Here is a 143,485-nt window from a genome sequence, read left to right as displayed (position 1 = left end):
TATCTCCCCATTTAGACCGTAAGCTTGTTGTGGGCAGGGAATGTGTCTGTTATATTGTTACATAATACTCTCCTAAGCACTTAGTACAGTGCTCTGCACACAGTATGCGCTCAATAAATACAATTGACTGATTGAAAGCATATCAAACACATCGGGATGGAATGGCTGGACAGACAATTGAGTGGACAGATAAATACAGACATAAATCAAGCTTGCCATAGTACATGAGTGCTGTGGGTGCCCAGAGTGAATGTTGGTTTTACTCAGCTGCAGTGTGGGCAATTAATCGGGGGGAGGCTTCCTGGACCACGTGAGGCTCTAGGAGAGCTTTGAAGATGGGGAGGTGTACCTAATTGAATGTAGCACGGTAGCTACTATGAGATTTGGAGATGCAGTAATAATAATAGTCTTTTTAAGAGCCTAGTGCTCCAAGACAATTATCGATCCGAGATAATTGGGTTGGACACAGTTCCTGTCCCACACAGAGTTCACATTCCGAGGCGGGAGGGAGAACAGGTATTTTATCCCCCATTTTACAAATGAGGAAAGCTAAGTGAAGTGACTCGTTCAAGGTCACACAGCAGGGAAATGGCGGAATCAGGATTAGAACCCAGATCACTAGTCTATTTTCCATGAACTAGAGATAATAAGCAGATTGATGGGACCTACTCATCTTGTTTCATCTGGAGAAGACAGGGGCGAGAGGGCCTGCAAGCACATGGAAGGACAGAGACCGGCTGATCTCTTTCTCCCCTGAGACTCGGAGAAGAGGAAGTTAGCCTAAATTGCTACACAGGGGATTTAGGTGAGATACTAAAATGGGCATCTCCTAGTGATAACAAGTGCCTTACTTCTCTGGAAATCTGAAGGCTTTTCAAAATATGTTAGCGGTAATCATAGTGGTATTGGTTGAGTGCCCACTGGGTTCAGTGCACTGTACAGAGCTCCTGGGGAAGTACAGCAGAAGCAGACACAGGCACCCTGCACACCAGGAGCTAACACTCTAATGGGGGAGACATGCAAAAATTTGTACACATAGAGTAATCAGAATAAAGCTTCAAATGTACAGTTGAATAATAATAATAATAATGGCATTTATTAAGCGCTTACTATATGCCAAGCACTGTTCTAAGCGCTGGGGGGGATACAAGGTAATCAGGTTATCCCACATGGGGCTCACAGTCTTAATCCCCATTTTTCAGATGAGGTCACTGAGGCCCAGAGAAGTAAAGTGGCTTGCCCGAAGTCACACAGTTGACAAGTGGCGGAGCTGGGATTAGAACCCATGACCTCTGACTCCCAAGCCACGTTGCCATGGATGGGTAGAGACAAACAGAAATGTAAGTGTGCTTGGATGACTGTTGGATTACTGGGACTTGGGGTGTTGGGAGTTAGGTGGGGAAGCTTGCCGGCGGAGGTGAGCTTTCAGGAGGTCTTTGAAGGTAGGGAGAGCTGTGGTCTGGGTGGAATTGATAGGCGGGGAGGGTGTTCCAGGGTAGGAGAACAGCATGAGCTACAGTGTAATTCATTTATATATATAAATGTCCATCTCCCCCATCTAGACTGTAAGCTCACTGTGGGCAGGGAACATGTCTACCTACTCGGTTATATTGTACTTCTCCCAAGCACTTAGTACAGTGCCCTGCACACAGTAGAAACTCTCAGTAAATACCATTGATCGATCACTCATAGTTATTGAACGCTTACTGTGTGATTGGTTGAGGGGGTGGGGGAGTCCCCAGTGATGTACAGTTAGAAGGTGAAGTTGGGAGGAAGCTTGGGTAAGTGTCTCCTCTGTCAGGCTAGTGGGATACTGGCTGGATGCAGGGGGATGGCCCGAATGAGCTTTCAAGGGCCCTTGTCATCCTCCAGTCCCATTTCCAGCCACTGTTCCTTGCACCTGCCATGAAAAGCAGCAGATCTGAGGCTGTTCAACATCCTGCCAGATCGAGGTCCTGCCTAGACGATCCCATTTGGGCACCATTTGAAAGGCTTGCCCTTCCAACTTGCCTCCTTCCAACTTCCGAATGGGAGAATTGATCCCTTTATGGACATCGAAGCTTGATTACTCTGAAGTCCTAAGCCTCTCAGCAAGGAATCATTTCTAGAGCAAATGGGCACTCCACAAATTCCTTTACTAGTACTATTACTTTTAATAATAATAATAATAATAATAGTATTTGTTAAATGCTTACTATGTGCAAAGCACTGTTCTAAGCACTGGGGAGGTTACAAGGTGATCAGGTTGTCCCACTGGGGGCTCACAGTTTTAATCCCCATTTTACAGATGAGGTAACTGAGGCACAGAGAAGTTAAATGACTTGCCCAAAGTCACACAGCTGACAGTTGGCAGAGTGGGATTTGAACCCATGACCTCTGACTCCAAAGCCCGTGCTCTTTCCACTGAGCCACACTGCTTCTCTTTTACCACCACTACTGTGACAAGGTGAGGCTGCATGGCCCCCGGGGGAACGATCCTGAGGCTGGCTGGGAGTTAGGAGCCTGGAGTTCTAGTCTCAGTTCTGCCCCTGGCCTGCCAGCTGAACTTGGACAAGTCACTGCCTGTCTCGGAGGCCTCAGCTTTCTCCTCTGGAAGATGGGGATAAGAATGATTGTGTGGGACAGGGCCTGGATCTGATCTCCTAACTTCAGCCCTACCCCAGCACTTAGCACAGAGTAGGTGCATCAAGAATGCCGTAATTAGACCAGTCTCGGTTGAACCCTAAACCCGACTGATTTTCCATACATTTTAGTGAAGACTTAGACCCGATATATAAAGCGAGAGAAGCAGCGTGGCTCGGTGGAAAGAGCAAGGGCTTGGGAGTCAGAGGACATGGGTTCTAATCCCAGGTCTGCCACTTGTCTGCTGTGTGACCTTGGACAAGCCACTTAACTTCTCTGTGCCTCAGTTACCTCATCTGTAAAATGAGGGTTAAGACTGTGAGCCCCACGTGGGACAACCTGATCACCTTGTAACCTCCCCAGCTCTTAGACCAGTGCTTTGCACATAGTAAGCGCTTAATAAATGCCATCATTATTATTATTATATTATTATTATGGACCTGGGTTTTAATCCCAGCTCTGCCACTTGTCTGCTGGGTGACCTTGGGCAAGTCACTTCACTTCTCCATGCCTCAGTTCCCTCATCTGTAAAATGGGGTTAAGACCGTAGGCCGGGGACCGTGCCCAACTCGATGAGGTCGTATCAACCCGGTGTTTAGAACAGTGCCTGGCACCTAGTAAGCGCTTAATGAATACCACAGTTATCATCCTTACATTAAGTGGAGCTTCAAAGAGAGAGTGCAGCCACGTGCAATCTGCACAATGGCCCCCCGCCATTCTCTCGGGCTCCCTGAGTCCTCCGGTTAGCCCCAAATAGAGCCCCACCACCCCCAAGCCCGAGGAGGAGGGCCACAGGTAAGCAGTTTGAGTGCACAGGGCCCGAAGGATCTCTGGATATGAACTCTCTTGTAGAGATAACAATGGACTTCCCCCTGGAGGCAGTACACGAAGTGAACAATGGATTGAACAATGGAGCCTTCCTCCAGCATTACCCGGGCAAGGAGGGACGGGACGGGGCGAGAACCTGCTGCCGCAGGAGAAAAATGTCCTCTCTGGCTCCGGCTTTGGGACTTTGGCATGCCCCCCACCCCCCCACCTTTGGCTGCTCGTTTACTGTTGGCTCCATTAAGCAACTCAGAGTTCTTCCGGCCTCTCACCTCCGTCAGTAGACAATGAGATTCATGCAGCTTAATTCAGGTTGACTCTGGACATTTTGAGGTGTTTATTTGTTACTGAGTACAAGCAAAATGCCATCACTAAATCCTGTCGGTTCGACCTTCACAACATGGCCAAAATCCGCCCCTTCCTCTCCATCCAAACTGCTGCCGCGTTAACGCAAGCACTTATCCTTTCCCGCCTTGATTATTCTAACAGCCTCCTTGCTGACCTCCCTGCCTCCTGTCTCTCCCCACTCCAGTCCATACTCCATTCTGCCACCCGGATCATTTTCCTTCAAAAACGTTCAGACCATGCATGTTTCCCCACTCCTTGAGAAACTCCAGGGGTTGCCCATCCACCTCTGCATCAAACAGAAACTCCTCACCATGGGCTTTAAAGCACTTAATTACCTTGCCCCCTCCTACCTCACCTCGCTACTCTCCCACTACAACCCAACCTGAACACTTCACTCCTCTAATGCTAACCTTCTCACTGCACCTCCATCTCATCTATCTCGCTGCCGATCACTCACCCACATCCATCCCTCTTCATATCAGACAGACAATTGCTCTCCCCCACTTCAAAACCTTATGAAGGCACATCTCCTTCAAGAAGACTTCCCTGACCAAGCCCTCCTCTCCTCTTCTCCCACTCCCTTCTGCCTCGCCCTGATTTGCTCCCTTCATTCATCCATCCTTCCCATCCCCACAGCACATATGTATATATCTGTAATTTATTCATTTATTTATATTAATGTCTGTCTCCCCCTCTAGACTCTCCTAAGTGCTTAGTACAGTGCCTTGCACACAGTAAGCGCTCAATAAATATGACCGAATGAATGAAAATGCCGAAGGAAAAGGGGGCAGGGCTCCTGAGTTCCCTTCCAAAAAATGTTTCCTCTAGATTTTAAGCTCCTCCTCTACACTTAATGCTCCTCTCTAGACTGTAAGCTCCTTGTGGGCAGGGAAGACTGTCTGCCAACTCCATTGTATTGTTCTCTCCCAAGCCTTAGAACAGTGCTTTGTACACAGTATACGCTCAATAAATACCCTTGATTGATTGAGTGCTTACTGTGGGCAGATCACTGTACCAAGCGCATGAGAGAATCCAATAGTGTTGGGAGAAGTAAAGTCAATCAGTCAATCAATCAATCAAGCTCTCCCAAGAGGATAGAGGAAAAACTCAAAGAAAACATTTTGTAACAGGACGAAGGCGTCTGTTTGCCACCAGGAAAATTGCCACACAGCTTTACAAAAAAATATGACTGGCGTTAAGATGTTTTTTCTTAGGAAAAAAAAGCAGTGCATTCTGTATTTCAAATAAAAATGTAATCATTGCAGAGGGGATTAAAAAAAAAGGCTGTGTGCCCAGAAAGTGGCACTGCTTAATGAAACAGTATTTTTGGCTTGGTTTAAGCAGTTTCTTGCAAAAGAGCCATGCCAATTACATGGAAAAAACAAGTTATGAAGCAAGCTATATTGTATATTGCCAATATTGCCACCTCTCAATTATCTGGGATAATGGGGACCAGGGCTAGCACAGATAGTTGAAATACACTCATTTTAGCCAATAGCTTAACCCTTCAAATCTCTTACCAGATTCAGTTCTTTCATGAAATGGTGGCCCAAAGGTGCTTGAGAAGAAGCAAAGGGCCCAGATAATTTGCAGGTTGATGGCATTATATATATATAATAATATATAATAATATATATAATATATATAATAATATATTATATATATTATATATATATTTTATATATATATATATATATATATATATATATATATATATATATATACATTTATTGTCTACTGCCCAGGGTTGAACAATCGTGACAGTGAGCCTGCTCTGCCACTTTGAAAATCCTAAGTCTAGGGCTTAGCTGCAGGATCTAGTGAAATCAATCAATCATATTTATTAAGCACTTACTGTGTGCAGAGCACTGTACTAAACGCTTGGGATAATGCAGTATAACACGTTGGTAGACATGTTCCCTGCCCACAAGGAGCTTACAGTTTCCAGGGGGAGACAGACATTAATATAGATAAATAAATTACAGATCTTTACGTAAGTGCTGTGGGGCTGAATGAGGAGTGAATAAAAGGTTCAAAACCAAGTACCAAGTCCGTGTTGGCCTACTGCACTGGTCTACTACACTCACCTGCCAGATGACCTTGGGCAAGTCTCTTAACCCCTCTGGGCCTCAGGTTCCTCACCTGTAAAATGGGGATAAGTTAGGATGTGAGCCCCATGTGGGACAGGGAATGCGTCCGACCTGATTATCTTATATGTACCACAGTGCTTAGTATAGTGCTTGGTACATAGTCAGTGCATAACAAATACCACATTGTTTATTAGTATTTTCGGTGTTATTACCTTGAGAGAGGAAAACGTCTGATACAGTACCTAGGGACACAATACTTTGAGGATGGTGTTCGGAAACAGTGACTTGTCGGAAGCCTATGAATATAAGGGAAAGAAGAGATTTCTCAGACAATTGAATTTAATAACAATAATAATAATTATTATTGCGGTATTTGTTAACCACTTACTATGTGCCAGGCACTGTACTAAGCGCTGGGGTGGATAGAGAAGCAGCGTGGCTTAGTGGAAAGAGCACAGACTTGGGAGTCAGAGGTCATGGGTTCTAATCCCGGCTCCACCACTTGTCTGCTGTGTGAACTTGGGCAAGTCACTTCACTTCTCTGTGCCTCAGTTACCTCATCTGTAAAATGGAGATTAAGATTGTGAGCCCCACGTGGGACAACCTGATTACCTTGTATCTACCCCAGCGCTTAGAACAGTGCTTGGCACATAGTAAGCGCTTAACAAATACCATGTTTTTTTTTAATTAATGATTGGATCTTAGCCCAGTTATGGAATGTCTTGAGCCCATTCTTCTAAACTTTGAAGCCACCTGTATTTTTAAAAACTAGAACATAAGAAACAAAGGACCGCAACAAGCCAGTGGTTCATCCAATCCAATATTTGGCTCTCCCAGTGCCCCACAAGTTGTTTTGATATAGCTGGGAGCATCGGCAAACTTGCTGGTTTCCATGGAGAATGCTGAAAACAGTTTAAGTAGACATCACACTCTAGTGCCCATTGCAGCAGAAGCTTCTTGGGAACAGGGAACACATCACTTCCCATGTTGTAATTCCCGGGCCCTTGGTGTAATGTGGGGCACCCAGTACTGCTGCTACTACTAGAATCAAGAGCGACTAATGCAACCCTTCGACATCTGTCACCAGGAGCAGTTTCTCTGTCCCTGGAGCAAGACTTCCCAAAATTGATCTTTCTAGATGATGAACTCATTCATTCATTCATTCATTCAATTGTATTTATTGAGCGCTTACTGTGTGCAGAGCACTGTACTAAGTGCTTGGGAAGTACAAGTTGGTAACATATAGAGACGGTCCCTACCCAACAACGGGCTCACAGTCTAGAAGGGGGAGACAGGCAACAAAACAAAACATGGAGACAGGTGTCAAAATTGTCAGAACAAATAGAATTAAAGCTACATGCACATCATTAACAAAATAAATAGTAAATATGTACAAGTAATAAATAGAGTAATAAATCTGTACAAATATATATACCGGTGCTGTGGGGAGGGGAAGGAGTTAGGGCCGGGGGGATGGGGAGGAGGAGAGGGAATAGGGGGCTCAGCCTGAGAAGGTCTCCTGGAGGAGGTGAGCTCTTAGTAGGGCTTTGAAGGGAGGAAGAGAGCTAGCTTGGCAGATGCGTGGAGGGAGGGCATTCCAGGCCAAGGGAAGGATGTGGGCCGGGAGTCGACGGAAGGACAGGTGAAAACGAGGTACAGCGGCAGAGGAGCGGAGGGTGCGGGCTGGGCTGTAGACGGAGAGAAGGGAGGTGAGGTAGGAGGGGGCAAGGTGATGGACAGCTTTGAAGCTGAGAGTGAGGAGTTTTTGCTTGATTCGTAGGTTGACAGGCAGCCACTGGAGATTTCTTAGCAGGGGAGTAACATGGCCAGAGCGTTTCTGCACAAAGATCATCCGGGCAGTAGCCTGACATATAGACTGAAGTGGGGAGAGACAGGAGGATGGGAGATCAGAGAGGAGGCTGATGCAGTAATCCAGTCAGAATAGGATGAGAGATTGAACCAGCAAGGTAGCGGTTTGGATGGAGAGGAAAGGGCGGATCTTGGCAATGTTGTGGAGGTGAGACCGGCAGGTTTTGGTGACGGATTGGATGTGAGGGGTGAACGAGAGAGCAGAGTCGAGGATGACACCAAGGTTGCGGGCTTGTGAGAAGGGAAGGATGGTAGTGCCATCTACAGTGACGGGAAAGTCAGGGAGAGGGCAGGGTTTGGGAGGGAAGAAAAGGAGTTCAGTCCTTATCTTAACTGATGGGCTCAGAACCGCAGGGGCAGGTGCTCCATTCTCCTCTATTGTACACAAATGCAGGGGCTAATCTGGATCCATGTGCTGGGTTAGTCCAGAAATCAAAATTGCTGAAGCTCTTTGGCATGCCAAGACAAGTCAAGATGTTTGTGATGGGACTGGTTTGTGGGTTTTTTTTGGTTAAACGGTGCAGTAACTGGACAAGGGTTTAGGTGATCTCTAGAAAGTGGTTAGTTGGGTTTTGGTCTTCAGATGGCATGAACCAGTTAATCTGTTGACAAAATTAAAGTAAAAAATTGGTCGGGTCTCCTTTTCCAGCTTTGAATTTCACATTGAGCTGGATGTAAGAATTACAAAGCAACAGTCTGTCCAGCAGGATTTGCCAGATCAAAGCATCACTGAAAATCCGTTGTACTCCGTTTCCATCCAGATTGGTCGTGAGCCAGTGCAGACACCTTGCTATCGGTTTGTGTTACTCCTGGGACAGGGTGGGAGGGGGGTCATTTTAGAGAATTAAACTCTCCATGGTTTGGTTTGGGTCACCATGTGGCAGAACGGTTCACCCCCACTGACACCTTCGGTCAGGCCAAGTGGCCCACCGAGTCTTTTTAACAGCACGGCTGAGGCTCAGGTGAAATGAATTATTTGCTTAGTACAGCTCTCTGTGCCCAGTTAAGTGCTCAATAAATACAATTGATTGATTATTCTGGAATACCTCAAAGAAAATTCAATTTTTGTGATCAATCTGAAAACAGATTATGCCATGAGAAGAGTACTTCAGGGGGTAATGGCCAAAAGAAAAGAAATCAGTTGTATTTATTGAGTGCTTACTGTATTGCAGAGCACTGTTTAGCCTCTTGGGAGAGTACAATTTAGCAGAGTTGGTAGATACTTTCCCTGCCCACAATGAGCTTACAGTCTTGAGAGAAGACTAGACTGTAAACTCTAGGCTATAAGTTCATTTTGGGCAGGGAATGTGTCTGCTAATTCTGTTGTATTGTACTCTCCCAAGTGCTTAGTTCAGTGCTCTGTACACAGTAAACCCTCCATAAATACGATTGATTGGTTGATTGATTGAGAAACGGCATGGTTAGGCTACTGTTCCATCTGTCCATGCAATTTCTCTTCCCGTGGGAACAGTGAGCCTGCAGGAGGCCTGGGGTGCAGGGTTGGAGGGGGACTGGGGTCAGAGGGGCTGGAGTGCAGGGGGTCCGGGGTGTGCATCCAGGGTATGGTATTACTTGTTCTCCTGTAAGTCATGTTTCTCGTTGGCACATCATCCTTCTTTTGCTGTCTCCCATGTGAATATGAAGAAACCCTGAATTGATGCAACCACGACTGGAGGGTGAGGTCCCAGGCCAATTTGCCTTGTACAAGGAAAAGGCGGCAGCTCTCTTGGGAAAGGGTGGGGTGGGGTGGGGGGGGGAACGTGAGCCCTGTCGTTCATTCCATTTGTTAGCGTAGTGAAATGTCTTTCCTGTTCCCTCTCCCCACTGGGAGTTGAAGTTTTCTTGTTGGAACATGAAGAGAACAGATATGGTTGCTTGTCCTGCACTGGCAGAGGATATGGGTTGGAGGGAGATCCATTCTGCTTGGGCTCCCATGACCAACTACTCAATCAATCAATCAACCAATCACATTTATTGAGTGCTTACTGTGTGCAGAGCACTGTAGTAAGCACTTGGTAGAATACAGTATAACAGAGTTGGTAGACGCAGTCCCTGACCATAACAAGCCTACATCTAGAGGGCATAGGTCCATCTGACCCTGGGCTGACACACCGCACACAATATCCCGTCACTCTAGCTTTTCCTGAATGGCTTTTGGTGGAGATAACTTTCAAAAACAACAAAGAAAGAGGGAGAATCATTCATTTAGGTGGATGGTCTTCTTTCCTGAAAATCTCCTCTGGGGCAGCCTCTGATCCTAACCCTCCTCTACCTTCTCCTTCTCCTCCTCCACCTCCTCCTTCTCCTCCTCCTTCACTGCCTCCTCCTCCTCCTTTTCCTCCTTCACTGCCATCTCCTCAGATGTTACTTCTGGCCTCCATATATTTACATTCTAAGATGTTACTCATCATTCAGTCAGTCAGTTAAGAATATTTATTGAGCATCTACTATGTGCATAGCACTGTTCTGAGTGCTTGGGAGAGGACAATAGAGTTAGCAGTCATAATAATAATAAATAATAATAATAATAATAATGACATTTGTTAAGTGCATACTATGTGCCAAGCACTGTTCTGAGCACTGGAGGGATACAAGGTAATCAGGTTGTCCCACATGGGCCTTCTAGTCTTCATCTCCATTTTCAGATGAAGTAACTGAGGCTCAGAGAAGTTAAATGATTTGCCCAAAGTCACACAGCTGACAAGTGGCGGAGCCAGGATAATCCCTACCCTCAAGGAACTTCTAGTCTGCAGAAGGCAGAGCACTGCACTGAGTGCTCAGGAAAGTACAGTCAAGTTGGTAGACATGATCCTTGCCTTCCAGGAGCTTACAAGCTTTCTCTCACTAGGGAGAAAGACAGTAAAATTCATTCATTCATTCAATCATATTTATTGAGCGCTTACTGTGTGTAGAGCACTGGACTAAGCGCTTAGAAAGTACAATTCGGCAACAGATAGAGATGGTCCCTACCCAGCAACAGTCTCACAGGCTAGAAGGGGGAGACACACAACAACACGAGACAAGTAGACAAGCGTCAGTGTAAGTGTAAAATCACTTACAGGTAGGGGAAGCTATAGAGTATAAGGATATGGACGTAAGTGCTGTAGGACTGAAGTGGGGTGAGTAATCAATCAATCAATCAATCAATCGTATTTATTGAGTGCTTACTATGTGCAGAGCACTGTACTAAGCGCTTGGGAAGTACAAATTGGCAACATATAGAGACAGTCTCTACCCAACAGTGGGCTCACAGTTTAAAAGGGGGAGACGGAGAACAAAACCAAACATACTAACAAAATAAAATAAATAGAATAGATATGTACAAGTAAAATAAATAAATAAACAAATAAATAGAGTGATAAATATGTACAAACATATATACATATATACAGGTGCTGTGGGGAAGGGAAGGAGGTAAGATGGGGGGGATGGAGAGGAGGACGAGGGGGAGAGGAAGGAAGGGGCTCAGTCTGGGAAGGCCTCTTGGAGGAGGTGAGCTCTCAGTAGGGCCTTGAAGGGAGGAAGAGAGCTAGCTTGGCGGATGGGCAGAGGGAGGGCATTCCAGGCCCGGGGGATGACGTGGGCCGGGGGTCGATGGTGGGACAGGCGAGAACGAGGTACGGTGAGGAGATTAGCGGCGGAGGAGCGGAGGGTGTGGGCTGGGCTGTAGAAGGAGAGAAAGGAGGTGAGGTAGGAGGGGGCGAGGTGATGGACAGCCTTGAAGCCCAGGGTGAGGAGATTCTGCCTGATGCGCAGATTGATTGGTAGCCACTGGAGATTTTTGAGTACTTAAGTGGTTAAGGGTGTACGGACTCAAGTGCATAGATGACACCGTAAGGTGGAAAAATGGGGCGGGCCAGTGAGAGATCAGTCAGGGAAGGCTTCCTGGAGGAGATGTGATTTTTAGTGGGGCTGTTCAGATGGGGAGAACAGTTGGTTCATCGGATGTGAAGGGGGAGGGAGCTCCAGGCAGGAGGGAGGGCAGTGAGCAAGGGCTCGATAGCGAGAGAGACGAGAGCATGGCACAGTGAGTAGGTTGGCATGAGAAGAGCCCCCGGGGCTTTTGCCAAGCCTGGGCTAGGTAAAGGAGTTGGCCTGGGGAGAGGAGGATAAAGAGGTTGTGCTATCCTGGGCTCTGGTTCAAGCCCCAGCCCCAGCTGGTCCCAAGGCTGTTTCAGTCTCAGGAGGGTCTAGAGGGCTTTCCGGGCTTCTTACAAACCAGAATAAATGGAAGGCCGGTGGCAAGTTCCTGGGATTATTTACAAGCGGTTTAGAGCTGGAACCCTGAGGTAGAGAGAGTCGTCGTGATCTCGCTCAACAGGATCACCCAGCAAAGTTAAACAACATATTCAGTTGGAGAATGCATGTGTCTTTTCGTCCTCTTACTCATTTCTGTCACGAAACCTCATTTTAGAAGAAACTGGCGAGGGTTTTAATACCCTGAGCAGTACCTTGGTAATCATAACACCTTGTCCTTTGGTGACAACACAATAAGGGATATGGCCTGGGTGGGCCCACACAGGGCAGTCGAGACAAATTCAGCCACACATATGTATCTGTGGGGGAATCTCACTGTTTTCAAGTATGGTGAGTGTGTATATATCCTTTGGCCCTGACATTTTTCTGAGCCAATGCATCGCTTGGGTTGTTTTGAGTTTTTGCAAAGTAGGTACCTTCCATTTGGATGAAAATATCACTTTTAAGTATTGTGGGCACTTGATACTGCTTCAGGAAGCATGAGATTTAGTTCCAAGATGGTTTTAGGAGCTACAGAAAGGGTTTTCTTCTCCCTGGTGCCCATGTCACTCTCACAAAGCCAGTTAGGAGCCTAGAGGCACACTGACTCTTTCAGATCATGGGGATGCCAGTCACGAGAGACATGAGTGGGATATTTTCGTTGCCATTTCTGTGAGATGTGGGGAAAGGGAGATGGCTACATGCAGCTACTCCTCCCTGGGTTTTGCAGTGCCGTAGGACCTGGGCCACCTCGAGGGATGTTTATTGGATAGTTGGTGGGCAGGTGGGCAGGCGGGAGAGCGGGCAAGTGTGCAGGGGAACCAGGACAGCACCATAGACCCAGAAACAGTGGTTCAAACAGGGGTATTTCCTGATTGCCTTCTGTGTGCAAAGCGTGTGCCAAGTGCTTCAGAGAGGACAGTAGTGTTAATAGACGCAATCCCTGCCCTCAAGGAGTGTCCAGTCTAGTGGAGGTACTGAGACCCCACGGAGCCTGGTGCTGGGAAGGAGAGGAAGCTGGCTTTCCCCCGCCCCTGGCTGGACCTTTCATTTCCTTCAGAAAAATGAAGTCAAGAAGTCTTAGCTTAGTTAAGCTCAATTCTGCTTCTCAAAACTCCAGTGGAGAGAAAGGTTAGTAAGTCAGCCCTGCCCTAAAAGGGTGGATCGTTGTGAGAGGACTGGCCCTGGGCATCCATGGCAAAAACTGCCATAGAATTGGGTTCCCATCTCCCCCATCCCCGCGAGGCATGCACGCCGTTCTCTGGGAGAGTAGACTCAGGAGGTGCCTGGGAAGCGGTGGCTCAGCCCATTAGGGTTGCTGCAGAGTTCTGCCCTCTCCCACCCACACCGTGCCCGGAGCAGTCGATGCCGAACGGAGCCGGGGGTCCCAGCCAGATTCGCGTCGGGCGGCGTCCTGAGCCGGAGCTGGCCTTGGGCCTGTGGGGGCCGATGGGCGCCTGTGGGCTGAAGGAATTCAGGCCAAAGACAAACCTGCATTGGCTTGCATTACTTGTACAATTCAAACAGAAGGAGACCTTCTGCTTGCCTTCTCATGCAGAGAACCTAATGAGCTCGCATCTATCCCAGTGCTTAGAACAGTGCCTGGCACATAGTAAGGGCTTAACAAATACCATTAAAAAAAAACAATTGCCCAATCTCCTTCTTTTATGATGTTGGGGAGAGTTGGCCCAAATGGGCTTTCCCATCATCCCGGAGAGGCTCTGCAACTGACATTAACCTCTCACTGGACCCTCCGTAGGGTTAGCCAATGGGTTGCCCAATCAATCCCAGACTGGAACCCTGAGCTAAGCGCAGTTCAGAGAATTGTTGCCCACAGTCTGTCCCAGAGAAAAGGTCCGTATTGCGAAGGCCCAAAGGTTGTGCCATCTGATCTGTAGCCCTGTGTGGGGGTATATTTTTAAATCAGCCAGTCACTGCAATCCTATTAAGCCACTTTTGTGACAAGAGGCGGCCTGCTCCCACATTAGGAACTTGGCATGACTTACTTTCCTCCTTGCCAAAAAGGGCAAAGGCCTCCCCCAAGAAGCCAGCCTTTTCTGATTTCAAAACTGACCACAATCCCTTGCCAATCTGTCAGTGCAGGATTTAGGGTTTGGGGGCTTTTTCATATTTTTTTTTCTAAATTCTGGGGTCAGGGAGAGAGGGATGGGGGGAAACAGAGGGTTGTGATTGACATAGGAAGACATCCTGTTGCTTGAAGCATTTATCATTTCAGCATCAACTGGCACAATGTTTATGAATGTGACTAGATGTCCCACTTGGGCTGAAGCTCTCACAAATTTCGGGGTTCTCTCCTGCCACCTGAAAAACCTCTGGCAGGACCCATCTGGGTCTGATTTCAGCTGGGGTGGTGGGAGGGGACCCTGCATATTAACATGTGGGTCACTGGCAAGGCAGTGTGACATTGTTGACTTTGCAACTCTTGCAAAGTTCTTGTCAAGAGGTGTGAACAACAATATGACACACCAATTTATGGTGACCCACTCCAGCTAAATCGGTCTTTTAAAGTGTGTTTGACCACATCTACCCGACTCACCCAACGGTTCAGAACTGGCCTCTTCGCCTTCCTTTTCTCCTTTCCCCATAGAGAAGAATTGGGACAAATGTAGTTCCCCACAGAAAACAACCCAAGGTGCCTGATGTTCTCACTGGGTCAGATCCTCTGCTTGCTAGGAGGAGATTCCCACCCTGATACATGGAATCCTGCAGAAGGAACTGCAGAAAATGATTGAGACTCTTCAGGCACGGACAGGCAGGGCCACTGATGTAAATATTTTTCTACTCTAGTATTTCCTTCCCACTGTGCCTAGATCTCACCTAACTTGCCACCGACCCCTAGCCCACGTCCTGCCCCTGGCCTGGAACACCCTCCCTCCTCTAATCCAACAGACAATTACTCTCCCCACTTCAAAGCCTTATTGGGGGCACATCTCCTCCAAGAGGCCTTCCCAGACTAAACCCCTCCTTTCTTCTCTCCCACTCCCTTCTGCGCCACCCTGACTTGCTCCCTTTGTTCTTCCCCCCTCCCAGACCCACAGCACTCATGTACATATCTGTAATTTATTTATTTGTATTCATGTCTCTCTCCCCCACTGTAGACTGTAAGCTCGTTATGGGCAGGGAATATGTCTGTTGTTGTATTGTGTTTAGTGCTTAGTACAGTGCTCTGTACACAGTAAGCACTCAATAAATATGATTGATTGAATGAATGAATGAATTTCCCTTATCCCCGATCAATTTTAATGTCTGTCTCCCCCTGTAATAATAATAATAATAATGGTATTTGTTAAGTGCTTACTCTGTGCAAAGCACTGTTCTAAGCGCTGGGGGAATACAAGGTGATCAGGTTGTCCCACGGGGTGGGGGGGGGGGGAGGGCTCACAGTCCTAATCCCCATTTTACAGATGAGGAAACTGAGGCCCAGAGAAGTGAAGTGACTTGCCCAAAGTCACCCAGCTGACAATTGGCGGAGCTGGGATTTGAACCCATGACCTCTGACTCCAAAGCCCAGGCTCTTTCCACTGAGCCGCGCTGCTTCTCAGCAGCCACGTGGACTATAAACTCCTCATGGGCAGGGATCACATCTACCAACTCCTATATTGGGCTCTCCCAAGCTCTTAGTCCAGTGCTCCACACACAGTAAGTGCTCAATAAAGACCGTTGATTAATTGATTGACTGAGAATGCTCAATAAAGGCCATTGATTAATTGATTGATGGCCTGATTGAGAGGGAAAGGAAACCTTTGGGCCAGCTGATGCAGCTGGGAGTTCTGCCACTGCCCAGTCCCAACCTGTGTCCGACCTGATTATGTGGTATAATGATGGCATTTGTTAAGTGCTTATTATGTGCCAAGCACTGTTCCAAGCACTGGGGTAGATACAAGGTTATCAGGTTGTCCCACATACGGCTCACAGTCTTCACCCCATTTTCCAAAAGAGGTAACTGAGGCACAGAGAAGTGAAGTGACTTGCCCAAAATCACACAGCTGATAAGTGGTGGAGACGGGATTAGAACCCATGACCTCTGACTCCCAAGCCTGTGCTCTTTCCATTAAGCCACGCTGCTTCTCCATCGGGGTATCTATCCTGATGCTTAGTACGGGGCTTGGCACAAAGTAAATGCTTAACAAAAGCCACTCATTTATTTTTATCATCATCATCGTCGTCGTTCGTATTACCCACCCGGGGATCACATACAGGTTCTCCTGAAGCCAGTAGATGAAGTCTGTACCCTAATATGGTTCCTCTAGACTGGATTGAAGACCAAGTCTGTCTCCAGACATCCAGAGGCAGTGCTCTTCCTCTGGGGATTTGGTCAGGCTGGCTCTTCCAAAGGCTGCTTAGGGCTTTTCTAAGATTTGGACAGATACCGGTAACACACTAATGTTTCTGCCAGGTTCTGCAGGCCAGGTGATTTTCAGCTCAGCTCAAGCTGAGGTCTGAGGCTTTGAAAAAGGGTGAGAGAGAGCTTCCAGATCCCTGGCCCTTGCCTGTCAACCCTCTACTGACAAATAAACATGTTGAGTTTGGAAAATGGAGTTTGTTAAAAAATGGTTCATCACTGGCCCGTTTCCTCGGTACTTGGAGTGAGGCGTCACACAGCCGCAAGGCATGGGCCAGCCTGGGTGTGAGAGCACAGAGCTCTCAAGCAGTCAATCAATCGATGGTATTTATGGAGTGCTTCCTGTGTTCAGAGCACTGGACTAAGCATTGGGAAGGGGCAGGGGTAAGGTCCAATACAATAGGATTGGTAGACATGATTCTCTGCTCTCAAGGAGCTGACAGTCGGGGAGACAGATGTTAAAATCAATTACTGAGAGAGGAAATGGCCAAGTATAAAGAGCTGTGGGGCTAGGGATGGGGAGAGAACCAAAGTGCTTGAGGAATACAGACCTAAGTGCCTAGACGATGCGGAAGGAAGGGCGAATAAAGTGGTGGAATGAGGGAGTTAGTCAGGCAAAGCTACACCAGGCCTTGACCCTCTTTGGGGCTCCAGGGGACATGGTTTTAGATTTGATAACGTATCTGTTCATTTATGAAACGTCTGAAGAAATCTCAAGTGTGGGGCGGGCTGGGGGGAATCAAGCTTATTGAAACTTAGGAAATCTTGTTTTCTGAAACACCGGGTTTCTTGGAAGTGTTCTTGTTTGGAAGCGCTGGATTATTTTCCTCTTGCTGAAACTGGTGCTCTAGAGTTTGTTTTAAATGAATCATGTTGTGGAAAGCGCCAGCTGGTTAATATAGCTTTGTAAATCTATCATGCCGGTGGTTGCCGTTTTTCCTGTTGTTCATCTGATGAGCTTCAGGGCAGGGTGTTCTGGCTGCGAAACAGCCCTCGGGTCAGAATTCGATAGTTTTATCTGTTTTCCCAAGAATATGTCTAGAGTGCAGGGCAACCACCCTTTCGGGCTAACTGAGGGCAGATATTGCTTATCAGGAGTGATGGCTACGGGAGGCAAGCTCGTTTTCCCTCTGGGCAAATCTCCTGTTTTTTGTCTTGAGCTTGCTATGAGTCGAACCATTTTCGGATTCATGCCTGGACCCCATGAGAAACAAGGACAGTAATAATATTTCTACTACTACTACCACTTCTATTACTATTCCTACTACTGCTTACAGTAAGAATGAGGGTAGGTATTAAGCACTCACTGTGTGCCCAGCATTGTGCTGTGAGCCGAGCCCAGCCTTCTGCTCTACTCCCCTGCCCTGGTCAGATCCACGTCAGAGGCCTGGGTCCAACTGTGGACCCAGAACTTTAGAAAGGATCCAAAGAAATGGGAGAGAGGAGTCCAGGGTTGGAAAACTGGCCCCAGGCGAAAAGGGAGAGGCTCTGGGGTTGGGGACGGGACAGGAATGGAGCAGAGTCACCCTTCCATTTCAGTCTCTGCAGGAGGGCACCAACTTGGTGTTCTCCCTGGCACTGAAATTACAGGAGCAGAGATCTTAGTGGAACCTGAGGGAGAATTTGACTCTCGGGGTGATGAGGTGGGCCACCAAAAGAGCTCAGCGAGGTCCCTGGGGATCTTTAAGGAGAGAAGAGATGCCCATTGGACAGACTCACTCAGGAGCAGAAGATGACGCTTTCCCTTAGGGCATGAGACCAGGACACTGAGGCCTGCTGGGCGGCAACTTGGGCTAATGAAAACCATACGCTTGACCGGTCCAGGATGCTGTCCTCCCCAAACAGGTACCCGGCTGGCCACTTGGCTGCGGCCAGTCAGGCCTAGAGCTGCCCTGAGCGAGAACGCTTTCCTAGGCTCCTGGTTCAATCAATCAGTCAATCGGTGGTATTTGAGGGGGTGGGGGAGCACACTATGTGCAGAGCACTGACCGAAGCACTTGAGCAGCACTGTGCTAAGCGCCTGAGATGCCTGAATGTTGTCTCTCTCTCCCCACCCTACCACACCCTGTCCAAAACCGGCTTGCCCTCCGGGCTCTCGGGACAGCCAAGTGATCTCGGACTGGCTGCAGAAGAACTTGGAGGCCAGACTCGGGGGCGGCCCAAGTCCCAGTGTCCAGGCCACTCGGCCTGGAGTGCCACATAGATCTCCAACTGGGAGGTTTGATCATTTGGGGCTATTGCACCAGAGTGTAGGGAGAGCCAGAGAGTGCACGAGAAGTGCCCAAGAGGTCATTGGGTAATGCAAAGATGCCTTTAGGCCATGATAAATGATAAATAGAGGCAGCCGCCCAGGCTGTTTCCAAACAGGAGCCTCACCAGTGCTGGGAGCAGGGTGGGGTCCATTTTCATGGTTGATTGACTAAGCTAGGGGGACTCTTAGGGGGCCCCAAGTGAAGCTGGACAATTTTCAAATGCAACTGGGACCTGGTAAGGAATGAATTAGGGCAGAGGCAAGGGACTCTGTGCATTCTTTCGTCCTGGGACGTGAGGTGAATGAGTTCCCGCTCCTGCTTTGCTCTTGAACATTACTGATGGTCTTTCTGAAACTGGTTCACTGCTCATACACCAAACCCTAGACTGAACTCTGGGGGAATTACCAGAAACTCAATTTAGGCCAAGGAGAATGGCATAGAGAAGCAGCCTGGCTTAGCGGAAAGAGCACGGGCTTGGGAGTCAGTCGTGGGTTCTAATCCTGGATCCACCCCTTATCAGCTGTGTGACTTTGGGCAAGTCACTTAACTTCTCTGTGCCTCAGTTACCTCATCTGTAAAATGGGGATTAAGACTGTGAGCCCCACGTGGGACAACTTCATTACCTTGTATGAGCCCCAGCGTTTAGAACAGTGTTTGGCACATAGAAAGCGCTTAACAAATACCATCATTATTATTATTATTATTATCCACTCCCAGCAGCGAAAGTTAACCCAGGGGCACGCATCCATCACCACATTCCTGGGGGTCCACAGGGCTAATGCCTGCCCCGCTGCCCTGAACTCTGGGTTCTGGTGCTGGGGTTTGGGGGGGGGGGGACCTGGCTTGGTTCCTACCATGTTGGGATGTTGGGGGTAGGAGTGGTGTTCATTCATTCATTCATTCATTCAATCATATTTATTGAGCACTTACTCTGTGCAGAGCACTGTACTAAGCGCTTGGGAAGTACAAGTCGGCAACATATAGAGACGGTCCCTACCCAACAATGGGCTCGCAGTCTAGAAGGGAGAGACAGACAACAAAACAAAACATGTGGTCAGGTTTCAAGTCATCAGAATAAATAAATCTGTAGGCAAAAGCCCCTTCTGCTCCCCACTCCCTCCCACCCCTCCCACTACCCCACATCCTGGATGGAGGTTTGTGGGGAGAAAACTGTCACTACTGTGGGCTTGTCAAGCAGCACCTCTGCTGCTTGAAGCCAATCAGCCAGTCCATTGGTGGCATTTACCGGGAGGGCACCTGCCGAGTGCCAGCACCATACCAAGCACTTGCCCGGGAGGAGGCTGGGTCTCCGGGGCCTATGGGGGCATGTGCTGAAATCACCCACTTCTTCTTCCGGGCTCCGTGTCGGTGTGCTTCAGGGCAGGGATGATTTTCTGACATTGTAACACGTTCTTTCTAGAGTCTTCAAATACCATTATTATTATTATTATTATTATTATTATTATTATTATTATTAGGACCCAGTCCCTGGCCCCCAAGAGGGTCATCATCATCATCATCAATCATATTTATTGAGCGCTTACTATGTGCAGAGCACTGTACTAAGCGCTTGGGAAGTACAAATTGGCAACACATAGAGACAGCCCCTACCCAACATTGGGCTCACAGTCTAAAAGGGGGAGACAGAGAACAAAACCAAACATACTAACAAAATAAAATAGAGTAGATATGTACAAGTAAAATAAATAAATAAATAGAGTAATAAATATGTACAAGCATATATACATATATACAGGTGCTGTGGGGAAGGGAAGGAGGTAAGATGGGGGGGATGGAGAGGGGGACGTTGGGGAGAGGAAGGAAGGGATTCATTCTCAATCATATTTACTGGGCGCTTACTGTGTGCAGAGCACTAATTGCTTGAGGTGCTAAGCTGTAGACCCAACTGAAGCTCTCCAATCTTCTATACGGTTGTGATCTCTTCGCCCAACCCGAATGTTATACCTGGTTTCCTGGGCAGTTCCATCAGTATCCTCGAAATGAACCGCTCGAATCGCCGGACCGAATTACAAGCAACAAAATCATCCCACTAATAATAATGGTGGAATTCGTTACGCCCTATGTGTCAATTGGTGACAGATGCAGGTAAGGAAAAGCTGAAGCAGGAGCCACTGGGGGTGGGGCAGAGTCTGCGAGTCCGGGCCCCAGAGCCTGGGAGTGAGGGGGGCGGTGGCCAACCCAAGCGGCCATCATCTAACCGAGATCAGTGGCATTTCTCCCAGTCACAGTCTGGCCGGGACCTCGAAATCAGCATGATGCCCTGACTGGTGCCTGGGCATTTTGACCCATTCCAACAGCGGTCGCTCAGGGGGCCTCAGCACCCAGCCATCCTCCCTGCCCTGCACCATGGCCCCACTAACCTGTGGGCCTCATTAGCCTATGCTCGGCCACACTTGTCCTAGGGTGGCATTACAGGCTGGGAAGAGACGGGGAAGCTGTCTCAGACCCAACCTACTCAATGGGCGTTCCCTCAGAGAAGCAAGCATGGCTTAGTGGCAAGAGCACGGCCTTGGGAGTCAGAGGACGTGCTTTCTAATCCCGGCTCTGCCACTTATCTGCTGTGTGACCTTGGGTAAGCCACTTAACTTCTCTGTGCCTCAGTTACCTCATCTGTAAAATGGCGATTAAGACTGTGAGCCCCACGTGGGACAACCTGTGTCTACCCCAGCGCTTAGAACAGTGCTTGGCACATAGTAAGCGCTTAACACATACCAGAATTATTATTATTATTGTAACAGCACCCACCCCTTGCCACCTTGCTCTTAGCTCCGCTAAGGCCCCCGCTCAGCCAATAGCAGTGCCAGGGAGAGAAGTGCCTGCCTGCACGAAGGCAGGGCAGATGGGAAGGGGCGAATGTCACCCCAAGGTGCCCTCCACAGCTGGGCTCTGGGCCCGAGGCTAGGCCCTGGCCCTGGCTGTCTTTCTCCTGCTCTGCTCCCCGAGTGGTGGGGCACAGCTTCGTGGCACCCAACCAAATGGCAATTCCATGTGGTGGGTGAGGCAACTGGAGGCAAGACTCTATTGCTGCTGTTTCTGTGAGCTTTCCCCTAGATTTCGCCACAGCAATACAATGTGCAACTGGGGTTGTTCTCTGTGACTCTGCACACAGCCAAAAGGCGGCAGGGCTGGGAGCCATAGTCCCCTCGCCCCCCTCTCCATCCCCCCCCCATCTTACCTCCTTCCCTTCCCCACAGCACCTGTATATATGTATATATGTTTGTACATATTTATTACTCTATTTATTTATTTCTTTCTTTTACTTGTACATATCTATTCTATTTATTTTATTTTGTTAGTATGTTTGGTTTTGTTCTCTGTCTCCCCCTTTTAGACTGTGAGCCCACTGTTGGGTAGGGACTGTCTCTGTATGTTGCCAATTTGTACTTCCCAAGCGCTTAGTACAGTGCTCTGCACATAGTAAGCGCTCAATAAATACGATTGATGATGAGCCATAGGGGCGAAATGAAAACCGCCTCTTCCTCGTCTGAGCATCATGGAGACCCTGGCCCCCACAGTTTCCGTGGACTCATGCTCTATATACCCCTAATCATACTCTCCATATCTGTTCTCTCTTGTGCGCACGTGTGCGTGTACACACACACACACACACACACACACACACACACACACACACACACACACACACACGAAGTTGTACTGTGGTTCAAAGAGGTGGCTGCCGACAGAGAGACTGGATCTGTGAGCATGGATGTCACTGAGAGATGGTCTCTTGCACAAGTGCACACTGTGTCCGTCCACAGAGGTGCAGTCGGACACCATTTTTAGCTGCGTGGCTCAGTGGAAAGAGCCCGGGCTTTGGAGTCACCGGTCACGGGTTCAAATCCCGGCTCCGCCAATTGTCAACTGTGTGACTTTGGGCAACTCACTTAACTTCTCTGTGCCTCAGTTCCCTGATCTGTAAAATGGGGATTAAGACTGTGAGCCCCACGTGGGACAACCTGATCACCTTGTATCCCCCAAGCACTTAGAACAGTGCTTTGCACATAGTAAGCGCTTAACAAATACCATCGTTGTTATTGTTATTATTATTATTTTTAGCCTCCAGCCATTCTGGGGAGCATTGCTCAGACACCGATGGTGAGGAGGGGGAAGGGGTGAAGGACCCGCACTGGAATTGTGTTTGCATCAGCAGTGGTGGTGGTTCACACTGAGCCATCCACACTCTCTGGCTGGGTCCCCCTGGACCCAGCTGCCTGTGGCACTGTCGGGTGGCCAAAACAGGCACGGTCTGAGGTTACAGAATGGAATCGCTCTGAGACCTCAGTGGCAGCAGCCACCGCCACCGCTGTGTCCTCATCCATTCCCTACGCCTTTGTGGAGTGGGACGCTCAGAGGGGCTTACTGAGGGTCAGGTAAAGGGGTGGGTTCTTTAATTCCGGGCTCTAGCTGCACCACGGGTTTCTGTGCAGGTTGGAGCCAAAACCGTGGCTTCCCCGATGGGCCAGCCGACTGTTCCTCAGAGAGCATCAGCCTTAGGGGCGGGAGGAAGATAGGAGAGCCGTGGCTTTCATCATTCCGAGTCTCTCACCGTCTGTGCTTTGTCTGTGCTATCTCCAGGCCAGGGGGGGCTGCGGCCACGGATACACTGTTCAGGGAAGCCCAGAAATCTCTGGTTCCGTGCCCACATCTGTCCCACCTCACAGCCTGTAGCCACGCGGGCGCCTTATCTCTTCCGGTTACTCTGGTGGAGGCTTTCCTAGGCGTCCATCCCTGTGGGCCAGGGTCTTGAGGAGCTGCCAGCTGGGGTCGGTGTGGGACTTGCCATGCTACAAACAGCCCCTTGATCTCCGGGTCATTCTCCTCACCCTGGGCCCAGGAGGTCCCAGGGCTGGGGAGGGAGTGGAAGGGAGGCTAACCTTTCCTTTCCTGACTCCCAGAGGCCTGAAAGCACCACTTCTGGCAGAGGCAAACGGGCCTCAAAAAGTTTCTGCTCACCCTTCTGGATTGCAGGGCTCCAGGCTCATTTGTCAGGGCCAGCCGGCTCCCAGCTATCCATTGCCATATCAAACGTATTCACTAAGCCAGGATCCCTCACTGATGTCTAGCTTCCATAGCCTGCCCTGTCCAATTGTCTCGGCATTTGGATTTTCTCAAATCCACAATGGCTGCTTTTCGCTGCCTCTTCCATAACCACATAACCTGTGGTCCCCCTCTCCATCCCCCCATCTTACCTCCTTCCCTTCCCCACAGCACCTGTATATATGTATATATATTTGTACATATTTATTACTCTATTTATTTATTTATTTATTTTACTTGTACATATCTATCCTATTTATTTTATTTTGTTAGTATGTTTGGTTTTGTTCTCTGTCTCCCCCTTTTAGACTGTGAGCCCACTGTTAGGTAGGGACTGTCTCTATATGTTGCCAATTTGTACTTCCAAAGCGCTTAGTACAGTGCTGTGCACATAGTAAGCGCTCAATAAATATGATTGATTGATTGATTGATTAACCAGTTTAGCCAATAGCATCTGTGATCTCCTCAGGTGTCCTCATCCCTGGGTTCCATGGCTGTCAGGTCAGGACTCGCTAAGCTCCCATTTGGCCCATCCTGACTGCTGCTGGTCCTTGGCACCCTTCCTTTCAGACCACCCATTTTCCCTCACTGCATCTGGCACAGAGGTCCCAAGTGTAGAGGTATCTGGGGGCCCAGACCATCATTTGAATAGTTTTGATTATTAAATATTCCTGTTTTGTCCAGCGAAGGTAAGGTGGAGCAATTTCAGTTTTGCATACTGAGAAAAAACTATTCTTAGTCTAAGAACAATTTGCACTGGTAGAGAAGTATATCAAATGACAAAATAGTGAAACTGCTGTCATGTGGTCACACTTCTAACAATGTGACCAGACATCCTGCTGAAGGCAGACTGGTCATGCCTTCCGACGCTCCTCCCCGCCATCCAAAAGGCCTCTGACAAAACACAGCAGTGGTGACCCAGCAGCTGAGAGGTGGAGGAGTGGAGGAGAGACTGGCTTGCCTCCTCTCTCTCTTCTTCTTTCTCCTCTCCCTCTTCCTCCTCCTCCTCTTCCTTCTCCCTCCTCCTCTTCCTCTTCCTTCTCCCTCCTACTCTTCCTCCTCCGATTTTTCATGCTCTTATTTCTTGTCCTTCTCCTCCTCCCCCTCCTGCTACTCCACCTCCTGTGCCCCTGCTACAAGCAGGAAAAGTCAAGAAACAAGCTGGGCAGTAGCTGTGGCACCAGCAGCAGCAGCCACCGCCACAAGCACCTGGCACCGGCCCTGAGACCTCATGGTCGCTGGCAACCATGGCCCAGGCAGTGGCAGCAACAGCAGTGTAGGGCACAGGGGATGGCCACCACAGGGAGGTGGCCTGGGACACAGAGGCCGAATGAGTTTCTGGCTCATTCATTCATTCAGTTGCATTTATTGAGTGCTTACTGTGTGCAAAGCACTGCACTAAGCACTTGGGAGAGTACAGTATAACAACAAACAGACACATTCCTTGCCCACAACGACTCACATTCTAGAGGGATAATTGTGGTATATGGTAAGCGCTTACTCTGTACCAGGCACTGTACTAAGTACTGGGGTGGATATGAGCAAATCAAGTTGGCCACAGACTCTATCCCATGTGGGGCTCACAGTCTCAATCCCCATTTTACAGATGAGGCAACGTAGGCACAGAGAAATGAAGTGACTTGCCTAAGATTGCACAGTAGACAAGTGGCGGAGATGGGATTAGAACCCATGACCTTCAGACTCCCAGTCCAGTGCTCCATCCATTACGCCATACAGACTCCCTCCTCTCATCCCCGAGAGGCCCCACCCACGTGTCCCAATCTGGCCACTATTGAAAGGCTTGACCAGTGACGCTTGCACCCGAGGACATCCATGTTCTTCTTCTGAGAAGGAGTCTCGGGCCTCTTGGTGCAAGTAAGCCCCACAAACATCCGGTACTCTAGAATTGATGTGTGATGGATTTGGCCTCCTCTCAGCTTACTCATACAAGAAAAGGAAATGCCTCTAAAGACCAACAACGCACCGATCCATGCATATTGATTTCCAAATGAATGACACACTGAGTCTCGGTAGTCATCAGCATGAGGGGGAAATGTTGCCTGGGCTTGGGAATGACAGAAAATCTATGGAGGCTGTGATCTGGACACACAAACCAAAGAGGCAGAGTCTAAAATGAGGGAAAAAAAAGAAAAATTGCCTTTTCCCCCAAGTCTGAGGGATTTCCTCCTCTCTAGGGCGAAAGAAGTGACCTTGAGCTTTGGAAACCCCAGCAGTGGAGCCCCTAAATTCTGACTTGGGTTGACTTGTCGCCCAGAAGCAGCTGTTCCTTCATTTTTCCTCTCCCTGCTCTCACTCTGCCTGCGACCTGACCTGGGTGCATAGTGGGGAAACACAGAGCAAGTGTGGCTGGCTACATCCTGGTCAATTCAATCATTAAATCACTCCCATGATTGACCAGGGAAATCATCATCATCATCATCATCAGTGGTATTTTTGAGTACTTACTATGTGCAGATCACTGTACTAAGCACTTGGGAAAATACAATACAATAAGCTGGTTTACACAGCTAGATGAGTAATTAACCAGTCAATCGGTGGTATTTACTGAGCACTTATTGTGTGCCAAGCACTGTACTAAGCACTTGGGAGAGTACGATATTACAGAGTTAGTTAGACACATTCCCTGCCCACAATCAGCTTACAGTCTAGAGATGGGTTAATTCATGGGCCACCCAAGCGGAACTGGCAATTCTGCTGCCATTACATTCTTCCATCACTCCTGGAACTTGTTGATTTATGTATGTTCTCTGCCACTGTATCTGAAGAGATAAAAATGTATGTTACTGCACAATAGCTAGTTGGAGCTCTCAGTAATCATATAATAGTCTGAGCAAATCCCAGGCTCATCATTCTTCCGTCTCTGGAAGACCAGCCCCAATGAATGGCACAGATTCACCAGCACCTGCACAGAGCCCCACACATTCCACATGCGCTCAGGCAAAGGCACACGCTTCCCAGGTCCCCTCTCTGCTTCTCAGTCGGGGGAACTGCATCTCCCATGAAATAGCCAGTTAACATCTCTGCTTCTGGGAACAAAGCTAAACCTGGAGCCAAAGCAGGGAAATCATCACGGAAACTGGGCAGAACCCAGCCTCAAATCTCCTCACCTTGGTGCCTCTTGGGACATTCCAGCTCTGCCCACAATTGCCCTCCTTCCCGGGAGCCTGCCCGGTTTGAGAGCCCCTCTTTACTGCTCAATCAGTACGTAGTACAGAGTGAACACTTACTGTGTGCAGAACACTGTACTAAGCACATGGGAAAGTTCAGTTTGGTCTATGGGCAGCTCCTGCTGCTTCAGTCTCCAGCCATGGCTGATGGAAACCAGTTGGGAAATAGAGCTGGGATGGTTCCTGCCTCTCTGGCCCCCTCAGCACTCATCCTCAGCCCTCAGCTTCAGACCTCAGCCCTCTCATCCTCAGCCTTCTCAGCCTCGGCCCTATCAGCCTCGGCCCTCAGACCTCAGCCCTCTTAGCCTCAGCCCTCAGCCTCAGCCCTCAGACTTCAGCCCTCAGCCCTCACACCTCAGCCTCAGCCCTCAACCTCAGCCCTCAGCCCTCAGCCTCACCCTGGTTTAGGGGATTAAAGGATTAATGCCCCCTCCCACCAGTAAAAAAGAAAGTTCATTTTGGCAGGAGTCCAGCCTTCAAGCTGGCTTGGCCTCATGAGAGACATGATGTTCTGCATCTCCAGCAAATGCAGCTCGGGTTAGCAGGCATATGTCTGCATGGGGCCCGTTCATTCATTCATTCATTCATTCAATTGTATTTATTGAGCGCTTACTGTGTGCAGAGCACTGTATGCTTGGGAAGCACAAGTTGGCAACATATAGAGACGGTCCCTACCCAACAGTGGGCTCACAGTCTAGAAGGGGGAGACAGACAACAAAACAAAACATATTAACGAAATAAAATAAATAGAATAAATATGTACAAATAAAATAGAGTAATAATTACATACAAGCATATATACATATATGTAGGTGCTGTGGGGAGGGGGAGGAGGGGTAGGGAGGGGGAGAGGAAGGAGGGGGCTCAGTCTAGGAAGGCCTCCTGGAGGAGGTGAGCTCTCAGTAGGGCTTTGAAGGGAGGAAGAGAGCTAGCTTGGCGGATGTGCGGAGGGAGGGCATTCCAGGCCAGGGGGATAGTGCTGCACCATGCCGCCTCACCACCTCCCTCCCCCAGCACCGGGTACAATAAAATGGTCAGCAAGCAAGGGGAGAGGGAGGAAAGGCCACAAAAAGGCAGAAATTGATCTTCCCAAGAGCTGTCCTGAGGCTCAAAGATTTGGAGTAAAGATAGATCCCCAGACAGGTGCACATAAGAATATTTGCACTAGGCTGCATGAAGGCTGGGGTCTTGAGCCTTGTCTTCCCCTTTTAGACTGTGAGCCCACTGTTGGGTAGGGACTGTCTCTATATGTTGCCATCTTGTACTTCCCAAGTGCTTAGTACAGTGCTCTGCACACAGTAAGTGCTCAATAAATACGATTGATTGATTGATTGATTGATTGAGCATGGGAAATCAAACCATACAAGCCATAGAATTTATTCTTCGAAGACCTTTGGGACACTGGGGTCACTCAAAGTTTACTATTCTGGTGCAGCCCTACAGGGACAGCTCCTTTGCCAGCCACGCCTGTTCCGGCCCAGATCTCTCCACCCCACTGAACAGTGGGGACCTGGTGGGAGAGGGGTGGGACCTGGGGTGGAGTCAAAAGGCAAGAAAGACAGAAAGGTAAAGAGTAGGGCAGAGGCAGAGACGGAGACCGCCTGCCCCTCCTGACAGCTTAGCTCCCAGCCTGTCAGTGATGCTGCCGTGACTGCAGACACTCTGAACTTGATGTCAAGGAAGGTCTCTCAGTGTGGTATTTGGGAAGTGCTTATTCTGGGCCAAGCACTGTGATGAACATTTGGGTAGATGCAAAATAATAATAATAATGGCATTTATTAAGCACTTACTATGTGCAAAGCACTGTTCTAAGCGCTGGGGAGGTAACAAGGTGATGAGGTTGTCCCACGGGGGGCTCACAGTCTTCATCCCCATTTTACAGATGAGGGAACTGAGGCACAGAGAAGTTAATAATAATAATAATGGCATTTGTTAAGCACTTACTAAGTTAAGTGACTTGCCCAAAGTCACACAGCTGACAATCGGTGGAGCCGATCATCAGATTGGGACACCTTCTCTGTCCTTTACAGGGCTCTCACTAGAGACTTTCCTTCCTAGGTTGTTGGCCATCAGATTGATTACCTGTAGCCACTTTATATTCCCCGGGGAAGCAGCATGGCGGCCTAGTAGAAAGTGCAAGGGCATGGGCATCAGAGGACCTGGGTTCTAGTGCCGGCTCCACCACTTGCCTGCAGTGTGACCTTGGGCCAGTCACTTCACTTTTGTTTTTTTTAAGAGGGTTTTTTAATGGTATTTGTTAAACACTTCCTGTGTGTGAAGCACTGTTCTAAGTGCAGCGGTGGATACAAGTTAACCAGGTTGGACACAGTCCCTGTCCCACATGGGGCTCACTTCTTTGGAGTCCAGTCTCCTCATCTGTAAAATGAGGATTCAATACCTGTTTCTCATTCTCCCTTAGGCGGTGACCCCATGTAGGGGACAGGAACTGTCTCTGACCTGATTATCTTGTATCTAGTCCAGTGGTTAGCATAGTGCTTGACACCTAGTAATCACTTAACAATTACCACCATGATTAATATTCTTGCTATCATTAGGCTGAGAGTGCCTCAGAAGGAGCTTTCAAGCATTTGTAGGGCTCTCTTGCAGCTCATGACTAACAACTGCTCTCCAGCCCTCTGTCCCCAATCCTACGAGGGCAGGACAAGAGGAAATGGGCTTCAGATGAAATGGAAGCCATTGATGTAGGATAATAATAATAATGATAATAATGGTATTTGTTAAGCGCCTACTATGTGCAAAACACTGTTCTAAGCGCTGGGGAGGTTACAAGGTGATCAGGGTGCCCCATGGGGGGCTCACAGTTTTAAACCCCATTTTACAGATGAGGTAACCGAGGCACAGAGAAGTTAAGTGACTTGCCCAAAGTCACACAGCTGACAGTTGGCAGAGCGAGATTTGAACCCATGACCTGTGACTCCAAAGCCCGTGCTCTTTCCACTGAGTCACGCTGCTTGGGCAACATCTTGGCAGCAAAAGGGAGGATGTTCAGTGGTGAAACAAGGAGGGGATGGTCTGTCTTCTTTTAGGCTCCTGCCCAGGTCTCTGGGGGATGGCCCAGGTTGGGTTCTTCTCTGTGGAAGCAGCCTTGAAGGAGCTTGCTCCATCTCAGTGAAACCCCCTCTCCCCTGACCCCAGGAAGGGCCGTTCTCCCAAGAATGGCTCCAATCTAGGAATGATGGACCGGGATTGCAAGAAAGAATTGTGGGCCCTGAGTCCCCCCAGCCCCTTCCTGGCCAAAGAGCAGTGGCGGCAGAAGCCGTGAAACTCAGAGGAGGAGGAGAGCCAGAAGGTTTCCTTGGTGACCCTGATGGGACATGAGACGTGTGTCTTTATGTTCCCTAGACCCGATCTAGAACAGGGAATCACATCATCAGGCTGGATTTGTTTTGGGCTTCTGAGTGGAGAATTCATTGCATGGAATTTCAACTTCAGATGGACCATACCTTGGGTCATTGGCTCAGAGTTGAAAAACAAACAGAAGACAGTTGGCACCTCGCGCCCTCTCCCCACAGGGTCTCAGGCTCCTTGGGGCTCACATCCCAGCAGGTTGTGAAATGGTGGCCGAACCTCAGTGCAAGAGCTCTGGGTCACCTGGCCAGAACACTGAGACCCCCATAAGGGGGTTTGTTGTTCATCCAGATAGTTGGGTCATTTGTTTTCTCGTGAATAACAGAGACCATCTATGCCCCTGACTGTTTGGCAGGAACAGTAGCCCTTGTGTTCTAGAGAGCCAATTTGAGCAGGTCCCCCAAGCCTGACTCTTGAGTCGAGGAAAGGGAAAAACTACTCTCTGGCCTGAAGCCACTTGTCCCAGAGTCCCATATCCCTGCAGAGGGGGCTGGGAGCAGGAAGAGCCTTTCCAAGGGAGGGAGAGGATGGAGAACTTGGACCTGGGGAATGTGGGCTCAGGGGCTGTTGCTTTTCTTGCCTCCTTCTGGCTTAGCAAAACAAGAGCCGCCTTGTCTCATCCTGTTCTCGTTCCATGTGGAGGCCCCTGAGCAAGACCGACAGACCCTGGGCATTTTGCGTTCAAATTGAGGCTGGTGTGAGGCCTTAGCTCATAATATCCACTAAGGATTTGTGCTTTGCCATGCTGCAGCCAGGCCTAAGCACAGAAAAAAGGTGATGCCTTTGATGTGCTTTCCCATTTTGAGTTGACGGCTCAAACCCATTTGACTCGGGCCTCTTAGATTGAAACCAAGAAAAATTGTACATTTAACCCATTTGTTAATGGGTCGACCAATTTCTCCCTTTTTCAGTGGTGGTTGGTGGGGGAAATTATTAAATGCTTACTGTATGCAGAATACTGCATTAACCAATTTCTCCTCTGACTCTGATTTTTTTCCCCTTTGTTATTTTAAAGCCACTGGACATTTACCAAGATCCACACATGCCCACCCACACACCCACGCACACTCAGAGAATTGACCTGTCTGCATTTCAACATTTGAACCTTCAGGCCACCTCCGTTTCACATTCCCATCTCTGTGTTGGTTACTCAGCAAGCCAGGTAGTGAGGTTTTGTGGGTCGCAGTTCGGGAAACAGCTGAGGGTCCTGGGCTTTCCTCCTGCTCTGCGGTCAGGGCACCCTTGTCTCTCACAAAAGCCAAAGATGGGAGTCACATTGAGCATGTTGGGGCCTAGGGTCACTGAGATCCAACTGAGGCTGGCCAGCAGAGACCCCAGGATCGATCTTCTCTCCGATCTTACTTTTACCATAGTGGGTGAACCTGTAGGGTGCCGATTGTCGAAGGAATTGTTGAGGGAGAAATGGAGTCTTCCTCCCTCTTGTCTCCACCTTGGTACAGCCTCCATGCCCTCCTGTAACAATAATAATAGTAATGATGATGGTATTTGTTAAGCGGGGGAGATACAAGGTAATCATTGTCCCACGTGGGGCTCACAGTCTTAATCCTCATTTTCCAGATGAGGTAACTGAGGCACAGAGAAGTTCAGTGACTTGCCCAAAGTCACACAGCTGACAAGTGTCGGAGCCGGGATTAGAACCCACGACCTCTGACTCCCAAGCCCGTGCTCTTTCCACTAAGCCATGCTGCTTGTAATCAATCAATCAATCAATCAATCATATTTATTGAGCGCTTACTGTGTGCAGAGCACTGTACTAAGCGCTTGGGAAGTCCAAGTTGGCAACATATAGAGACAGTCCCTACCCAACAGTGGGCTCACAGTCTAGAAGGGGGAGACAGAGAACAAAACCAAACATACTAACAAAATAAAATAAATAGAATAGATAGGTACAAGTAAAATAAATAAATAGAGTAATAAATATGTACAAACGTATATACATATATACAGGTGCTGTGGGGAAGGGAAGGAGGTAAGATGGGGGGATGGAGAGGGGGACGAGGGGGAGAGGAAGGAAGGGGCTCAGTCTGGGAAGGCCTCCTGGAGGAGGTGAGCTCTCAGTAGGGCCTTGAAGGGAGGAAGAGAGCTAGCTTGGCGGATGGGCAGAGGGATTGGGGGCATTCCAGGCCCGGGGGAGGACGTGGGCCGGGGGTCGACGGCGGGACAGGAGGGCTGAGTAGGTGCGAATGAGGTTGTCGTTAATGTAACTTGGTGATAACAAGGGCCTTTTTCCCGGGGTAGGGGGAGGGGGGAGTCAGTCAGGACCGGACCGGGAAGGGGGGTTGGGGGGCACTAGAAGGAAGGTCGATTAAGTGGGTGGGGGAGGGTGGAAGCAGGGGGCGTCTATGGCGGCGCTCGGAGGAGAGGAGCCTTCCGGGAGCAGCGGGGGCCACGCGGTGTGATGGTGGGCGGGAGGGCCTCTCGGGAATGGAGTCCCGGGTGTCTATGGCGGGCCTCTCTGGCGCTCTGAGGAGAGGAGCCTTCCGGGAGCAGCAGGGGCCATGTGGTGTGATGGCGGGCCTCTCGGAAACGGAGTCCCGGGCGTCTAAGGTGGCGCTCTGAGGAGAGGATCCTTCCAGGGGCAGCAAGGCCGCGCGGTGTGATGGCGGGCAGGTGGGCGGGCCTCTCAGGAATGGAGTCCCGGTTGTCTATGGCGGCATGCTCTGAGGAGAGGACCCTTCCGGGAGCAGCAAGGCCGTGCGGTGTGATGGCGGGCGGACCCCTAGGGAACGGAGTCCCAGGTGTCAATGGCGGCACCCAATAACATAGTCCACCAGGATCCAAGTCCTTTGCTACCACAGTGCTAAAGTGACTCTGTTTCCCCAACTCAAAACAGATCACAGGTTGTGGCCACCAGTGGGCAGGACCAAAAAAGAAGCAAGTGAAGACAGAGACAGGCAGACAGAGACACAGAGATGCACAAAGTCAGGCAGAAAGGGACAAACAGAGATGAGAGGAAGCAAGGAATGGGACAGAGGTGGCATAAACTCTGATGCATGGAATCACCGACCCTGAGGATTTTCCCACTGCTGACAGGCAGGCTCTAGGGAGCAGACTTCAAAATCAGTCAATCAGTCAATCAATCATTAGGGTTTATCGAGCACTTAGTGCAGAGCACTGCTCTGAACACTTGGGAGAATACAAGAAAATTAGTAGGCCTGATCCCTGTCCACAAGGAGCTGGAAATCTAGAGGAGGAGTCATACATTAAAATGCAATACAAGTAGGGGGAAGCAGCAGAGTTGAAAGATTGAAAGATAGGGGGTAGGAGTGCTCTAGCGTGCGTGAAGGCGATGCACCTTCAGAAGCGGCAGGTGGATGGCTGCAGGCTTGAATCAGCTTGGCTGGGTCTCCGGCCTCTTACTGACCCGCTGCCACCGCTGCTACTACTGACCTGCGGCCACCTCCACCCAGCCTACTTCCCGGGAGGCTCCCACCACCCCAGCCAAAATCAGGGCTTTCCCAGGCCTCGCTGGCTCCTTTTCAGATCAAACGTGGGCCAGTCCCATGAGGAGAGAAGATCTCCCCGGCCAGTGGCCTCTGTGCCTCGGCCATCGGCCATCCAACCCGACTCACGATGGCCAGCCCGGCTTGGGCTGGTGTCCTTGACCACAGTGTTACGACCTGAAGCTATTGACTTTTAGGCAGCGGGCAGAGTAGTGTGAGCTGGTTCCAAGTCAACCAAGTCCAACAGGTTCCTAGTATATATGGGTTTAAAGTCTGCTGCTGCTGCTGCTGCCTCCACCACTGCCTCCAATGAGGCCAAGTCTACTTGCACTTCCCAGTAGAGAAGAAACTAGCTAAGCGTTTATGGGGCACCCGTCATGGACACAACCAGTTTCAATAAGTGTGTGTGTGTGAGCGTGTCTCTTGCCATCTTAAGCCAAAAACCCAGGGAGCCAGTTATCTTCGGGCGGTTAGGTGTGTCTTTCTGCAGTTTGACTTGGTTCTCTGGCTTTTCTCAGGATTTTCTCCTTTAAGCATTTCTGTGCATTCTCGATTGCTGCCCGTTACTCGTATTGATTTTGCTGTTAGCACTGAAGCTGTTTCTGCCTGATTGTCGCACAACTGCTCCTCTCCTTGGCTCTCTTCCTTTGGTGAAGAGAACGATCTGAGTGAATGGCCCAAGCACCAATAAGAGCTGCTTGGGCTCTGGGATGGTCTCTTTCTGGGCCAAGTAGAGTGGCAACACTTAGGCCAGCTTGTTTGCTAGTCCCTAAAGAAGCAGCGGAGGTGGTGTTTATTCATTCATTCATTCAATCATATTTATTGAGCACTTACTGTGTGCAGAGCACTGTACTAAGCGCTTGGGAAGTACAAGTTGGCAACATATAGAGACGGTCCCTACCCAACAGCGGACTCACAGTCTATTATAATTCCATCATTAGTGTATGCTGTGCCCTGTACTGAGCACCAGGGTGGGTAAAGGATAATCAGACCAGACCTGGGCCATGTCTAGCCCCTAAAGGACTCCCAGTCAAAGAAAAAGTTGGCACGGAGCGTTGGGCTTAGGGATAATCTCTGGTAAACTTTGTTGAATCCCGCAGAGTAATAGATGCCCTGCTTCCAGCCAAGAGAGCTGAGTGACCCGTGGGGGGGGGGGGGGGGGGGGGAGGGGGGGATGCCTTCCCTCAGCAGATCGTTTGTCCTTGGACAGACGCCTGTCCCCGGCCTCACAGTCGGGGACTTTTCTCGGAAGGCTCCATTACTCCAACTGAAACGCTCAAGTTCTCGTCTTTCTCTTTTCATCCCAGACGTTACCATGGTTGACACAGAAATGCCATTTTGGCCTAGCAACTTTGGGCTCGGCTCCGTGGATCTCTCAGCCATGGACGACCACACCCACTCCTTTGACATCAAGCCTTTCACCACCGTCGATTTCTCCAGCATTTCAACCCCTCACTACGAAGACATTCCGTTCGCCAGGGCCGATCCACTGGTTCCCGATTATAAGTATGATCTGAAGCTCCAGGAGTGCCCAAGTATGAACTCAGTTTGACTTTGTGGGGAATGGCTCGGATTTGAATTTCACCCAAGACTTCCGATGCCCCCAAGGGGAGGGGGGTTCCAGAAATCACACCCTAACATTTGCCTGCTAGGTAGGGTGATAATTCTCCAGTCTTCCAGGGCCTCACCTATCCTGCTCCCTGAATATTTCCCTCTTTGTCTCTGGGCTCCACAAACAGGGCCAGGCTGGGGATATGGGACTTAGCCCTGACTCCGACACCCCGCCTGCCCCGCCCACGTCCCTCTCCCGACTTTTCACCAGACGATGGCTGAGATGTGGCGAATGGCATCTCAGATGGCCTCTGCCCTCTCCTTTCCTTCCAGCCCCTGCTCAAGGGGCTGCTGGCTGGTGGCTCTAAGGGCAACTGCCCCTCTTGCCATACCTGTCCCTATTAGGACCCATAGACAACTGCCAGCTCCTGCCCTCGTCCCCTCACACTAATCGCACCAAGTGATTGAGTTTCCTTCTTGCTGCAATACTGTCTGGCCTTGAAGAGCTTCTCCCTCCCCCATCCTCTGGCCAGGGGAACTAGACTATCCTCCTCCTCCTCTTCCTCCTCCTCTCCTCCTTCCCCGGCCCGCCCGTGACCTCTCCTCTGTGGTGTGCCTGTGCACATTCTTGTCACTTCTCCTTTCAGGACACTGTGCACAGAAAACTAATCAAAGCACCACAGGGCAGGAGGAGCCGGAGGGAGAGGAGGGGGTAGGGGTGGGGGGAAGGACGAGGGGTGGCCAGCTGGAGAGACCCAATCCCAGAAAGGTGCAGGGAGAGAGGCCTAGGCGTGGGGAGACTGGCTGGGCTGGAGCAACTCTTACAGGGAGCCTCTACCGCCAGTGCAGGAGTTCCTAGTAACTGGCAGTTTGACCGTATTGACTGGCAGACTGCGAGGAGGGAGGGAGAGGGTCCAGCCACTCTTCCAGGAGCCAGATGCCTCTCCCAGGGAACCACAGGACAAGTCTGCAGCCCAAAAGAGTTGATGTTCTTCGAGAAAGGCGAGAGGCCACCTTCTTGTCGGACCCCTATGCTTTTGTTGCAGCAAAGTATTTGATTCAGTGCTTTAGGAGCTCTGACTGCTACCCAGGAGAACCTGAAATGAGATGGCAGGCAATCATTTCAGCGGTTCTGGCATCTCTGTTGCCAGGCCGCCCTGCCCTGCCTCTATCCGCGATGTAGGCGTCAGTCTGTCATTTCCTCTGCCTCCCTCAGGCTCTGCCCCAGCCCTGATCTTCTCAGTTCTTCTCCATACTCAGGTGTCATCAAAGTGGAACCTCCGTCCCCACCTTCTTATTCTGAGAAAGCTCAGCTGTACAACAAGCCCCGTGAGGAAGAGTCTTCGAATTCCCTGATGACGATCGAGTGCAGAGTGTGCGGGGATAAAGCCTCAGGATTCCACTATGGAGTGCACGCCTGCGAAGGTTGCAAGGTAGGGCTGACCTCAGGGGCCCAGGCAGGGACCCTAGGGGTGTCTGGTTGCCGGGGAGATGTCACCCGAGGAGCGGCCGGACACTCCAGGATCAAAGCAACGGTTGCCCGTTGGCAGGAGCCAGGGTAGCGGGGCCTCAGGCCAGGGATGTGAGAATTGAGCCATGGCGGGTGGGGGTCTTGTGGCTGCAGAGGAGGCTCTCAGCGGCTCATCTAAAGAGAATTTGGGTCATTTTGTGATGCTCTATCTCCTTGTTGATTGCAACGTGTAATTCAGTCGACTGGACCCCGAAAGAGCAACCGCCATGCGAATCACTGTTCAGGTAGCCTGTCTGCACCTCAAAAGGCTAAATGGAACTGCGGGTTTGGTTTAGGAAATGCCCCCGTCGGGACCCAGAGAAAACAGCACGAGAACAGCGATAGGACCAGAGTATGCAGCAGGTGAAGCGAGCATTCCCGAGTACCCTCGGGACCAGTGGGGTCTTTGATGTGGAGAAGGGCCCAAAGGGGAAAGAGAAGGTCTGCTGTGGGTGATCCAGGACGGCCAACTGGCCACAGTGGTTTATCAGAATGCCAGTGGGCCACTTGGATCGAGGGAGGGAGGGAAGGAAGGAGGACGCTGGGGAGAGAGGAAGGGCAGGCTGGCTAGGACAGGAACAGAACTCAACTGAGCTTGGCTGTGGCTTTCTCAAACAAAAACTGCACTTGGGTGACCCAGAAGCCTGACTCCCTCCGACCCCTGAGAGGCGAGCGGCTGAGTGACCCTATGTGGAGCCAGGGAGCAGTAGAATGCTGAGTCCTGGATTTTGTTTTCTAGCACTCTCAGAAGAGAGGGGCGGTGGGCCAGCGGTGGGGGTGGGGAGGAGGGGGTGGCTCAGATGGAGGGACAAGCCCCCCGGCCCCTATGGGTGTCTGGGGAGAGACCACTAAGATAATTAGAACGTCGTAAGCAGAATGTCCACGTAAGATTCAAGGGGGAAATTTCCCCAAATCAATACTCTGCCTGGGACCAGGTGAATTTAACCAAAATTGGCCTCTGAATTTCACCGAGGTACTTTCCCTCAGGAACAGCGAACAAGGACTATAGGGGCAGGCAATTGGGTATGGGAGCCGAAAGGGTTTCTGAATAGAACATTCTTAAAGTCTTTCTGATAGACTTCAGGAGGATTTATGCAGACTTGAAGAAGAAAATCAGGGCCGAGCTGAATCCCGACCAACCTATGGGGCCTCAGGCAGTGGGAGACCCTGGTCAGAGTCAATGTCAGGCTGCTGGAACTTTGTGCTAGGCAAGGACCGGAGACCCCGAGAAATCTGCTCTGGGGAATCCGTTCCTAGTCAGCCGTTCCATCCCTGGCTCTGGTGATGTCTGAGGGTTTACCGGTTCAGAGTCCCGGGGTGGATTCCTCTGATCAGTTTGCAGTGGTGACCCCAGAGCCTCCTGCTCCTTCCCAGAAGGCCTAAGGAGGAACTCGGAGGTTCACCCTCCGAACATCTGCAAGTCCTGGTGTTTTCCTGGGGGATGGTGTGTGATTCTGTATCTCCCCGTGCCTTTGCGCCTGAGGGCTACACTGGTGGGGTGGTGCTCTCACAATCAGGTGAACTGAATGGATTGAGGGAAGTTTGCGGTCGATTCTGCCCTATGGAGAATGCCTCCAAATTATCCAAGGGGGAGTTTTGATCGGCTCGGCATGGGGCTCGGGGTGGGCCGCCCTCTGTTTTGCCAGCGCGCTCGGCCCGGGGCCAGGGGGATGAGGCCCCTGGCCGGAGCGGCGAGCAGAGATACCTGATTCCATTGGGTTGGATTGGCATGAAATAGTAAGCCGGGCACCCAGGTTCAGGAGGCAGGAAGGAGGGCCCGGGTGATCACATAGATGTGCCTAAAGACTCTTAAGAACTCTTTTTTTTCTATGTCCTCTTTTGAAGGGTTTCTTCCGGAGGACAATCAGACTGAAGCTAATTTATGATAGGTGTGATCTTAATTGTCGGATCCACAAGAAAAGCAGAAATAAATGTCAGTACTGCAGGTTTCAGAAATGCCTTGCTGTGGGGATGTCCCATAATGGTAAGTGCGCTGGTCACCTTGCCACTTGTTGCCACGCTACAGAGTTGCCACATTGCCCAGGTAGACAGAGTCAGGGTCCAGGATGCAGGCCAGCATTCTGTTCTCTCAAGGGTGAGATTTAGGCCATCTGCTTCGCTCCCACTTTCTTTCCTGTAAAAACGATTGTTGCGTAGCTGTTCCGTGACCTCTCGGTGGTGGGTAAGTAGTGCCCTTCCCACCCGTCACCGCCCCCCCACCCGCCAACTTCCATCTGGGGGTTCTCGGCAGCCAGACCTCTCTGTCGTCTCATCGCCGGGGCCCGCGGGATGGCAGGGGGCGGGTGTGGAAGGAAGGCGGGGGGAAAGGAGGCAGGGTGCCAGAAAGCGCACTGCCCCTTGATCTGTTCCTCAGTCCCGGAGCCCCGAGGGCGGTGCCTGCCTGGGGGCCGGACGGCCTCTTTCCCTCAAGGCATACAGGCCTGGTCCACTGGCTCCTCACTTGGGCTGGAAGCAGACGGAATGGTCTCACCCTGGCAGGGGGGGCCCGGGTGAGACCCAGCTGGTGCTTTATCCCGCTGGCTCCCGGGGGGCCGGGAGAGAAGGCTGCCAGGCGGCCACACGGCAGAGTCCCTTCCCGACCCCTTTTCTCTTCAGAAGAGGGAGCGGAGCCAAGCCTGAAACAAGTTTCTTTGGTCTTCTCTTTGCTCAGCATGGAACTGCCAGGAAAAGCATGGGGACCCAAAGAAGAGGCTCACAAGGTGTGAGCTCTTTGCATTCCTCTCTCGAGCTGACTTAGGAGAGAGATTTCGCCCAGGGGTGTGTGTTAACCTTCCCGACTTGGATGCAGCTGCACATCCTTATGGATAGGCCTGTATGTGTATAGAGCCGAAGTCCAACACAGAGGTCTCCCTCGGGAAGGTTAACACGTCTGTGGCCGTAATTCCTCCCGAGAGTTAACTCTACATGTCCTTTGGGGTTCAAAATGGATGACCCTACTGGAGACAAAAGATCATCTGGGTGACTGGCCATCCCACCTTCCCTCACAGGGGGCCAGACAGCTGGCTCTCATGGTGCCATGGCGTCTGTCCCCCTCCCCTTTATCCCTACCCCCAGCACCAGGTGTGGCTTTTGCTCCTCCCTCTCGGTGTCGTCGTCTTCTGAGACGGCCGCCCCATCTCGGCTGCTGCCTGACGGGCTGTCTCCCAGTTGTCCACTCCTCTACCACACATCGCCTGAGGTTTGATCTCAAGCATCTCTCCTGCCCACCTGGTCTACATCAGCCATTCTGCTCTCACGTGCCGCCCCACAGGGGTGTGATACAACGAGCATTGCTGCCATGCTGGGGGGGAGGGATCCTGAATGCATTCCAGGGCCTCACTGTGGGCCATCCTGCTTACTGTTAAATATTAATGATGTTAAGCATTGCACATTGATGGCACTTCTGGAGTGGCTCCAGAATTTGCATGTGAGGCCCGTGCTAGGGCCAGGTCGCCCAACCCAAAAGAGGATCGGATGCAAAATTGCTCTCTAGACCTTTTATTTGATCTCAAACTTGATGCCATGCAGGCACCACCCTCTGCTTAAAGACCTCTGCAAGGACACACTCTCTAGCTGTCTTGATTTGTTTTTCCCCCTTCTTGTTCATTCTTGCATTGTTGGGCATTCTACTGCCTAGGTAGCAGAATGCAGTGGCCAATGGAAAGACTTGGTTGGGTACAGGGTTCAGAAGGGACAAGCTGGTCCATGACCCTGGTCTTTGTCTTCAGGCTAACTGGCAACCCTTAGTGCTTTGCTGATTCTGGGAAGCCGTCATTAATCGTCCACCTGTCTTCTGGTGTGGGTGAGTCCACAACACAGTCTTCGGTGCATAGGAGCTCCAGTTCATATGCTTCATTATGGTCATCATCAGCGCTATTTATTGAGCACTTTCTATGTGCACAACACTGGAATGGGGCACTTGGACAATATTCCATAGAAGTAGAAGTTGATATGGTGTGCTCTTGGCCCAGTGTAAGCACTCTTGAGATACTAATAAGAGGAGTGGTCCTTTACCTCAAGGAGCTTGCAGCTTGCAGTGTAACTGGGGAGGCATTAGGGGAAAAAATCAACAGCAATTCAATAGGTTAAAAAGTCAAAGATACAAATGATCTGGGGGACTTTTGATAATGCTCTCAACCTATTGAGGTGAAAGAGGTTCTCAGGTGATCAGAAGCGCATTGACACAAGCTTCCCAGTCCCTTCATGCAAACTCAGGCATATCTGGGAAACGATGGTGGTGGTGGAGATGATGATGATGACGATGACGATGATGATGATGATGGGGTTTCCCATCAAGAACAATAGATGAGCCTTGGTCCCTAGACTTCAGGCCCAAGATGAACCTGCATGAGGGATTCTAGCCCTGATGGTGAGTCCAGCTCCCCAGGTGCTCGCTCGTCCTTGCCCGTCGAATTCCTGCAGGGGCACAGAATGCAACAAGCAAGTAGCAGGCAGGGGAGCAGCAGAGGGCAATGGCACATGAAGGTGTTTGACCGGCAGGACCCATGAGCGGTTTAAGTGACCCTGACGCTGTGCCGGCAGGCAGTGGCCTTGGTAGCCACTGCAGTCTCTGCTGCCCACCTTGGCCAGCTGTTTTTCAGGGTTTCTGCTGGGCCATTCCACCTCGTGGAGCACCTGTCAGAAACTTCATCACTGACAGCACTGCCCCCACTGGCATTCTCCTACTTGCAGAACCAGGATTCAAAGCCTATATCTAGTCCCTCAAGTCCCAGAGCCAGACTCCTTTCCCTGGCCCAATAGTGGGGCTCACGTGGCCTGAGTTCCCAGCCCTGACAAACACCCCTCCAGTTTTGACGTGGCCTGTCATCTCATGGCCGAGTGATTCAGCTCCTGACGAACTTCTCGGGGCTGCCGAACTCTTCAAGTGGTCGGCAGAGCCCAGGCCGCATCCTTCTGTGAAGCCCATGTGCTGTCCCTGGTGGGCAACAGCGCTGGCATTGACAGTGGTGGTCTGCCCAAGTGGCCTCCAGCTGTCATCCTGCCAGCAGTGATGAGCAGGGAGATTGCTGGCTGTCTCTCCCGCATCTTCCCTAAGCTGGCGGGGAGTGGTGGTGGCTTGCCGGAGGCTGGGAGGCAGCTCCTCAGCTTTCTCCCACCCCTCCCCAGCAGGAGATCCCGGCAGGTACTGGTGGGGTTGGGCTCTCAGCCATTCTCCTGCCCGGGCTCAGGTGGCCCCGGAAGCATCTGCACCGGGGCCCGGGAAACAACAAGCGAGCAGGCAGGCGGGCAGGGAGACAGTGCAGGTGTAGGGCAGAACCCACGGATGGCCACAGCGACCTCAATGCCAGGCCGGGGCACTGTGACCCAGCGGGCGGGGGCCCAATAGTCAGCCGCTCTTCAGGATCCCCAAAGAGCCCACCTCATCCAGGGGTGAGTCTTGGGTCAGAACCCTTCCCCGCTGACCACCCAGCCCCAGCCCCTGCTTCTGGCAGTTTCAGAAAATCAACCGGTGGTATTTATTCAGCACCTACTGATGATCTGTTTCTCCTTGTTTTGGGGGCATTGGCCCAACCAGTCCTACAGGGATATTTCGAAGATAAAATGAGGGTAGACATGAAAGTGCTTTGGATACGAATATGCCTTGGAGGTTTATCTAACCTGATTAACTTGTCTCTTCCCCAGAGCTTAGAACGGTGCCTAACACATAGTAAATGTTTAACAAATATAATGATGATGATGATGATGATAAAAATATTAGGACTTTATTTGACTTAAACTGATTTCTACCTGCTGAATTTGTGTTTCCATTATAGCTAACCCCCTCAAAAAAACCCCGAAAAACCCAAACTAAATTTTTGCTTAGTTTTTCTTAAAATTTTCCCTGCCAAGGCCCGGATTTTTCAATTTGCAAATGCCTCCTGCTTCTGCCCATGGTTGACCAAAATCAATTTAGCACAGCTGTGGGATGAATTGTCCACGTAATGATACCTTGAATTTGTCAAGCACTTCGATTTTTCCAAAGCACTATTACATGAATTACCTCACTTTATCCTCACAACCTCCCTAGAGGCAGAGCACAGAACCCTCATTTTACAGAGGAGGAAACTGAGTCCTAGAGAGGTTATCTACTTGCCTACGGTCACATAGTACGGCCAGAGCAGAGCCAGGACTCGAATGCAGGTCTCCTGACTCCTGAGACCATGCTCTTTCCTCTAGGCCCTGGACGTATCTCCATTGTAGTTGATAGCCTAGCCATCTGATCTGGAATGTGCTAACTGGAAGGTTTGGCCATTTGAAGACAGGTGGTAAATGTTATTTTGCCCCACTCGGCACAGTCTGTAGCTGCCTTGGGTGGAGGACGATCAGATAGGGGCACTCAGGGTCAGAGTAATCCACTCAAATCGACCTCGGGCAATTTACACCTGTTTCAGGAAGAGGCCCAGGGTCAGTTTTGCTTGGTCTCTGTGTGAATGTCCTCCCCCTGATCCCCACGCTGAGCCATCCCTTCAAAGTAGCCTTTGCAGTTATTTGGTTTTGGGTTGGCAGCCAGATACCCTAAATTCAGTTTGAATGCGGCCCTTGGGCTACTGGGGAGCTGTGATGTCCCTACTAGCTGGGCTCTGGGTGATAATGGGGAGCTGTGGTATCCAGTGTGCATTTAGCTGTCGGGACTATTTGCAAATACTTGGAAAGGAGTTGCGGTCCCAAACAAACAGCTGCCTGGCAGAGGTGGTTGTACGGGGATTGTGTCCAGTTTGTGTGTGGATTGTGCACTGTTTATATGTGGGTAGTGCTCAATTTGTACATGGATCATGCCCAGTTTGTATGTGGGTCAGGCAGTTTGTGTGTTGATCCTGCAGAGTCTGTATACAGTGGCATTGATTTACTGCTTACTGTGTGCGGAGCACTGTACTGAGCTCTTGGGAGAGTACAATAGAGTGGATAGATAAGATCCCTGCCCATAAGGAGCTTACAATCTAGTGAAACATGCAGGTTATGCATGTACCGTGCACAGTTTATGCATGGATCATTCACAGTGTGTACCTGGATCATGCACATTTCGTACCTGGATCATGCACAATTTGTATATTGATCCTGCAGTTTGAACAGAGATCATGCACAGTATGCCCGTTAAACCTGATTTCCCTGTGAGGTGGGAGCAGAGCTGGTTGTCTACCAAGATAAACTCCTTAATTTGGCCATTCAAACCTGACTTTTCTGTGAATGGAACACATGGGTGTTACCTTTCCAACTGTATTTGAATCCAATAAATCTCCATGCTACCAATTTATGAGCAATCCTCTTTTTTACAAAGTCCAGTTAAGTGAAAGTTCCAAAGGATCCCCAAGCTTTCCGTGGATCCTCAGAGCCTCCCCCCAACCACCACTGACCCCCTCGGTTTCCTCTGTGGTAGCACTTTGGCCCCAGTGGACTTCACCTTCCAGTTGCAGGTGAACCTGCAGAAAGCAGGTTCCCCATCGCAGTAATGGTGATAATGATTATGGTGGTATTTTAAGTGCTTACTTTGGGCCAAAGCATTGTGCTAAGCACTGGAGTAGGTGCAGCATAATCATATCGGACCCGATTCCTGTCCCGCACAAGGCTCACGGCCTGAGGGAGGGAGAGTATCTTGTCTCCATTTTACAGGTGAGGAAACTGAGGCCCAGAGAGATTAAGTGAGTTGCCCAAGAGTACACAGCAGGTGCAACCCTGGTGCAGTTCCAGGCCTCAGCCCACATCCCATGGCCCATAGCCTCCCTGGGAAGGTGCCTGAATGTTTACTTAAGAGTCAATGCCCAAGCCCAAAAGGGCTGATGTGTCCCCTTTGTGACCATTTCATTTCCCATCATCCCAGAGCACAGAGAGACCATGTCCCAACAGAGCTACAAACAGGCTGCAATCAATCAGTCAATTGTATTCCGTGAGCAATCGCTCTAGGCAGAGCATCCTACTAAGCACTTGGGAAAGTACGATAGAGTAAGTGGACACAACCCCTACCCTTTCTTTTCTTTCTTTCTTTTCTCTAATGGCATTTGTTAAGCGCTTACTATGTGCGAAGCACTGTTCTAAGTGCTGGGGGGATACAAGGTGATCAGGTTGTCCCATGTGGGGCTGACAGTCTTCATCCCCATTTTACAGATGAGGGAATTGAGGCTCAGAGAAGTTAAGTGACTTGCCCGAGGTCACACAACAGACATGTGGCGGAGCCGGGATTAGAACCCACGACCTCTGACTCCCAAACCCGGGCTCTTTCCACTGAGCTATGCTGCTTCTCCTTGAGGAGTTTACAGTCTGTTGTGTGCAGAGCAGTGTACTGAGCACTTGAAAGAGTCCCTTAGAGTTAGGAGCTTCCAGTCAGTCTACTGTGGGCAGAGCACTGTACTGAGCACCTGGGAGAGTACAGTTCAGTCAGTAGACACGATCCGTAGCCTCAAGGAGCTTCTAGTCTAGCAGAGGAGACAGCCATTAAAATAAATTCGACCCAGAGGAAGCAATAGAATGAAAAGATATGTGCATAAAGGGTGGGGATGGGAGTGACTCCCCTAGTTCTTAGGAGATGTGGAAGTGCTGAGGTGGCAGTGGCGGCTTCGAGGGAATAGAGCAGGGAGTTGAGAGAATAGTCAGGGATGGTGGCCTCCTAGAGGAGACGGGATTTCTGAAGGGCTTTGAAGATGGGGAGAGCGGTGGTCTATCGCATGTAGGTCCCCACCAACCATCACCTTCTGCTGACGGGCATCACGTACTGGTTCCATGCCACCCAGGTGCTTTGCATTTGTAGCCCTGCAGTCAAGCGAGGGCTGCATTTCAGATGATGCAACCAGGTTATAATAAACTTATATCATCCTCTTGGGCAAATCATTGACTTGGAGTCATTGTCCCTAGGCACCAGAGAGAATGCCCTTTCCGCTTCGAATGCTCTTTGCTTTTAGTCTATAAACATTCCATCGGAGTGGCCCTTGGAGAGAGGAGAAGTCAGGAAGGGCCCGGGGCCCCAAAGTTCCCTGGGTGAGACTTCGAGTTTCTGAATCAAGAGCCCTCACTTTTTCTCATTCATTCAATCATATTTATTGAGCACTTACTGTGTGCAGAGCACTGCTCCAAGCGCTTAGAACCTGAGACAACCATGAAGAAACAGGAATTACATGTCATTACATAAAGGCTCTTGCAATTCTGAGCATAAAAGACTGTGAACGTGATGGGGAAAATCTTTTTTTTTTTCGAGCTTCTTAGAGGAATGTATTGCCAGTAGCAAGAAGCTGGCGCTGAATGAGCTCTGCACCTCAATGAACGGCCACTAGATCTGGATGGTTTTTACTAAAAATCAACTAATAATCAATATTAATAAAAATAATAATAGTAATAATGGTGTTCGGTAAACTTTTACGAGGTGCCAAGCACTATACAAAGCATTGGAATCTGTATGCTCTTTGTGGGCAGGGATCATATCTACCAACTCTGTCGTATTGGATTTCCCAAGCACTTAGTACAGTGCTCTGCATGCAGTCCTCAATAAATACCATCAATTGACTGTGTAGAGCCAAGATAATCAGGCTGGATATGGGCCCTGTCCCACAAGGGGCTCACAGTCTAAGTGGGAGGTTGAATGGGGATTGAATCCCCATTTGGCAGATGAGGAAACTGAGGCACAGAGAAGTGAAGTGACTTACCCAAGGTGTGGTGCTCCACACACAGCTCCCAGTGTGCCCTTTGGCAAGATGGGACTTAAAAGCTGCCTTTTGTTCTTTCCTTGGGCATTTTGGAAACTCAAAACCAGAGAGCTACTTAAATGACTATTGGCTGGGCATCCTGGGCAACAAATAAGATAGCACATTTCTTTCAAGTCACAAGCACATCGTTTAGCACATCCACCTCTGTGTCGGAAAGGGCTCTGGGGAGGGGGTGCCCATAGGTTCAGACCCCAGGGAACATCCCACCACTGTGGATCTGCACTTAGTACAGTGCTCTGCACACAGTGAGCACTCAATAAATACAATTGAATGAATACCACCAACTTATACTCTCTAAGCACCACTCTCTCGGTTTATTGCCACAGTGGGGTAAGAGGTGGATCAGAGTTGTGAATTCCTTGTTCCTATGCAGATGAGAAAAGAGTTGCCTCCTCTCCTCTCCAATCCCAAGGGAGGTACGTGATCTCCACCTAGCCTGAATGTGACCCTAGTGTCACCCATAGAAGCGTGCGGTGCAGGACAAAAAGAATAGAATCCTGGTGCTGGAGAGCCCTTGAACGAACCTTCAAGAATCAGTCAGTTCCCAGTCCTGAAATGAACTGGACCACCCTCTGTCATCCAGCTTCCTGGGTTATTGTCATCGTCGTCATCATCATCATCATCGTAATTTGTGGTACTTGTTAAAGCACTCGTGTGCAAGGCCCTGGACTAAGTACTTGGGAGAATACAATACCGCAGGAGAAGCAGTGTGGCTCAGTGGAAAGAGCATGGGCTTTGGAGTCAGAGGTCATGGGTTCAAATCCCAGCTCCGCCAACTGTCAGCTATGTGACTTTGGGCAAGTCACTTAACTTCTCTGTGCCTCAGTTACCTCATCTGTAAAATGGGGATGAAAACTGTGGGACCCCCGTGGGACAACCTGATCACCTTGTAACCTCCCCAGCTCTTAGAACAGTGCTTTGCACATAGTAAGTGCTTAACAAATACCATCATTATTATTATTATTGGTAGACGTGTTCCCTGTCCACAAGGAGCTGACAGTCTACAGAGGGAGATAGATGTTAATATAAATAAATCACTTATAATATATAGTTTAAAGATATGTACATCATCATCAATCGTGTTTATTGAGCACTTACTGTGTGCAGAGCACTGTACTAATAGTGCTATGGTGTTGAGGGTGGGATGAATATCAAATACCCAAAGGTGCATGTGGTGCATAAATGACGCAGAAGGGAGCTGGAAGGGAAAGCAGCGTGGATCAGTGGAAAGAGCCCGGGATTTGGAGTCAGAGGTCATGGGTTCAAATCCCGGCTCTGCCAATTGTCAGCTGTGTGACTTTGGGCAAGTCACTTCACTTCTCTGGGCCTCAGTTCCCTCATCTGTCAAATGGGGATTAAGACTGTGAGCCCCCCGTGGGACAACCTGATCACCTTGTAACCTCCCCAGCGCTTAGAACAGTGCTTGGCACATAGTAAGCGCTTAATAAATGCTATCATTATTATTATTCTTAAGGAGGGCTGAGTCGGGGAAGGCCTCTTGGAGGAGATGTGACCTTAATAATGCTTTGAAGGAGGTGAGAGTGGTCTGGCGTATATGGAGAGGGAGGGAGGTGCAGGCTAGGGGAAGGACTTGGGGAAGGGGTCGGCGGTGAGCTAGATAAGATCGGGGCACAGTGAGCAAGCTGGTGCTAGAGGAGCAAAATGCGAGGGCTGGGCTGGAGTAGATCAGTGAGGAGAGGTAGGCGAGGGCCAGGTGATTGAATGCTTTAAAGCTGACGGCAAGGAGTTTCTGTTTGATGCGAAGGTGGATGGGCGACCACTGGACGTTCTTGAGGAGTGGGGAGACCTGGACTGAACGTTTTTGTAGAACAATGATCCGGGCAGCAGAGTGAAGCATGGACTGGAGTGGGGAGAGAAAGGAGGCTGGGGGGTCATCAAAGAGGCTGATGCCGCAGTCAAAGCAGGGTAGGCTATGCCTCAGACTTGAATCCCCAGAAAGGCCACCCCAGCCACCCCATCCATATGCTTTTTGGGCCTGGAATTTAGACCCCATTCTCTTCTGGAATCACTCTGCCTGCCCTGGAGCCCTTCAGGGGGTGCCCAACTCATGACTGGGCCAGCTCAAGGGCTCTGGGGCTGACTGGGATCTGCAAAAGATGTTCAAGGGACTGGCCATAGGACTAACTTCGTGTCACTTGTGACTTCAGGCCCTGCTAACCTACATTTCAGGGAGAGGCAAGGGGTGGCAGGGACGAGAGAGGGGTCTTCTTTGGGCCAGTCTTCTTTCCTGGCTTCTGAATTAAGTGTTAGTCGCCGGGGATTTGGCTGGTAGTGCTGTGATATCCAATGGTCACAGCTCTTTTTCCACTTTGCAGATGAGCCAAAAACCTAAATAACTGCACTTCCAAGAATCTCCAACCTTCCTTTTCATCTTTACCTTCATGCCGGAACCATGAGACTACAGTCTCTTGCTAACCTAAAATAGGCTACAAATAAGAAACCAAAGTCCACAATTCCACAAGTGTCTCATTCCATAAGATTCCTCAAGTACCATGGAGATGATTCCAAACTAGAATTTTGACAACCAGTTTCACTACTAGAAAAGGCTGACCACTAAAGTCCTAGAGGACCCACGCATGTGTCTAATACAGTTTTTCCACATTTTAAAAAGCAGGTTGTACAATTTGGGAGGAGGGTCAGGGGGAATTATCTTTGTGATAAGAGGAAAATTCCTCTAGACTGTAAGCTTGTTGTGGGCTGGAAGTGTGCCTGTTTATTGTTGCATCGTACTCTCCCAAGGGCTTATACAGTGCTCTGCACACAGTAAGCACTCAATAAATGCGATTGACTAAAAAGTAGTTTTACCAATTTTGGGGAGCCCACATTTCTAAGGACCATTTTTTTATTCCTCCGAGTAGTCATTCCAAGATGCAAACCAGAAAAAGAATGTGTAGCTGAGGGCAGAATCTAAACATGCAGTAGTTGGGAAAACTAGACTAGGAGTAGAAAATAGAGAAAATAAAGAGAAAAATCAGCATCTAGCATACGACAAAAGTCCCAAACAGTAACAGTGTAGACGAGCATCATTCTGTGGAATGGTTTTATTTCAATAATAGATTCCTAGAGCTGGAAGTGATCTCATTAGATCATTTGGTCCAGCCCCCTGCTTCCAGGCAGGTGAAGAATATAAACAAATTGTTCCCATAAAAACCCCCAAAGTCAAATGATCTAAAAACAGAAATCTCTGAAAGGTCCAGATGCTGAAACCATCCAGTCATGGACGAAACATCCTGGGGGGCCCAGCTGAGAGGCTGGAAGTCTATCTTTGCTTTCGTTTGGGGTTTCTTGATCATCCTCATAGTTGTTATTTGTTAAGCACTTATTGGGTGCCAAGCACTGTGTGAAGCACTAGTGTAGATGCAATAGAATCAGATCGGACACAGTTCCTGTCCCACATGGGGCTCACAATCTAAGTTGTTGTGGTTTCAGGGGCGGTTCCTTGATGTGTTTTTTTCAGAGAACCTTGGGCAATTAGATTCTTTGCATTTGTAGTTTTTTTCTTAACCTTATTTGTGATGGTTTGTGGTGGAGCAGGCAGCATGGTATTTGAAACTACCCTGGTGTGTCACTAATGTAAGTGGTTGCCTTGAAGTTGGGTCAAACTCTTGACAATTAGCAAGGATTTTGATTAATTTGTCTACTTTGTGCATAGGGTTTGTTTGTTTTCCAACAGCCTCGTCATGACAAACGGGCCTTCCGCAAAACTCTGGTGCCTCACGCAGAGCTGTTGCCAACAGATCATGTCAGTCCCCACTCCCCACTTCTCCCACCTCCTCTCTCTCTCCTGAGGAAGCGGCTTAAGAGCCGATGATCCCGTGGAAATGAGGCTTCGCTGCCAGCTGCTTCTTAAGTCTGAGTTCTGCCACTAACATTAGCCCATGAGTTATTTCACGTCAGGGGAAGACAGCTTGCTCAAGTGGCTGGGGAGAGAAGAGCAAAGAGCTCTGCCTGGGGATGAAGGAGGTCGGGGAGAGAAGAGGGGAAATCCGTCTGTTCTTGGAGGAGCAGCGTGGCGGCTTAGTGCTCTGCACACAGTAAGCGCTCAATAAATACGATTGATTGATTGATTGATTAGTGGAAAGAGCACAGACAGGCCTGGAAGTCAGGGGATCTGGGTTCTCATCCCGGCTCTGCCACTTGCCTGCTGTGTGTGACCTTGGGCAAGTCACTTCCCTTCTCTGGACCCGTTTCTTGGCTGCCAAATTAATCAATCATATTTAGTGAGCAAATACTGTGTGCCGAGCACCATGCTAAGCCCTTGGGAGAGTATAATATAACAGAGTTGGTAGACACATTCCCTGCCCATAAGGAGCTTACAGTCTAGAGGAGGGGCTTACAATCAAATGGAGGTTCAATACCTGTTCTCCCTCCCCCTTGGACCGTGAGCCTTCTAGACTGTAAGCCCAGTGTGGGCAGGGATTGTCTCTATTGCTGAATTGTACTTTCCAAGCGCTTAGTACAGTGCTCTGCACAAGGTAAGCGCTCAATAAATACAATTGAGTGAATTGAATGAATGAATGAGCACCATTTGGGACAGGGTCTGTGTCCGACCTGACTGTCTTGAATCTACCCCAGTGCTTACTAATAATAATAACAACAATTTTGGTATTTGTTAAGCACTTACTATGTGCAAAGCACTGTTCTAAGCGCTGGGGAGGATAGAAGGTGATCAGGTTGTCCCATGTGGGGCTCACAATCTTAATCCCCATTTTACAGATGAGGTAACTGAGGCACAGAGAAGTTAAGCGACTTGCCCCAAGTCACACAGCTGACAAGCAGCAGAGTTGGGACTTGAACCCATGACCTCTGACTCCCGAGCCCGTGCTCTTTCCACTGAACCACACTGCTTCTCTAGTACAGTGCTGGGCACATAATAAGCACTTAACAAATACCACAATTGGCCAACTTTATTCTGCGCAAGCCAAGCACCTAGTATGGTGTAAAATAATCAATCAGTGGTATTTACTGAGTGCTTACTATGAGCAGAGTACTGGACAGCAATACAAATAAAATTGGTAGACACAATTCCTGCCCTAAAGGAGCTTACCGACTAGAGAGAGACAGACAGACATGAATAATAATTAATAATAATGATGGTATTTGTTAAGCACTTACTTTGTGCCAAGCACTGTTCTAAGCACTGGAGTAGATACAAGGTAATAAGATTGTCCCACGTGGGGCGCACAGTCTTCATCCCCATTTTACAGATGAGGGAACTGAGGCACAGAGAAGTTAAGCGACTTGCCCAAAGTCATACAGCTGACAAGTGGCAGAATCAGGATCAGAATCAGGACTGTGCTAAGCACTTAGTACAGTGCTCTGCACACAGTAAGCACTCAATAAATACGATTGATTGATTGATTGATTGATTAGAACCCACGACCTCTGACTACGAAGCCCGTGCTTTTTCCACTGAGCCACGCTAAATTACAGATAGGAGAAATTGCAAGGTCTGTGAGCCAGTTGGGTAGGGACCATCTCTATATGTTGCCGACTTGTACTTCCCAAGCACTTAGTATAGTGCTCTGCCCACAGTAGGTGCTCAATCAATACGATTGAATGAATGAATGAATTAATAAGGATATCAATCAATCAATGGTATTTATTGAGCACAGAGCACTGTACTAAGTGCCTGGGAAAGTCCAATGCAATAGAGTTCGGCAAGACAAGGTAGAAAGGGGAGAGCTGAACGCACGAAATGGGCAACTCAATAAATGCTGCTACTACTACTGCTCATCCCTTGACCCTTGACCCTAAGTCTAGTCATGCAGCATTGAAGCCTTTACCCTAAACAGTTCAGCCACACTTGACTTAATCAAAGACTCAATCAATCAATCAGTGATGTTTATTGAGTGTTTACCGTGTGCAGAGCATCATCATCATCATCAATCGTATTTATTGAGCGCTTACTGTGTGCAGAGCACTGTACTAAGTGCTTGGGAAGTACAAATTGGCAACATATAGAGACAGTCCCTACCCAACAGTGGGCTCACAGTCTAAAAGGGGGAGACAGAGAACAAAACCAAACATACTAACAAAATAAAATAAATAGAACAGATATGTACAAGTAAAATAAATAAATAAATAAATAAATAAATAGAGTAATAAATATGTACTAAGTGCTTGGAAGTTGAACTGTATTGCTCCCAACTACCAGCACCCATTTGGGATGAAATGTGAATGGGGTTAATAGTACAAACATGGGGGCGAGTGCGGGGGTTGGATTTGAAGATGTCTTTGAAGCATGGACCAGAATCCTGGGGTTCGGGCTGACACAGGCTGGGGTCAGGATGGCCCTTTTGTCTCAATCAATCAATCAATCAATCGTATTTATTGAGCACTTACTATGTGCAGAGCACTGTACTAAGCGCTTGGGAAGTACAAATTGGCAACACATAGAGACAGTCCCTACCCAACAGTGGGCTCACAGTCTAAAAGGGGGAGACAGAGAACAAAACCAAACATACTAACAAAGTAAAATAAATAGAATAAATAGTCTCCAGATATGGTGCCGGATGATTTTATGCCCTGTATTTTTATTCTCAGTACCTAGGTTTCCTCCATCCCAACTCCTAATAATAATAACAATAATAATAATAGTATGTGTGAAGTGCTTATTATGTGCCAAGCACTGGGGTAGATAATAATAATAATAACGATGGCATTTGTTAAGCGCTTACTATGTGCAGAGCACTGTTCTGAACGCTGGGGGGGATACAAGGTGATCAAGTTCTCCCACGTGGGGCTCACAGTCTTAATCCCCATTTTACAGATGAGGTAAGTGAGGCTCAGAGAAGTTAAGTGACTTGCCCAAGGTCACACAGCAGACATGTGGTGGAGCCGGGATTCGAACCCATGACCTCTGACTCCAAAGCCCGTGCTCTTTCCACTGAGCCACGCTGCTTCTCTGAAGCAGATACAAGATAAACAGGTCAGACTCAATCCCTGTCCCCCATGAGGTTCACATTCTAAGTAGGAGGGAGAACAGGTATTGAATCCCCATTTTACAAAAGAGGAAACGGAGGCCCAAAGAAGTTTAACGACTAGCCCAAGGCCACCCAGTAGGAAGGGGCAGAGCCGGGATTAGAACCCAGGTCCTCTGACTCCAGGCCCGGGCTCATTTCCACTAGGCCACACTGCTTCCTGCAACCCAGAAGCAGCACCCATGTTCCCAAAGACCCAGGAAGGGAATGTGATGGCTGTGGAGCGAGGAATGGGTGGAGCGGGGAGGGTCAGGGGGCCCAGAAAAAATGCTCTGGGTTTGGGTGAAATCAGGGAGACTTCCACTAAATAGCATCTGTATGATGTCATCATGTTACACTGCATGCCTTGTGTGATGTCACTTGTGTGTTTGGGGATGGGGGGCATTTTTCTTTGAGGGCCATCGCTACTTACTCTAGCTGAGCCTAATCCAAGTTGAGCCCAAGGAGTGTGGCCCCAAGCTTGGCCTGAGGCTCCGGCTGGACCCAATCACATTTGGCATTCCACCCATTCATTCATTCAGTCAGTCAGTGAGTCATATTTATTGAGCGCTTACTGTGTGCAGAGCACTGTACTAAGCACTTGGAAAGTACAATATAGCAATAGAGACAATCCCTGCCTGCAACAGGCTTACAGTCTAGAGGGGGGAGACAGACATCAAAACAAGTTAACAGGCACCAATATAAATAAATAGAATTATAAATATATACATAAGTGCTGTGGGGCAGGGAAGGGAGGGGGGAGAGCAAAGGGAGCGAGTCAAGGTGACGTGGAAAGGAGGGGGACACTCGATATCCCATTACTGCTTCGCCCTAGCTGTCAATCTCCCAAAAGCCAGGCAGGCTTTCTTGATTTGGATTTCTTCTTCTTTATCTGTCTATGCCTTGCTGGATAGTGTGCTGCCTAGACAGCAGAATTCAGGGTCAGCACCAAGTTCTGTGGTGTTGAGGAAAATTCCACACTCCCCATCTTCAAAGCCCTACTAAAATCATATCTCCTTCAAGAGACTTTCCCTTACCAATCCCTCATTTCCCCGCCCTGTTCTCACTCCCCTCTGCATTGTCGATGCTCTTGGGCATGTTTCCCGTAAGGACTTTGATATTTACCCCACCTTCAGTCCCACAGCATTTACACCCATATCCTTATACTCTGCGGCTTCCTGTAGGTATAATTTATTTTAATGTCTGTCTCCCACTCGGAACTGTAGGCTCCTTGTGGGCAGGGATCTTGTCTACCAACTCTGTTTTGTTGTTCTCTCCCAAGTACTTAGTACAGTGCTCTGCACACAGTAAGCACTCAGTAAATACCATTGATTGATTAATTGGGTGTAGTGTTTTCCATGTGTCGACTACTACATGTTGCCATCCAGCTGGGCAGCAGCAGCTTGCCTCTGGCAATGTCCAAAGGCAGGAATAGGGGTTTCTGGTGGCAGTGGGCTGTCAACAAACATTCCCCAACCTCCAATCAATCAATCCATAGTATTTACTGAGCACCTACTGTATACAGAACACTGGACTGAGCGCTTGGGAAAGTCCAGTAGAGTGAGTTGACATGATCTCTGGCCTCAAGGGGCTTACAGTCTTTCTGCTCCAGGCAAGCTAATAAAAATCACCTCAGAGAGGGCAGCACATGGAATGCCTGGAGGGCATTATAGCAGTCATAATGATGGTATTTGTTAAGCAATTACTATGTGCCAAGCACTGTTCTAAATACTGGGATAGATACAGGGTAATCAGGTTGTCCCACGTGGGGCTCACAGTCTGAATCCCCATTTTACAGATGAGGTCACTGAGGCACAGAGACGTTAAGCAGCTTGTCCAAGGTCACACAGCAGACCAGCGGCAGAGCCGGGATTAGAACCCACGCCCTCTGGCTCCCAAGCCCATGCTCTGGCCACTAAGCCACACTGCTTCTCAGGCATGTAACCCCAAGCTCAAAAGGAAAAGAAGGAGCCGTGTGAACCCCCACCCCTCCCCAACCCTGCTATAAGCAGCAGGCTTATATGAGAAGCATCATGGCCTAGTGGATAGAACACATGCCTGGAAGTCACGTGGTCATGGGTTCTAATCCTGGCCCTGCCACTTGTCTGCTGTGTGACCTTGGGCGAGTCATTTCACTTCTCTGTGCCTCAGTGACCTCATCTGTAAAATGGGGATGAAGACTGTGAGCCCCACGTGGGACAAGGACTGTGTCCATTCTGATCTGCTTGTATCCACCCAGCGCTCAGTACAGTGCCTGGAACATAGTAAGCGTTTAACAAATACCATGATTATTATAAGATCCTCCACCATCACAGTGCCACCCAAGCCTCACCCTCCCTTTAAGGAGCAGACGGCAGGGCAGCAGGAGGAGTAGGGGAAGCAGGGTACGTTGGGAACTTGGCTGTTACTCAACTGCTAGCAGATGGGGAGGAGAGGCAAAGAGTTCATTTTAATGTTTAATTGTAGGTTTTTCTGTGTTTGACTTCCCCCCACCCACCAGACACACATACACAGGCACACAGACACACAGACACACACACACACACACACACACACACACACACACAGATGTTAAATGCCACGTGAGTAGGGACTGTCTTCAATTGTTATGGTCTTCTGAGTAATCCCAAGCGCCCAGTACAATGCAATGCACAAAACAGGCACCTCATAAATACTAGTAATAAACAAATAAGAATATTAGCAGCACCTCATGTTGAAATAAGTATCTCAAGGGAGGCTGGGAGGCGGAAGACCAGGGTTCTAGTACCGACTCTGACCCTAGCCTCCTGGGAGCCCTAGAGCAAGTCATTTACCCGCTCTGAGCCTCAATTTCTGCATCTTTCAAATGGGGATGAGATATCCCTGCTCTCCCTCTGAGACCGTGAGTCCCAGGTTGCGGCGGGGACTTTGCCTGATCGATCCTGGATTGACCCCAGTGCTCAGCACAATGCTTAGCACAGCGCCTGGCACAGAAGTTCTTAATACTGTCAGTTTTCCTAGAGCGGGAGGGCGGGTTCCTGATGTTGCCGACTTGTACTTCCCAAGCGCTTAGTACAATGCTCTGCACACAGTAAGCGCTCAATAAATACGATTGAATGAATTACTGATTGCAGTACTCACAAGCACACAGCCATGTCTTCCAACACTGCATCTTGCTGAATCCAGACAGATGCTATCTGTGGGAAGAGCATTCCCCGATTCCTCAATAGCATTCTCTCCCAAAATGCAGAGTGAAAACCCACGTTTTGACAGAACTGACTGTATGATCTTGGAAAGAGATAACGAGTAATCGCAAGGACCTGCAAACCAGTGACTGCTAAGAGAAATCTGCATTAGGTTAATATGCTTCGATACTTCCAGCAAAAAAACTCAGTAGTTCACAGCAGAAACAAGCCATATTCACTGACCAGGTATCAAGCAGCCCAAGGAGGGCCTCAGGAGCTTTAACTGTCTTAACATTTCTTAAAGGGGCCTTTGCTCCTGGAATTTATTGTGACTTGTGCCAAAGGCAGCACATCTCCAGGGGTAACCAAGAGCTGCAGAAGAAACTAGAATCACACTTTATGTTTTTGTGGTAAAAGTCATGCAAAGTGATTCGGATCAGAGTCGCCTACAAGGCTCGCTCAGCAGTACAGACTGTCGATGAGCCTTAAGAAACCCGAGGCGAAGCCCCCCTCCTGCTCATGACTAAAGATTTTTGCCAGCAACCCAGAAATTCACGCTGCCTGCCCAGAACACTCTCCAATGATCTACAGCTAGGCGAAGGAAAGAAAACAGAATGAAAAAGGCTTCAGGGAGATTGACGGACAGAGGTTGGGAATGCCAGGGCATTGAGTTCCATTCTAAATTGAAGGTGAATAAAGCTGTGGTGGTGTCCAACTTTCTAGACAGCTAAGGGCCTGGACTGACCACAGGAGACGCGTCCCGCTGCTTGAGCTGTTTCACCGGCACCACCTACAAAGCCTTCTGGCCACCACAAGGCAGGACCAGACGGCCCCCAACAGAGTCCTGGAGCGCAGTCAGCTCACCATCGTCGGAACCACCCTCCCAGCCACACGGCTCTGCTGGATGGGCCCCGAGGAGGAGAGCGGGCAGCGGCAGGATACCCGAGCAGCAAACGGAGAGACCAGCATGGCGGAGAGCTGTCGGGAGAGGGATGGCTCTCCCCGAGCAGAGAAGGGCTTGACGGAGATCGGAGGCCAGGAGCCCGGCTGGAAAACAGAGGCCGGTCCTGCTCGGGGCAAACCCGATAGCGCAGCCAGGATCGAGCCTCACAGGCCAACCGGGCAGGATAGAGGAACCCACGCTCGCCGGCATGCATCGGATCGGGCCCCGCTGTCGGCAGCGTCGCCTTTGACAACAGACGGCTAGATGTGCTTAACATGGAAAAAAGGGATCTGTCAATTCTCTCCCAACTTCAGAATTCCTCCCTTTCGGGTCACCGGGACTCAGATTCTGCCCGTTCGCCAGGATTAACTAGGCCACTGGCTTCGGAGTTTGAAAGGGGTGAAATGTCATGACTGCCCAGTACTTGCACCTGTGGATGATTTCGTGTGCTCAGTTAATCCTGTGCTGAGGTAATAAGAGTTGCCCAAAGCTGGTAGATAGGCCAGGAGCTAGGACTGTAATCCACCTTCGGGAAAAAAAAAACCACTTGGCTGAGAATTCTTTCTTTTTGGTCGAGGACCATAGGGTGTCTGTCTTTCTGACCCCCTTCAGTTTGGTAGAGCAGGTAGGTATCTGGGACCCATAAAACCCTGGGTGCTTTCTTTCACTCCAGGAATTCCCCCTCAGTGGGCCACACTGTCCAACCACCACATTCAAATGTTTGCTCTATCTTACCCCTGGCTCCCCCAGGCCTTTCCCTTCACCTCCCCCTGCCGACCCCGCCACCAGCACACCCTCACTCTCTCTCACTCCCTCCCCTTGCTCTCTGTTCCCTATCTCTGGGTTTCATGCCCTCTCGTTCACCATTTTTTCTTTTCTTTTCCTGTTTCGAAACTTGGCATCCGGGAGCAGCTATTCCCGAGCCGCTGGCCTTCAGGAGCCGGGCCACTCCGCTTCATTGGGAAACAGGGCTGTTTGCTGATGAAGCGTATTTGCCCTCCCCAAGGAACCAAAGGGAAACAAAGATCCTGGGATCCCAAACAAATATCAGTTGGCAATTATTCAAAAGTTTCCATTTGAAGAGATTGTAGGGAAGGGACATCTTCAGGAAAAAGCCTAAATATAGTCTTATTTAAGTGTTTCCAGCTGAGGGGTGAGGTTCCCTCCTCCTCCCTGCTAATGATTTTCTTACTGTGAGTCTGGCGGGCTCTGGGGAAGGCCCTCCCCTTGTCCCTCGTCCTCCCCACCACCACCCAAACATATACACACACCCCAGCCCAGATCTCATCCCTGTCGGGGCAGCCAGCCTGGAGAATGTGGATTTCTATATCCAAGCTGCAGCAGCCCGGCAAATTTGAGGCCCTGGAGTATACGGGTGCTAAATGGTTTTCCCCGGGCCCCTTTGTCATTGAAGATGATTTTCACTCCCCACGGAAGGGCTATTTCTGGCCCAATAACACGATGTCACCAGAAACAGTCCAAGTCTCCTCCAACAGGGAAAAGGCTGCCAGTCCGAGCAGCTGTTCCCAAATTAGCAGCTCAGAAGTGCTGGACTAATGGGATTCATTGCTCCAGGGTGGAGCAAGCTTCCAGTCAAGCCCATCTCCCCGCCTGAGCCCTCTTCCCAACTTTCACTTAGACTGTGAGCCCCATGTGGGACAGGGATTGTGCCCAACATGATTAACTTGTATCTACCGCAACGCTTAGTACAGTGCCCGGCACATAGTAAGTTCTTAACAAATACCATAAAATAAAATAAAAAACTTTCTTCCTCTGCCCACCTCACTCTTGGCCCCCCTTCTCCCAGATTCCCTCTCCCTCTGAGGCAGATCCAGCTGGGAGATCCAGCTAGCAAATGCCCAGGCTCGAGGGGGACCATTCTCAGGGTGAATGGCTTGAAGGGGTTGGGCATGGGGAGCCTCAGTTTCCTCAACTGTAAAATGGGGATTAAATACCTTTTCTTCCTCCTACTTAGACAGTGAGCCCCATGTGGGACCTAATTAACCAACCTAATTAACTTATATCTACCCCAGCCCTTAAAACAGTGAAAAAAAAAATGTATGGTTGGATGGATGGATGGATAGATGGGTGGATGGGTGGGTGAATGGATGAATGAACCAACAATCGAACGAATGAATTTCCTTGCTCCTAACTGTTGGTGCTCTCCCAGTGGAACAGAAATGCTGGCAAGGGGAAAAAACCCAATCGGGAGATTTAGATGGGTGGGGACAGGAGCGGGCAGGGGCAGGAGGGGTGGGGGCGGGAAAGGAGAGCTGTTTAGATATGAGCCACACTAATGTAATGATTCATCCTGTCGTTCGACCTTCCTCTGCAGCAATCAGGTTTGGGCGGATGCCACAGGCCGAGAAGGAGAAGCTGTTGGCGGAGATCTCCAGTGATATCGACCAGCTGAACCCGGAGTCGGCTGATCTCCGGGCCCTGGCAAAGCATCTGTATGACTCATACATAAAGTCCTTCCCTCTGACCAAAGCCAAGGCGAGGGCAATCTTGACAGGAAAGACAACAGACAAATCAGTTAGTTCTCTTTGATTGTCTTCACTTGGGGAGGGCTTTTTCTTGGAGTGAATGATTGACTGTGTCCACACATACGCACACACTCACACGCACGCATGCACACACTCAACCCTTCTGTTCTTCACTGTACGTATTTCATGCTGGGTCTGACAACAGGAAATGTTTTCCGATAGGAAAGGTAAAGACTTGAAGGAAAAATATCCTCCAACTTCACCTAATCAGATCCTTAAAGTGAGGACAAGAATTTGTAGGTCACCTTCACCAGGTAGAAGAGCACCCATCTTTCCCCCACCACTCCCCAGCCCTCAGGGGAGCAGGACCCTGAGCTCTGGATTAGGAAGCCCTAGTTCAGGTTCTGGGCAAGTGTCACTGGTGGCAACGGTGGCTGCAGCTACTGCGGCTATGGCTGCTGCTCTGTGGGTGGGGGTCCCAAAACTCGGAAGAGGCGCTCTTCCCATGGGCTAGAGGGCCCCATGGGTATCCCTTTTAAGGGGAGAAAATGCAGGGTTATCGGGGGCTGGGTCCAATTTGCCCCAAGCCGAGCCCCCACCCAAGAAGACCTCAGGTCCTTTGGCCGAGCACTTCAAGTAGCAGTGGCCTGACCTGAGCTCTGAAGCCCTGAAAGGGAGAGTCCAGTGGCCTTGTCCAGTGGCCTCGGTTCTAGGCAACAGTCACTCTCCCGACTCAAGCCCTGATGCAGATGGGGTAGAAAGAAGCTCCTGGGGCGGGGGCACAGTGACTATAAAGGATGGTACACAGACCCTGCTGCTCCCAGGGCTCCTCCTCATGGAGGCCTCAGAATTTGAGGCTGTTCCAGCCCACTTAGGACACCTTAAGTGCTTAAGTGCATCCCCCAGGGTGCCTTTGTGAAAACTGGTTGAGGGGGGTGGGAGCAAAAACTCATCCTAGTGTAATTGATTGATAGGCTGTAAATGGTCCTCGAATCAGTCCAGGCCTCCTTTCCAGTAGCCCCCCCAGCCACCCAGCACCACCTGGCCCGGCCAAGCTCCCCAGCATGCTAGTGAGAGTGGGGAGCAAGGGGGCTGCAGGAAGGAGGGCCTTGAAAGAGGAAGGACAACACAGACAAAGCCCAAATGCTCTGCCAGACACCCAGGTGCAGGTCGAGCCCCCTGTCTTTCTCCCTCCCCAATGTCCTCTCCGTGGACCACTAGCGGGGCAGGATGATGGAGGCAAAAAAAAAAAGCCAGATTGCCTTGTCCAGCAGTTCCTCATCTGCAGTGAGTAGGCTCGTCTCAGCTCCTTTGGGCTCCATTCTGCCTTCTCCAGGGGGAGCCGGGCTGGCTTTGGACCGGGGCTTGGGGACGCGATCACTTCTGGTGATCCGAGAGGAATCGGAGCAGTCAGTGGGGGCAGGGGATGGAAGCCATCACTGCCACGCAGACCCGGCTGCGCCTGAGGGGGCCAACAGCCCCGAATCCTTGAGATCAGAGGGGAAACTAGACAACTTTGTAGAAAGAGTAATTTAGGATTTGCATGCTCTCTCACCCATCCACCTATTTCCCTCCCCTCCTCATTCGCCTGGGACCGTCCATCCCGAGACCCTGAACCATAGAAGGGGAGCCTGTCCCCAGCCCCAACTTGGCACATTCCCTTCGGGAGGGCCCTCGCAGCTCCGGCAGAATGGAGTTTGGGTGCGGGACTTTGGTGCCTTGTTCCCGCGGAGGCGGTTTGATAGCTGGTCTGGACTTTGGAAGGGCCCTGCTGTTTGCCCATTACCCTGGGGCCGTGTTCGCTCAGGGTCTATAATCATCACGTGATCCATATTTGTTGATGAAAACAAACAGAGGGCCCCTCCAAAACCATTCTCAGTGTCGTGGTTGGTCATAAAATGATAAATAGACAAACCGCTGTATGATACTCGCCAACTCTTCACGCCGTATCTCAGAGGTTGAGAGGCCCTGGCTCTGCTCTGTCTGCAAATAATGAGTAAAAGTTTTTATACTATTTGTACTGTAGCGGACTTTGGGCAACAGAAACCTTCCTCCCAACTCCTCCCTCTCCCCCCCCACCCCTGCCACCAGTTTACTGAAGACTCAGTTGAAGCTAATGTGCCTTTCAATTGCAGGAGAAAAATTGGCATCATCTGAAAAGCAGGTGAAATGCCAAACTTCAGGCCCGAGTACCTGGTTGTCTGTCCTGAAATTTACAGCGCTCTTTGGCTCTAATCATGTAAACTTCAGGATGGCTGTTTAGCCTATTTAGATTCTCCACTCCCGGCCGGGTAAGGTCTGTTCTTTTTCCTTTCTCTTTGGGACCCGGAGCCTGAACATGCTGGTGCTTGTTCCCCCGACGTCCCATGGTCCCCCAAGGCCAAGGCGAGATCATGGGGCCACAATCCCAGGGGAGGAAGCAAGCACCGCAGACAAGGCAAGGCAGGACAAGGGAAAAGGGCCAGGCCTCGGATTTCGGGAGGCTGCAAAGAGACCGAGGCCCCGGAGATATTTGCCCGCATCAGTGTTTCTGTTCAAATATCATCTGGGCTTAAAGGCCCACCTGTATCCTCTGCCCTCCAGAGTTGCCTTTGAAAATCACCACAGCCCCACAGGAATGCCTTGGATTCATAATGCACACCTGACCTAGGCTGCTTATATCATCCCTGCCCTTGTCGGCTGCCCCGCTCTAAGTTGGTGTAGTTGGTTTCCTGGCCGAGTTGTCGGAGGGGTGGGAAGGCCGGCCTGCCACCCCTTTGGCCCTGGCTCCCTTCAGGCCCCCCTTGCCGCCAATGTGGACAACGGAAGTTTGAAGGACAGCCCGGAACTCTGGAGGTTTCTGCATGATCGTCAAGAGGCGCAGCCCTGGGAGGGGTGTGCAAGGGAGGGGAGCAGGAGTAGCCAAACCAAGGAGGAAGGCCTGAGGGTAGGGGGAGCCATGCCCAGGGTTCTCTGACTGGATTCCCCTAGTTTAGAGGGTAACTGGCTCTCAGCCATAAAGGAAAGAGTGAAATTGTTTTTCGAAGAAACGAGCGATTTCCTATCTTCAGCTCAGTGTTGATAAGGAACGAAGCAAACACCGACTGACCAAACCCAGAGGTTTCAGACAAGAGCGCCCATTGGGGCATATTCTGCCCTTACTGTTTCAAACCGCCCTGCAGGCTGCCGTCTTTCTGCTAAACTTGGTGTCACATTTTTCATGCAAAATTTTCTCATCTGTTTGTTGGCATTTTCGCACTGAAGACAGACTACCCCTCCAAAAAATATCTTTAATCTAGCCGAGGGAATTGAACCTGTTCCCTGCTTCTGCTTTGGGAACCCGTTTCTTCTCTTCTGCTCAGTTCCCCCAGATCCAGAGCGGTCCTCCTCCGTGTTTCCAAATGACACCGCAGATGGTGAAGTTTCCTCCCTGGGTGTGTGTGGCTGGAAAAACCAACTTGGGCCCTACAGTCCCAACCACAACACACACACACATACACACATACACATACACCCTCCCCGCCACATACACACCCTGCCCCTTGTTGTGCTATCGTATTTGGTGTTTGCAGCGGTTGGTGCTGTTTTCACTCTTGACCTCCTTGCTTCATTCTCTTCTCAAAGCTTCTGCTCCAACGGAGCCGCTCCTTTCTGGATTGCAGTGCGTCTTCCTGGCCCTCCTCCAGCTGTTGACCTCTAGCTTTCAGCTGGGACATGGCGCTGTTGGAAACTGTGCTTCCCTGCCACCTTAAAACGCTTCCTCTGCCCCCCTCACTTTTGGTCACCCCATTTCAGTACATCATGCTGCAGCTGTTTAGGAATCCTGCTGTCGACCCCCTTTTAATTCAGCTCCCTTTCGGTTTTCTGGAATTGGCAGGCAAGCCAGCTTGACAATGGACTTTAAGCCAAGAAGCAGTTGAGCTCCTCTGGGGTTTGAAAGGGCTGCTGATCTGGGCACCCTTGAACATACAGGGGGTCTTAACCTTTATTAACAACTGGGTCCTGCAGTCAGTCTTCAGATTTCACTTGAAAGTCCCGCACTGTATTCCTCTCCGTTCTCCCAGAAAAGAATACTGGCCAGAGGTGAAGGAGCGTGGAAGTAGCAGTAGCCAGAGCAAGTGAGAAGAGAAACTTCTCCTATCCCTTCCACTGTCACCATCACCACCACTGCCAGTCCTCAGAATCTGTGCTGCAGGGCTGTTTCTTGCTGTCCTCTCGGCAGAGATGCAAACTTTGGATCACGGGCGGTGGTGGCGGCGTTGGCGGCAGCAGCAACAACAGCAGGGGCAGTTTCTCTTTTCATCTGTTCCAGTTGTCGCTCCACTTGTTGCTGTGCTGCCCGGGCTTCTCAGGGAGCACAGCAAGAAACCGCTGAGCAGAGGCAGAAGCTGCTACTTAGTGTCCAATTGGCCAGACCCCTTTGCCTCTCCCCTCCCCCTGGCCCCCGAGCCCCTCTCCTCCGCTTCCCCAGGGAGGAAAACCTGGACATTGTCAGTGCCATAGACGAGGCCAAACAATGGACCAGAACCTAAATTAGTTGAAACTGCTGATGGGGGTGACCACTGGGACCCTGCTGGAGTTCCCACTTCGGGGGGAGCCCTCTCTGGGCCCCCATCCTGAAATATTCATGGTGCAGCATAGCTGACCCAGGCCTCCGGAGAAACTCTGGCCAGAGCACAGTATTACTTGGATGATTCTCGTAAGCCTCTTTTTGCTATAAGTGGTCAGCTCTCATGGCCTACTGTGTTCATCTTCTCAGTTGGTTTGAGGGTAAGGAGGAGGCAGTAGCGTTGCTTTCTGTGAAAGGGGAAACTGAAATGCAGTGGGCAACCACTATTAGTAATTAACTACTCATGACTCATTGGTGCCCTGGCACCTGTCTGGCCCCGCGCCCCTGCCATGGGAAGGTAAAGAATCTTCTGTGAGTCGTGCTGCCTGAGTGTCATTTTGCCTTGTCACTTAGAATGCACAGTGAAGGCAGAAGGAGGCTCATTCTTACCCCGGGTGGTTTTCCAGCAAACAGTGCTGGGAAGGGTAGAGTTGACTTCCAGGCATCATCGGTCAGCATTGACCGAAACGTACGCATTTACCGCGCACACAGGATCGTGGTAGACTCTGCCACTGTGACTCCTGGGAGCATTCGTTTGCAGGCTGCCAGCCTGATTCTGATTCCGTTTCATAGCAGGGCTGGCTCCTGAGCACTGAAGAAGAAACTGGAAAGGTCTGGCATGGTTGTGGGGTGCGCGGAATTCTTTTCTCTGTCCTTGAGAGTTTATTGCCAGGAAATCCTGACCACCATTGCCAAGGGGTTAAAATCACATTGTTGTTAAACAGGAACCAAGGGCTTTATATAGGGAGGGGGTAGAATAGAATCACATGGGTGATTTTTAAGGGCAGCTTTCCAGATAAACTGTTTACCCAGAGGTGAACATGTCCTATACCACCTACCCTTTGAGACTTGCCTGTGACTGATAGTGAAAGAAAATGAAAAATCCAGCCAGGCAGGACAAAAAATGAGGCAGTCAATGATGTAGGGACTGCAGTACGGGGGTGGGGGGGAGTGTGTGAAGTCCCCCGCAAGAAGTGGTATGTTTACACCCATATCCAATCAATCAAGGGCATGTATTGAGAGTTGACTGTGGGCAGAGCACTGGACTAAGTGCCTAGGAGAGTACAATAGAACAGAGTTGTATCCACCTTCAGACTTTCCCCAGCCAAAAAAGCAGTCCAACTTCAGGGGTTACCAGGGCACTGGGTGGAGCTCCCGGGAGTAGGGCTTTTGGGAATTGGTGCTTTCCCACTTGGCGTCACTAAGAGGTGGGTTAGAGCCAGGCAAAGGAAAAGTAGGAAAAGGGCAAAAAGGGCAGCCTACTCTACTCACCACCAGACAAGGCTGTAAAGCCCTCCGGGGCCCATCAGCACTAGGATCGATCAGTTATTATGACTGTTATTATTATGGTACTTGTTAAGTGCTCAGTATGTGCCAAGCACTGTTCAGTAAATTGATGGTGTTTATTAAGTGCTTACTGTGTGCTGAGCACTGTCTCAGACACTTGGGAGAGAACAAAACAGGAGAGTTTGTACACATGATCCCTGTCCACGAGGAGCTTAAAATCTAGAGGGGGAGGCAGACATTAAAATAAATTAATTACAGATGGGGGAAACAGTAGACTATATAAGGACATGTGCATAAGTGCTGTGAAGCTGTAACATCTCTGCACTTTGGTTTCCTTATCTGTAAAATGGGGATTCAATACCATTCTCTCTCCTACTTGGACTGCGAGCCCCTTATGGGACAGGGACTGTCTGACCTGATTAATCTTGTATCTATCCCAGCACTTAGCATAGTGCTTGGTACCTAGGAAGCACTGGAGAGGTAGATTTGGGAATCTTCCACGGAGATATGGGAGTTGAAGCCATGGGAGCGAATGAGTTCTTCAAGGAAGTGGGTGAAGATGGAGAACAGAGGGGGACTCAGAAGTGAACCTTGAGGGGCCCCCCATAGTTTGGAGGTGGGGGGCAGAGGAGGAACCTGGGAAGGAGACGGAGACACTGCTACCTTATACTGTCGTACGTGTCCTGTGAAATGGCCCTTTGTTGCTTCCACTGCAGTAATATATTCCGTGACCACACACGCACCGCTGGGGGAATTTCCCTGTCAGTGGTGCCAGTCAATCAATCCGTCATTTTTATTGTGCACCTACTGTGTTCAGAGCACTGTACTAAGCACTTGGGAAGTACATTAGAGTTGGTAGGTACTATCCCTACCCTAAAGGAGCTTATAGTTTAGTTGGGGGAGGCAGATGTGCAAGTCAGTTACAGGTAGGGGAAACAGCGGAGTATAAGGATATGGACAGAAGTGATGTGGGGAGCAAGGAGTGAGTACCAAGGGCAGGTAAGTTATATGCATGTATATCCTTTGGTGGAGATAGATGTATTCTGGAGCACCCAAGGGACTTGATGTGTCCCTTGCAAGGATTCCACTAGGAAGTAAACTCCTTGAGATTAGGAACCAGGTTGTCTCTGTTTGACAAGAAACCATCTTCTCTGTGCCTGTTACCTCATCTGTAAAATGGGGATGAAGACTGAGAGCCCCATGTGGGACAACCTGATTACCTTGTATCTACCCCAGTGCTTAAAACAGTGCTTGGAACATAGCAAGCACTTAACAAATACCATCATTATTATTATTACAGTGTTTGGCACATAGTAAGCGCTTAACAAATACCATAATTATTTATTATTATTATTATTATTATCCTCACCATCAATTAGTACTGGCCTTACAAGTACCATGATGTAGCCCGGGTGGGCCAATTCAGATCCCCTGTGCAACCCACCAGTTGATTCTGTTTGGGCCACCGAGCACCTGTATATATGTATATATGGTTGTACATATTCATTACTCTATTTATTTATTTATTTATTTATTTTACTTGTACATTTCTATCCTACTTATTTTATTTTGTTGGTATGTTTGGTTCTGTTCTCTGTCTCCCCCTTTTAGACTGTGAGCCCACTGTTGGGTAGGGACTGTCTCTATGTGATGCCAATTTGTACTTCCCAAGCGCTTAGTACAGTGCTCTGCACATAGTAAGCGCTCAATAAATACGATTGATTGATTGATTGATTGATTGTTCCAGCAGCCAGTATACTAAACACCATTGATTGACAGATTGATCGATCGATTGCCACTGCACATGAAAATGCCACAGTTTGAGACTCTCGGCCTGTTTGGCAGTGTCAGTGGTTGGTCCCACAAGAGTTGTGTGTCTTTAGCCCCTTTGTGCGTGATCAATGAATCAATCAATCAATGGAATTTACTGAGCACTTACTGTATGCAGAGCACTGGACTAAGCTTCTGGGAGAGGACAATACTGCAGAGTTAGTAGACATGTCGTTTCCCTGTTTTCCCAGGTGTCTCCCTTGACTTTTCCCTAAGCACCACTACAGTCCTGAGGAAGTGATGAAGGGGTTTTACATCATACAATTTGGCCTTTTGGGCAGACATTTGTGATTCCAATTCCAAAGTCCTTCTTCGGCCATTTCTTTTGGCAGATCTTCCTACCTGGGGCCCTAAAATCTGCTTTTTCAGAAAGAGCCGGCTTCCAGGACATTAACCAAAAAGAGACGCTCTCTTGGCCTTACTTGCCCCATCTCTTTTCAAACTGATTTCCTTTCCTGGGTGAACTCTGCTGCCTTTGAAATTAGAAGGGAAATTTTCTTTTGGGTAGAAGAGCTGCCTGCCCTCGAGCCCTCAAGCTAAAGAAATATTGATCTCTTTTCAGAACAGACAGTTTAAAGGTGACTGAAGTTGTTCTTCTCTGTTGTTAAAAAATGTGACACACAGGGCAGGGAAACCAGTAGAAAATCAACAGGGAATTAGCCCAGACCAAGAAGCCAGGAGGAGAGACCAGGGTCCAAGGGATGGCTTTGGGTTTCCCATGCTTAGGATGAGTAGTAAGAAAATAAAATTCACAGATCCTTGCCCGAGGCATTCCGTTTGGCGGATTCCTGGTAGGGAGGCAAACGTGTGTGTGTGTGTGTGTGTGTGTGTGTGTGTGTGCATGTGCGTGTATGCGTGCACGTGCACATGGGCACACATATATGTGTGTGTCAGCTCAGAGGGTGGTTGAAACATCCTCAGTGACAATATGGTCAACTGAGCCCCTTTTTCTCCATTGTGCTTTTAGCCTTTCGTCATCTACGACATGAATTCCTTGATGATGGGAGAAGATAAGATCCAGTTCAAACATATAACACCCCTGCAGGAGCAGAACAAGGAGGTGGCCATCCGCATATTTCAGGGCTGCCAGTTTCGCTCTGTGGAGGCAGTACAGGAGATCACAGAGTTTGCCAAAAGCATTCCAGGTTTTGTGAACCTTGACTTGAACGACCAAGTAACGCTCTTGAAATATGGCGTCCATGAGATCATCTACACCCTGCTGGCCTCCTTGATGAATAAGGATGGGGTCCTCATTTCAGAGGGTCAAGGCTTCATGACCAGGGAGTTTCTGAAGAGCCTGCGAAAACCCTTTGGTGACTTTATGGAACCCAAGTTTGAGTTTGCTGTGAAGTTCAATGCACTGGAATTAGATGACAGCGACTTGGCGATATTTATAGCCGTCATTATCCTCAGTGGAGGTAAGCCTAGCCTTAGGCAATCAGCCTTTCCGATTCCAGAGGTGGGTGGAAGGTGGAGGGGGGAAGGGGAAGTGGTGCTTGGCATCTCATGTTTTGGTGCTTCCTGCTCTCTGCTAGTCCAACCCAATAGGTTTCAGATTTCCTCCAGGTGTAGTTTGCAACCTCTTGAAAAAAAATCATCCTTATTTCTCTCTTTCTTCCTGGATCTGGGGGTGGGGCTGCCATTCCCCATTGGCCAGGTAGCCCTGGGAGAGATGGACATTAACTCTTCCACACCACTGGCTGCCCCTTATTGGGTAACTTATCCATGGGGAGTGCTGAATCAATGCCATCCCTGTGTTGTGATGCCGTAGCTGTGGCATCCCTCCCACTTTCCCTCTCTTCCTCCCTTCCCTCTCTCCCTCCCCCGAGTCTGGATTGCTGATAAGTGAGAAAGAAATGACTCTGAAGGGAAGCAAGGAAGAACAGACAGACAGACAGCTGGACGGACGGAAGGAAGGGAGGGAGGGAGGAAGGTGAGAATCTCTCTAAAGTTTGACTGTGTGGCTGTTGTGGTTAGCATGAGATCAATCAATTGATCCATCATTTATTGAGCACTCACTGTGTGCAGAGCACTGTACTAAGTGCTTGGGAGAGTACAATAGAATAGAGTTGGTAGAAAAATGCGATCTCCCAGCCTGTAGTCAGCTCCGATCTTCTTCCGGGGATTCAATCAATCAATCAATCAATCGCATTTATTGAGCACTTACTATGTGCAGAGCACTGTACTAAGCGCTTGGGAAGTACAAATAGGCATCACATAGAGACAGTCCCTACCCAACAGTGGGCTCACAGTCTAAAAGGGGGAGACAGAGAACAGAACCAAACATACCAACAAAATAAAATAAGTAGGATAGAAATGTACAAGTAAAATAAATAAATAAATAAATAAATAGAGTAATAAATATGTACAACCATATATACATATATACAGGTGCTGTGGGGAAGGGAAGGAGGTAAGACGGGGGGATGGAGAGGGGGACGAGGGGGAGAGGAAAGAAGGGGCTCAGTCTGGGAAGGCCTCCTGGAGGAGGTGAGCTCTCAGCAGGGCCTTGAAGGGAGGAAGAGAGCTAGCTTGGTGGATGGGCAGAGGGAGGGCATTCCAGGCCCGGGGGATGACGTGGGCCGGGGGTCGATGGTGGGACAGGCGAGAGCGAGATACAGTGAGGAGATTAGCGGTGGAGGAGCGGAGGGTGCGGGCTGGGCAGTAGAAGGAGAGAAGGGAGGTGAGGTAGGAGGGGGCGAGGTGATGGACAGCCTTGAAGCCCAGGGTGAGGAGTTTCTGCCTGATGCGCAGATTGATCGGTAGCCAAATTTGGAACCCTGAAGCCATAGATGGGTGAATAGAAAAACGAGTTTCTGCGGTCCAGTTTCATTTTGCAAAGCGATACCGCCCTGAAATGTTCGATCACTCTGACCGGATCCATTTCAAACAAGTTAAGTTCCATTTGCAATTTTCAAGAGCCAACAAGCGGCCTCGGAACTTGAATTCCAATCAATCAGCGGTATTTATTGAGCGATACTGTGTGCAGAGCACAGTACTAAGGGCTTGAGGGAGTACAACAGAGTTGGTGGATACGTTCCCTGCCCACAGTGAGCTTACAGCCTAGAGGGGCAGATAGACATTAATATAAACGAATAAATTACGGATATTCACATGGATGCTGTGGGACTGAGAGTGAGGTGAATATGACGTGCACAAAGGGTACAGATTCAAGTGCATAGACAATGCAGAAGGGAGAGGGTGTCAGGGAAAGAGGGCTTAATCAGGGATTGTACTATTCCAAGCACTTAGTACAGTGCTCTGCACATAGTAAGTGCTCAATAAATAGCATTGATTGATTGATTGACTGATTGGAAGGCCTCCTGGAGGAGATGTGACTTTAATAAGGCTTCAAAGGTAGGAAGGGTGGTGGTTTTAGCACTTAGTACAGTGCTCTGCACACAGTAAGCGCTCAATAAATACGATTGAATCAATGAATGGTCTGGTGTATATGGTGGAGCAGGGTGTTCCAGGCCAGGGAGAGGATGTGGGAAAGGGGTCGGCGGCGAGATAATCAATTTATTGAGTCGTATTTACTGCACACTTACTGTGTGCCGATCACTGTACTAAGCGGTTGGGAGAGTACAATATAACAGAGTTGGTAGACGTGTTCCCTGCCTACAGCGAGCTTACAGTCTAGAGGGGGGAGACAGACATTGACATAATAAATTACGGTGAATAATAAGATAATAATACTAGTTATGGTATTTGTTAAGCGCTTACTATGTGCCAAACACTATTCCGAGCGATGGGATAGATACAAAGTGATCAGGTTGTCCCACGTGGGGCTCACAGTCTTAATCCCCATTTTACAGATGAGGTAACTGAGGCACAGAGAAGTTAAGCGGCTTGCCCAAGGTCACACAGCAGACGAGTGGCGGAGCCAAGATTAGAACCCGTGTCCTCTGACTCCCAAGCCATACTGATATGTACATAAGTATTGTGGGGCTGAGGGAGAGGTGAATAAAAGGTTCGAATCCAAGCGCAAGAGATAGACGATATCAAGGAAGGGTGAGCAAGCTGGCTCTGGAGGAGCAAAACGTGCGGGCTGGGTTGTAGTTGGGGATCACTGAGGTAAGAGAGGAAGGGGCGAGCTGATTGAGCGCTTCAAAGTCAATGATAAGGATTTTCTGTTTGATGCGGAAGTGGGCGGGTAACCATTGTAGGTTCTTCAGTAGTGAGGAAACATAGAATGAACATTTTTTTTTTTTTTTAGAAAAATGATACGCACAGCAGAGTGAAGTGTGGCCAGGACTGGGGCGAGACAGGAGGCAGGGAAGTCAGCGAGGAGGCTAATGCAGTAATCAGGATCAGGAAATATGCTCTTGGTGCATTTTTAGTTCATTAGGAGAAATTGTGGAATCTTGAACAGACAGACGGACAGATGGCCAAAAAAGATCCTGGGGAAACAGGCCTTCAAAAATTCCCCTATCCAATCAATCAATCGTATTTATTGAGCGCTTACTGTGTGCAGAGCACTGTACTAAGTGCTTGGGAAGTACAAGTTGGCAACATATAGAGACAGTCCCTACCCAACAGTGGGCTCACAGTCTAAAAGTAAGTGTCCCTAATTGGAATTGGAATCCCTAATTCCCAACTATCCCTAATTGGGAAAGGGCTGGGGGCAGGAGCATCTGCAGATGGGACTCTGAGCTTAGTGACCGGGTGCTGCTTGTGGTAAGTGGTAGCCTGGTGAGAGGGAATCATTCTCCCAGTTTGGGTCCCAGGAGTTAATTAATTAATTAATTAATTATGGCATTTATTAAGCGCTTACTATGTGCAAAGCACTGTTCTAAGCGCTGGGGAGGTTACAACATGATCAGGTTGTCCCACGGGGACTCACAGTCTTAGTCCCCATTTTACAGATGAAGTAACTGAGGCACAGAGAAGTGAAGTGACTTGCCCAAAGTCACACAGCTGACAATTGGCGGAGCGGGGATTTGAACCCATGACCTCTGACTCCAAAGTCCGTGCTTTTTCCACTGAGCCACGCTGCTTCTTGTAATAATCCATCAAATTCCCCAAACTGCACCCAGCCCAATTTCTCCCAGATCACCTTACTGGGATTCCGAAATGATTTTCGAGCCCGACTGATGAGTCCACAAGTTGCTGGGAAAGGCTCAATTCAGTGTGAACAACCCTGAGTCTAGGCAGTCGATCAATCGATGGTATTTATTGAGCGGATTTACTGTGAACAGAGCACTGGACTAGGTGCTTGAGAAAGTCCAACAGAGTTGGTAGGTGCGATCCCTCCCTACGAAGAGCTTACGATCTACGGAGGGGAGACGGACGTTAAAATAGATTAGGGATAGGGTGCCATTTTCCATTCTGGGGTGAGTTTTAAGCAGGGGAAGATCCAAATGAAAGGGAAAGCCCCAGCATCCACAAAAGGGTCCTCACACCAATCTCTGACCCGAACTGGCCCAGGATGAGGCTGTGCCCAGCTGTTGGAAGCGAGCCGTGCTCCCCTGGCAGTCAATCAATCGATCAATCAATCAATGGTATTTATTGAAGCTTTTGGTATGCAGAACACTGTACTAAGCACTTAGGAGAATACTATATCACAAAGTTGGTAGACATTCCCTGCCCACAAAGAGCTTATAGTTGAAAGAAGGAACGTGGCCTTGTGGTTAGAACACATGCCTGGGAGTCAGAAAGTCCTGAGTTCTAATGCTGACTCTGCCACGTGTGTGCTGTGTGACCTTGGGCTAGTCACTTCGCTTCTCTGGGCCTCAGTTACCTCATCAATAAAATGGAGAATAAGAATGTGAGACAGGGACTGTGTCCAACCTGATTAACTTGTGTCTACCCCAGCGCTTAGAACAGTGTTTGGCATATAGTAAACGCTTAACAAGTACCATCATTATTATTATTACTACTTCTCTGTGCCTCGGTTACCCCATCTGTAAAATGGAGATTAAGATTGCTTGCCCCATGTGGGACAGGGGATTGTGTCCAATCTAATTACCTTGTATCTACCCCCGTGCTTTTAACAGTGCCTGGCACATAGTGAACGCTTAACAAATGCCATAGGAAAAAAAAAGAAAAAATGGGGGAGACAGACATTAGAATAAATTACAGCTCAAGGAAGCAGCAGAATATGAGGATATGCATATAAATGCTATGGGGTTGGGGGTAGAGTAAGTATCAAAATGCTTAGGGGGTACAGTGCTTAGAACAGTGCTTTGCACATAGTAAGCGCTTAATAAATGCCATTATTATTATTATTATTACAGACCCAAGTGCATAGATGACATACTTACCTGGCAGGGGATATACCATGATCACTTAGGTGGTATACCCAGGGTGAGGCTCATCCATTGCACTTGGGATGAGCTGACCTCTGCGATTTCCCCAAATGCGGGAAACTCGACTGCATAATTTGTGTTAGTGGGGGACTGCGTTCGCGCTCTGAGAAGCAGCGTGGCTCAGTGGAAAGAGCCCGGGCTTGGGAGTCAGAGGTCGTGTGTTCTAATCCCGGCTCCGCCACTTGTCGGCTGTGTGACCTTGGGCAAGTCACTTAACTTCTCTGTGCCTCAGTTACCTCATCCGTGAAATGGGGATTAAGACTGTGAGCCCCATGTGGGACAACCTGATTACCTTGTATCCCCCCCAGTGCTTACAACAGTGTGTGGCACATAGTAAGTGCTTAACAAATGCCATCATTATTATTATAGAAACGAGGGTAAGTAGTGTGGGGAGGTGTGAGGTTAGTCAGGGAAGGCTTCCTGGAGAAGAAATGATTTTAGTTGGAATTTGAAGGTGGGGAAACTGGTGATCTGTTGGATATGAAGTGAGAGGGAGTTCCAGACAGGAGGGAGGACGTGAGTAGGGTGTCGGTGATGAGAGAGATGAGATTAGAGAGTCGAGGTACATTGAGTCAGTTGGCATTAGAGCAACAAAGTGGGTGGGCTGGGTTGTAGTAGGAGAACAATGAGGTCAGCTAGGAAAGAGAGCTGATTGAGTGCTTCAGAGGCAACGGTCCGGAGTTTCTGTTTCATGCAGAGATGGAGGGCCACCGTTGGAGATTTCTGAAGAGTGGGGAAAGGTGCAGAACTATTTTTTAGAACAACGATCTGGGCAGCAGAGAGAAATACATTCAGTCTGTCACCAAAATTCAGTCCGTAGGTTCTACCTTCTCGTTGTCTCTAGAATCCACCCTTGCCTCTCCATCCAAACTGCTACCACACTGATCCAAACAGTGATCCTATCCCACCTTGATTACTGCATCAATCAATCAGTCATACTTACTGAGCACTTACTGTGTGCAGTGTGCTGTACTAAGCACTTGGGAGAGTGCTCTATAACAATATAACAGGGTCAGTAGACACATTCCCTGCCCACACGCTAACAGTTCAGAGGGGGAGATAGATATCCATCAAGCGTTCATTCGATTGTATTTATTGAGCACTTACTGTGTGCAGAGCACTGTTCTAAGCACTTAAAAATAGGAATCTGACAGGGTGCACCTGGATATGAACCAGGGACCTCTTGATCTGTAGTCAAATGTTCTACCCCTGAACTACACCCCAAGATATGTACATGCATGCTGTAGGGCTGAGGGAAGGATGAATGAAGGGAGCAAATCCAAGTGCAAGGGTGATGCAGAAGGGAGTAGGAGAAGAGGAAATGAAGGCTTAGTCAGGGAAGGCCTCTGGGAGAAGATGTGCCTTCAATAAGGCTTTGAAGGTGGGGAGAGTAATCGCCTGTGGGATATGAAGAGGGGGGGCATTCCAGGCCAGAAGCAGGACGTGGGCGAGAGGTTGGCAGTGAGAGAGACGAGATTGAGATACAGTGAGAAGGTCAGCATTAAATGAGCCAAGTGTGCGGGCTGAGTTGTAGTAGGAGAGTAGTGAGATGAGGTAGGAGGGAGCAAGGTGATTGAGTACTTTAAAGCCGACGGTAAGGAGGCTCTCTTTGACGTGGAGGTGGGTGGGCAACTACTGGAGGTTACTGAGGAGTGTGGAAACATGGCATGAACGTTTTTGTAGAAAAATGATCGGGGCAGCACAGTGAAGTATGGACTGCAGGGGGGAGAGACAGGAGGCAGGGAAGTCAGCATGGAGGCTGATAGAGTAATCAAGATGGGATAGGAGAAGTGCTTGGATTAACATGGTAGCAGTTTGGTTGGTGAGGAAAGGGTCGATTGTAGCAGTGTTAGGAAGGTAGAACTGACAGGATTCAGTGACAGATTAAATATGTGGGTTGAATGAGAGAGATGAGCCGAGGATAATGCCAAGGTTACGGGCTTGTGAGGCAGAAGGAATGGTTTTGGGAGGTTTTGCCATTTGGCCCATCCATCTCCACATCAAACAGAAATTTCTTAACCATCGGCTTTAGAGCACTCACCCCCCCCCAACTCAATAATAATAATGGTAATAACTGTGGCATTTGTTAAGTGCTTATTGTGCCAGGCACTGCTCTAAACAGGCAAATCGGGTTGGATATAGTCCCTGTCCCGCAAGGGGCTCACAGTCGTCATCCCCATTTTACAGATGAGGGAACTGAGGCCCAGAGGCAGTGAAGTGACTTGCCCGAGGTCACACAGCAGACAAATGGCAGATTAGAAGCCAGGTCCTTCTGACTCCGAGACCTGTGCTCGATTCACTAGGCCACACTGCTCCTGACCTTGCTGATCTCTTACTACGATACAACCCACACATTCCGCTCCTCTAACGCTAACCTTCTCACTGTACCTCGCTCTCATCTTTCTCACCACTGCCCCCCTGCCCGTGTCCTCCCTCTCACTTGGAACTCCCTCCCCCTTCATATCTGACAGACCACCACTCTCCACATCCTCAAAACCCTCCTAAAATCACATCTCCTCCAAGAGGCCTTCCCCAACTAAGACTTCACTTCCCTGCCTAAACCTTCCCTTCTGCACCACCTATGCCCTTGGGTCTGTTCCCCTGAAGCACTTTGATATTCACCCCTCCCCCAGCCCCACAGCACTTATGTAGATATCCATCTGTAGTTTATTTTAATGTCTGCCTCTCCCTCTAGTCTGTAAGCTCCTCGTGGGCAGGGATCATCTCTACCTACTCTGTTGTACTGACATTCGTTCATTCAATCGTATTTATTGAGCGCTTACCGTGTGCAGAGCACTGTACTAAAGCGCTTTGAAAATACAATTCGGCAACAGAGATAATCCCTACCCAACAACAGGCTCACAGTCTAGAAGGGGGAGACAGTATTGTCCTCTCCCTAGCACTTAGTCCAAGGCTCTGCACACCGAAAGGACTCAATAAATGCTATTGATTGATTGATTGACAGGAGAGGGGGAGGCTGGAGGCAGGAAGGTCAGCAAGGAGGCAGATGCAGTAGTCAAGGTGCGATAGGATAAGGGCTTTGACCAGTGTTGTGGTAGTTTGGATGGAGAGGAAGAGGTGGATTCTGGAGATGTTGTGAAAGTAGATCTGACAGGAGTTGGCAACAGACTGAATATGAGAGTTGAAAGAGAGAGATGATTTCCACAAGATACCAGGCTGCTGCACTGCGGAAGTGGCTGGGCTCAGAGCTACAGTGGAGCCTCCCTCAGTCAGTCAATACATCAATGGTATTTATTGAAGGAATCCTCAAGGATTGGTTCCCAGGGGTGCTGACGGCCAGACGCATTTCACCTTTCCCTAAGAGGCCAGGAGACTGAAAAGACTCAAAGAATGCAGGAAAAGATCTGGGATGCTCACACAGGCCGGGAGCTGGGCTCTGAAATAGAAAAGGTGTCCTTTTGCACTGGGCAGCTAGTTTGCGAGATCATTTATTTTCCGATGGACCAGAGAGCAGAGTACGGTGGGGCCTGTCCGGCCTTGATTTGAACACCTCTGCCCCTGCCTTTCCCCTGCCGGGCCTGGCCTCTGCCCCAGCCCCAGCCCCCTGCCCAGGATTTGTAATAAGCTGGGTTAGTTCCACCTGGTTCCGGGAAGCTGGAAAGGCAAAGTCCTGCAAGCGGTCACCTGGACGCTAGACAGATAGATCAGGACTGACTCCCAGCAGCTCAGCCAGCCCTGGCAATCTTTAGGATGTGCCTGGGATTTCTGCAAGAAGAAGGTTTCTTGGCAGTGTTCCTGTTGACTCATTATTGAACCGATCTAGAATCACATGAGTCAGGCTGGGCCCATGCTGGAAAACACACACCCATCCTGATTGGGGCAAGGTGAGGCAGGGGAAGACCCACCAGGGGATTTTGGGCTGCAAAGAACCATCTGAAATGAACAAACTCTGTACTTCTTGGGACTGGAATTGGGAACGCCCGAAGCAATGACATTTAGCTTTGCCAGCTGTCATCTGATGATCCCCCAGATTAGGGATTCAGATCTGCTTTTGTTTACAGCAACTTCAACTTGGTGCCCCAAAACTATGGCCTGAATGCTTCAAGCGCTGCCTCTAAGACCCCACCTCTCTCTCTCTCTTTCTCCCTCTCTCCCTCTCCCTTTCTCCCCCCCACCCCCCGTGCCTCCATCTGTATCTCTGTCCCTCTCTCTGGCTGTCTCCTGGACTGATGAAAACATGTAAGACTTCAGCGACAGTGTCAGTGAAGCTGTCAGACCCAAAGACCTCAGGCTGGGTGTTCTGGGCTTATGCTTATGGCTGGGAGAGAGAGGAAGAGAGCAATCTAGCTGAAGGAAGAGCCTTTTTCCGGAAGCTCACGCCCCTGGTACGGAACTTGAAATGGCAGCCGGAGGGCCGCGCTGGACAGGGCCACTGCTGCAAGCAGGGGGACAATGTTCTTCTATCAGACAGTTGTGGAGGAAATGTTAGACCTTTGGGACACCTGGCCCCCACCCTGTTCTGACCAATCATTTCACTTATTCCCCTTCAGCTGCTGCAGGGTCAACGTTAAACCGGGAACCCAGCCCTGTCTGCCCACATCCAAACGATCACAGTAGCATTTGGTACTAGTCCATCATTGCTGGGGCCAAGTAGAAATTTCACTTGGTTCAAGTGGTTCCGTGTGGAAGCACTGGCCCCTAGGGAGATGCCCTGAGCTTCAGGGCTCCTGCTACCAGACAGACAGGGTCAGGCTATCCATTGGGCCACCTCCCCAGGGCAAAGTGGGCACGCGTTCCGGGGGCCAGCTCACTGGGTGCGGCTCTGAGGGGGCTGAGCCCTGAAGGACAGGAAGTCTCTCTCTCCCCACCCTCATTTACCTCCACCTTTACTCTCTCCTATCATCCTCCCTCCCACCTCAAAACTTCCTCTCTGACACGTGCCTCTGTCTCTTTCCTGCCACCTAGACTCTCTCTCACCCTCTACATCCTCCACCAAGTCCGAGCCCCACCCCAATTCACACAGGTTCTCTCTCTCCTCCTGCTCTCTCTGTCTCTCTTTCCTCCGGCATGCTCCCTCCCTCCTTCTCTCTCACTTTCTCTCTCTCCCTCTCCTTTTCTAAGAGCAGAGGTAGGTGTGTGGAGAGGAGGGGGGGGCTGGAAAAGTGCAGCTGGTACAGAAATAAGTAGTTCCAGTTGGTTCAGAAAGGTGCCAGCATCCGAGAGGTGATGCTGGGTCTCAGGGCCATGGCAGGGATCTGTGCTTGGCCCAAGATGCCAGCAAAATCTGGGACTATCATGGAAATATCGTGGGACTATCATTGAAGAACTCTTGTGGCACCATCATGGGACTACTGTGAGACTCTGATTGGACCAGTGTGGGACTATCATGGGACTATCGTGGGGCCACCATGGGGTCTACAGCAGGACCCCAACTAGGGGGGTGGAGTAGGGGGCCCGTGGAGGGACACATTAGGGTCCCGCAGTCAGCTGGGTCGACTGCACTGATGCTGACCGGGGACCCCCTTGGCCCCCACCACCAGAACAGAATGGGCCCTAGGGGATGACCCTGAGATTTCCCAGCACAGCCGGATGGCCAGATTCCCAGGGAGCTGCCCAAGCCCAGGCTTCAACAGAGAAACAGCCCAGGGCAATGTGGAGCCCTAGGGCAGCACCATCCGGGTGGGAATGGCAGGTCCATAGCTGCACTGCTGGACCCTGTGGGTCCACAGCTGCGGCTGGCACCGTGGCCTGGGTTGGCTAGATTTGGGAAATAAGAGGCTCGGTTGGTGAAAGCGAGATCAGGGCAAGGAAACTTTTCTCCAAAATTCTGAGTGTCCTGTTGGGGGGCCAGGAAGCTACCATGGCCCACCGGAGTGAGCAGTGAGAGGGCCAGAAAGCCACCTGTCCTCTTGGTACTCTCTCCAGCCTCACTGCCATGTACCAGAGCCAAAACCGAGAAGCTGGAGAATGACTCGATGCTTTTCAGCCCCACGACAGGAGCTCAGAAAATTGGTTGATTGATTGTTTCTCCAACTGGGTCTCTAAGTGGGGCTGGGGCTCAAAGCACAGACCAAATGAGAGGTTCTTTCTGGCCCCCTCTTGTTTCAGGTCCTGGAAGCATTGGCTTTTGGTCTAAGTCTGGCCAGGGAGTAGGCCCTCAGGTCAGTAGCCTTGGCAGGAGGAGAAGCTCTGAACAGCTGTTGGACAGGGCCTGCTGCCCAGCCAGGCAAACAAGCAAGCTGGCAGTGGGGGTGAGAGAGAAGGGAGGGAGGAGGGGGGAAGGGAGAGAGGGGAAACACTTTCAAAACTTCCTTCCATTTAGCTTTTTCCAGGCGAGGAATTTGCTGTCCGGTGTTGACTTTATTGAGCCCCTACTGGGTGGGCTTCCTCCTCCATTAACTGAGGTGGCAACCCTCCTCCTCTTCCCCACAGATTCCTTCCCCTCCCCATCCCTCCCCCTCCCCCTTCCCTCCCCTTCTTCCTCCCCCATCCTAGAACACCCAGAACGCAGGTCGCGGCCCACCCAGCCACATCCAGGCCTGGCACATCCTGAGCTACTTGGTCTCTGGTTATCCCAGTCCCAAACTGGGCCACCTTTTCTGGCCTGGCCAACCGTGGCCCACAGGTAAGCCTGAGCCCTTGCTGAGCGCTGGTCTGATCCTGGCTTCCCAGCTGGATGAGGCCCAGGGACACATAGAGCAGGGCTGCCCGGGGAAGAGCCAAGATCCAGTCAATCAATCGTATTTATTGAGCGCTTACTGTGTGCAGACATTGCAACGTGCGGTCCCTTGCTTAGAGCCAGAGTTGCAACCCACCTGGCATCCCCACATCGGACGGCGTGCTGGCGGGACCGTGCATTGGCGGGAAGAAGAACCGGGAATGACAGCGGCCCTTCCTTTCCATAAGGAAGGAGGAACCATTGCCCCTGGGCGACCCTGCTCACGAGCCCAGTTCTGCCAGTTTGGCCCTGCCAGTTTGGTCCTACAGTTTCGTTCTCACAAACCCCTTGTTGTTTTTGCTTGAAGCAGAGGAAATAATCAGTCGGTCTGTCAGTCGTATTTATTGAGCAGTTATCCCGGCTCGGCCGCTTGTCAGCTGTGTGACTTTAGGCAAGTCACTTAACTTCTCTGTGCCTCAGTTACCTCATCTGTAAAATGGGGATTAAGATTGTGAGCCCCACATGGGACAACCTGATCACCCTGTATCCTCCCCAGCGCTTAGAACAGTCCTTTGCACATAGTAAATGCTTAACAAATACCAAAATCATTATTACTATTATCATGTGCAGAGCGCCGTACTAAGCATTTGGGAGAGGACGGTACAACAGAATGAGCAGACACGTTCCCTGCCCACAGCGAGCGTACAGTCTAGAGGGGGAGGCAGACGTGAATATGAATAAACGACGGCACCGTCTCTCCGGGAGAAAGTTCCCTGCTCAGCCCGCCTGTGCCAGCAGGAAGTGGCGATGGTGCAGGGCGCCGTACTAAACATTTGGGAGAGGACGGTACAACAGAATGAGCAGACACGTTCCCTGCCCACAGCGAGCGTACAGTCTAGAGGGGGAGGCAGACGTGAATATGAATAAAAGACGGCACCGTCTCTCCGGGAGAAAGTTCCCTGCTCAGCCCGCCTGTGCCAGCAGGAAGTGGCGAAGGTGGCGGTGGCGGCGGGGGGAGCAGACACGCTCCCCAGGCTTCGAAGCCGAGGCAGAGGGACGGACGGGAGACTCAAAACCGAACTGCTGAGTCATTATTGCCGCCACACTGCAGTGCAAACAAGAGTTCACTCAGTCACTGGGCCCCCTTATTTATCGTGATCAGTTCTCGTAATGCGTCTTTCAACTCTGCGTGACCCCAGACAGTGCCTGGGGAGGCGGCCGCCTGGCACTGGTGTCGATGCCGCGCCGAGGGGTCCCGAGGGGAAGGAGGAGAGCAGCCGTAGGAAGGGCGGGCCCGGTCGCTGAAGCGAGGGTCTTGGGGAAAGCGGGCCAGGCCGGGGAACCTGCTGGGGGAAAGGCAGCCCCCTCTCAAGCAATCCATCAGTGGTACTTATTGAGTGCTTACTGTATACGGAGCACTGGACTAAGCACTTGGGAGAGGGCAGCACAGCAGAGTTGGCAGGCAAGATCCCTGCCCACCAGGAGCCCATAAGTAAAAATAAATTACTGATAAGGGAAATGGCGGGGCATCAGGATATTCACCTAAGTTGCTGTGGGGCTGGGGTGAGTATCAGAGTGCTTAAGGGCTTCACAGCTAACTTAAGCGTGGCTCAGTGGAAAGAGCCCGGGCTTGGGAATCAGAGGTCGTGGGTTCTAATCCTGGCTCCGCCACTTAGCTGTGTGACTTTGGGCAAGTCACTTCACTTCTCTGTGCCTCAGTTACCTCATCTGTAAAATGGGGATTAAGACTGTGAGCCCCACGTAGGACAACCTTGATTGCCTTGTATCCCCCCCCCCCAGCGCTTAGAACAGTGCTTGGCACATAGTAAGCACTTAACAAATACCAACATTATTATTAGTCAATGGTGAAGGAAAGGCAGAGAGGGGAAATGAAGGCATAGTCAGGGAAGGTCTCTCGGAAGAGATACGGTTTTTGCCGGGTTTTGAAGGTGGGGAGAGTGGTGGACTGTCCAATATGAAAGGGGAGGGAGTTCCAGGCCAGAGGGAGGACGTGCCTGAGGGGCCAGCGGTCAGATAGACAAGATCGAGGTACAAAGAGTAGGTTGGCATTAGAAGAGCGAAGGGTGTGGACTGAGCCGTAGCAGATCAGCAAGGTGAGGTAAGAGGAGAAGAGTCGATTGAGTGCTTTAAAGCCAATGGTGAGGAGTTTCTGTTTGGTACAGAGGTGGATGGGTAACCGTTGGAGGTTTTTGAGGAGTGGGGAGATGTGGATTGAAAGGGTTTTTTTAGAGCAATGATCCAGACAATCGAGTGAGGTTAGGACTGGAGTGGAGCAAGATAGGAGGCAGGGAGGGCAGTGAGGAGGCTGATGCAGTAGTCAAGGTAGGATGTGCTGAGTGCTCGGATCATCGTAGTAGCTATTTGGATGGAGAGGAAAGGGCGGATTTTAGAGATGTTGTGAAGGTAGAGGGGAAAGGATTTGGTGACATTGAATGTGCAGGTTAAATGAGAACGATGGGTCGAGATGAGCTGAGTCGAGATAAGTCTCCGCCTCCACGGGGCGAAGCAGGTGGGGCTGGGTGCAGCTGGCTGCCGTAGGGAGCCTGGCCAGATTAGAGCAGGTGATGGGACCCCTGTCCCCATCCATCAGGCCCCCCAGGCCCCTGAGAAAAGGCAGGACCATCTGGAAGTATATTTGGGAGGCTCTGAGCGTCGGGAGGGCAGCGACTGTCCCAGAACTCTCAGCGAGCCAGTCTGAGTTGGGCCGGCTCCTGGCACTGCCCCAAATGACTGAGAGACGGGTTGGCTCAGGACTAGTTACTCATCACCCGGGACTTGTCTCCCTGTTTCCAAGTGCAGGCAGGGGGCTAGAGGGCAGAGCCTGGGGCTGGCTGGGAGGCAGGGGGATAGAGGGCAGAGCCTGGGGCCGGCTGAGAGGCAGGAGGCCGGGCTTCTAGTCTCCCTTCTGCCCCTGGTCTGTTGGGTGACCTCGGGCAAATCTCTGGGCCTCACTTTCCTCCTCTGGAAAATAGGGATCAGATCCCTGGTTTCCCTCCCTCTTGGACTCTGAGCCCCATGTGGGATAGGGACTGTGTGCCATCTGACTATCTTGAATCTTCTCCAGAATTTAGCACAGAAGAAGTGCTTAACAAATCCCAGTATTATCATTAATAAGGATTCTAGGAGGCTTAATGAATGCTGTAAATACTACCTGAGGGATGCATCTCTGGGAGCTGGCTAAGTGAGCAGAGAGCCAGTTCATCATGGAGTTGGGCCGAGGGGGGCAGGGGGAGCCGGAAGGGGGAGGGAACGGGGACACCAACCCAGCTTTGCCTAAAGCCATCGCAGAGGTAGCGATTTGGAGGGGAAGGAGTCATCCCAGTTAGAACCTACTGACAGGACCCTTGAAGCTCCCAGTGCCGCAACAGAGCAGTCATTGTTTGTGGTTTGTGGGGTCAACTGTATCTGAAACCCAAAGCCACCCCATCTCCATACCTCCCTGCTCCAGATACCTTTCTCTTCATTGCAGCCCTCAGAGAACGCCCCCACCTTGCAGCCACTGACGCCTGGGTTTATCAATCAATCAATCAATCGTATTTATTGAGCGCTTACTGTGTGCAGAGCACTGTACTAAGCGCTTGGGAAGTACAAGTTGGCAACATATAGAGACAGACCCTACCCAACAGTGGGCTCACAGTCTAAAAGGGTTTATGGCTCAGTTCTAAGGAAACTCCCTCGGGTAAGGAAAGGGCAGCTCCCCTGAACACTTCCTACTCCTGCCCTCCCTTGCCACCACCAGCTCTGGACAAAATCCTAGCAAATCAATCAGTCGTATTTATTGAGCGCTTGCTGTGTGCAGAGCACTGTACTAAGCGCTTGGGAAGTCCAAGTTGGCAACATATAGAGACAGTCCCTACCCAACAGTGGGCTCACAGTCTAGCAAAGTCCAAACCCAGACCCAGGCCGTTATCACCAACAAACCACAGGTAAGAAGAAACTCTTGCTCTCTGCAGCACAAAATGCCTCAATGTGTCATGCGTTTGGGGGCTCTGGGGCCTGATGTGGCCCCAGCTGCTAGCCCTGAATCCCTAAGCCTCCACTCACATGTTCAGAGTGGGGGTCACCCACCCCAACTCTGCCCTGTAAGACACTGGCCATCGAGTGCCGGCCGTTCCCCGGGCTCCTAGCCTGGAGGGCCACAACTCCAGGGGGTGTTGGCTTGAAGCTAGACCAGGAAAAGGCATGGTGGGGTGGGGTGGGGCGGGGCTGGCTGAATCACCTGTTGCATTCTTTAACTTAGGGAAACCATTCCCTGAATTCCCTGAGTACCACAACTTTGGGCTGGAAAGCAGCAGCTATAGCCACACCTACGAGAAGCAGCGTGGCTCAGTGGGGAAAGAGCCCGGGCTTTGGAGTCAGAGGTCAGGGGTTCTAATCCCGGCTCCGCCAATTGTCAGCGGTGTGACTTTGGGCAAGTCACTTCACTTCTCTGGGCCTCAGTTACCTCATCTGGAAAATGGGGATGAAGACTGTGAGCCCCCCATGGGGCAACCTGATCACCTTGTAACCTCCCCAGCAGCACATAGTAAGCGCTTAATAAATGCCATTATTATTATTATTACTGAGTCAGTGCCCCTTGGCTGCCAGGCCCTGTACCTACCAGGGTAATGACCCGCTCCCCACCCACAGGGAGGATTCCCCTGCCCCGGCCCTCCCAATCCTGGTGGCCACCATCAGGGTAGCCGCGGACTCCAGTTAGCCACTGCTCCACCACTCAAGCCATCAGCCTTTAGACTTGCTCCCACCAGCCCAGGGCTTTGGAGCTTCCCCCTCAGCGAGTCCTCGATCAAGCAGTGAATCAGTAAATCAGTGGTATTTATGGAGCACTTACTGTGCGCAGAGCACCGGACTAAGCATTTAAGGAAATCCAATAAAGTGAGTTGGGATGGTCCAGTGGTTGGGGGCACGGGGAGGTGTTGGAAGCACGCCGGGTAGGCTAGCCAATTGCCTGGGCCTGGGCTGTGGGATAATAATACTAATAATAACGGTATTTGTTGTATTTGTTAAGTGCTTACTACGTGTCATTCACTGTTCTAAGCGCTGCAGTAGATACCAGTTAATCAGGTTGGTCACGGTCTCTGTCCCACATGGGGCTTACAGTCTAAGTAAGGGCTTCCAGTGGAGAAGCAGCGTGGCTCAGTGGAAAGAGCCCGGGCTTTGGAGTCAGAGGTTATGGGTTCAAATCCTGGCTCTGCCAATTGTCAGCTGGGTGACTTTGGACAAGTCACTTCACTTCTCTGGGCCTCAGTTACCTCATCTGTAAAATGGGGATGAAGACTGTGAGCCCCCCGTGGGACAACCTGATCACCTTGTAACCTCCCCAGCGCTTACATCAATCGTATTTATTGAGCGCTTACTATGTGCAGAGCACTGTAAGCACTGCTTACAGCAGTGCTTTGCACATAGTAAGTGCTTAATAAATGCCATCATTATTATTATTATTAAGTATTATTATTATTATTATTATTATTATTATTAAGCGCTTAGTCCAGTGCCCCGCACGCAGTAAATGCTCAGACTGGGAGCCCGTTGGTGGGGCGTGGCTCAGTGGAAAAGGCTTTGGAGTCAGTAGTCATGGGTTCAAATCCCGGCTCCGTCAATTGTCAGCTGTGTGACTTTGAGCGAGTCACTTTACTCTGGGCCTCATCTGTAAAATGGGGATTAAAACTGTGAGCCCCTTGTGGGACAACCTGATCACCTTGTAACCTCAGCGCTTAGAACAGTGCTTTGCACATAGTAAGCGCTTAATAAATGCCATTATTATTAAGTAGGAGGGCGATCAGGTAGTGAGTGAATCCCCATTTGACAGATGAGGAAACTGAAGCCCAGAGAAGTCAAGTGGCTTGCCCATGGTACCCAATAGGCAAGCGGCAGAGCAGGGATTAGAACCCAGGTCTTCTGACTCCCAAGCCCAGGCTCTTTCCACTAGACTGTCACGCTGATCCCCAGGGAGCAGCGTGGGAGGGGTTCGGACCCCGGAATCAATCAATCAATCAATCAATCGTATTTATTGAGCGCTTACTTTGTGCAGAGCACTGTACTAAGCGCTTGGGAAGTACAAGTTGGCAACATATAGAGACAGTCCCTACCCAACAGTGGGCTCACAAGCCAGTCTGTCTGTAGGCACCCATGTAGTGTGGAGCCCAAGGCACAGGATGAACACTTGTTCCCCCGAGCACGTTGGGCACGCCGAGCAGGCCGAGAAGCCCGTCAAGCATGCTGGGAGACTGTGGCGGGTGGGGGGTGTAGGGGGGCTCCCAGGTTTCTGGGTGGGACCCAGCTATGGTACAGTCCGATCAGGTGGGGACGGTGTCACTTTCCCTCCGCCGAAGTCCCCTCTTCCATTCCCCATCCTACCCCCTCCGCCCCAGTGAGATTGGCCCGCTTTTTCCAGCCGGCCTTGCCCTCATCCCGGGGACCAGTTCCCTCCCTTCGGCCCCCTGACGTGCGTTCCACCTTGGCTCCCCAGACCGTCCCGGCTTGCTGAATGTGAAGCCCATCGAGGACATCCAGGATAACCTGCTGCAGGCCCTAGAGCTCCAGCTGAAGCTCAATCACCCCGAGTCCTCCCAGCTGTTCGCCAAGCTGCTGCAGAAAATGACCGACCTCAGGCAGATCGTCACGGAGCATGTGCAGTTGTTGCAAGTGATCAAGAAAACCGAGGCCGACATGAGCCTTCACCCACTCCTACAAGAGATCTACAAGGACTTGTATTAGCAGAACACAAGAGAAATTCTAATCCGCTGACATAATGTACCTTCTTCCGATTGCACTAGTTCTTTGAGGGAAAACACGGCATGAAATTACTGTGAAATAGCATTTTCCAAAGACAGAGCTTGAGAATAATAGATCTATTTTCTGCACATTGTTTATAAAGACACATTTACAATTTACTTTTAATATTAAAAATGACTGTATCGTGGAATGGCTGGTAGTGTTTGGAGAATTGGTGTGGTGTGTCGGTTTTGGAAACCTCTTTTTGCTGTCCAGTTTTCTGATTTAAAAACTTGGCTCTCCGCCGCCGCCGCCGCCGTTGCTGCTGCTCTAGCTTCATCTCCCAGCTCCCCCTGGTTTCTGTGGCCCATTCCCACCCTTCCAAACTTCGGGGCCTGCAACTTCTCCTCAGTCAGTGGGTCAGTCCTTGTGGACCAGAGAGCGAAAGAATGCTGATTGAGAGCCGGGGGTAGGGAGGAGGGAGGGAGAGGGGGAGGCAGGGGCTTTGCTTCAGAGGAAATAACTTGATTTCTAAAACAAGCTTTCAGCTCCTTACTCTAAACCCAGTTCACATCCACACTACTGAGCTCTGTCCCAAGCCTTTCTATGGTGATTTATTGGCCATAAGAGAGGGGAAAAAGGGGGTGGGAAAGGATACGGGGGAGGGGGATGATCTCCATTCCACTCTGTCCCTGCTCCTCCCTCACTCTGCCCCACTCGGTGCTCTGTTCCCGAGCACTGAACGCACTCAACGCTAGCGACATTCAGTCACCATCTCTGCTTCCCTCTGATCCCTCTGCAGACTCCTCCTCTCCTGCTAGAAGAATTCCCACATTAATGCCCACTGAGGGCCCCAGGGACCCATTATCAGGAAGGCGCCTGGATGGGGCCCGGGCTTCTCTGCCCCGCCCTGCTGGGGTGCCCGCCTCCCCAGTAAAGGGATATTTGGCAGGCGTTGTCCCAGAGGAGGCACTGAGGAAGTCACAGTTGAAGTGATCTGTCCTCTAGGAGCTACCCATATAAATGGGGAGAGGCCACAGTCAGAAAGAAAGATTCCGTTCACCAGGAGCAAATGACACCAGTCGGTACATTAGAAATCGAAACTCAAGGGCCTGAGGAAGTGGCGCGGAGGGTTGGGCACTTCTCCAAACTGGGGGCTTCTGTTCCCTGCCCTACCCAGGCTGAGGCAGACCCGAACTGTGGACCCAGAAGAAAAAGGGCAAATGGGTAGGTTCTGAGCACCTACTGGGTGCTGAATGCTGTACTGGCCGCTTGGGAGGGGACGGTAGTGTTAGTAGACATGATCCCTGTCCACAAGCAGCTCCCAGTCTACTGTGTGCAGAGCACTGGACTAAACTCTTAGGAGAGGACAATAGAGTTAGAAGACACAATCCCAATGCTCCAGGAGCTTACAGACTAATGGGACAGACCTCCAGAAATTCCTTACAAACCAGTGGGAGCTGGAGGAAGAAACAAGTTTACAACAGGACGTAGTGCAGAGGTGTTGGGGTGAAATAGCCATGAAACAAGGTTTCTCCGCCAGACTGGTTTATTGAACTGCTACTCCCAGATCATCAAATTCCAGCCCCAAGCTGCCGGGTGGTGGGGAGAGATGTGATGCGTGAGTACGGAAGGCAGAAGTGTGGGTGGAAATAAGAACCAAAGGCTCCAGAAGAAAAGACCCTTCCCTCCTCTCAATCAATCAATCAGCCTATGGTATTTGGTGAGCACCTATTGGAGGCAGAGCACGGGACTAGGTGCTTGGCGATGAAAGATACAATTCCTGCCCTTGGGGAGCTGACCTCCACTCTATCTCTCTCTCTCTCTGTCTTGCCTAGGGAGCTCAGAAGTGAAATTGAGAATGGTGTTTTTCACTTAGGTCAAGGATGGAAAAGAGGTGCTGAAAATCAGGCCTCTAGTTCCCTGGACAGGCAGCAGGCCCACTGGGGTTGCATGGTCCATTTCCAAAGCACCCTCCCATGGCTGGTCTCATTTTATGCTTCCAACATCCCGGGGAGATAGGGAGTGGCAGGTTTTCTGATTCCCATTTGACGGGTGAGGGAGTGGAGGACCAGAGAGGTGAAGTGACTCGCCCTAGGCTAGGCCCTTGTATCTACCTTGATTACCTTGTATCTACCCCAGTGCTTATTAACAGTGCTCGGCACACATACATTCATTCAATCGTATTTATTGAGCGCTTACTGTGTGCAGAGCACTGTACTAAACGCTTGGAAAGTGCAATTTGGCGCAGATTAGAGAGTCCCTACCCAACAACGGGCTCACAGTCTAGAAGGGGGGAGACAGATAACAAAATAAAGCAAGTAAACAGGCATCAATAGAATCGAAATAAATAAATAGAATTATAGTAAGCACTTAACAAATACCACAATTACACCCGACGGTCCAGCAACCCTCACTGTTCCCCCCAGTTGTGGGTCACACTGGGGGGAACACTTTTGTGTTTCCTGGGTGTGGGCCACACTTGTGTTTCCCCTGGGGAGTCAGGCCCGGACCAACAAGTCCAAGCCCCCGCCATTGCCACTATCCCACACCCACCCCCCGAACCACAGGACAGAGTCCGAGGAAAACATTCATTTCAGGGACAATTGCCGTGTCCCAATTTAGAACAAACGGCCGGATACAAAGACATTTTCTCCAAAGGCAGTGGGCCATTTTCTCTTGGGAATGGTGTTCCTCACTCGAGTCTAATTTTAAATATTTTGGGTTTCTAGGGGGGCTTATTTATTAAAAATAAGAAATTTGCTAATTTGGGTTGATATGTGGGCTGGGATATTTTCAGACCCTCTGGAGCTTTGTGAAAAAATGTTCCAGGCCCCATAAACCCCTGGAGGAACTGGATTCTGGGAGCCATGGCCCCTGCCCCCTGCCCTCTGCCCCCTGCTCCTGGAGACACTGAGGCCTGTCAAGGTGTCCAGGCCCCCTGGATACTGGGCCCTTGGGCTGCTCCTCCTCTCGGTGGTCGGGAACGGGCCGATTGTGGGAGGCTGGGAGGGGGGAAGGAGGGCAGGGGTCTTCACACCCTGCTTGGGCCCAGCTTTGGAAGCGCCGGCTGATGGGGCCGAGGGGCCACGGGGCCCGAGTGGCTCCCCTTTGCCATGGCGTTGCTGCCCACCGGACCCGTAGCCGCCACCATTCACCACTCAGGCACTTCTACCAGGTCAGCAGTTTTGCAGGTTGTTCGTGCTCGGCCTCCTCTGGCCAGGGGTGGCCAGATGGGAAAGTTTAGCTGCCAAGGCTGCTAACCCCACCAGAAAGCAGTTAGCATTAGAATGAATGATGCTGCAATCTGCTGGGAAACCTTCCCTTCAAAGTCTTTCCCCAAACATCCTGTTCCCGGGGGCGGGGAGAACATTTCCTTTAGATTCCATCGGTCAGCCCCCTCCTTCCACCCCCTTCCCTCCTCGCCTCTTCCCTTCCCTCCCCGTCCGTCTTTTCCCCTTCCCTTCCCAGGTCACCCGTTCTCTTCTCTCCCCTTCCCTCTTTGGCTCCTCCCACCCCTCCTTTTCCCTTTCCTCCTTCCCTTTCCTTCCTTTCCCTTTTCCCACCCTTCCCATCTCTGGTCCAGACCTCAAGGGTGTCCTTGGGCAGGGAGAACAGAAAATTTGCTTCAAACTTGAAAATACATCCCTCTTCCCTACCTTCGCAGCCCCCGACACTCTCGTCCCAACCTGCCCTGGAGCGGAGAACGCTGGCATTGGTCTGGAAAGGGGGTTGAGATGGGGATTCCTTGACTGAGACTTGAAACCAAACAGTGAGTTTAAATGGGTGTGGGAAGGGAAGGGGCAAGACACCTGGAGAATGGAAGGCTGTTGGGGTGGACGTGAACGAGGCAGGAGGGGTACCTGCAAGGGTTACTGGATGGAAAACAGTGGTTCAGTGTTCTCTTTGTCCATTGAAGAAATGGGGAGAGATTGCAGTGGGAAGGATTTTGGTTAGACCGCAGTGTGAACCGGCACTGAAGTCGGTAAACATTGGAACGGGCGAGCGAGGAAGAGCTTGGACTCTCTCGACTCTGTCTCTCTGACAGCCTCTCTCCACAAGACCTACCGTCTTGCCTGGACTCTGGGCCCGGGGCTCTCTGCCCCTCCATCTCTGGCTACTTGGCTCTAGATGTCGGCAGCTCCCCGGGTCCCGGTGGATGCCTCTTTGACGGCGCCTGCCTGGCCCTCCATCCCACATCGGGTTCCTGGGTTCCCAGAGTCTGGGCCCGGCATGGAGGGTTTGGATTCCAGGATGTAGCTGCCTCCTGTGCCCCTCGCCAAGGCCCCAGGGACTGGCCTAGCAAGAAACCTGAGGTGGTGGTCACGCACATTTCTGCTTCGGAGGAAACTGACTCCAAAAGTTCGGCCCTAATTGCTGAGACTTGCCCCTCTCCATGAGGCTGACAAGTCCCATGCTGCCTTCTCCCCCCGTCCCCCAATGTATCACTGGCGAATACGGTGCATACAGATTCCTTAGCAGAAGAAAGTGCTGTTCTCCAGCCCCTGGAGAGGTGTTTTTCTAGGCAGGAAACCACCACCTGAAGCCGTGAGGTGGTTGAGGTGAGTCACCTTCCTTGGAGCCTGGAAGGTGGGCAGGCTGACGGGGTGCTGGATCACAACCTCCATGTAGCTTTTATTCAAGGCCTCAACAGGTGGGACCACTGGGGCCTCCCCTGCTAGTGCTCTAGCTGCAATCAGCCATACCAGATGCTGACGGGCACTCACTCAGCTCATCCACTCCCCCATCCATCTGTCCACCCATCAATCCACCCACTCATCAATCAATGAATCAATGATATTTATCCAGTGCTTTCTGGGCGCAAAGCACTGTATTATCCAGTGCTTGCTGGGCGCAAAGCACTGTATTAAGTGCTTGGGAGAGGACAATACAACAGAGTTGTCAGACACATTCCCCGCTCATAAAGACCTCACAGTCTAGAGGGGAAGACAGGCTTTAAAATTACAGATATTGGCATAAGTGCTGTGGGTCTGAGGGTGGGGTGAATATCAAGTGTTTAAAGGGGACAGATCCAAGTGCCTAAGCGATGCAGAAACGAGAGTGAGCAGGAGATATGAAGACTTAGTCAGGGAAGGCATCTCGGAGGAGATGCGATTTTTAGTAAGGCTTTGAAGGTGAGAAGAGTGGTGGTCTTTCAGCTATGAAGAGGGAGGGAATTCCAGGCCAGAGGGAGAAGGTTGGCGGCGAGGTAGGGGTGATCAAGGTACAATGAATAGATTGGCGTTAGAGGAGCAAAGCGTGTGCACTGGGTTTTAGTAGGAAATCAGGGAGGTTAGGTAGTAGGGGGACACGCTGACTGAACGCTTTAAAGCCTATGGTGAGGAGTTTCTGTTGGATGCAGAGCTGGATGAGCAACCACTGGAGGTTCTTGAGGAGTGGGAAGACACGGACTAAATGTTTTTTCAGAAAAAATGATCTGACAGCAGAGTGAAATATGAACTGGAGCGGGGAGAGACAGGAGACAGGAATGTCAACGAGGAGTCTGATGCAGTAGTCAAATCAGTGTCAATCAAGCAATCAATGGTATTTCATTCATTCATTCAATCAATCGTATTTATTGAGCACTTACTGTGTGCAGAGCACTGTACTAAGCACTTGGGAAGTCCAAGTCGGCAACATATAAAGATGGTCCCTACCCAACAACGGGCTCCCAGTCTAGAAGGGGGAGACAGACAACAAAACAAAACATGCAGACTGATGTCAAAATTGTCAGAACAAATAGAATTATAGCTATAAATAATGAGCACGTATGCGTACAGAGCACTGTACTGAGTGATTGGGAGAGTACAGTACAACTGAGTTGGTAGACATGTTCCCTGCCCATCAGGAGCTTACAGTCTAGAGGGATAAGTAGTTGGATCAATATGGTAACAGTTTGGATGGAGAGGAAGTTTGGATTTGAGAAGCAGTGTGGCTTAGTGGATAGAGCACGGGCCTGGGAATCAAAAGGTTCTAATCCCGACTCTGCCACATGTCTTCTGTGTGACCTTGGGCAAGTCACTTCACTTCTCTGTGCCTCAGTTACCTCATCTGTAAGAAATGGGGATTAAGAGTGTGAGCCCAATGTGGGACAGGGACTGTGTCCAACCAGATTAATTTGCATCTAAACCAGCTCTTAAAACAGTGCTTGGTTCATAGTAAAAACTTAACAAGTTCCATAATGATTATTATTATTATTAGTGATGTTGCGAAGGCAGAACAGACGGGATTTGGTGAATAGGGTGTTGAGTGAGAGAGATAGGTCGAGGATAATTCCCAACTCATGAGCTTGTGAGAGGAAGGATTGTGGTGTTGTCTACAATGATGGGAAAGATCAATCAATCAATCAATCGTATTTATTGAGTGCTTACTGTGTGCAGAGCACTGTACTAAACGCTTGGGAAGTACAAGTTGGCAACATATAGAGACAGTCCCTACCCAACAGTGGGCTCACAGTCTAAAAGGGGGAGACAGAGAACAAAACCAAACATACTAACAAAATAAAATAAATAGAATAGATATGTACAAGTAAAATAAATAAATAAATAAATAGAGTAATAAAGAGGGCAAGGTTTGGGTTGGGAATATGAGTTCTGGTTTAGACATGTTAAATTTGAAGTGTTGGTGGGACATCCAAGTAGAGATGTCCTGAAGGCAGGAGAAAATGTAAAAGTGTACAGAAAGAGAGAGGTTGGGGTTGGAGAGGGAGGTTTGGGAATCATTCACAGAAGGATGGTAGTTGAAGCCTTGAGAATGAACGAGTTCTCTGAGGGAGTGGGTGTAGATGGATAATAGAAGGTTATCCAGAACTGAGCCTTGAGAGACATCCCTCCCCACCAACCCGCAATAGTAAAAGGGTGGGAGGCAGAGGAGTCGGTGAAAGACACTGAGAAAGAGTGGTCAGAGAGTCAATCAATCAATCAATCGTATTTATTGAGCACTTACTGTGTGCAGAGCACTGTACTAAGCACTTGGGAAGTACAAGTTGGCAACATATAGAGACAGTCCCTACCCAACAGCGGGCTCACAGTCTAAAAGGGGGAGACAGAGAACAAAACCAAACATACTAACAAAATAAAATAAATAGAATAGATATGTACAGGTAAAATAAATAAATAGAGTAATAAATATGTACAAACATATATACATATATACAGGTGCTGTGGGGAAGAGAAGGAGGTAAGATGGGGGTAAGAGTCAGGAGGAAAACCAAGAGAAGACAGTGTCAGTGAAGCTAAAGAAGTGAGATAGTGTTTCAAGGAGAAGAGGGTGGTCCACAGGTTTGAAGGCAGCTGAGGAGTTGAGGAGGATTAGGATGAAGTAGAGGCCATTGGATTTATCAAGAAGGAAGCCATTGGTGACCTTAGAGAGGGCAGTTTCCATGGTGTGAAGGGGGTCGAAGTCAGTTCATCTACCCACCCATCCAGCCATCCAGCCATTCATCCAAACATCTACCCATTCATTCATTTCATTCATTCAATCGTATTTATTGAGCGCTTACTGTGTGCAGAGCACTGGACTAAGCGCTTGGGAAGTACAAGTTGGCAACATATAGAGACGGTCCCTACACAACAGTGGGCTCACAGTCTAGAAGGGGGAGACAGAGAACAAAACAAAACATATTAACAGAATAAAATAAATAGAATAAATATGTACAAGTAAAATAAATAAATAGAGTAATAAATATGTACAAACATATATACATATATACAGGTGCTGTGGGGAAGAGCACCCAGACAGACAGGCATCCATCTATCTACCCATTCATCCATCCATCCAACCTTCAGTCCATCCATTTTATTTTATGGTATTCGTAAAGTGCTTACTATGTGCCCAGCACTGTACTAAGCGCTGGGGTAGATACAAGATAATCAGTATGGACACAGTCCATGTCCCCACGGGGGACTCACAGTCTTAATCCACATTTTACAGATGAGATAACTGAGGCCCAGAGAAGTTAAGCTACTTGCCCAAGGTCACACAGCAGACATGTAAGGGAGTCAGGATTAGAACCCAGGTCCCCTGACTTTCAATCCCATGCTCTCTCCATGCTCTTTCCACTAGGCCATGTTGCTTCTCATTCATCCATTTATCCACCCATTTATCCACCCATTCATCTACCTACCCATCCATCCATCCATCCTTCTATCCATCCAGTCATCCACCCATCCATCTAGGCACCCATTCATCCATCCCACCCATCCATCTATCCATCCATCTGTCCTTCCATCCATCCATCCATCCATCCACCCACCCACCCTGTGTCCAACCTAATTATCTTGTATTTACCCCGAACTTAGTAGAGTGCCTAGCAAATAGTAGGCGTTTAAGAAAAACCACAATTATTATTATTCATCCATCCATTCATTCATCCATCCACCCACCCATCCACCTACCCATTCGTCCATCCACCCATCAATTCACCCACCCACCCATCCACCTACCCATCCGTCCATCTGTCCACCCATTTATCCATCCATCCACTTATCCATCCAACCATCCACTTATCCATCCATCCATCCACCTATCTATCCATCCATTCAGCTGTCCATCCGTCCACCCACTCATAATAATAATAAATAAGTATGGTACTTGTTAAGCGCTTACTATGTGCCAAGCCCTGTTCTAAGCACTGGGGTAGGTACAAGTTAATCAGGTTGGACACAGTCCCTGGCCTACATTGGGTTCACACTCTTACTTCCCATTTTACAGATGAGATACCTGAGGCCCAGAGAAGTTAAGTGACTTGCCCAAGGTCACACAACAAACAAATGGCAGAGCCAGGATTAGAACCCAGGTCCCTCTAACTCCTAGGCCCGTGTTCTATCCACTAAGCTACGCTGCTTCTCTTCCTCCATCCATTCATTCACTCATTCAATCGTATTTATTGAGCACTTACTGTGTGCAGACCACTGTACTAAGCGCTTGGAAAGTACAATTCGGCAACAGATAGAAACAATCCCTACCCAACAACGGGCTCACAGTCTAGGAGGGGGAGACAGACAACAAAACAAAACAAGTAGACAGGCATCAATAGCTTCAAAAATAGGTAAATAGAATTCTAGATATATACACATCATTAATAAAATAGAGTAATAAATATGTACAAATATACATCCATCAATCCATCCACTCACCTATTGGTGGGGACTGATGAGAAGGAGGTTGGAGGCAGGGAAAGAGCTAGGCCTGAAGGGGTTGGAAATTTCTAAGTAAATGGGGATCACTAAATCCTGTTGGTTCGACCTTCACGACACTGCTAAAATCCACCCTTTCCTCTCCATCTATACTGCTACCGCGTTAATCTAAGCACTTATCCTATCTTGCCTTTATGACGGTATCAGCCTCCTTGCTGACCTCCCTGCCTCCTGTCTTTCGCCACGCCAGTTCATATTTCACTCTGCTGACCAGAATATTTTCCAAAAATAGTTCAGTCCATGTTTCCCCACTCCTCAAGTACCTCCAGTGGTTGCCCATCCACCTCCTCATTAAATGGAAACTCCTTACGATTGACTTTAAAGCATTCAGTCACGTTGCCCCTTCCTACCTCCCCTCACTGCTCTCCTATTACAACCCAGGCTGCACATTTTGCTCCTCTAGTGCCAACCTCCCCCTCTCAGGGTCGCACCTGGAAAGTTTCCAGTACTCTACCAGTCTCAACTATGGGAGGGAGAGTCAATCAGAGGCATCTCCATTCCATTCCTAGCTGGGCAGTGGCTAGCGAGTGGAAGGCAATCTGCTACAAGTCAAAACTCACCTGTGCTGGGCAGCAGCGGCGAGATGGGAGCGAGTCGAGGGCAGAGACTCAAGTTTACTGTGCGGACGGAGGCGATGGTAAACCGCTTCCATATTTTGACCGAGAAAACTCTATGGATACACTACCAGAATGATTGCAGATGGAGGTCGGGCATTCTGGGAGAGATGGGTCCATGGCATCGCTATGGTTCAGAGGTGACCCGACAGCCTAAGACAAGACAAATGCCAATCTACTCGATGTACCTCGATCTCATCCACCTTGCCGCCAACCTCTTGTCCACATCCTGCCTCTGATCCTACTCCCTTTACTCCTCCCCTGTCCCAGCCCCACAGCACTTATGTACATACCTGTAATTTATTTATCATTATTATTATTGTTAATAATAAGAAGAAGAAGAATGGCATTTGTTAAGTGCTTATTATGTGCCAGGCACTGCACTAAGCCCTGGGGTGCATACAAGCCAATCAGGTCGGTGACAGTCCCTGTCCCACACGAGGCTCACAGTATCAATCCCCATTTGACAGGTGAGGTAACTGAAGCACAGAGAAGTTAAGCGACTTGCCCAAGGTCACACAGCTGACAATTGGCGGAGCCAGGATTAGAACCCATGACCTGCTGATTCCCAGGCCCGTGCTCTATCCACTACTCCATGCTGTATATTGTCTGTCTTCCCCTCTAGACTGTAAGCTCATTGTGGGCAGAGAATGTGTCTTCTTTATTATATTGTACTCTCCCAAGCACTTAGTACAGTGCTGTGCACACAGTAAGCTCTCAATAAAGACGATTGAATGACTGAATGACTGAATGAATAAAGACGAATCAATGAATGAATGAACCTGACCTGGCACACCCTCCCTCTTCATGTTCGACAGACAATTACTCTCCCCACCTTCAAAGCCTTATTGAAGGCACATCTCTTCCAAGAGACCTTCCATGTCTAAGCCCTCTTTCCTTTTCTCCCTCTCCCTTCTGCATCACCCTGGTTTGCTCCCTTTAATCACCTCCCCACATAGCCCCTCAGCACTTATGTACATATGCGTAATTTATTTATTTATATTAATGTCTGTCTCCCCACCTCTAGACTGTAAGCCCACTGTGGGTAGGGGATGTGTCTGTTATATTGTTATATTGTCCTCTCCCAAGCGCTTAGTCCAGTGCTCTGCACACTGTAAGCACTCAGTAAATACGATTGGTTGACTGATTGATTGAGGGGAACTGAAGGCAGAGACGTGTCCGGAAAGCACAGCTGTGCTGATAGCCCTATGTGGGAAGCCTCTTTGTTCCTGGACTCAGCCCTCCAGATGCCAGTTCAAGCATCAGTGCGGCCTGGACCTGAGTCCCTGGAAGTGTGAGCAAGGCTCCTCCCGCCCCTCATCTGCCCTGGAATTGGCTAGTTGGGAATGCAAGCAGGTGGCAGGTGGAAACTAAGCCAGGAACTGAACTTCCTGTCCTGCTCCATCCTCTCAACAGGCCTCACATTGGGAAGTATTCAACAGAAGCGTACACTTTCTTCTGCTGGCATGATTGCCAAGCCATTTATCATCCTCACTGAGAGTTCTCACGCCACACTGTCCTCCACTGGCTCCAGAGCCCTCCTGAATCTCTTTCCCAGAAACTAATGTCTGCAGAGCTCACCAGGCCCCCCAGATGCCCAAGCCCAGCCAGGAGCATCTCTTGGCCCAGGGCTGGGGGGCTGGAGAGACGGTGGACTGGAGACTGGAGAGCTGGAGGACTTGAGGGCTAGAGGCAGGGAGGTCTAGAGGGCAGAAGAGCCAGAAGGCGGGAGGGCAAGAGAGCTGGGTGTACGGGCAAAACCTGGGAGTGACCAACAATGAGCAGAGGAGGGCTGAGGCTGATGTGGAAGCCCACTCTGGCCCACAGAGCAATCAAGAAGGACCCAGACCATTGACCCAGGGTAATCAGCACTGCAAACTGGGAGAGGGACGGAGAAGAGGACAGCAGGGGCTGGGAGAGGGTGACACTGGAGAGATGGGGCTGGGAGGAGGATGGGAGATAGGCGATCTGTAACTCCGCAACCACAGACAAGCTCTCTGGGCCCTGAGGCTGCTCAGGAGGATGTCTGGAGCGGCATTCGGCAATCACTCATTAACCAGGGCTGGACGGACGGATGGAGGAGTGAGGCAGGATGGGACAGGATGAGACAGGACAAGGCAGGACGACAAGGAAGAGGGGAACAGTGGACTAGGAGTGGGGCCAAGCTGGGGCCAAGGAAAGGGCATTTTGTCTGTTTCTCACCCACCTTCTGAGACTCGGGGCAGAGTTTACCCTCGCCGAGGTGGAACTGGTCTGGACCACTCTACCTTGAATATTATTCAGTTGGGCAAAGCATGGTTTCCCCCAGCTCCTTCTCTCCTCTTCTCTCCCCTCCCCTCCCCACCCTCTCAGACCCTGAGCCAAGAGATCCTGATGCACATAATGATAATAATAATGGCATTTATTAAGTACTTACTATGTGCAAAGCACTGTTCTAAGCGCCGGGGAGGTTACAAGGTGATCAGGTTGTCCCCCGGGGGGGGCTCACAGTCTTAATCCCCATTTTACAGATGAGGTAACTGAGGCCCAGAGAAGTGAAGTGACTTGCCCAGAGGCACACAGCTGACAATTGGCAGAGCTGGGATTTGAACCCATGACCTCTGATTCCGCAGCCCGTGATCTTTCCGTTGAGCCATGCTGCTTCTAATGTTATTAGGTCAGCATCACCCCTACTTGTGTCATTTCCGGTCGTGCTTGGGGCCGGACACCTGGGCTAGCCCCAGGGTCCCAGTATTTTTGGTGCCTTGCAGCTGGGCTAGGGAGCTCCCTGGGGCTCCAGGCCTGCGCAACCTGAGATTTCTGCTGCCACCGTCACAAGACTCTCAGATCTTGGTCCCCCCACCGACCCAACACAGTGTGAGAGGCCCTTGGGGTTCAGTTAGAGGGTCCTGAGCTCTGAGGCTGGGTTATTGCTGCAATTACTGAGATTTGGGGGTCCACCAACCCTCCCCTACCTCCCCTTCCTCAACCGAGCCCCCGTGATAGTTAATCGCCGATAGTTCAGGTTCCCCACACACAGCTCAACTCAAGAGGACTCTGGACCACCGAGTCCCACCACCTGCCCTCCTGAGGGGATGGCCTCGGAGGCCTCTGCTACGGGCTAGCAAACAAAACTTCATAGTTCTCCCGAGGCCACCACCGCTGATACGTGCCTCCTGAGTTGCCTTGGGCTCCTTGTGGAAAGTGGCGGACAGATTGTCCCCAGAGAGCAAGCGGCATGGCCTAGTTATTTACTTGTACATATCTATTCTATTTATTTTATTTTGTTAGTATGTTTGGTTTTGTTCTCTGTCTCCCCATTTTAGACTGTTGGGTAGGGACTGTCTCTATATGTTGCCAACTTGGACTTCCCAAGTGCTTAGTACAGTGCTCTGCACACAGTAAGCGCTCAATAAATATGATTGATTGATTGATTGATTGATTGGGAGTTGGAGAGCCTGGGTTCTCATCCCGGCTTCGCCATTTGCCTGCCGTGTGACAAGCCGCTTCACTTCTCAGGGCCTCAGCTTTCTCATCTACCAAATGGGGATTCGATCCCTGTTCTCGCTCCCCACTAGACTTCGAGCCCCATGTGGGACAGGGACTGTGTCCGACCTGATTCTCTTGGGTCTTGTTTGTTTGTAATGGTATTTGTTAAGCGCCAACTATGTGCCAGGTACTGTACTAAGCACTGGAGTAGATACTTCAAGGTAAGCAGGTTGGACACAGTCCCTGTCCCCAATGAGGCTCACGGTTTTAATCCCCCTTTTACAGATAAGGGAACTGAGGCCCAGAGAAGTGAAGTGACTTGTCCGAGGTCATACAGCGGTACTTGGCACGGAGTAAGCACTTAACAAATACCACACTGATTATTAGTAAAGTCTTCTCCCTTGAATGGCTCCTGTCACTGGGCTGTCTGTTCCCTTCCCACACGGGGCTTCAGCCCTCCCAGCCCCGCACGGCCTTCCAACTCCTCCAGTCTCACCAGCCACTTACCTGCTGGTGGTAAGGAATCACGGCACCTGTGTGGAGGCCGGGAGAATTTGCTGTTTCAGTCCAAATTCCCACCAGATTCTTTCAGGGTCGCCTCATTTCTCTTGGGCCCCAGGCCTGCGCTCATCCGCCGGCTGGCATTAGCCTAAACCCCGGGTGTACATGGCACAGGCACCAGCTTTCTATTTTGAGCGTGGGGACGGAAAGGTGGCGGGGACTTGGGGGAGGGGGCAGATGAGGTCAGGGGAGGTGACAGGCTTCCCAGAACAATCAGGCCTGAGAGCTGCCATTTTGGGTCTGCTCCGAGCCCTGGGAAAGCGCGGCTGAGAGTCCAGCTCACATAGCCAATGGGGGCCCTGGTCCCTCCTCACCCCATGCCCTCTTGGAGTGGGCACCCATGGTGTACAATGGCCACAGGGAAGCGGCATGGGTTCCTGGCCAGTTGACGGACTCGCGTTCCCCCGTTGGGCTATGGGAAAGGTTCAGAACAATGGGTTTAGTCCTGGGACTCTAAGAAGCAGTTGGGACGCTGTGGGACCCTGTGGGGCCCAGGTCTCGCCACTAATGAGGCTCCCCCTCCGGACCACCCGGACCACCTGCTCTGCAGGAAGCCCGGATGGCTCTCAGTCACCTCCCCTCCCTTCCCCTCTCCCTGACCTTTTGCGATGACTTTTCTTTACAGGCAGGGAAAGTTCTCAAACTTTACTATCTTTGTACTAGGTAGAGATCACTGATATGGGGAATGGAGTCTGCTTGCTCACACAGCCCTTGCCAAGTATTTCTGGAGTCACGCAAGCCTGGGACCAGCCAGGGACAGGGGGAATCAGATTCATGTTGCCCTAGGTGGGGCAGCCGGTGCTGGCCCACTTTCAAGTAGTTCCAGCGAGAGAGGGGGCGGTTGGGGCGCTCCCTATGGCGTAGGGGTCACGAGCAGAAATTGGGCAGAAACTGAGGCTCACCCTGGACAAGGGCCTATTTGCAGGACCGCTCGAAATGTACAGCCAATCGCAGGGGAAGAACTGGTTGTGGGGAGGACGGGGTCGGGGGGAGGGATGGCGTGTGCAGAGCGTGGGACGGGTCAGGGGTAAAGTGGGCGCTTTAGTGGCAACGTCGCTCTTTCCCGAGCTATTTCATGGAGACGCCGGACAGGGTTCCGATCCATCAATCAATCGCTCCATTGTATTTATTGAGCGCTTACTGTGTGCAAAGCGCTGGAAAGCGCTGGACCAAGCGCTTGGGAGAGTACCACAGAACAGATTTGGTAGACACGTTCCCCGCCCACAAGGAGCTTGCGCTAGCCACGCTGGCTCCGGGCTTTGGCCGAAGTAGCTGAAACACCCAAATCCCGTGTTCCCGACTGACTGATCGATTGAGAGAAGCAACGTGGCCTGATGGAAAGAGCACAGGGCTGGGAGTCGGAGAACCTCGGTTCTGCTCGGGGCGCGGTCAGCCCCGGCCCATTAAAAATAGGGAACCACCTGCTTTCCGGCCTTTTCAGCGCTCCAAGTCCCTTCCCTGGGCTGGAGTCCTAAGTCTTGGAAGCAACATATGGACAACTCCTCACCGTTGGCTTTAAAGCACTCCACCCACCATGTTACCCCTCGTTTCTCTCCTTCTACAACCCAACCCTCACACTTCGCTCCTCTAGAGCTAGCCTTCTCACTGTGCCTCCATCTCACTTGTCTCTCCTGTCTCGCCGCCGACCCTTAGCCCACATCCTGCCTCTGGCCCGGAATGCCCTCCCTCCTCAAATCCGGCAGACGGTTACTCTCCCCGGCTGCAAAGCCTTATTGAAGGCGTAGCTCCTCCAAGAGGCCTTCCCGGACTATGGCGTAGAGGATCGAGCCCAGTCCTGGGAGTCAGAAGGTCATGGGTTCTATTCCCGGCCACTTTTCTGCCGCGTGGCCTTGGGCAGGTCACTTCACTTCCCTATGTCCCCGTTGCCTCACCTGTAAAATGGGGATTAAGACTGGGAGCCCCATGTGGGAAATGGACTCTGTCCAACCTGATTTGCTTGTATCCACCCAGGGCTTAGTACCGTGCCTGGCACATAGTAAGCAGTTAACAAATGCCATAGTTATTATTCTTATTATGTCCCACTTTTCCTCACCTCCCACTCCCTTCTGCATCGCCCTGACTTGTTCCCTTTGTTCTTCCCCCCTCCCAGCCCCACAGCACTTGTGTACGTTATCTGTAATTTTATTTATTTGTATTCATGTCTGTCTCCCCCCTTCTGGACTGTAAGCTCGTTGTTGGCAGGGAATATGTCTGTTTATTGCTGTACTGTACTCTCCCAATTACTCAATACAGTGCTCTGCGCATAGTAAGCTCTTAATAAATGTGATTGAATGAATGAATGAAAAGCAGCGTGGCCGTGTGGATACAGCACAGGCCTAGAAGTGAGAAGGACCTGGGTTCTGCTCCCAGCTCTGCCACTTGTCTGCTGCGTGACCTTGGGCAAGTCACTTCACTTCTCTGGGCCTCTGGTACCTTGTCTGTAAAATGATGATGATGATGATGATGATGATGGCATTTGTTAAGCGCTTACTATGTGCAAAGCACTGTTCTAAGTGCTGGGGGGGATACAATGTGATCACGTTGTCCCACGGGGGGCTCACAGTCTTAATCCCCATTTTTACAGATGAGGTAACTGAGGCCCAGAGAAGCAAAGTGACTTGCCCAAGGTCACACAGCAGACTTGTGGTGGAGCGGGGATTCGAACCCATGACCTCTGACTCCAAAGCCCGGGCTCCTTCCGCTGAGCCACACTTCTTCTCTAAAATGGGGGTGAAGACTGTGAGCCCCACGTGGGACATGGACTGTGGCCAACCTGATTAGCTTGTATCCACCCCAGCACTTAATACAGTGCCTGGCACATAGTAAGTGCCCAACAAATACCATAAGATTACAAAAGGAAAAGAAAGAGACAAGGAAGCAAAAGAGAAAATGGTGCCTGCCACTGCAAACATCCAAAGAGACAATACAACAAGAGAAGAGCCTTTTTGTGCCCAAAGTGTAGCCGAGCACCGGCCTTGTCAGCAGCGTCTTTGAATACAAAAGACAACTCCACAGCTATAGAGGAGGAAACTGAGGCTCAGAGAGGTCACGGGCAGAACTGGGACTCCATCCCCCATCTCCCACCTCTTAGCCCCATGCTCTTTTCCCCTAGGCCAGACTGCCTCCGAACAGTAAGCTGGGTGGAAGGAGACCCTCCTGAACATGCTCTGCCCAGGGCCTCCACTTGACTGATATGGCCCAGAAAGGTCTCAGGGATCAATCAGAATTTGGGAGGGGTGGGGATGATAATTAATGGTTTCAGCCCGGGGGCAGTTGCTGCCCCCTCTCTCTTTATGCTCTGAAAGCCCCTACAGATCATCACCTGGGGCCTGTTGACGGTGCCCACCATGGGCAGAGCTCCGTTTCTCTGACGCCAAATACCCCAGTCCCCGGAGCCAGTCAAGTCCTCTGCTTTCCTTCACTCCAGGGCGCGACGCCCAGATGGCCAGGATTTCCAAAGACAGCCTGGCTGCGGTGCCACTGGGGAGTCGGGCTCGTGAAAGCCCAAGAATGTTCTCAAAATAAGCAGCCGTTTAATATCCCAGAGCATGAAGAGCTGGGTTTGGGGGCATTAGGCTGACAGCTGAAGGGAGAGAAGGCTGGTACTGAGATAAGGCCTCTTTGTTTGGGCTGCAGGATGATAAGCCGTCACATGGGTGCTGGTTGTTTGGTTGGAGAAATATTTCTGAAACCGCCTCTCGCTTGTGCAGTCTCTAGCTTCAGTCGGTCCCAGTCTCCGACGTCAAGGGTTATGGCTGTGGCTGTGACTAGCTGTGGCTAATAGCGGGGCCCTAGTCCAGCCAAACTCTGATCTTTCCTTCCATTAATGAAGCAGGCACCAAAATTGAGGAGACTGTAGGGGAATTCCAGGCAGGCCCATCATCTACAAGAGTTTACTGGCTGCCTAGAAGGAGCCTAGAAGGAGCCATGTCCAACGCATGACCCGCTGTTCTCCCAGCCCGACGGTGAACCCAAGGCCACCCTTCCTAGACCTTTGCCATCAGCCCTGCTCCTTGTTCTGTCAATCAATCAATCGATCAATCATATGGTATTTAGGAAGCGACACCGCTGAAGCTGGGCCACTGCCAGGGGCTACTGGACGGCGTTTGGGAGGTGCCCCTATGGCTTTCCCCTTTTCTTTCTCCATCTCCTCCCCCCTCCCTCTCTCCCTTCCTCTCTTCCTCTCTCCTCCCCTCCCTCCATTCTCCCCTTCCTCCTTCCTCCCCTCTCTCCCTCCATCGATGGCTCAGTGGTTCTCCTCCGTGAGGAAAATTACCTGGTTGAGTTCACATTCACAATGTGGTGGGGCAGCGGGGAAGAGGAGGGCGCACGCCCATTGTCTTATAATAATAATAATAATAATCGTGGTATTTGTTAAGCATTTATTATGTTCCAGGCACTTAGTAGATACAAGCTAATCAGGTTGGACACAGTCCCTGTCCCACATGGGGCTCACAGTCTCAACCCCCATTTTACAGATGAAGTAACTGAGGCATAGAGAAGTGACTTGCCCCAGGTCACACAACAGATGAGTAGTGGAGCTGGGATTAAAACCCAAGTTTTTCTGACTCCCAGCCTCATGGTCTATCTACTAGGCCATGCCCCTACTCATTTTAATGGTGAGGCATTGAGCTGTTAATACTTGGACAAGGAATCTGGTTGGAATTTGCAGTTTTGTCAAAGGGAGGCCCACTGCTAGGAGTGAGGGGGACCTGGCCACCCGTGGAGACCCAGGGGGATCAGGCACCCCAGAAGCCCAAGCATGGCTTCAGGGGTCCTGAGTTTGCAACCCAGTAGTTCCACTCCACAGTGGGTCCTCTGTCCATGCCAGACTTTAAAAGGAAAAGTCCGTCGGCAGTTCATTCATTCAGTCAGTGATATTTATTGAGCGCTTACTTCATGCAGAGCACTGTACTAAGCATTTGGAAAGTACAATTCAGCAGCAGAGACAATCTCTACCCAACAACGGGCTCACAGTCTAGAAGGGGGAAGACAGACAACAAAACAAGTAGAAAGTCATCAATAGCATCAATATAAATAAATGGAATTATAGATATAGAATTATAAAATATATCTATATATAGATATATAGAGATATAGGTATAGCAATATATAATTATAGATATATAGAGAAGCAGCATGGCTCAGTGGAAAGAGCCCGGGCTTTGGAGTCAGAGGTCATGAGTTCAAATCCCGGCTCCACCACTTGTAAGCTCTGTGACTTTGGGCAAGTCACTTAACTTCTCTGGGCCTCAGTTCCCTCATCTGTAAAATGAGGATTAAGACTGTTAGCCCTATGTGGGATAACCTGATCACCTTGTAACCTCCCCAGCGCTTAGAACAGTGCTTTGCACATAGTAAGCGCTTAATAAATGCCATCGTTATTATTATTATAATTATATATACACATCATTAATAAAATAAATAGAATAATAAATATGTCCATATATATACACAAGTGCTGTGGGGCGGGGAGGGGGGTAGAGGAGAGGGACAGAGTCAGGGTGATGGGGAGGGGAGGAGAAGCAGAGGAAGGGGGGCTTATTCTGAGAAGGCCTCCTGGAGGAGGTGAGCTTTCAATAGGGCTTTGAAGGGAGGAAGTGTGCTAGTTTGGCAGATGTGAGGAGGGAGGGCATTCCAGGCCAGAGGTAGGACGTGGGCCAGGGGTCGATGGCGGGACAGGCGAGAACGAAGTACGGTGAGGAGATTAGCGGCAGAGGAGCGGAGTGTGTGGGCTGGGCTGTAGAAGAAGAGAAGGGAGATGAGTTAGGAGGGGGCAAGGTGATGGAGAGCTTTGAAGCCAATAGTGTGAAGTTTTTGCCTGATATGGAGGTTCATAGACAACCACTGGAGATTTTTGAGGAGTGGGGTGACATGCCCTGAGTGTTTCTGTAGAAAGATAATCTGGGCAGCAGAGTGAAATATAGACTGAAGTGGGGAGAGACAGAGGTTGGAAGATCAGAAAGGAGGCTGATGCAGTAATCCAGTCGGGATATGATGAGTGATTGTACTAACATGGTAGTGGTTTGGATGGAGAGGAAAGGGCCACCTCATTTAGATCCCAAGGATGAGTGGGGAGGATGGAGTAGCTTCGTTGGGAGGATGACTGGCCACAGGATTGGGGCCACCAAGCTGGCCAAGAGGGGCCACGATTGACAGAGCAAAATTGTGGTGGTGGCTGGGGGGATGGGGGAAGAGGCCAAAGTGGACACCGAATTACTGCTCCCCAGACCCTACACCACCAGGATGAGGAGGCACCCACTAAAGCTGGGGGGTGGCAGGTTCAAAACAAAAGAAAACACTTCTTTGGGGAACGTATCTATCAACTCTGTGATAATGTACTCTCCAAAGCTCTTAGTACAGTGCCCTGCACACAGTAAGCACTCAATAAATACCATTGATTGATTCAGAGGCCTAGTGGAAAGAACACAGAGCTGGTAGTCCGGAGATGCAGGTTCCGGTCCTGGCTCCACCATATACCTCCTAGGTGACCTCGGATAAGTCGCTTCACTTCTCTGGGCTTCATCTGTAAAATGAGGATTACATTCCTGTTTTCCCACCCCCACCCCTTAGATTGTGAGCCCCGGGTGGGACAGGGACTGGGTCCGATCTGCCCCACTGCTTAGCACTGAGTGAGCACTTAAAAATGGCGTTATTATTTTTATACAGTCAGTGAGGGGGAGCATATGGAATTCATTACCACAGGAAGTTGAATAGGCCAAAAACAGCAGGAGGTTTGAGGAGAGTTTGGACAAATTCATAGACAAGAGATCCAGGCTTGGGGATGGAGAGAGAAGAGTCAAGAGTGTTGAATAGGCCACGCAGGGTCACTGGAGGAGAGTCAGAGATAGAGAAAGGAGAGGCATGCAGAAACTCATATAAAATGAGAAAACTGATGTGAAAATGCTTTGGAAAAATAAAAATACTGTGCAAATTGTTTCACAATTATTTCTTGTTTTTCTGATTTGTATTGGAAAATAACAGTAAAATCAAGAACTGTGGGGAGAGAACTCGCCTCGAGAACAGGAAATTTGTCTAGCATACATTAGCACACATTTATGTATTTATTTATTAGTCTATTTATTTATTTATATTAATGTTTGTCTCCCCCTCTAGACTGTGAGCTCATTGTGGGCCGGTATGTGTCTGCTTGTCGTTATATTGTACTCCCTCAAAGCACTTAGTACAGTGTTCTGCATACAGTAGGTGCTCAATAAATACAATTGAATGAATGAATGAATGAATTAGCTCCGTCAGGCAAGTGAGAGAGAGCAATCACGCTGGGCAAGTACAAATTAGGATTAAAAACAGAAATGTGGCAGTTGGATTATATTTCTTCAGTCCAGAGGTCTACGGTTATCCCCCGAGAGCCCGCCCAGCTCTCCTAGAGCGTGGGTGAGAGGACGGGCGAGCGTGTTCCTGCAGACCCCGTGTTCACTGAAACTTGCGCCGTGGCGCTCCCCACGGACTTGCGCCCAGCTGTTTCCTCCAATCCCGCAGGGCGCTGGATCAGACAAACAATAATAATAATAATAATAATGGCATTTGTTAAGCACTTACTATGTGCCCAGCACTGTTCTAAGCGCTGGGGGGCATACAAAGTAATCAGGTTGTCCCACATGGGGCTCACAGTCTTAATCCCCATTTTCCAGATGAGGGAACTGAGGCCCAGAGAAGTGAAGTGACCCAAGGTCACACAGCAGACAAATGGAGGAGCCGGGATGAGAATCCATGACCTCTGACTCCCAAGCCCAGGCTCTTTCCAGTGAGCCATGCTGCTTCTCGATCCTGGCATCACATTGTATTATTATTAGTAGTATTATATTTGTTAGGCCAGAGCTCAGAAGGACGTCCTGTACATGTCGGATTCAACGTTCTTCAAAGTAACCTAGTGGGTTCTCGGCCATCGCGCATGGGAGTGGACTCTGTGACTCCGTGGGACAACCTGATCACCTTGTAACCTCCCCAGCGCTTAGAACAGTGCTTTGCACATAGTAAGAGCTTAATAAATGCCATCATTATTATTAAGATGACCATTTGGCTGGCATATTCTCTAGCACCCCTGTGGTCACCCTAGGCTTGAGCTTTGATTTGCCTGTGGAGACCCCATTGTTTGCTATGTTCTATCTATCAATCAATGGCACTTATTCATTCAGTCACTCATTCAATCGCATCTATTGAGCACTTACCGTTCATTCATTCATTCAGTCGTATTTATTGAGCGCTTACTGTGTGCAGAACCTTGTACTAAGCACTTGAGGGAGTACAATACAGCAATAAACAGACAAAATTCCCTGTCCACAATGAGCTTACAGTCTGAGAGCGGGAGTGCGGGGGGAGACAGATATTAATATAAATAAATAAGTGAAAGATATGTACATAAGCACTGTGGGGCTGGGAGGGGGGAAGAACAAAGGGAACAAGTCAAAGCGACAAACAAGAGAGTGGGAGAAGAGAGGAAACAGAGGGCCTAGTCAGGGAAGGCTTCTTGGAGGAGATGTGCCTTCAATAAGGCTTTGAAGAGGGGGGAAAGTAATTGTCTGTGTGATTTGAGGAGGGAGGGCATTCCAGGCCGAAGGCAGGATGTGGGTGAGGAGTCAGTGGGGAGACAGGCGAGATGGAGGCAGAGTGAGAAGGTTATCACTAGAGGAGCAAAGTGTGCGGGCTCAGTTGTAGGAGAGAAGTGAGGTGAGGTAGGAGGGGGCAAGGTGATGGAGTGCTTCAAAGCCAATGGTGAGGAGTTTTTGTTTGAAGCAGAGGTGGATGGGCAACTACTTGAGTTTTTTGAGGAGTGGGGAGACACGTCCTGAACGTTTTTATAGAAAAATGATTCGGGCAGCAGAGTGAATCATGGGTGGAGTGGGGAAAGACAGGAGGCTGGGAGGTCAGCAAGAAGGCTGATGCAGTAATCCAGGCAAGATGGACTGAACGATTGCGTTGTTGTGGTAGCAGTTTGAGGGCCTACTGTGTGAGGAGTATTGTACTACAAGCTCGGGAAAGTTGGTAGACACAATCCCTGCCTACAAGGAGCTTACAGTCTAGAGGGGGAGACAGACATTAAAATAAATTACAAATAGGAGAAGCAGCAGTGCATTAATGCTGTGGGACGATGGTATCAAAATGCATAATGATGATGATGATGATGGTATTTATTAAGCGCTTACTATGTGCTAAGCACTGTTCTAAGCACTGGGGAGGTTACAAGGTGATCAGGTTGTCCCACAGGGGGCTCACAGTCTTCATCTCCATTTTACAGATGAGGTAACTGAGGCCCAGAGAAGTGAAGTGACTTGCCCAAAGTCACACAGCTGACAATCGGTGGAGCCGGGATTTGAACCCATGACCCCTGACTCCAAAGCCCGGGCTCTTTTCCACTGAGCCACGCTGCTTAAGGAGCACACAGCCAAATACAAAGTCGATACAAAGGGGCAGGAGGGCACAGAAAGTGAGTGCTTGGTCAGGGAAGGCCTCTTGGAGGAGATTCAATCATATTTATTAACTGCTTACTGTGTGCAGAGCACAGAGATGGGATTTTAATAAGGTTTTGAAGGTGGGGAGAGTGGCAGTCCATCAGATATAAAGTGGGAGGGAGTTTGAGGCCAGAGGGTAGAGATGGGTAAGGGTCAGTGTTAAGATAGATGAGATGGCGACGGAGAATAGGTTAGGAGTGGAGTTTGTGGCCTGGGCTGTGAAGGAGATCAGCAAGGTAAGATAGGATGTGGAAGTAAATGGACAACCACTCGAGGTGTGTGGAGACGCGGACTGAATTCTTTTTAGATAAATGATCCGGGGAGGAGAGTGAAGTGTAAATTGGAGGAGAAGAAACAGGAGGCAGGAGGCAGGGAGGTCGGGGAGGAGGCTGATGTAGCAGTCAAGGCAGGATGACAATAATAAGAGCTTGGATCAGTGCGGTAGCAGTTTGGATGGAGAGGAGAAGGCAGATTCCTAGAGATATTGTGAAGGTTGAACCAACAGGATTTAGGGAGTAGATTTAGGGGCAGGTTTTAGGAAGTAGGATTCCAGCAGACCCTCACAGACGTGGATTGTAGCACCACAGTCAACAGCAGGAGGGGAGGGAGTGAAGCAACGTGGCTCAGTGGAAAGATCCCGGGCTTTGGAGTCAGAGGTCATGGGTTCAAACCCTGGCTCCGCCAAGTGTCAGCTGTGTGACTGTGGGCAAGTCACTTAGCTTCTCTGTGCTTCAGTTACCTCATCTGTAAAATGGGGATTAAGACTGTGAACCCCCCCGTGGGACAACCTGATCACCTTGTAACTTCCCCAGCGCTTTAGAACAGTGCTTTGCACATAGTAAGCACTTACTAAATGCCATCATCATTATTATTATTCTTAATATTATTATTAAGCATTCCAGCTAGGAAACGTCTGAAAACAGAGGGTTTTTTTTAAAGGGTTGCCCTGGCCCCCAAGGGCCCAGCATCCCCAACTCCAATGTCCTGTCTTCACCCCACCCCACTTTCGCTGGCCACACAGAAACTGGATCCCAACTAGAAGTAGAAAGATTCTGGGATTTCTTTGGGAAAAAGTGCCAGATCGGATTATCGCTGGGCCAAAGTATTCTGGTCGAAGAGACTGGGGAGTTTATTTCCTCTTGAGGAAAGCCCTGCTTTTGTGGGGCACTTTCCTAAATTGAAAATTTCCTGGTGGCTTTTGTGGGTTTGTGTCACAGCTTTCATATTATTCAAATGCCTGGGTGAGACTGGCCTTCATTTCCTTCGTTTGGCAATTTGGTTCTTAAGAAGCCAAAGGAAAATAGTCTCTTGTGAATGTTATCAGGCTGACTCTCAACATCTAATGGGGGAATTAGTGGGCAGGCCTATTATTTTTTTTCCCTGAGAGGAGGAGAAATTTGCTTCTGGCGAACAGGAGGGATGAGCCTAGCTGGCTGGCTGACTGGCTGGGTCAGAGCCATCCCCTAAGTGGGCTCTTCAGTGTTAATTAAGCTTGAAGGAGGAGTCCTCCTAAGTTGCTTATGGACCCATCCCTCGTGGCAAGTTATCGTGCCCCATCCAGCAGAGGACAGCCCCAAGGCCACGTGGAGAAACCCAGCGCTGGCCCAGGAGGCCTTCCCTGACTAAGCTCTCATTTCCTCTTCTCCCACTCCTTTCTGCGTCACCCGGATTTGCTCCTCTTATTCACCCCTCCCTCAGCCCCACAGCACTTATGTACATATTTGTAATTTATTTATACTCATGTCCGTCTCCCCCTCTAGACTCGTTGTGAGCAGGGAATGTGCCTATGTTGTTAAATTGGACTCTCCCAAGTGTTTAGTACAGTGCTCTACACACAGTAAGTGCCGCATAAATGTCATTGATTGGTTGATTGGTCGATTGGCCCGGGCTATTGGAAAATTGGAGCCTGGGGCCTTGGGGAGGTAAGCAGCTCTTGCAGATTCGGGATTCTAAGAGAAATTTGGCACGGAGCTGTGTTGGTTTTTCGCCATCAGCAACAATCCCTCATAAACAACCCTTCACAGCTGCCCAAGAGGAGAAGGAGGAGGAAACTAGCTGGGGACCTTCTTCCTCACTAGCATCATTATCTGGCCACAGTGTCTCAGAGAGGACTCTTATTCATTCATTCATTCAATCGTATTGATTGAGCGTTTACTGTGTGCAGAGCACTGTACTAAGTACTTGGAAAGTACAATTGGGCAACAGATAGAGACAGTCCCTACCCAATAACGGGCTCACAGTCTAGAAGGGGCAGACAGTCAACAAAATAAAACAAGTAGACAGGTGTCAATACCATCAAAATAGATAAATAGAATTATAGATATATAGACATCATTAATAAAACAGAGTATTAAATACGTACAAATATACAAAAGTGCTGTGGGGAGGGGAAGGGAGAAGGGCAGAGGGAGGGAATGGGGGCAGTGGGGACGGGAGGAGGAGCAGAGGAAAAAGGGGAGGCTCAGTCTGGGAAGGCCTCCTGGAGGAGGTGAGCTCTCAGTAGGGCTTTGAAGGGAGGAAGAGAGCTAGTTTGGAGGATGTGTGGAGGGAGGGCATTCCAGGCCACAGGTAGGACGTGGGCCGGGGGTCGACGGTGGGACAGGTGAGAACGAGGCCCATTGAGGACGTTAGCGGCAGAGGAGCGGAGTGTGCGGGCTGCGCTGTAGAAGGAGAGAAGGGAGGTGAGGTATGAAGGGGCAAGGTGATGGAGCTCCTTGAAGCCAATAGTGAGGAGTTTTTGCTTCATGTCAAGGTTTAATTGTGGTATTTGTTAAGCACTTACTACGTGCCAAGCACTGTACTAAGCGCTGATGTGGATACGAGCACATCAAGTTGGACACAATCCAACCTGTGGGGCTCACAGTCTCAATCCCCATTTTACAGGTGAGGTAACTGAAGCCCAGAGAAGTCAAGTGACTTGCCCAAGGTCACACAACAGACCTGCAGCAGAGCCGGGATTAGAACCCATGACCTTCTGACTCCCAATCCCGAGCTCTATCCACTAGGCCATATTGAGCAAGTCAACATGGGACCTCTGACTGGCCACAGCTCAAATCCACCAGGTCATACCTCTTCCCCAACTTCAGAACCCTCTTAAAACCCCACTTAATAATAATAATAACAATTGTGTTTGTTGTTAAAGCGCTTACTGTGTGCCAGCACTGTACCGAGCGCTGGGGAGGATACAAGCAAATCAGGTTGGACCCAGTCCCTGGCCCACATAGGGCTCACAGTCTCAATCCCCATTTTACAGATGAGGTAACTGAGGCACAGAGAAGTGAAGTGACCTGCCCAAGGTCACACAGCAGATAAGCGGCAGAGTCACCTCCTCTAGACGGCCTTCCGCAATGTATTCCCAGTACCCAGTCATGACAATATGACAACATGTGTGGCTGGGTTGTAGTAGGAGAGTAGTAAGGTAAGGTAGGAGGGGACAAGGGGATTGAGTTTGTTGATTCAGTGTTTCATATGCCGGGGGCGTTTGGGGAGCAGGCGTCGCGGAGATGGGGCTGGGGGAGCGCGGGCCAAAGGGGACCACACGGGCAGCTCAATTGGTGTGGCCTCAGTCATTGAATCCATTCGTTCATTCAGGAGGCCTGCCCACGCTGAGCCCCCTTTTTCCTCTCCTCCCCCTCTGCCCTACCTCCTTCCCCTCCCCACGGCCCTTGTATATAATAATGATAGCATTTATTAAGTGCTTACTATGTGCAAAGCACTGTTCTAAGCGCTGGGGAGGTTATAAGGTGATCAGGTTGTCCCACGGGGGGCTCACAGTTAATAATAATAATGGCATTTATTAAGTGCTTACTATGTGCAAAGCACTGTTCTAAGCGCTGGGAAGGTTACAAGGAGATCAGGTTGTCCCACGGGGGGGCTCACAGTCTTAACCCCCATTTTACAGATGAAGGAACTGAGGCACAGAGAAGTGAAGTGACTTGCCCAAGGTCACACAGCAGGCAATTGGCGGAGCCAGGATTTGAACCTGTGACCTCTGACTCCAAAGCCCAGGCTCTTTCCACTGAGCCACGCTGCTTCTCTAACAGTTTTATTCATTCTGACGACTTTGACACCTGTCTCCATGTTTTGTTTTGTTGTCTGTCTCCCCCTTCTAGACTGTGAGCCCGTTGTTGGGTAGGGACCGTCTCTATATGTTGCCGACTTGGACTTCCCAAGTGCTTAGTACAGTGCTCTGCACACAGTAAGCACTCAATAAATACGATTGAATAAATACGCTCCAAGCTCACACTTGCCCTGTGGCCGCTGCACTGAAAAGTGGCCTCCAAACTAGCTGGGCAGACAAACTCCCCGAGAAAGGAGTCACCCACAAGACACTCTGGGGAACCCCAACTCCAACCCCCATCAAAAGCGGCCAGCAGCCGCTTCTCGGTGCTGCTCGCTACCAGGCAGCCAGCAAGATGCTGGGCACGGCAAACCCACATCAACAAGGGTGTCTTGAAATGAGGGACTCAGAGATGGAAAGTCTGCTTGCAGCGAAATATCTACTGCACCGAAGGGGCCTCGGGGCCCCCCGGGACTGGGACAGCAGCACGGCCTGCGGATGCCCGTGTCGTGACGGGTCGCTCGAGTTAAGGGGAGGGGAGGGGTGGTGGATGCCAGAGCGGGAGAGGCCCAGGGCTTCTCCTCCACGCCACCCCCAGTGCATCCCATGGCCCAGGACCTGAGGCCACGGGACCCCTGGACCATTTCTCATCTCCCCAACATGGGCTCGAGGGAAGGATTCCCCAAGGGATGGACGCCCACGCCATCTCACGCTCCCCTCCCCTACGCCTCTGGTCATGGGAGACAGGGCCCTCCCGAGACCAGGAATCCTTCCGATGGGCAGAGACCTGGCAGTTGATCCAACTCCCGAGGCCGACACCGCAGCCCGCGGAGCCGGGGAAAAACGGCACAGCCCAGGTACCTGACGGCAAACCTGCCGAGATCTCCCAGCGGGGAGGGTTGCCCTGCTGAAACACTTTCTTCAAGCCTAAAGGACAGATACACACACACACACATATGCACTCATGATGTGGTTGGGTGAGAGACAGTAGAATATTGGGTAGAAAGTCAGAGGACCTGGGCTCTTGTCCTATTTCTGCCTGGCTGAGTGCCCTTGGGGAAGACACTTAACCTCTCTTCCTCTTTTGCAGCCCTCCCCATTTCCTGGGGATGTTCTGAACACAAATGAGGTCGAGGTTGTTATGTACTCAGTGCTCTGAGGAGACTGATGCTAGACAAATTTAAATTGTTCTTCCCATTTTACAGTTGGGGAACCTGAGGCCCAGAGAGGGGAAGTGACAGAGACAGAGGCAAGGTCAGAAGACGCTCTCAGAAGCCTGGCTCCCATCCTGCGGCTACAGCTCCATTCATTCATTCATTCATTCAATCGTATTTATTGAGCGCTTACTATGTGCAGAGCACTGTACTAAGCTCCAGAGAGACAGCGTGGCCTAGTGGAAAGAACACAGGTCTATATCTTAGCTCCACCCCTGCCTGCTGTGGGACCTGAGACCAAGTTGTCAGTCTTTTGTATTGTACAAAAGAAGCAGCGTGGCTCAGTGGAAAGAGTGTGGGCTTGGGAGTCCAAGGTCATGGGTTTGAATCCCAGCTCTGCCACTTGTCAGCCGTGTGACCTTGGGCAAGCTACTTCACTTCTCTGAGCCTCAGTTCCCTCATCTGTAAAATGGGGGTGAAGATTGTGAGCCCCACGTGGGACAACCTGATCACCTTGTAGCCCCCCCAGCGCTTAGAACAGTGCTTCGCACATAGTAAGTGCTTAACAAATACCATCATTATTATTATTATTACTGTTCCAAGTGCTTAGTCCAGTGTTCTGCACATAGTAAGTGCTCAATAAATAAGACTGATGATTGTCTGTTTCACAGGGGCTCTTTCTTCTATGCTCTATCCCTCAGCTTCTCCTGGAATCAGTCAATCAATGGTTTTTTTGTGGTATTTGTTAAGCACTTACGATGTGTCCAGCACTGTTCTAAACGCTGAGGTAGATACAACTTTAACAGGTTGGACACCGTCCCTGTCTCACACAGGTCTCGTGGTCTAAACTGGAAAGAGGAGGATTTAATCCCCATTTAACTCACCCCTGTGCTGGGCAGCAGGGTCACGGGAGAGTCGAGGGCGGAAACTCAGGTTTACTGCGCGGAAGGAGGCAATGGTAAACCGCTTCTGGATTTTGACCAAGCAAACCGTGTGGGTCCACTACCAGAACGACTGCAGGTGGAGGCGGGACGTTCCGGGTGAGACTTGTCCATGGTGTCGCTATGGGTCAGAGATGACTCGACAGCATAAGACAACAGATGAGGGAATTGAGGCCCAGAGAAGTGAAGCGACTTGCCCAAGGTCACACAGCAGACAAGTGGCAGAGCTGGTATAAGAATCCAGGTCATCGGACTGCCAGGCCTGGGCTCTTTCCCCTAAGCCATACTGCTTCCCTGAGCATTTTGTGCAGAGGACTGTACTGAGCACTTGGGAGAGTACGAAAGAATGATTAAACGCAATCCCTCCCCTCAAGGAGCTGACAGCCTAGAGGGGAGTGACAGCCACTAAAATCAATCGTGGGTAGGAGGAGGTGAAAAGATACGTCTGGAACTGCTACCCTCCGGAGGTAGAGGGTGAGCACCCCAGGGCGTAGGCTACCCAAAAGGCAAAAACTCCTCACCCTGGGCTTCAAGGCTGTCCATCACCTCGCCCCCTCCTACCTCACCTCTCTTCTCCCCTTCTACAGCCCAGCCCACACCCTCCGCTCCTCTGCCGCTAATCTCCTCACCGTACCTCGTTCTCGCCTGTCCCTCCATCGACCCCTGGCCCACGTCATCCCCCGGGCCTGGAATGCCCTCCCTCCGCCCATCCGCCAAGCTAGCTCTCTTCCTCCCTTCAAAGCCCTACTGAAAGCTCACCTCCTCCAGGAGGCCTTCCCAGACTGAGCCCCCTCCTTCCTCTCCCCCTCCTCCCCCTCCCCATCCCCCCGCCTTACCTCCTTCCCCTCCCCACAGCACCTGTATATATGTATATATGTTTGTACGTATTAATTACTCTATTTGTTTATTTATTTTATTTGTACATATTTATTCTATTTATTTTATTTTGCTAATATGTTTTGTTTTGTTGTCCATCTCCCCCTTCTAGACTGTGAGCCCGCTGTTGGGTAGGGAACGTCTCTATATGTTGCCAACTTGTACTTCCCAAGTGCTTAGTACAGTGCTCTGCACACAGTAAGCGCTCAATAAATACAGTTGAATGAATGAATGAAGTGTGGTTGGAGAAATAGAGAGTGGGGAGATGAGAAATTAATCAAGGAAGGCCTCCTGAAGGAGGTGGGCTTTCAGAAGCGCTTAGAAGATGGGGTGAGCTGGGGTCTAGCAGATGTGAAGGGGGAGGGAGTTCCAGGAGGAAGGGAGGGTGTGAGCAAGATGTCAGAGGTAAGAGACACGAGACCGAGGCACTGTGAACAGGCTAGCCGGAGAGGAAGAAAGAATATGAACTGGGATGAAATGGAAGAGGAGCCAGGATCAGTAGAGTGGGAGAGAGCTGATGGAGTGTCTTAAAGCGGATGGTCAGGAATTACTTCAAGGCTGTCCATCCCCTCGCCCCCTCCTACCTCCCCTCCCTTCTCTCCTTCTCCAACCCAGCCCGCACCCTCCGCTCCTCTGCCGCTCACCTCCTCACTGTACCTCGTTCTCGCCTGTCTCGCCGTCGACCCCCGGCCCCTGTCCTCCCCCTGGCCTGGAATGCCCTCCCTCCGCCCATCCGCCAAGCCAGCTCTCTTCCTCCCTTCAAAGCCCTACTGAGAGCTCACCTCCTCCAGGAGGCCTTCCCAGACTGAGCCCCCTTTTCCCTCTCCTCCTCCCCATCCCCCTTGCCCTACCTCCTTCCCTTCCCCACAGCACCTGTATATATGTTTTTACAGATTTGTTACTCTATTTATTTTACTAGTACCTATTTACTATTAATTTGTTAATGATGTGCATTTAGCTTTAATTCTATTTGTCTAACGTCTTGACACCTGTCCACGTGTTTTGTTTTGTTGTCTGTCTCCCTCTTCTAGACGGTGAGCCCGTTGTTGGGTAGGGACCGTCTCTAGATGTTGCCAACTTGTACGTCCCAAGCACTTAGTACAGTGCTCTGAACACAGTAAGTGCTCAATAAATACGATTGAATGAATGAATGAATGTGGATTGGGATGGGCCACCATTGGAGGAATCAGGTCAAAACGGTACAGCCTGACAGCCAGGGGCAGTCTGTGAGGCCTCTAAAGGAGAAAGAACCCATTTCTCTTCAACCCCTGTAGACTGTCAGCTCCTTTTGTGAGCAGGGAACACGTTTGCCAAGTCTGTTGGATTGGACTCTCTCAAGCACTTTAGTCCAGTGCTCTGCACACAGTAAGTGCTCAGTAAATACCACTGATTGACTGTCTCCCCCCTTCTAGACTGTAAGTCCGGTGTGGGCAGGGATTGTCTCTCTTTATAATAACAATGATGATGATGATGGCATTTATTAAGCGCTTACTATGTGCAAAGCACTGTTCTTTATTGCTGAATTGTACTTTCCAAGCTCTCAGTACAGTGCTCTGCACACAGTAAGCGCTCAATAAATACTACTGAATGAATGAATGAATTGATTGCTTTCCAGATTGGCCGAGGAGAGTTCACACCTGCATAGTGGATAGAGCACAGGCTTGGAAGTCAAGAGGTCGTGGGTTCTAATCCTGGCTCCACCACTTGCCTGCGGTGTGACCTTGGGCGAGTCACTTCACTTCTCTGGGCCTCAGTTACCTCATCTGTTAAACCGAGATTGAGACTGTGAGCCCCATGTGGGACAGGAACTGTGTCCAACCTGATTTGCTTGGATCCACCCCAGTGCTAAGTTCAGTGTCTGGCGCTTAGTAAGAGCTTAACAAATACCATTATTATTATTATTATTATCATACTGAGCCAGACTGAGCCCCTTCCTTCCTCTCCCCCTCGTCCCCCTCTCCATCCCCCCGCTTCTTACCTCCTTCCCTGCCCCACAGCACCTGTATATATGTATATATGTTTGTACATATTTATTACTCTATTTTACTTGTTCATATCTATTCTATTTATTTTATTTTGTTAGTATGTTTGGTTTTGTTCTCTGTCTCCCCCTTTTAGACTGTGAGCCCACCGTTGGGTAGGGGCTGTCGCTATATGTTGCCAACTTGTACTTCCCAAGCGCTTAGTACAGTGCTCTGCACACAGTAAGTGCTCAATAAATATGATTGATTGATTGATTGATGGGAGCTGGGGGAAACCAACCTCGTCCTTTAAGTTTGGGTTTTTTGGGGGGTTGGTTTCTGGTTTTTTGTTTTGCTTTATTTGTTAGTGCTTACTATGTGCCAGGCACTGTACTAACTGCTAAGATAGATAGAAGCTAATCATGTAGAAGCAACACAGAGAAGCAGCGTGGCATAGCGGAAAGAGCACGGGCTTGGGAGTCAGAGGTCACGGGTTCTAATCCTAGCTCCACCACTTTTCAGCTGTGTGACTTTGGGCAACTCACTTGACTTCTCTGGGCCTCAGTTACCTCATCTGTAAAAAAGGGATTAATAATGATGATGAAGGCATTTGTGCTAAGTGCTGGAATAATAATTTTGGTATTTGTTAAGCACTTACTATGTGCAAAGCACTGTTCTAAGCACTGGGGAGGATACAAGGTGATCAGGTTGTCCCATGTGGGGCTCACAATCTTAATCCCCATTTTACAGATGAGGTAACTGAGGCACAGAGAAGTGAAGTGACTTGCCCAAAGTCACACAGCTGACAAGCGGCAGAGTCGGGATTTGAACCCATGACCTTTGACTCCCAAGCCCGTGCTCTTTCCACTGATCCACACTATTAAGACTGTAAGCCCCACGTGGAACAACCTGATTACCTTGTATCTTCCCCAGCACATAGAGCAGTGCTTGGCACACAGCGCTTAACAAATGCCATCATTATTATTATTGTTGCCAACTTGTACTTCCCAAGCGCTTAGTACAGTGCTCTGCACACAGTAAGCACTCAATAAATACGATTGAATTAATTATTATTATTATTAAGTAGGACACAGTCCTTGTCCCACATGGGACTCACAGTCTTAAATCCCCATTTTACAGATGAGGTAACTGAAGCCCAGAGAAGTGAAGTGACTTGCCCAAGGTCACACAGCAAACAAGTGGCAGAGGCAGGATTAGAACCCAGGTCCTTCTGGCTCCCAGGTCTGTGCTGTATCCACTAGGCCACGCAGTTTGTTGATGGAAAACCTAGAGATATTCTGAACATGGCACCATAGGCATTAGGGAAGCAGCGTGGCTCAGTGGAAAGAGCACGGGCTTTGGAGTCAGAGGTCATGGGTTCGAATCCCGACTCCACCACATGTCTGCTGTGTGACCTTGGGCTAGTCACTTAACTTCTCTGAGCCTAAGTTACCTCATCTGGAAAATGGGGATTATGACTGTGAGCTTCACGTGGGACAACCTGATCACCTTGTAACCTCCCCAGCACTTAGAACAGTGCTTTGCACATAGTAAGCACTTAATACAGCTATTATTATTATTATTATTATTAGGGGGTGAGTTTATCTGGAGGGCAGGGAATGTGTACCTTGCTTCTGCGGTCCCCCTCCCCTCCTCCCTCCCACAATGCATGGTACAGTGCTGGGCACACAGAGGGCATTCAGGACCTACGGATGATTGAAAAGCCATGCCATCCTGTTCCACCCCCTTCATCAGCAATCATCAATCGTATTTATTGAGCGCTTACTATGTGCAGAGCACTGTACTAAGCGCTTGGGAAGTACAAATTGGCAACATCTAGAGACAGTCCCTACCCAACAGTGGGCTCACAGTCTTCAGCCAGGAAGGAGTCTGTCTTTGGGATGAGGGCAACTAAAGGGTGATTGGAATCCGCCTTCCCGCGGGATCCAGGGAGCGCCGTCCAGCCACCTGATCTGACTGTTTGCTCTTTCCACACGCTGGAGCTTCAGTGACTCCCTTCTACTGCATTTGCTTAAGCGCTTAGTACAGTGCTCTGCACACAGTAAGCGCTCAATAAATACGATTGATTGATTTGCTCTTACAGTGTCAATTCTCTGGGTGGTGGGGTGAGGGGTGGGGAGGTGGGGGGGGCCTTTGTTTCCATTTATAATAATAATAATGACGACATTTGTTAAGCGCTTACTATGTGCAAAGCACCGTTTGAAGCGCCGGGGAGCATACAAGGTGATGAGGTTGTCCCACTTGCGGCTCACAGTCTTAATCCCCATTTTACAGATGAGGTAACTGAGGCCCAGAGAAGTGACTTGCCCAAAGTCACACAGCTGACAATTGGCAGAGCCGGGATTTGAACCCATGACCTCTGACTCCAAAGCCCGGGCTCTTTCCAATGAGCCACACTGCTTCTCAATAATAATGTTGGTATTTGTTAAGCGCTTACTATGTGCAAGGCACTGTTCTAAGCACTGGGGGAGATACAAGGTAATCAGGTTGTCTCATGTAGGACTCACAGTCTTCATCCCCATTTTACAGATGAGGGAACTGAGGCCCAGAGAAGTTAAGTGATTTGCCCAAAGTCGCACAGCTGACAAGTGGCAGAGCCGGGATTTGAACCCAAAATCTCTGACTCCAAAGCCCGTGCTCCTTCCACTGAGCCACGCTGCTTCCCCACTGTACTAAGCGCTTGGGTTAACATTTATGTCTTGTTGGCTGGGGTCAGGTGAGTTTATGGGCCCATAATAAAAATAATAATGGTATTTGTTAAGCGCTTACTATGTGCAAAGCACTGTTCTAAGCACTGGAGAGGTTACAAGGTGATCAGTTTGTCCCACAGGGGGCTCACAGTTTTAATCCCCACAGTAAGCACTCAATAAATACAATTGAATGGATCCCCATTTTACAGATGAGGTAACTGAGGCCCAGAGAAGTTGTGACTTGCCCAAAGTCACACAGCTGACAGTTGGCGGAGCCGGGATTTGAACCCATGACCTCTGACTCCAAAGCCCGGGCTCTTTCCACTGAGCCACACTGCTTCTCTAAGGGCTACAAATGTACAGTGCTTGGCATTATCCTCGTCACTATCATTATTAAATGGCTCTGACTTTTAATAATAATAATAATAATAATAATGGCATTTGTTAAGCGCTTACTATGTGCAAAGCACTGTTCTAAGCGCTGGGGAAGTACCAGTTGGCAACACATAGAGACGGTCCCTACCCAACAGCGGGCTCACAGTCTAGAAGGGGGAGACAGACAACAAAACAAAACATATTAACAAAACAAAATAAATAGAATATGTAATAATAATAATAATAACGACGATATTATTTTTCTCGAGTCCCGATGTGACTTGGAAACACAGCGGGAGAGCTCGGTGCCTGTGTGGCATTTGCATGCTTGGTCAGATCTACAAGCCGGGCCACAACTCCCAATAATAATCATAATCCTCATCATAATAATCGTAGTATTTGTTAAGCGCTTACTAGATGCTAAGCACTGGGTAGACATAAGGTAATCAGGGCGCACATAGTCCCTGTCCCACATTCACAGTCTAAGAGGGAGAGAGAGAATAGGCATTGAATCCCCATTTTCCAGAGGAGGAAACTGAGGCCCAGAGAAGTGAAGTTACTGGCCCAAGGTCAGCCAGCAGGCAAGTGGCAGAGCTGGGATAATAATGATAGCATTTATTAAGCGCTTACTATGTGCAAAGCACTGTTCTAAGCGCTGGGGAGGTTACAATGTGATCAGGTTGTCCCACGTGGGGCTCACAGTCTTAATCCCCATTTTGCAGATGAGGTAACTGAGGCCCAGAGAAGGGAAGTGACTTGCCCAAAGTCACACAGCTGACCAGTAATGGAGCCGGGATTTGAACCCATGACCTCTGACTCCAAAGCCCGGGCTCTTTCCACCGAACCACGCTGCTTCTCCACTGCTTTTAGACTGTGAGCCCACTGTTGGGTAGGGACTGTCTCTATAGGTTGCCAATTTGTACTTCCCAAGCGCTTAGTACAGTGCTCTGCACATAGTAAGCGCTCAATAAATACGATTGATGATGATGATGATGATGCTTTTCAGAGGACCCAGATAAGAAGCCGTGTCCTCTGACTCCCAGGCTGGAGGGTCTTAGCTCTGCCCCCAACCCCACCCCGGGGGCCTTATCTTCAGCATTGTATGGATTAAAGCACTTACTGTGTGCCAAGTGGTAGGTAAGGTAGAGATAACAAGCGCTTAGTACAGTGCTCTGCACACAGTAAGCGCTCAATAAATAGGATTGAATGAATAACCAGAGGGTTCCTGTCTCACATGGGGCTCATTGCTGAAGAGAGGGGTGAGAAGCAGCCTGGCCTAGTGGAAACGGCCCCGGCCTGGGGGTCGGAGGCCCTGGGTTCTAATCCGAACTCTGCAACCTGCTTGCTGTGTGACCTTGGGAAAGTCTCTTCACTTCTCTGGCCCTCAGTTCTTCTGTTCTCCCCCTACTTAGACCGGGAGCCCCATGCGGGACAGGGACTGTGTCCAACCTAATTCACTTGTATTTACTCCAGCACTTCGAACAGTGGTTGACAGGGAGTGTGAGAGAAAAGAGGGAGAGAGGGAGAGAAAAGCAACTTGGCCTAGTGGAAAGAGCACAGGCTTGGGAGTCAGGAGACCTGGGTTCTAATCTCAGCCCTTCCGCTTGTCTGTTGTGTGACTTTGGGCAAGTCACTTGACGTCTCCGAGCCTCAATGCCCTCATCTGCAAGATGGGGATTAAGACTGTGAGCCCTGTGTGGGAGAGGGACTGTGTCCAACCGAATTATCTTGTGCATACCCCAGCGCCTAGTACAGTGCCTGGCATATAGTGAGCACGTAACAGATACCATAAGAAAGAGGTCTTATCCTCATTTTCCAGAGGAGGAAACTGAGATGCAGAGGGGTGAAGTGACAGAGCCAAGGCCCTACAGCAGGCCAGGGGTAGAACAGGCACCGGAACCCGGGTCTCCTACCTCCTCTCCCGTCAGCTTGCTCTTTCCACTAGGCCGTACTGCTGCCCTTTAGCCTATCGTGGTGGCCTCTGGGAAGATCCTTGGCCCTTGTCATGTCTAGGGCTTCGGCCTGGCGGTTCTAAATTGTCGTCTCTCCAGGGCGCTTACTATGTGCTGAGCACTGTACCAAGTGCTGGGGTGGATACGAGCGAATCGGGTCGGACAAAGTCTCTGTCCCACGTGGGGCTCACCGTCTCACCATTTTACAGATGGGGGAACCGAGGCCCAGAGGAGTCAAGTGACTTGCCCAGAGTCACACAGCTGACAAGTGGAGGAGCCAGAATTGGAACCCACGACCTCTGACTCCCAAGCCTGGGCTCTTTCCACTGAGCCACGCTGCTTCTCTAGGGTGGCATGACGGATGGGGAGAGCGGGTGGAGCTGCCAGCCGACAGGCCTTTCTGCGCCGTAGAGATCATCCTCATCAATCGTATTTATTGAGCGCTTACTATGTGCAGAGCACCGTACTAAGCGCTTGGGAAGTACAAATTGGCAACAGGTAGAGATCACCCCTGCTGCGCTGGTGCTCGTTTCTCCTCCTTCATCTCTCGTTCTGTCCGAAGCCCCCGCTCTCAAGCGGCCTCCCCGTGACTGATTTCTGCACACCGGGCCGATCTGCTTGCTGCCGCTGTCTCCCAGCTGCTCAGCGCTCAGACGTGTCACTTGAGGCTTTGCTTCAGCCTGGTGTAGTGGCTACAGCCCGGGTCTGGGAATCAATCAATCAATCAATCAATCAATCGTATTTATTGAGCGCTTACTATGTGCAGAGCACTGTACTAAGCGCTTGGGAAGTACAAATTGGCAACACATAGAGACAGTCCCTACCCAACAGTGGGCTCACAGTCTAAAAGGGGGAGACAGAGAACAGAACCAAACATACCAACAAAATAAAGTAAATAGGATAGAAATGTACAAGTAAAATAAATAAATAAATAAATAAATAAATAAATAAATAGAGTAATAAATATGTACAACCATATATACATATATACAGGTGCTGTGGGGAAGGGAAGGAGGTAAGATGGGGGGATGGAGAGGGGGACGAGGGGGAGAGGAGGGAAGGGGAATCAGCAGGTCATGGCTTCAAATCCCGGCTCCACCACTTCTAATAATAATGGCATTTATTAAGCACTTACTACGTGCAAAGCACTGTTCTAAGCACCTGCCTGCTGTGTGACCTGGAGCAAGTCACTTCTCTTCTAGACTGTGAGCCCACTGTTGGGTAGGGACTGTCTCTATATGTCGCCAACTTGTACTTCCCAAGCGCTTAGTCCAGTGCTCTGCACACAGTAAGCGCTCAATAAATACGATTGATTGATTGATTGATTGATGCTCTTTCCTTCCTCTACAGGCTAGGCCTGTCTCGGACCCGACCAGAGCAAGCGCAGCGGGAACCCCTGAGATGGGTCTGTTGTCACAGCAGAGAATTGTCCCCGTGGGACAAAGCGGTACCTCTTGCCCAAACTCCTTTTTTCCCTTCCGAAGATCAATCGATCAATCATACTTATTGAGCGCTTACCGTGTGCAGAGCACTGTACTAAGCACTTGGGAAGTACAAATCAGCAACGTATAGAGATGGTCCCTCCCGAACAACGGGCTCACAGTCTAGAAGCAGCGTGGCTCAATGGAAAGAGCCCGGGCTTGGGAGTCAGAGGTCATGGGTTCTAATCCCGGCTCTGCCAATTGTATGTGACTTTGGGCAAGTCACTTAACTTCTCCGTGCCTCGGTTCCCTCATCTGTAAAGTGGGGATGAAGACTGTGAGCCCCACGTGGGACAATCTGATCACCTTGTATCCTCCCCAGCGCTTAGAACAGTGCTTTGCACATAGTAAGCGCTTAACAAATGCCATCATTATTATTATTAGAAGGGGGAGACAGACAACAAAACAAGTAGATAGGTGTCAATACCATCAGAATAAATAGAATTATAGCTATATCAATCAATCGTATTTATTGAGCGCTTACTGTGTGCAGAGCACTGTACTAAGCTATATGCACATCATTAATAAGTGTAATACATATGTGCAAATATACTCAAGTGCTATGGGGAGGGGAAGAGGGTGGGGGGGGCGAAGGGGAGGAGGAGGAGAGGAAAAAGGGGGCTCAGTCTAGGAAGGCCTCCTGGAGGAGGTGAGCTCTCAGTAGATTGTTTGCTTCAGCCCAGGGAGGGTCTGAATCCTCGTGGCATCTGGTGGGTTTTCATCCGAGTCGCTTTCAAAGGGCTAGTTGCCTTTTCTAAGCCTCATAATTTGTTTATTCAACAAATAAAACAGAAATGCTCCTGCCTACTGATGCACGTCCTACATATTAAAAGGGTTTTAATGTGTAACTGTTTAATTCCTTTCAGCAAGATATTTTCTAGGTGATCAAGATATTTGGTAAATAATATACTTAGTGTTTGGTCAGATCAGAGTGAAGAAAGGCAGGTGAAACGAGCTGGTTTTGCAGAACAGGAAGGGGCTGTTCCCTAGAAAGGAATTGCATTTTGGAATTTCCCGGGGAGTGCAAGGAAGGGCCCTTGCTTCCCGGAGCGTCGGTTTCCTGTCGGAGGAGCGGCGCAGCCTCAGCAGCGGGAACACCGGGGTCAGGAAAAGGGATTTGGCTTCCAACGGGGGGTGGCTGTGGTCGTTTGAGAGCCCATCTGAGGGAAGAAGGGAAATAAAACAGACAGATCGGCGCTCTATCCTCTCACCGTCATGGCCCAGGTCTCCTCCGAGTCGGGGTCCAGATGTGAAAAGCCCAGGCGACCTGATGATCCCTTGGCCCCAGATCAACTCCTCCGAGTCGAACCTTCTTGGGCCCAGCTTAGTCATCATCATCATCATCATCAATCGTGTTTATTGAGTGCTTACTGTGTGCAGAGCACTGTACTAAGCGCTTGGGAAGTACAAGTTGGCAACATATAGAGACAGTCCCTACCCAACAGTGGGCTCACAGTCTAAAAGCTTAGCGTGTGTGAGAGGGGAGTTCCAATCGGGGTTCCAGGCGTCCTCTTCCCCGGGCCCACCCTAATACCATCCCCGTTAGTACCATCCTAGCCCCAGGCCTCACAGCCACAGGAGCCAAGGGGAGGACTCTTTCCGCAATTAATCTTTCAGTCACTCAATGGCATTTATTGAGCACTGACTGCGCGCAGAACACTGTATTAAGCGCCTGGGAGAGGACAATACAATTGAGTTGGTAGACACATTCCCTGCCCACAACGAGCTTACAGTCGAGTGGATCGTCCACCCTCTTGGTCTGTCTTTCTCCTCGGGGAGAAGTGGAGCGTGGCCTAATGGAGAAAGTCCAGGGCTGGATGAGAGGCAGAAAACCCAGATTCTAGAACCAGCTCTGCCCCTGACCTGCTGGGTGACCCTGGGCAAGTCACTTGCACCTCCCTGGGCTCGATTTTCTCCTCTGGAAGATGGGGATAAGACACCTGCTCTCTCTCTCCCTCTTAGACTAGAAGTCCCATGTATTTATTTTATTAATATGTTTTGTTTTGTTGTCTGTCCCCCCCTTCTAGCCTGTGAGCCCGCTGTTGGGTAGGGACCGTCTCTATATGTTGCCAACTTGTACTTCCCAAGCGCTTAGTACAGTGCTCTGCACACAGTAAGCGCTCAATAAATACGATTGAATGAATGAATGAATGAATTGGGTCCCGTCTGATTATCTGCCACTAAGCTCCGCCAGGGTTTAGTGTAATACTTGGCCCGTACTAAATATTTAATGACTACCGTTTTCATTATTATTATTATTGTCCTTATTATTATTATCATCCCTGCCTCTTCCCACCTACCTCATGCCCTAATTCCTGGTCTGGTCAGGTTGGGGGAATGCACGACTTTACTGACTTAAATAAAGTCAAGGACCTGTTCCACAAGAAGCAGGAGCAACTTGGTGACCTTGTATTTTTGACCTCTTTCAGCCAAGGGCAAAATTCAGGCCTCAGCGCAATTGGCTCACTATGCTCACATATGCAGCAAGGGAGGGTCGTGGGAAGCTAATGAGGGAACCAAGACCCCAGGTCAGTGGGAGAGCAAGAAAGTTTGCTCTCATTCTGACGAAAAGTTTGATTTCATTCTGACGAAAAAAGGGAAAGGAGCAGAGACTGCCTATTCCAGACGAGAGGTGACCAAAGCTAGCAGATGGGCATTTGGGTCGTGGGCAAAGCCTTCTTTACCCATATCAATCGATCGATGGTATTTATTGAGTGCTTACTGTGGGCAGAGCACTGGACTAAGCGCTTGGGAAAGCACAATACCACAGATTTGGTAGACACATTTCCTGCCCACAAGGAGCTTACGGTCTAGAGGGGGAGAGAGACATTCAAATCAATTAGGGATATGGACGTAAGTGCTGTGGGGCTGAGGGTGGGGTGACAACCAAGTGCTGGAACTCTGGCTGGGAAGCCTCAGCCTAGGTCTCCAGGCAACTCAGGCCTCTTCCTTCTCCTTCCTCCTCCTCCTCCTCCTCCTCCTCCTCCTCCTTCACCCCTCCTCCTTCCCCTCCTGCTCCCTCTCCTCCTGTTCCTCCCCTTCCTTCTCTTTTCTCTTCTCTCCTCCTCCCTCCTCCTTTCCCGTCTCTCCTCCTCCCTCCTCTCACCTCTTCCCTCCTCCTCTTCCCTTCTGCTCCCTCCTCTCGCCTCTTCCCTCCTCCTCTTCCCTTCTCCTCCCTCCTCCTTCCTCCTCTCTCCTCCATCCTTTCTCCTCCTCCCCTCAATCAATCAATCATTGGTATTTGTTGAATGCTTCATGTGCACAGAGCACTGTACTAGTGGCAAGAAATAACTGTGGTATTTGCTAAGCTCCTGTTTTTAAACGTTTGTGAAGCCAGGCACTGCACTAATTGCTAAATGAATAGTGGCACTTCACAAGTACCATAAAAATAATTATAATTATAATTATAAGCCCTTGGGAAAGCACAATACAACAGGTTTAGTAGACTCGATCCCTGCTCCCAAAGAGCCTATAGTCTATAGGGGAGCTTTCAGTCTACAGTCCCTTCTTCTCCTCTGTCCTTATCCTCCTCCTTCCTCCTCCTCCGCCTCCTTCTCCTTCCTCCTCCTCCTCCTCCTTCCTCATCCTCCTCTTCCTTGGCTCTCTCTGAAAATATTTTCCCAAGGGAACCTGAGAACTGAGAATGGTTCTTAGTACAATTGCTTTACACAAACACAAAGTACACAAAGTACAGTGCTTTACATAAAGTAAGCGCTCAATAGATACGATTGAATGAACCGAGCCCATTGTTTGGGTATGTCAGGCCAAAAGAAGAAAAAATCTGCTTTGGAAACCTCAGATGTAGACAACAGGCTAGCTCGTTCAGCTGAAAACAGGGTTTTTTCTTCCAGTTTTTCACCTGCATAATCCCAACCAGATTCTCCCCAGTCCTCTTCATCGTTTTAACAGCGAAGACCTGGACTGAAACCCCTTCCTTCTATTCTCTCCTCCAAGCACACACGGCTTCCTCCATTTCTCCCTTGGGACTTCTCAAACATCTAGCGAGGTTAGCCCCCCGCCCACTTCTTGGTTGAGAGGAACAGACATTTAAATGAGGGATGAAGTCTCCCAGCGAGAACCCTGGACGAGCCTCAGTCCATTCCCAGAGATGCCATCAGGACAGTGCTCTGCACATAGTAAGCGCTCAATAAATAAGATTGATTGATTGATCAGGACCAAAAGGCTGTGGGCCTAAGAGGAGTCAGGGTGGGAGCCACGGATCCCAGCGCCAGTGGCTGGCACGATGCCCCTCGGACTCTCTCGTCCTTTCCTGGTGGGCAGCCCACGAGCGAGGGGCCGGTGCAGGGTTTTTATAGGCAAGACTCATGGGTGGCTGACAGGACCACAGCACAGACTTTAAATAGCAGTCTATGGCACTGATAAAACCAATTTCTCCCTTTGGCTGGGAGCTTGAATGGGGGAAAGAGGGGTAAAGTCTAGAAATGGAATAGCTCACAGGAGGAGGAGGAACAGGAGGAGGAGGAGGAGGCGGAAGAGGAGGGTAGGGTCTAAGATGCCATTGTTTCCCTTCTGAGCAGAGTGAGAGAGCAAGCGAGCGCTCAGTTGATCCGAGCGGAATAGGGATGCAGGTTTTTCCTCTCTTTTTTTGCTGATGATAAAGTTCCCTGAAATCCCCTTAAGAATATTAATACGAAATGTAAAAACCAACAAAGGGCAAGAAAACCTTTTCCTGTTATTAAATCAATGGAAAGTAAATATTGCAAATTGGACATATTTCATAAGAGGATGTTTTGGTAAAAAAAAAAAAAGAACAGCAAGTAAAACTGTAAAACTTTCTGGCAGCAAGTAAAAATGTCTTTGCTGGATTTTGGTCTAAAGTTGATGACGGGGACATTTTCCCCGTTCGCCTGGAATTCCAGCCCTCGCCTGACCCCGGGCAAGCGGGAAACCCAGATTTCCATGGGGCTGCCCGTCTCTGTGCCCCTCCTGAGGCCAGGCGGGTGGGCTTCTGGACATCCAGGAGGGCACTCACTCGGTTCACCCATGGTATTTATTGAGCGCTGCATCCAGTGGGCCGGCCCGGCTCTGGGCCGGGGCCGTCTCGAGGCCGCTCCTCCTGGCCCGTGAGGCTCAGGTCCGACTGGTCCAGGGGCCAAAGTGATCTGAGGTGGCAGACGGTGAGCCCACTGTTGGGTAGGGATTGTCTCTATCTGTTGCTGAATTGTACTTTCCAAGCACTTAGTACAGTGCTCCGCACACAGTGAGCGCTCAATAAATACGATTGGATGAATGAATGAATGAAAATGAGGCTCTGGGGCCGGGGTCGTGTCTCTGGGAGGGAAGCCCCGGGTTTCCAGGCTCTCTGGGACCATTAGGGACATCAGCTGGGAGGCACGGGGACGTTCCCATCCAGGACTATGGCTTAAATCCATTCCTTTCAGCACCCGCCCCGTCGACCGGGCTCACCTGGTCCTGGCCCGGGTGCGAGGTCCGCCCCTCGCCATAATTGAGTCGAACGTCTGTCTCCCCTGCTAGACTGTCAGCTCCTCGAGGGCAGGGATTGTGTCTACCACTCATGGGAGACATGGGTTCTAATCCCAAGGTCAGGGGTTCTAATCCCGGCTTGGCCACTTGTCTGCTGTGTGACCTTGGGCAGGTCACTTCACTTCTCTGGGCCTCAGTTACCTCATCTGTAAAATGGGGATAGAGACTGTGAGCCCCACGTGGGACAGGGACTGTGTCCAACCCGATTTGCTTGCATCAGCCCCAGCGCTTAGTACAGTGCCTGGCAGATAGTTAAGCGCTTAACAAATACCATCATTATTATTATTATTACCGACTCTATTATATTGAACTCTCCCCAGCTCTTAAAACAATGCCTGGCACACAGTAGATGTTCAATATGGATCGACTGATTGGCTGATTGATTGGTGCTGGTGGCCTCAGCCTCGTCTCCCCTCCGATTCCCACATAGTAAGCGCTTAATAAATGCCATCATCATTATTATTACCTGACGCATAATGAGCCTCGCTTTTTCTCTGTAATATTTAGACGGATTTCTCCAAACGCTTCTCTCAGAAACAGCATTGCCATTTTGCAGATGGAAGACCTGAGGCCCAGAGAGCTCAGGTGGCTCTCCCAGCAAGCCTCGGAGAGATTCCGGGCCGATTACGTAGCAGCAGGAGAAGCAGCGTGGCTCAGTGGAAAGAGCCCGGGCTTTGGAGTCAGAGGTCATGGGTTCAAATTCCGGCTCCGCCAACTCTCAGCTGTGTGACTTTGGGCAAGTCACTTCACTTCTCTGGGCCTCAGTTACCTCATCTGTAAAATTGGGATTAAAACCGTGAGCCCCCCGTGGGACAACCCGATCACGTTGTAAACTTCCCAGTGCTTAGAACGGTGCTTTGCATATAGTAAGCGCTTAACAAATACCATCATTACAATTATTATTATCAGGAAGGCTCGGTTCAGCACGCCAGCCATTCCGCCAAGCTGCCTACTGTGTGTAGCAGGCCAGTTCCGAAAGAAGAGGAGCCTCCGCTCCTTCGGGCAGTTGTGCAATGTCTCCCCACATGGAAGAAAACATTCTTTCTTTGCCCCAGGAGTGGACCAGCCTGGCATGCGGGGTGGCCCTTCAGCGGGGCGTGCATTCTTTAGATGCTTATCTGAGTTTCTGATGAGTTGTGGCTCCCAGCGTCGATCGCCTCCTGGGACCAGGCTTCCGAGATCCGGCAGACCTAACGAGACCGAGGCGGGTGGGAGGAGGCGGGGGCAGATGGCAAAACAATAGAAGGATACTTCCCCCCCCCCCCCCAGTTTATTTTGACTTCTTCTGCCTGCCCCGGTGTCAATGTCTCTAAGGCCAGGGGAGTGGCCACCAGGGTTGCGGAAAAAGGCAGAGTTTGCAGCTGGACTTCCCCCGCTCCCTCCCACCCAACGTCCTCTCCTCCCCTGGAAAGCCGGAGAGGTGATCATTTAGCTACCGCGGTAGCTCACTGTGAGTTGTTTGAAGCATTTGCCTACCCTTTACTGGAGCATCAGTTGGGTGCCAGGAGGACCGGAGAGACGCCCTTGAAGCTAAGAAATGTCAGCACGACGGGCGGTCGGAGCCACCTCGGAAAGCCTGACAGCAGGTGACACCAAGGGCAGTGTTAGTGTCACGAGACACTAATCCGTAATTGCCTTGGCCTCCAGCCTTTTCTCTTGGGGGCGGGGGCCAAGTGCTGAGTCTCGCCCTGCCACCAGAAGGCCGATTACCCCCAGAATGAGCGTGCACTAGGAAAGCTGCACAAAAAGGGTGAAAATCTCCCCTGCTCCTCTCCAGTCCCTCCCTCCTCCTGCCCCTTCTTTGACAAGAAGAGACCTCCATCCTCCTCTCAAAATCCACCCCCTCCACCTGCACCTCTGACCCCATCCCCTATTAAAACACTTGCCCCCTCCCTTCTTCCCTCCCTGACCACCAAATTCAACCACTCGCTTTCCAATGGCTTCTTCCCCACTGCTTTCAAACATGCTCATATCTACACTATCCTAAAAAAAAAAAACCTTTCCTTGACCCCACAGCTCCCTCCAGTTATCGCCCCATCTCCCTTCCACCATTCCTCTCCAAACTCCTTGAGCAAGTTGTCTATCCCTGCTGCCTCCATTTCCTCTCCTCCAATCCTCTCTTCGCCCCCTTACAATCTGGCTTCGGCCCCCTTCGGTCACCCATGACCTTCTCACCAAATATGATGGCCTCCTTGACCTCTCAGCTGCCTTCAACACAATGGACCCTTCCCTTCTCCTTGAAACTTTATTCAACCCTGTCTTCACTAGCACTGTCCTCTCCTGGTTATCCTCCTATCTCTCTGGCCATTCATTCTCAGTCTCTTTCACAGCCTCCTCCTCTGCCTCCCATCCCCTAACTGTGGGAGTCCCACAAGGTTCAGTTCTGGGTCCCCTTCTATTCTCCATCTACACCCACTCCCTCAGAGAACTCATTCACTCCCACGGCTTCAACTACCATCTCTATGAGGATGATTCCCAAATCTGCATCTCCAGCCCGGATCTTTCTCCTTCTCTTGTAGTCTCATCTTTCCTTCTGCCTTCAGGACATCTCTACTTGGATGTCCCGCCGACGGCTCAAACTAAATGTGTCCGAAACAGAACTCCTTATTGTCCCAATCAAACGCTGTCCTCCCCCTCTTTCCCATCACTGTAGACAATACCACCATCCTCCCTGTCTCACAAACCCGTAATCTCGGCATTATCCTCGACTCATCTCTCTCATTCAAGCCATATGTTTATTCTGTCACCAAATCCTGTCAGTTCTACCTTCACAATGCCACCAATCCACCCTTTCCTCTCCATCCAAACTGCTACCACATTAATCTAAGCACTTATAATAATAATAATAATGGCATTTATTAAGTGCCTACTAAGTGCAAAGCACTGTTCTAAGCGCCGAGGAGGTTACAAGGTGATCAGGTTGTCCCATGGGGGGCTCACAGTCTTAATCCTCATTTTACAGATGAGGTAACTGAGGCACAGAGAAGTTAAGTGATTTGCCCAAAGTCACACAGTTGACAATGGCAGAGTCAGGATTTGAACCCATGACCTCTGACTCCAAAGCCCATGCTCTTTCCACTGAGCCACGCTGCTTCACTTATCCTATCCCACCTTGATTACTGCATCAGCCTCCTCACTGACCTCCCTGCCTCCTGTCTCTCCACACTCCAGTCCACACTTCACTCTGCTGACCAGATCGGTTTTTCCCAAAAACGTTCAGTCCATGTTTCCCTGCTCCTCAAAAACCTCCCTCCACATAAAAGAGAAACTCCTTACCATAGTGTAAAACACTCGATCAGTTCTCCCCCTTCCACCTTACCTTGCTGATCTCCTACTACAAGCCAGCCTGCACACCCTGCTCCTCTAACACCAACCTACTCACTATACCTTAGAACAGCGCTTAGAACAGTGCTTTGCACATAGTAAGCGCTTAATAAATGCCATTATTATTATTATACCTCCATCTCATCTACCTCACCACCAACCCCTCGCCTACATCCTCCCTCCGGCCTGGAACTCCTCCCTTCTTCACATGTGGTAGACCACGACTCTCTCCGCTTTCAAAGCCATCCTAAAATCACATCACTTGAAAAGCGGCATGGCCTCGTGGAAGGAGCCCAGGCCTGGGAATCTGAGGATCTGGATCTAATCCCAGATCTAACTCTTGTCTGCTGGGGTGACCTTGGGGCAAGTCTTTTAACTTCTCCGTGCTTCCTTTTCCTCAACTGTTAGGTGAGGAGTCAATACCTGTTCTCCCTCCTACTTTCATTCAATTCATTCACTAGGGAATATGTCTACTTAATTGTGTTGTACTCTCTCAAGCACTTAGTACAGTGCTCTGCACGCCGGAAAGGCTCAATAAATCATAATAATGATAACAATAACAACAATGGTACTTTTAAGTGCATACGATGTGCAAAGCACTGTTCAATAAATACCATTGAATGATTAAAGTGAGTGATTAAAGAGATTCGCTTCCATCGTTGCCAAGCGCCTCGGAAGTCTGGTGAGTGGGACTGGGGAAGGCCGAGGGCAACTCTCTGCTGCCCTGGGAACAACATACACACACACACTTCACCCAGATGTCACCTACATGTCAGCTGCTCCAGGAATGTGACAGCGAGCAGTGTGGGTCCCTTGCTATAATAATAATAATAATAATAATGATAATGGCATTTGTTAAGCACTTATTATGTGTGAAGCGCTGTCCTAAGCGCTGGGGAGGTTACAAGGTGATCAGGTTGTACCACAAGGGGCTCACAGTCTTAATTCCCATTTTACAGATGAGGTGACTGAGGCTCAGAGAAGTGAAGTGACTTGCCCAAAGTCACACAGCTGACAAGTGGCGGAGCCGGGATTAGAACCCATGACCTCTGACTCCCAATCAATCAATCAATCGTATTTATTGAGCACTTACTGTGTGCAGAGCACTGTACTAAGCGCTTGGGAAGTACAAGTTGGCAACATATAGAGACGGTCCCTACCCAAGCCCGTGCTCTTTCCGCTGAGCCACACTGCTATCCCCCACCCAGTAGGACACAATTGGCCTGGAAAGAAAGCCAGTGGATTTCAAATTTTTTTTCCCTAAGGGAGGGTTGGGATTGCCCCGGGCAGGGTCGGCTGATCAATTAATCGATCAATCGATCAATTGGTCAACCGATTGGTGGTATTTCCTGGGCACCTGCTGATACTGAGCACTGAAGGAGCATACATCATGTGTCTACCAACTCTGCTATATTGTACTCTCCCAAGTGCTTAGTGTGGTTTAGGAGAAAGAGTTTGGGCTTTGGAGTCAGAGGTTGTGGGTTCTAATCCCACTTCTGCCACTTGTCAGCTGTGTGACTTTGGGCAAGTCATTTAAGTTATCTGGGCCTCGGTTCCCTCATCTGTAAAATGGGGATGAAATCTGTGAGCCTTACGTGGGACCCCCGATTACCTTGTATCCACCCCAGTACTTAGAACAGTGCTTTAAACATAGTAAGCGTTTAACAAATGCCATCATTATTATCATTTTATTATTACAATGCCCTGCACGTAGTAAGCGTGCATTATATATGTTTGATTAATTGATTGATTACATACAGGAGAAGCAAGACACGTGTTCCCTGCCTACAAGGAACTGCCAGGCTGATAGGGGAGGCAAACAGACCAACAGACCCCAATAATGCAGCCCTGTCTGTGTATTCATTCATTCATTCAATCATATTTATTGAGCGCTTACTGTGTGCAGAGCACTGTACTAAGCGCTTGGGAAGTACAAGTCGGCAAAATATAGAGACGGTCCCTATCGAACAACGGGCTCACAGTCTAGAAGGGGGAGACAAACAACAAAACAAAACATGTGGACAGGTGTCAAGGCACCAGAATAAATAAAAATAAAGCTAGATGCACATCATTAACACAATAAATAGAATAGTAAATATGTACCAGTCAAATAAATAGAGTAAAAAATCTGTACAAACATATATACAGGTGCTGCGGGGAGGGGAAGGAGGTTGGGCAGGGGGGATGCGGAGGAGGAGAGGAAAAAGGGGGCTCAGTCTGGGAAGGCCTCCTGGAGGAGGTGAGCTCTCAGTAGGGCTTTGATGGGAAGAAGAGAGCTAGCTTGGCGGATGGGCGGAGGGAGGGAATTCCAGGCCCGGGGGAGGACGTGGGCCGGGGGTCGACGGCGGGACGGGCGAGAACGAGGCACGGTGAGGAGATCAGCGGCAGAGGAGCGGAGGGTGCGGGCTGGGCTGGAGAAGGAGAGAAGGGAGGTGAGGTAGGAGGGGGGGAGGTGATGGACAGTCTTGAAGCCGAGAGTGAGGAGTTTTTGCTTGATGTGTAGGTTGACTGGCAACCACTGGAGATTTTTGAGGAGCAGCGTGGCTCAGTGGAAAGAGCACAGGCTTCCGAGTCAGAGGTCAGGGGTTCAAATCCCAGCTCCACCAAGTGTCAGCTGTGTGACTTTGGGCAAGTCACTTAACTTCTCTGTGCCTCAGTTACCTCATCTGCCAAATGGAGATTAAGAACTGTGAGCCCCCAGTGGGACATCCTGATCACCTTGTATCTTCCCCAGCACTTAGAACGGTGCTTTGCACATAGTAAGCGTTTAATAAATGCCATCATCATTATTATTATTAAGTGAGGAGTAGGGAGGGGGTCTGTCTGGATTAGTTTCCAGCCTCTTGGGCAGGGCTCAGGTACAGCAGGATAAAACTGCTTGTCCTTCCGTAGCGCGGGCTCCTGACAGAGCAGTGCTACCTTCCCAACCACCTTTGGAGGAGGCCGGGCTTTCCTGGGGCAGCTGAATTGTTTTGGGACTTCTGGGGGTTTGTATGGAAAATCCTAAGAAGTTCGTTCGCAGATAAAAGCCTTCCCGATGTTCACGTAAAACGGGGCGTCCTGCAGGCGGGGAAGGGCCAGACCGGCCCCTCCGCCCCGTCCCTCTCCCCTCCGCTCCCCTCGTCTCCCAGCCCAGACACGGGGAGCCGCCCGCCCCCCGGGGCAGGAGGCCATGGGGGGCTGCACAGGGGGGCTAGGGAGCTCTGTCCGCTTGGGAGCCATCTTCATAGACAGATGCCATCCTTGGTGTCTCCCCCTTCTAGACTGGGAGCCCACTCTTGGGTAGGGACTGTCTCTATGTGTTGCCAACTTGGACTTCCCAAGCGCTTAGTACAGTGCTCTGCACACAGTAAGCGCTCAATAAATACGATTGATTGATTGATTGATTGATCCTCCACTCCGCTCTCTCTCATTCACCCCACACGTCCAATCCGTCAGCAAAACCTGCCAGTCTCACCTCCACAACACCGCCAAGATCCGCCCTTTCCTCTCCATTCAAACCGCTACCTTGCTGGTTCAATCTCTCGTCCTATCCCGACTGGATTACTGCATCAGCCTCCTCTCTGATCTCCCATCCTCCTGTCTCTCCCCACTTCGGTCTATACTTCATGCTGCTGCCCAGATTATCTTTGTCCAGAAACGCTCTGGGCATGTCACTCCCCTCCTCAAAAATCTCCAGGGGTTGCCTATCAACCTTCGAATCAAGCAAAAACTCCTCACTCTCGGCTTCGAGGCTGTCCATCACCTTGCCCCCTCCTACCTCACCTCCCTTCTTTCCTTCTCCAGCCCAGCCCGCACGCTCCGCTCCTCTGCCGCTAACCTCCTCACTGTACCTCATTCTTGCCTGTGCCGCCGTCGACCCCCGGCCCATGTCCTCCCCCTGGCCTGGAATGCCCTCCCTCCGCACATCCGCCAAACTAGCTCTCTTCCTCCCTTCAAAGCCTTACTGAGAGCTCACCTCCTCCAGAAGGCCTTCCCAGACTGAGCCCCCCCTTCTTCCTCTCCTCCTCCCCTCCCCATCGCCCCCCTCCCTCTGCTGTACCCCCCTTCCCCTCCCCACAGCACTTGTATATATCTGTACATATTTATTACTCTATTTTATTAATGATGTGTATCTAGCTATAATTCTATTTATTCTGATGGTATTGACACCTGTCTACTTGTTTTGTTCTGTTCTCTGTCTCCCCCCTCTAGACTATGAGCCCGCTGTTGGGTAGGGACCATCTCTATATGTTGCCGATTTGTATTTCCCAAGTGCTTAGTACAGTGCTCTGCATACGGTAAGCACTCAATAAATACGACTGAATGAATGAATGAATGATAGAGCACGGGCCTGGGAATCAGAGGACCTGGGTTCTAATCCTAGCTCTGCCACTTGTCTGCTGTGCGACCTTGGGCAAATCACTTAACTTCTCTGAGCCTCAGTTACCTCATCTGTAAAATGGGGATTAAGACTGTGAGACCCCATGTGGGACATGGACTATGTCCAAACCAATGATCTTGTATCTACCCCAGGCCTGGAACATAGGAAGTGCTTTAACAAATGCCATTTAAAAAAAAAAAAAGAATGAAGAGAGCAGAAACCAGGGTTGAGAAGGAGGTTGGAGGACAGGAAGTGGAGGCTTAGGAGGTTTAGACCACCAGTTTGAGCAGGAGTGAGAGCAAAGAGATGGGGTGAGAATTGGAGGGGGGCTGTGGGATTGAAAGTGGGGAGGGTTAAGGCAAAGTGAGACGTGAGCATGTTTGAAGGCAGAGGGGAAGTAGCCAATGGAGCATGAGCCATTGAGGATGGCAGTCACGGAGGGAAGACAGGTGGGAAGAAGGGTTGGGGTGGAGGGGGTAGATTTGAAAGCAGAGAGGATTGAGAAGGATGAGAGAGAGGATGAGGGGTGAGAGGGAGTTGGGGAGCTGAGGGTGAGACTTGGGGAGATCATATCTGATGGTTTCGGATTTAATAATGGTATTTGTTAAGCGCTTACTATGTGCCAAGCACTGTCCTAAGCAATGGTAAAGCCCGCTGGGCAAGAGATGGGGAGGTGAGAACATCGGGGACTTTAGGAGGGAGTCAACCTTCTGGAATAGTTGGGTTTTCCTAATGAATTAGGACAGAGCTAGGCCAGACTATTGATTTTCTTGGGAATCTTTCTGTCCGGGAGAACCAGCCAAGCTCCCGGTTTTGTCCTCTTAGCCAAGGGACATGGACCTTTGGGGGGGATGATGGGTGGGGTGTCCCCCGGGAAATATCTGTGGGGGTTGGGGTGTCAGGGCAAATTTGCTTGGCCTATTGACTGGTGAAAACGATGTGCCAGGTTGTGATTGACACCTCACCGGCCAAGGAAGGCCCCCACTGTGCATTCTGAGTCTGAGGACCCTCGCCTCCCACCCGCCACCCCCCAACCGCACACACACGTGCGTGTGCTTGCCTTTGAGCAAGGAGAGGCGAGAGCAACCCCAAGACTGGACCGAGGAGAGTCCTTCCTCGGTCATGGGTTCGAATCCCGGCTCTGCCAATTGTCAGCTGTGTGACTTTGGGCGAGTCGCTTCGCTTCTCTGGGCCTCGGTTCCCTCATCTGGAAAATGGGGATGAAGACTGGGAGCCCCCTGTGGGACAACCTGATTACCCTGTAACCTCTCCAGCGCTTAGAACAGTGCTTTGCACATAGTAAGCGCTTAACAAATGCCATTATTATTATTATTATTATTATTTTATAAGGTTTTAACTTTGGGAAGCACCAGGAGAGGGGTCCGCTGGTGTTTCCACGGATACGGTCTCACTGTGCCCCCTCCCTGGCCCCTCTCCACCAAGGGAACTAACCAGCGCTTAGAACAGTGCTTTGCACATAGTAAGCGCTTAATAAATGCCATCATTATTATTATTATTAAGGGAACTGGGACTTTGGCAAGGGGCTTCTGCTGCCCCCTAGTGGCGAAACTGAGTCCTCAGCGGGTTGCCCCACAGAGCCCGGATGTGCCTGTAATAATTAATAATAATAATAATAATAATAATAATAATAATAATAACAATAGTGGTGGTGGTATTTGTTAAGCGCTTACTATGTCCAAAGCACTGTTCTAAGCGCTGAGGAGGCTACAAGGTGATCAGGTTGTCCCACGGGGGGCTCACAGTCTTCATCCCCATTTTCCAGATGAGGTCACTGAGGCCCAGAGAAGTGAAGTGACTTGCCCAAAGTCACCCAGCTGACAGTTGGCGGAGCCGGGATTTGAACCCATAATAATTATAATAATGGCATTTATTAAGCGCTTACTATATGCAAAGCACTGTTCTAAGCGCTGGGGAGGTTACAAGGTGATCAGGTTGTCCCACGGGGGGGGCTCATAGTCTTCATCCCCATTTTACAGATGAGGTAGCTGAGGCACAGAGAAGTGAAGTGACTCGCCCGAAGTCACCCAGCTGACAGTTGGCAGAGCCGGGATTTGAACCCACTTACCAAGCGCTTAGTACAGTGCTCTGCACATAGTAAGCGCTCAATACAATTGATGATGATGATGACCTCGGACTCCAAAGCCCGGGCTCTTTCCACTGAGCCACGTTGCAAGAATCGGGGCCAGCGGGCGGTGAGGTGGGCCGGTGACCCCAGGGAGACGGAGGAAGAGCGGGGTTGCTTAGAGAATCCTGTAATACTTAGGAGGGGGGAAGGAGGAAAGGAGGGAGGAAGGCCTGGGGGCTCCTCTCTCCTATTTCCAGCTTTTGGGTGGGCACGGGGGCGGGCGGGGAGCTTACCATAGGCCTTGTAGCCGTCCGAGTCTCCGAACAGCCAAGTCCCCGGCCAGCCGAGTCCAGAGTAGGCTAGGCACAGGTGGGTGGGACCTGGGTTCTTCCCTCTAGTACAGCACCTACGGCATAGACCCCCAGTCCAGGTCCCCGGGGTCCCTTCCCTCAAGCAGACAGACAGACCTACGGATGCCCGCCCCCCCCCCCCCCCCCCCACCCCAGCTCACACTCTCTGTTCCTCCCAAGGTCACCTCCTCGGGCCTCTGCCACCCCAAGCCCCCGCCGGGCGCTCACGCTCCTCTTACACACCGCCCACGGTCCCCACGGGATGAGGAGCAGCCCCTCACTCCTCCCACTGTCACCCAGAGCCACAGGGAGCAAGGTTTAGCCCACCTCAAGACTAGCCCCAGAAAGCTCGTTGTGGGCAGGGAATGGCTCTACCAACTCCGTTATAGCGTACTCTCCCAAGACCTGCACACTCGCCCCGCGCTCAATAAATACGATTGAGCGTCCGAACGAACATACCACCCACATCTCCAAAAGGACTTCCCTGACTAAGCCCTCCTTTCCTCTTTTCCCACTCCTTTCAGAGGTGGGGACAGCCACGAAATGGGCTTGGAGGAGCAGAGTGGGCGAGCCTTGAAGGAAGGCCCCGGTCGGAAGTCCCTGCTGAACGCGAAGAGGGATGGGCAGCCATCAGAGTTGGGAGGAGAGGAGGGACACGCTGAGCCATTGTTTCAAGAAGCCCAACCAATTTTACCAACAGAACAGCTGGCGAAATCACTAGGCGGTAAAGGAGGCACTTGTCGGGGTGGTCCAGGGCTGGGAGAGAGTTGGGGGGGATGGGGTGAGGGAGTTGGGTTTGGTGGAGAGGGCGGCGTTGACAGAGTTCAGGAAGAATTTGTGAGAAGGTAAGCGCAGAGTCCGGAGGTCACGGTTTGGGGGACACGGAGGGGAAGGGAGAGGGTAAAGGACTAAATTATTAGGCACGGTTTTGCCGCCAACCCCTGGACCACGTTCCTGCCTCTCGCCTCCCTCCTCATATCAATCAATCGTATTTATTGAGCGCTTACTGTGTGCAGAGCACTGGACTAAGCGCTTGGGAAGTCCAAGTTGGCAACATATAGAGACAGTCCCTACCCAACAGTGGGCTCACAGTCTAAAAGGGGGAGACAGAGAACAAAACCAAACATACTAACAAAATAAAATAAATAGAATAGATATGTACAAGTAAAATAGAGTAATAAATATGTACAAACATATATACAGGTGCTGTGGAGAAGGGAAGGAGGTAAGATGGGGGGAAATAATAATGGCATTTGTTAAGCACTATGTGCAAAGCACTGGGGATACAAGGTGATCAGGTTGTCCCACAGGGGGCTCACAGTCTTAATCCCCATTTTACAGATGAAGGAACTGAGGCACAGAGAAGTGAAGTGACTTGCCCAAGGTCACACAGCTGACAACTGGCGGAGCCAGGATTTGAACCCATGACTTCTGACTCCAAAGCCTGTGCTCTTCCACTGAGCCACGCTGCACACACTACCATATCCGACAATTACTCTCCCCCGCCACCACTTCAAAGCCTTATTGAAGGCCCATCTCCTCCAAGAGGCCTTCCCAGACTAAGCCCCACTTTTCCTCATCTCCCACTCCCTTCTGCATCACCCTGCCTTGCTCCCTTCACTCTTCCCACCTCCCAGCCCCACAGCACTTATGTAC

The 143,485-nt window shown here is 50.1% G+C and overlaps 1 protein-coding gene and 2 non-coding genes across 4 annotated transcripts; all 3 read left to right on the top strand.

Annotated features, from left to right (window-relative positions):
- Positions 1-34,999: 34,999 nt before the first annotated feature.
- Positions 35,000-87,573, top strand: PPARG (peroxisome proliferator activated receptor gamma). Of its 2 annotated transcripts, XM_038772295.1 has the most exons (6): positions 35,000-35,222; positions 36,499-36,671; positions 38,594-38,732; positions 59,863-60,062; positions 68,686-69,136; positions 87,136-87,573. In XM_038772295.1, exons 1-6 carry the CDS (start codon positions 35,003-35,005, stop codon positions 87,381-87,383), a joined length of 1,431 nt encoding a protein of 476 aa, XP_038628223.1. In that variant the 5' UTR covers positions 35,000-35,002; the 3' UTR covers positions 87,384-87,573. The 2 variants fall into 2 exon arrangements, with proteins under 2 accessions (XP_038628223.1, XP_038628224.1); XM_038772296.1 differs by lacking the exons at positions 35,000-35,222; positions 36,499-36,671; positions 59,863-60,062 and having other exon boundaries at positions 38,631-38,732.
- LOC119920241 lies at positions 73,974-74,133 on the top strand. The gene has a single exon (XR_005447998.1). It is a non-coding gene; the product is annotated as a U1 spliceosomal RNA (small nuclear RNA).
- Positions 87,574-96,990: 9,417 nt separating the features above from the next.
- On the top strand, positions 96,991-97,127 carry LOC119920140. The gene has a single exon (XR_005447905.1). It is a non-coding gene; the product is annotated as a small nucleolar RNA SNORA7 (small nucleolar RNA).
- Positions 97,128-143,485: the final 46,358 nt, after the last annotated feature.

Source organism: Tachyglossus aculeatus, chromosome X1, assembly GCF_015852505.1.
Source record: "Tachyglossus aculeatus isolate mTacAcu1 chromosome X1, mTacAcu1.pri, whole genome shotgun sequence".
Classification (NCBI taxonomy): Eukaryota; Metazoa; Chordata; class Mammalia; order Monotremata; family Tachyglossidae; genus Tachyglossus; species Tachyglossus aculeatus.
The sequence above is the reverse complement of the archived record's forward strand: the minus strand, read 5'-3'. Positions and strand labels throughout refer to the sequence as shown.

What these genes read in the sequence shown, in the direction of transcription:
- PPARG (XM_038772295.1), top strand. Translation starts at nt 35,003, where the DNA reads ATGGTTGACACAGAAATGCCATTTTGGCCTAGCAACTTTGGGCTCGGC. An exon ending in GAAAGACAACAGACAAATCA is followed by an intron (nt 60,063 to 68,685) that starts GTTAGTTCTCTT and finishes TTGTGCTTTTAG; the next exon opens with CCTTTCGTCATCTACGACAT. An exon ending in CGTCATTATCCTCAGTGGAG is followed by an intron (nt 69,137 to 87,135) that starts GTAAGCCTAGCC and finishes TTGGCTCCCCAG; the next exon opens with ACCGTCCCGGCTTGCTGAAT.